At 39.3% G+C, this 144,179-nt stretch overlaps 1 long non-coding RNA gene across 2 annotated transcripts; it reads left to right on the forward strand.

Annotated features, from left to right (window-relative positions):
• The first annotated feature begins 43,065 nt into the window (after positions 1-43,065).
• LOC146433952 (uncharacterized) lies at positions 43,066-115,826 on the forward strand. 2 transcript variants are annotated; one of them, XR_014853765.1, is made up of 5 exons: positions 43,066-43,175; positions 107,856-107,934; positions 112,412-112,475; positions 114,816-114,964; positions 115,722-115,826. It is a non-coding gene; the product is annotated as an uncharacterized LOC146433952 (long non-coding RNA). The 2 variants fall into 2 exon arrangements; XR_014853764.1 differs by lacking the exon at positions 112,412-112,475.
• The last annotated feature ends 28,353 nt before the right edge of the window (positions 115,827-144,179 follow it).

Below are 144,179 nucleotides of genomic sequence, written 5' to 3' on the forward strand. Positions count from 1 at the left end.
AGGTTTACGGTGTGGATGTTCTCCCCCCACTCTCACAAAACTTTGCCTTCTTGCTGAGCCTGCTGTGTCCCTGGTTTAAAGCAGAATAAGCTGCATTTTGCTAAGTTCACTAAACCATTCAGATGCTGTCTTAGATCTGGCAGCCTGCAGAGCATCAGAGTATTTTGATAAGCATCATGTCTCCTTGGAAACTACTACTTAGCAGTAACTTGATGCTACATTTGGAGTGTTATGATTAATTTAAGCCTTGCTTCTGCAAAGACACATGGTATGGGCCTCCTCCTACAGAAGTGCAGAGTTGTGTTGAGCTTATCAGAACAGCTCATGTGTTCCAAAGTGTCCCTGTGGGGCTTAGGAGTTCTCTGAATCTCTTCAGGCTCTGGTTTAAGCTTGTTGGTTATAAATCTCACTTGTTATTCTTAGGTATATATTTTGGAGTCTGTTGTCTAATTTGATATTTTAAAAACATTTCTAAAAAGTCTATATCCACAGTTATGAATAAATATAAAGCTCCTTCTGAGGCCATGAAATAGTATTTTAATTAGGCTGGCAAAATTGCTTTTGGCTTGTCTTTAAAGTCTTTAGTACCTTATTTCTATTAACAAAATGGTAATCAAGATTAAATTCTAAAATGTAACCAAAGTAGGTCATATTTTTATTAACTGGAGATAGATAATGAATGTGCCCTATATAAAGATTTGGATTAAATCTTTTGAGATGCTGAGGATAGTGTTTTAATTAAGGTAATCCTTATTGCATCTAGCCAACACTATTGCTGCTTAGGAATTTAAGATCTCAGTCATGCATATTAGTGCATTAGCTCAACGAATCTAATAGAGATTTAATACTTGTATTTGAAGTAGCAATCTGTTATAAATTAAAAGCATTTGAATAATAAATTTAAATCACATTATTCTTTGCAGAGTTTTATATAATTAAGGGACACATTCAACATTAATGTTTTGTAATTTCTATAGTGCTAAGAAGGTGTACTTTGTTGTTGCTCTTAAACCAGTTGTTGTTTTCACCTGCTTGTAATATAGAGAAGTCCAGCTATTGCAGCAGGGTTATATATGTGTGCTAAATTTCTCCCTAATCCTCTAGGTATTTGGGACACTTGGCATAACGATTGGGACTATGTTTACCATCCCACTGAATGCTAGACTGGGCTTTGCAAAATAATGCTTTAAAAATAAAATAAGAATATAAATAAAATATTAATATGGAATTAAAATAAAATAATGCATTAAAATGCTTTAAAAGTTTGACAGAGGGGTTACTGATTTGCATTGTAAGATGTTTATGAGTGCAGTGTTTGGAGATTTGCCCTGTGGTACTGGCAAAAGAGCTGTACTTGATGCACGATATTGGAGTCTCCCAATATAGATGTGTATGCAAAGGCAGTACTCAGACTCTGATTTCAGTGAGAATTAGCTTAAAAGTTTAGGCAATTTTTATGTATTAAATAACATAACTGGAGACTTTTACACTGAATACATTCTGAGCATCTTTTTTCCATGAAGACATTACTGCTCCTGTGATTTCTAGGTTGCATTTCTGAACTGTGCTGCTGCATTAATCTGTAGGAGTCACAGCTCAAAGTGAAGCAGGCAGACACTTTCTCACACAGCACTTTGCTCTCGGTGTGTGCTGTGATGCCAGGGTTAGCTGGAGTTTGAGTAAGAGCTCTTATAATACCCTGCTCTGAGTTACGAGAAATGTTAATTTTTGAACTCAGCTTAGCCTGAGAAACACCATTTGGAGTGTGCTTGGAGTGTACTGAGGTGCTGCTTGTTTCAGCACTTGTTCCCTGTAAGCAGTTGATGGGATGCTTATGGAACTTATAGATGCTTATAAGCAATGGCAACATCTGCAGAAAGGCTCTTCCCTGGTCCATGTTGTTTTGGTTTTTACTTGCACTGGCTTCTCCTGAGGAGACCATCTATCACTTAAAATAGGTGATGTACAGGGACTTTCTGGCCATGTTACCCACACAGCCCCACTCCCTACAGGGAGGGCAGAATGTGGCAGCAAATCTGCCATCTTCTTCCATTGGAAACTCTCACTGTGCTGATCTTGCTATCATTGTGGCAGATCTTTCCATTTCACATGGTGGGATGCACAGAAGAGTCAAAGCAGTTTTGGATGTCCTTTGTCGAGTTCCTGTGTGGGTAGGGATTTCCTTACCTCTTTTAATTCTGCTCTTCCTCATGGGGGAAAACCATGCTGATATTCAAACTTTAATTTTTGTTTGCATCAATGTAACCCTGCTGCATCTTTGGGAAGCATGCTGCACAGTTCTCATCTCTTGGATGTCAGAAACAGTATCTTTATTGCTCACAATATCAATGGGAAGATCATATAGATTATATTTATTAGCTTCCTCCCTGCATAACTCCACAACCATAAAACAATGTCCTATACATTAACATTGTTTTATAAATTAATGTAAAAGAATGTTCCTGTTAGGAGTTTCATGTTATACACAGTCAAGCAATATCAAATATTTATTTGCGTCAAAGTCACTGACTACAACATATTCTTGCTCTCTGTAGATGGCAACTGCTAGAGTAGTCACAGATGAATCTCCCTTTTGGGATGAACAATTTTGCTACCCTAGCTTAGTCTGGTTTTCTGTTTTGTGGTTTAGCGAAGAATATAAAGAGAAACCAGGACTATACAGCACAACAGGACAATCCTATTCAGCCTCTTCACTAGCTGTTAGTGTTCACTATTTGTTATATATGTTGTCCTTTAAATTGGTAATTGACATATAAACTTTACACTAATTTACACTGTTTGGTTTTGGCATCATTAGCTGGAAAATTACCACCTTTCCTATATTTGTTATACTTTGTATTCTGGTTGCAGTGATTCTGCCTCTCTCTCCTCTATTTTAGCATTCCCTAGATTGATGCTGAAAATTACATGTTATTTTTTCTTCCTTCATAAACCAGTGTCACAGAAGTAGAAAGACCTCAGCTATTGAGATCAAAGGTTGCTCAACTTTGCTGGATAGCATGGCATAAAGTTCGGCTGTGATGAATGGTGCCAGGACTTGAAATAAGAGTAGCAAGTCTAAGAGCATGAGTCACTGTACTAGGTCTTCATGTCTGCAGAAAATTTGTGTGAACTGCTGCCTGAAAGCATTGACAATTTTCCATTAGTAATGAATTACAGTAGTAATTTCATTAATTTCTTCACCTCAGTCAGGATATGTTAGTGTAAGTTGCTTAACCAAGCATCAGAGGAGCCATTGCCGTTAACCTTTAGTCCTTTGCTGTGTAACCAGGACCAGTTAAGAAGTAAATTAGTGTAGCATCCCTTTTAAAAAAAATTACTTTAGATAAGCAGTGGACATAATTTTTGCCTGTTTTTAATTTAATAGCAGGTTTATGGTTTTATGCAAAACCATTCACATTACAGCTGACCCTCTGGGAACTGGGTTTTTTCGTCTGTGTAATTTGGTGTCTTTAATAATCTGCTGTCTGTTAAATCCAGCACAGGCTTGATTAATGAATTGTGATGAACCAATGCATTAATTTGCAGGTTTGGTCTAATACCCTAAAAGGCTACATCAGTGCTTCCAGTTATTAATGTTAATAAACTTGAGAGAAAAAGCAGTGTGAGGAGGGGTAAGGGAAGGTAGTATGTGGCTGGTGTTGTCTTTATTTTGAGCATTTATGTCTGCAGCTACTTTTCTTACAAGAGAACTGCAAAAGCCCTTGACAACAGACAACATCAAATGTAGAACAGCTTAGTAGTGTTTGAAAAGACTGTAGAATTTCTGAAGCTGTCTGTGTTCCATAGTAAAATCTTTTTTTTTCTGTGCTGAAAGTTCATATTCAACATAGGTTTTCATGCTGTATTTCTAAACTATTTCATGCTGTATTTCTAAACTATGTAATACCTTTGAAACCCTTTGCTGTTAAATCTGTGGCTGAAATACAATCTTGAATATGAATTTCTCTGAAAAGTCACTCCAGAACCCTGGCAGGTGATAGGTAGATGTGCATATAAGGAGGCATATGCATGAGAATGGTGGGTATTTGACATTGACAAAATTGGCTATGATGAGCAACTCATTTCTAAGATGATATTGAAGCTTTTAAGATTATCCTTTTGAAGACTTTAAATAAATCTACAAGCTAAATTGCAAAATTTTATTCTATTTCATTTTTTTAAACCCTTCATGTGTCTATTGCATGTAATGATTCCAAAGAGTAGAGTGTATTCTGTTCAGTCTCAAAAGAGCTGGTACATTGAGGAAAGGGAATAGTAATTGATTTATTTATTTTTTATTGAGAAAGTATGGTTTGGGAATGGGATAGTAATACGGTGTGAAGATTTTAGGGTGGTGTAAAAAAAGTATGAAATTTTGTCTTTGATGCTGAGCCTTTAGATCTTGAAAACATCTTAAAACAGAATAGAAGTTCAAAGAAGGGGCTGTGTGTCCTCTTTCCTTGGATATTAGCTCACAGTACTGGAGCTCAGACTTCTTCAAATTGCAATTCCAGCCTTGCCTTGTTCTGATAAATATAATCTAAGAATTATTATTTTAGACATTGATGTATCCATCTTTCTGTCTATTAAAATATAGCATGACGTTTAAAGCCCATTTTAGCAATCATGCCTCAGGCATTGTCTTTCTAGTGGGGCACAGGAATTTTCACTTGTCCTTGAGATAAATGACACTGGTATAGAATTGGCATCTCTTAAGTCTTGCTTCAGCATCCATGGCACCAAAGTATTGCTGGAAACATTGGAATGAGACAGAGAAATAACACTGTCTAGGTTAAGCAAAATAAATTCCCCCTGTTTCTGTTGCTTCTTTCACTTCCTTATTGGTAGGGAGAGAATAATTTGTGCTACATCTTGGCTATTTTAATAGGATTCAGAATGCATGATCACATTAGATACTGTACCTGAGGCAATCTGTGTTTAGACTGGTGATAATTACATGCAAAAGTCATTCAACAATGAGGCAATTAATGCTGATGAACTTTAATAAAGTCAGCTGTCAGCAATAGATATTGCTGGCAAGTTTCCTAATCCTATATTTATAATACTTTGAAATTCCCTTCTGTTCTATTCTATAATGCATTTCTGTTTAATGTATTAAAAAAAACCCACCAGAAAATATTGCCAGCAACATATTTATATATGGCACAAATATGAACAAAGAGGTCAGAAGTCAGCCTGCTTGCCAGATTTACTGCAGTGATTGGTATTTACCAAAGAAGATGATAGACAGAACAAGGCAAATCCTCTAACTCTCTCAGCAGAGGAAAGGGAAAGCATTAGATAAGGAACACAGGGCTTACATTTCCCCTCATTGTTGATTAACAAGCATTAAATTATGCTTAATGTCAGATTTAAGCAGGTCATTGTAATGTGGTGTCAGTGTAAATTAGAAGATCAAGCCAGTTAGTGTCTGGAATTTGCAAAATTCTGGAATCTTTGTCTTTTGCTGCAGACACATACTTTTGTGAATTTCTTAGTTATTCTAATTATGATCAGATGAATTTTGTCATTGGAAAATCCATTATAAAGCCATTATTCTTTGGAACAGAAATCAGAAAGTTACTCCCAAGTTTTTTTGCCTTTCCAGCACAGGCATGGATGAAGTTGCAAGGAGTGGCTGATGGAGGAATGAAGTGTCCTCCTCATTCAACTTTATAGATCATTACAAAGGCAATGCAGACCTGTGTGGCTTTTCCTGTGGATCAATTGCTTTGGTGGGCTACAGTTCAGGAGCCACTGCTCTTACGTGAGGAAAGTGGAAAATACGGAAAAACCTGCTACAGGGTAAGATGAGATAGCAAACACAAGAGTGTGGAGCCTTCTGTGAAACAATATAAAAAGTCTAAATATAGGAGTTTTAAAATGGCTGAAATAGAATTTGTCTCTTTCCTAATCCAGTAGAATTCATATAAATCATGTGCCATTATAGAGCTGTTATGCATTAGGTTTAGGGCATGAGCTTGCTCTGGATCTCCTGGAAAAACTGTTCTAACAGGAAAACTGCAGACTGTCATTTTGGGGATGGACTGTTTTTGTCAGAAGCTTTCTCCCCCTTTTTTTAGGAACACAGTGGGAAACAGCAGTGAGGTGTTTCACTTCCTTGTATGTTTTCTGATTAATATAAAGGCATTATCTTGAAGGCCAGAGATGGCAAGAAGGAATATCCTTGTAGGTGTTCTCCTCCTTTTCCCTGTTGGCTGTGGTGAGAGCCCTTGCCTGGATGCATTGGTGGTCTAAACCAAAGTGACTCTTCTCACACTCTTCCTTTATCTGCCTGGAGCAAAAGCAGTGTTGGCAGTCCCACAGGGCAGTGAGCAGCTGTTAAATACAGGTTCAGTAGCTGAAACTACACAGTATTTTCTATTTTAGATGTTGTACTATATTAATCAGTAAAAACCATACACAGCTGAGGAAAATCTGTTTTTGGTAGCTGGAAGTGTGTTGTGGTGAGCGTTGAGTTAAATGATGGTTCATATGTATTTGGTTTCAGTTGGAAAAACTCTGGTATTTGGGATGAGGTTAAGTTTCTAGGGTGAGGTTGGAGATGAATCACAGCTGGATTTTGGCTTTTGGCTTTAACATCTACAATCTTTTTTCAGCAGCTGACAGAAAGATCATATTGTACTAGATAAGCTGTACAAAATTCCTGCTGTTTTAACCTGAAATCATATGATAGAAAGGTTGAGAGCTGGAAATGGAAAATGTAATGGAAAATGTTTGTCATGAAATGTTGGAGGCAACATGCAGCAAAGCCCCAGCAGGAGACAGGCAAGAGTCAGGGGAGGCTCACCTGCGTCTCTCTGACCATGGAAAAAGTCTCTTTTGGCTTGTCTGGCTTTGGCTGCTTTTGTCCTTCAGGAGTGCAAGGAGAGGGGAGAGAGGAAATTGGATAGGGACTCTAGAGACAGTGGGGAGATGGGGGCTTTGGCACAGGGAGACAGAAAGGTGAAGGCAGTGGGGACTCAGAGGAGACACAGTGGTGAAGAAAGAAGTTAATGATGTGAAAAAAAAAAAGGGGGTCAGGGGTTCACATCTTTTCCTGCTTGCACTGAAGCAGGTGACAGCAGCACGGTGTGGTTTTTACTTGCTAGTTAGATCTGTAAAGTATTGAAACATCTGTTACACTATGTAATGACTCCTTAATTTGCTCAGGCACTTATGGCATAAGGCAATGCAGCATAAACAAGCTTGTCTCTAAAGTCAAGTGTAGGACATTCCTATGGTTTTCTTACTTCTCCACTCTTGTTGGGGGTAATCCCAGTGATTGGGTTGCTTATTCTGCCTGTGGAGGAGGTTTGTACAGCTACATTTCTTTTTATGTTACATCAGTACAAGAGAAAACACTTTTAAATAGGAAGAGGCTGGCAAGCATCCAGATTAGATTGTTAAGACCCGGATGGGTGGACAATTATGAGGATATAAATCCAAGGTGAGTCTCAGAGGGTTGTGCGTGATGGGTCTTGCTCTGCATCTCCCAAGTGTGGTACCTGGGGTCTATCCTCGGATCTGTCCTGTTTAACATCTCTGTCAGTGACCTGGGGAGGTGGTGGAGTGCACTCTGTCAAGTGAGCAGGTGTCACCATCTGCAGCACTCAACAGACTCAAGGCCTGGGCTGCTCTTTATGGAGAATTAGCCAGGCTGGAGAAGGGAGCTGCCAGGGACCTCATAAAATTCCATAGCAACAAATGCAAAGATTTGCCCTGGGGAAGGAGAAACCCCTGGGGTTCCCCTGGGATGGGCTGTCTGAGGACAGCTCTGTGGAAAAGTGCAGTAGAAATGAAGGTCAATATCATCCTGAGCTCTCTTAGCAGGAACAAAGCCAGGAAGTTGAGGAAAGTGCTGATCTCCTTCTCAGGACTTCCTTGATCTTGTGTAGATAGCCATCAAGTTGGTACCTCCTATACAGTAAAGACATCCTATAACTGGATTTCAGTGAAGGGCCAGCAGGTTGGTGTGTGGCTGGAGCCCTATGAGGAGACACTGAGGGAAGGGGGGAGTTGCTCAGCCAGGGGATGGATGGATGGATGGATGGGTGGATGGATGGATTCAGTCACCTACCAGCAGCTTGCCAAAGGCATTGTCCCATTGGAGGGGACTTTCCCATTGTGGCTGGGAGGTTCAGCAGTGCAGCAAGGGCCCAGGGAGGCTGTGCAGCTTCCACCCTTGGAGGTTTTCAAAAACCTAACAAAGCCCAGAGTCACCTGGTCTGGTCTCATGGCTGACCCTGTCCTGAGCACAGGCTGGACAGGATGGACATGGACTCCCACGCTCCCTTCCAGTCTGAATTGTCTGACACTTTGAACAATTGAATGTGAAAAAGGGGGACGAAGTGGGAAGAAAGAAGAGTTGATTAAAATATATTGCTCAAAAATTCAGTGGTAGACACCCTTATGTTGTGGCTCTTAAACATTTAGGTTTCTGTGGTCTCCTTAGTCTGGAATCTGTTTGCTCAGTACAGTCTGTTTAGATTAAATTTAGCCATTTGCATTTGTTCTGGTTCAATAATTACTTGAAAATAACACTGTGAGCTAATTTACCTGCTTTTATTCAGGTCAGCCTGGTCCCGCTTACTTGTCCTAGTGCTTGAATGACCCTGGATGTATTTGTAAGTTCAGATGGGCCTCTTGAAGGTAGGTCTTTTTTTTTCTTTCCTTTTTTCTTTTCCTTTTTGGAATTTTTAATTCAGAGATTGATTTTGTCCACTTATTTTTGAAAAACTGGTACTCTAGGATGGGGGTGTATTTTAAGTCCTATGCAGGCACAGTGAAATAGGCAACTTTCAAGAATAATCTGAAAAATGCAGGGCCCCACTTTTTTATATGGGAGGAAGCAAACAAAGCTAGAAAACGGGTTGTAAAATTCAGCTGCTGGTGCCACCGGAGCAAAAGCAATTCCTTTTCTAGGCGCAAGAATGAGTCATGCATTGTGCTAGAATTTGTGATTCAGGCAGATGTGCTTCATCTCACACTTCCAGCCGGTACGGCTGTTCCCACAGCTCAGTGGCAGCACAGGAGCTGCTCGTGCTGTCCTAACCCATGGATGGGTTTGTGCTTGCAAACAGCATCTAGCTCTGCATTGAAGAAAGAGGCAGGATTAGGAGAAGAAATGGCATGTAATGGTTTGGTTTGTCCTCACGAAGAGGTCATTTTGAGATATGTTGGTCCAAAATTTCACGGTGAAATGGCCTTTGCTCCTGAGGAGGCACCCAGTACTGAGCAGTGGCTCCTGTCCTTCATGCTCAGTGTGCCAGACCTCTGTGTTTAGTGGATTACAAGGATGTAGAAGAGATTATGTAGAGACCCCACGTACAGGAGCCTGATGCCCCCATCCTTGGGGTTTAACACGAACCCCTCGAGCCACTGCACAGCAGCCCTCTCAGTGCCTGCAGAGCTCTGTCCCCAGGGCTCTCGAGGAGCCTTCGGATGTCAGGTAAGTAGCAATTATTAATCATTAGGGCTGAGATAATTCACACTGTTTGCTTTCCTCACATTCATTCCTCTTTCTTGTTCAAATAAAGTGACATTTAGTAGAAACTTACAGTGGAGCTTTTTATCCCCCTTTCAGTGGTTTATTTGATTTCATTGATCTTTTTAACTCATAATCAAACTGATTTTTGTAACCAGAAACTCTGATCTTATCCCTTTCATTTTCCTGTGTACTGAAGGAACAGTTCAGTCTTGCAGAGCTCACCAGTCTTTGTTAGAACCAAGTTTGGGCCGTGGCTGTGGAGCAGTCTGGGCTTTCTGCATGTCCTGGTGCGGGACAGGAGTGGGCAGCCGGGTGGCCTGGCAGCTACACCTCCCTGGCTGCCGGGGGGAGATGGTCACTGGCGGGGTGACCCTTGGCACGCCGGGGCTCCTCCCGCAGTGCTCGTTAAACGAGGGTTCGTGCCTGAAATTGGGGTCCATATGCGATGCCAAATACCATAGATGCCCTTTTAAACTCAGCAAGGGCCGCGATCGGAGGAAGTTTTTGATAGGAAATTTTTATAGAATTGCCAGCTTTTCTGGTAAATCACCTGTCTGAAGGTAACGGCATTTTAACGAGACGAATCGACACTATTGAATATTCCCCACTGGTTTTTCCCTCTCCGAGCGGCAGAAGGAGGCGGGCGGTGTGGAAGCACCCGGCGAAGGGAGCGGTACGTGTCTCGGGGGCAGAACCCGGCGGGCCGGAGCGGGCGGTGTCGCGGCCGGGGCTGCCCTTCGCCGGGCCGAGCGGCAGCGCCTCGCCGGCTCCGCCAGGGGCTGCTCGAGCACCGCGGCGGCAAACGGGCCGAGCCGAGCCGAGCCGAGCCCCGCTCCGTCCCGCTCCCAGCGCCCCGCTCCGCTCCGCTCCGTGCCTCTCCGAGAGCTCCGCTCCGTCCCGCTGCCAGCGGCGGGCGGGCCGCTTCCCCTGCACCCCCTCCAGCCTCTCCATGCGGGCTGTAATTAATTCCTCCAGCCGCACGGGATCCTTCCCCGCACATCCTTTTTTTTCTTTTTTTTTCTTTTTTGCCCCAAGGCACGAGTGCGGTGATTTAAGCTCTGGCCCCTGCCCACCGGAGCGCTGTGAAGGGCCGACTGCCGCTCGGCCCCAGCGATAGCCAGAGAGCAGCGTGCTCGCAGGGGAAACACGCGTCTCCCTTCCACCAGGCGGTACCAGCGCGGTTTTTATCCTGGCTATATGCCAAACACAGTGTCACGGTGCTTGCTTAATCCCCTTCCCATGCTCTGGAGTTATTGGCGTCTTTCTGCTCAGTTTCTGTAAGATAATGATTTGAAGATGTGTTGTTTTAACAATGGAATTCATCTAAAATACCCCAAAAATGTCTTTAACAATGCTACCGTTCAAAAGGTTGATCTGTGATAGAGACCAACATCACAGTAGGCTTTCCTTCAACACAGAAATGTGTAAGGTAATATATGGCATTGAGTAATGCCATTTTTGTTTTCCCAAGGCTAATATCTCACTTGTAATAGTTAATGAGTTAGCTCCAGAGATGCAATAGATTGAAATAAGCGAAGGCAAGGCTTTACAGATTTCAGTGGAATTTCTGGCGAAAATCTGGTGTCAAGCAAAAACCCCATTTTGTGTTTTCTGAAATGAAGTCATGGTAATTACAATGCTTTGATAAAATGTTGCACCTACATAATTAGTGTCTTTGGTCTGTTGCTCCTCAAGACTTTTTGTTTGTTTGTTTAATTTTGGTTGGGTTTTTTTTTAATTTAGTTATTTTTTACATTATCCAAACTTACAACAGCTGCAGTGGAAAGACCACAACCACAGAGTTTTTGGGGAAAAGGAGTTTGTTTGTCTTGGTTTTTTTTTTTTTTTACTTTTGAGTAGGCTTCAGGAGGTTTGTCAATAACCATGCTGAAATCATATTTGTAACTGTAAGAGTTGTGTGCTCTGTTGTCAAAAACCTTAACAAACCTCTGAGTCTAATTAAAGCAGCCTTTGATAATGGCAATAATAAAGGATTGCTTTAATTTACACTGTAATGAAAGCACTGTTAAACGTTACAGGAAACAGTGGAACTGCTTTTCCAGACTAAGTAGAAATTACATGCTGTGCTTTTATGATCTCAGTGAAGTCCAAGTGATTGTCTTTCCGGCTATCAGCCAGAACTTCAGAAATGAGGTAGTTCCTCCCTTTTCTGAGAGAGACATGTGTGTAGTCCTGTTTGGTGTTTCCAGTGTGTATTTCTTCTCTAAACCTTGCATATCTGCCTCCAAAGCCTGTCATTTTAATGGAGATCAAGCCTGACAGGTTTTGTGGTGTCTGAACACCAAGCTTTGGGCTGGAAACATAAGGTGTTTTGGTTGATTTTTTTCCTCCTTGAAGTTTCTTTTGCAGTACGTTGTTTCTTGGTATCTTGTCCTTTAATCCAGAATAGTTCCAGAGACATGAAATGACAACTTCTTTTTTGGACCATGGTTCTAGATACCAATTGGATTGCCCTTCTCAAGTAAACAGGTTGCCAGCCTGTGAAGAATGGTGTGTCAGCAGGACATATGGCTTTACACTGTAGGTTAATCACCAGAGAGCCTTGTGTCACTTCTCCACTTTTCTGCTGCAGGTTCTGGTTTCATTTTTATTGTGTACTGAATTTTGTGTTTATTATCATGGGACCATGGATGAAGCCTGAACTTTATGTTTTTGAGAGGAGAATCAAAAAAAGAAAAGTAAGCAATTTACCACAGGTTATTTCCTAAGGTAAATTAGAACATTGAAATTAAGTTATACTTCTTTTCTGAAATCTCAGTGTTGCAGTGAACGAGCAAATGAAGTTGCCGAAATATGACTAATTCCCACATGGTAATATTCCTCACATGATAAGCTGTTGGAAGGAATAAAACCATATACCTTTAAATACTGAGAAACAGGAATGAGATGAGACTCAGGAACCTTAGAGCAGAATATTAAATGATGCTGCTGCAGCTGGAGCTCATGCTGATTCTATGTATTGTAAAGAAAACACCATCATAACAATAACAAAAAGAAGATAAGCAGCTGAACTGTGAATTCCAGGTTCATTTTTCAGTTCTACCTAACTCTTCGTAACTTTACAATGTAAGATTCAGAAATTGGAGCCAATTACCATAATATGTGGTGGTTTGGTGGGAGCATGTTCTACATCAGACAGTTAAAAGGTTTTATTGCTATTAGGAGCTTGTTAATGCCCTTGATAATGTCTCTAGTTGCTTTGTAATGTCTCTTGTTGAAGTATAGAATTCTTTTATCTTCTTATTACATTATGCAGAAACTTGAATTGAAACGATATTTGCAGGAACATTTAAAGTAGTGCATCAATCAGTTTCAAAGAAGAGAAAATGTTCTCAGAGTATGTTATAAAAGGATAACTGTCAGTTTTATTTTGGATGAACAAAGAAACCAACGTAAAAAGCACTTTATTGTAAAAGCACACTGTGCAATTCAATAAATATTCCATATAAATATAAAGGAAAAGAAAGTTCATAATTATCTGATGATTTGAATATAATTTAAGTAATACTTCCAGAATACAGCAAGCAGTGAAGCACCTTCTTTCTTGTGCATTCTTACCCCCAGATCAAGTCCTCGGTAGGAGATAGTTTAAATTGACTTGTTAGTGATTTGAATGGATAACATATGGTTATAATTTAACATTACCTTCCAGGGATGTAAAGCTCCTCACAAACCACCTCACTGCATGAGAAAAACAGCAGTAGCACCTTACTTCACTCTCCTTGTTTTTTGTTTGTTTGGTTGGTTTTCTTCCTCAAACATGATTTCTTGTTATTTGTTTTCCCTCTGGCAGTTTTTACCTGCTTTAACACAAGGTTATTTGAGTATTTATACATTTGGATTACAAACCTTCTATATGATTCGGTTATAAAACACTTGCACATGATGTTATTATCCAGGAAAACAGTTGCAAATACTATGCTCCCTGAACCAGTAGTAGCTTGCTAGACCACACAAAATATGGCATGTTGCAAATCTCATCTTGTAGCCTGTAAACCAGAAGCAGCTCTCTCCCCTTCCCCCCTTCTTTATCTTCTAAAAAAAGGAGAAAAAAAAAAAAGAAAATACCAAGGACTGCACATAGAGAGTTGTAAATGCTCTGCTCACACAGCAAATGTTTCCCGAAGAAATTTGAGTTTCTTGCCCTTTGAAACTGTTGTGTTTTCAGAATCCAGTGTTCACCCCTTGACTTCAACAGAATAGAGTATTTCTAGTTTAAGAATTGTATGTTTATTTCTGAAGAGTTTATTAAGGCAGAGAAGTAAATGACTGTGAATGCACTGAGTTTGGTTTATCCTTTTATTTATTTTAGTCTGTTTTGGTAACAATTCTATGCGTAAGGGATTTCTAACCCTTTTTCTTGGTTTTTCTGAAAGGGTATACAGCATGCACCTGCATTATTAAACTGTTTATTTTTCACTTCTAAAAGTTAGAAAAGGTAATTTATTTTTATTTCATAATCATACCACAATAAACTCACCTTGTTCATGCTCTGTTCTTGATTCTAAGCTTCAACCTAAGTATTTTTTTTAAACTCGCAGGTGGTTTTTAAAATCATAGGCTATTAAAAATACTCCTGTGGGTTTTAGGGACTTAAAATGGTGATTTCATCAAAGTCTGCTGTAACTGATCAATCAGTTCACAATACTCACAATGTATTTAAGACGAAATTTTATTTCCATGATGCATTTTTCTACATAGGACGTTCCTCCTTTAACTGCTTCCCTGTGTTTCCACGGCTGTGCAGCTCTGACTAGGGGTGCCAGGTGGCTTTTTCTCCCCCAGCACCCCCATCCCCCTGCCTTTCCCTCTCTGGCCAAGACCTGCCTTTTGTGGCACAGGTGTCATTACAGTGCCTCCAAAATTACTTTATTTAATAACACTTCAAGCAACTTCTGAAGAAGCGCCTCCATAAGTTACTGAACCCTTGAGAAAACAGTAATCTACAGTGAGCCAGCTGGTGGGTTGCATGCATCTTTGTGCTCTGCCTGGGGAAATAAGGTGGTTCCCATGGCAATTCCCCATGCTATGGATGTGACATCCTGTAGGACTGGGGCTTGGAGCAAGGTGAGCTCTCCTTGGCCCTGCACCATAGGGATTTGTCCTGCCTGCTGCTGCTGCTGCATGGGCAGCCTGGTGTGCAGCTCCATCCCTGCCTGCCTCTGACACTGCTCTTCCCAGTGGGCATGCTCCTTCCCTTAAAACATGGGAAGATCAGCCCTGGGTTAGAAACCCCAAACACCCAAGGTAAACAAACATCATGCTTTAAAAAAATCCTGCACAGAAATTACAACCGAGCCCATGATAACCTTGGGATCTTGCCAGAAGGCACTGTTCTTCCAGATAATCAGCTCTTTTCTCATTTGGGATGGAATTTTTACTTGCCTTAAATTTGTCTTTGAAATTCAGTTATTAATAAAACAGCCTTTGCTGACTTGAGGTGACAGCAAAGGAGCAGCAGTGCTTGTTCCAGGAGCACACATCAGAAACCTGACTTGAGTAAGGCATTGAAACTAGGCAGTAAAACCAGTTTGCACTTTATCTAGCATCTGTTCCAAAATATAGGTTACTGTGCCAAGTGTGATGACGATGATTCTCATTTTGCAGGAGTACCTAGTAACTAGACCTGATGCCATTTCAGAGCAATACTTTGGTCCAGGGGTGGCCAAGCTCTAAAGGTGCGAAAGAGGTAAAACACAGGGCATCCTTGGGGAGATGGAGGTTAAAGCTTTCTAATCCACTATGGGTTAAACATAAGAGACCTGTGGCATATAAGGAATTACACAAACATAAGTAAAATTGTTGCTAGTTGAGCTGGAAAGCCTCTTGTAACATGTAAGACTTTAAATAACCCTGAAAAAAAAGATAGAAGGCATCTGGCTTTCCTAGATAGAAGCATTTTCAGAGGAGGAGTAGAAGATGTTATGAATAGATGTGACAAAGGCAACAACAACATAGGCTTCTGCATGAAGCACAGAAAACTGATCTATAGGAGGAAATGTAGTGCCTTGGGTGACAATAGTGTGAACCATAACGAACCTTAAAACTGATGGGTGTTTCTTGTTTTACTATGACATGACAAAAAAACAAAAAAAAGAAACACTAGCAGTGGCACCCACAACACCCAGCTGAGAACAAGAGACATGGGACTCTTCATTTGTTTACCAGTTTCTAAATCAAAATGGAGGGGAGACTTTAGAAGGGAAAAAACCGCAGGCTGAGTAGCCTTGTGCGATGTTTTTTCTGGCTGCTAATAATGCTCCTAAAGGTGTGACCCGACTTATAGAACGAAACCTCTGGCCCGGGTAGTGAGCATCACATCACTGTGACAGAACAGGGCTCAGTTCAGATTGCAGCAGAGGAGAAGTGATGTCTTGGCAGAAGAATTGAGTGGGAAGTGACAGCTCTTGCTGTAAAAAAAGCAGAGAGTGTCTAAGAGTTAAAATAGATTCTTCTCTGAAATGCCCATGTAGCTTCAATAGCTCCACAGGAGTTTTAGGATTACAAATGACAGCAAAATTTGTGCCATTCTGCATAATTGTATTCTCTACAAAGAAAGTTTCCTACATCTCCTAGCAAAGACGGTACTTTCATTAGAAGGAAAATAATTTCAAAATGACATCTCTTTGTGCCAAGGATTAAAAAGATCTAACAAGGAGTTCTAAAAAAATAATGAAGCATTTACGTTGAATCTTTTGGTTTTACAGGTAGAATAATGACATGAAAATAAAAAAAAATTTTAATTGGTGAAGGGAAGGGGAAACATCTTAGTTCCTGACTCGTCACTATGTTCATCCTCTCTTGTAGCTCCCACCATTTTCACTGACAATATACAGAACTATATTTGTCTTTACTGAGGTTCAGCTCTATTAAAAACAATCCAGTTCTATCTCTCTGCTAATGTAAGATTCCAGTCTTTCTTAACATGAGTCTCTGACAGACAAGGAAGAACCCAGAATGTCTTGGTTTGGCAATGGTTCAATCCCCCGTAATTTTGTTAATTTAAATTTAGTCACAGGCTGCACACTCAGGAAATGCCATCTCTTTTTGCCCCACCGCAGCCTAGAAACTCTCCGTGATGGCTCTGTTGTCATAGCTGGAGAGCACGAACCCTCTGTGCTCAGCTTGCAGTTCCGACTGCCATGTATGGACATTTCTAATTACTTTGGAGGCGCTCCATTTTGTACTGCATGCATAATTAGTTAGTTATTTACATTTTATTTCAGCGTTTTTTCTAGCTGGTACACTAATGAAATCCCGGCGTGACATCAGAACCTTCCTGTTGAAGTGGGTCTTCCCTTCAGGGATCAGCCACCCTTTTAAATTAATGAGCCGCTTACAGAGACGGCTGCATGATTTTATGTGCAGTGTTTGCAAGGAAATTTATAAACGGTCTGACTCCTTTCAGATCCAAAATCTGTTGAAATTAAAAGAAAATCTCCCACTAGTATTGCGTGCTTTGGGTCATCTCTTATGTGGATTTTTTATTTCATATATTTACCACAACTCAGTTAGGGAAAAGAGTCCTCCATCTTTCACACAGCGGAGCAGATGTACAGGTGAGAAGGAAAGAATGGATGTAAGGAAGCTGATTAGCACTGGATCCCCCAAAAGTATAAAATGGGCTGTAGGTAAGAATTAGTAACATCATATTATTAACAAACTTGTTTTTTATTTGAAGACTTAATTTGAAGAATATATGAAATACAATTAGTCTCCACAAAAGTGAGCTTCTTTTTGAGGCACTGTTTTCATTTAAAAAAAAAGATTTTTAATCTTATGTTGTTCCTCTTGTAAGTTCAATTGAACAAAAAAACCAAACCAAAACAAAAAAGCCTCCCAACCAAACCAAACAACAACAAAAAAAGCAAAAAACAAAACAAAAACCCAAAACCAAACCAAAAGAAAAAGGAAAAAGGTGTTGCTTAGCAACAGCTTCATACAAATAATCAGAAATTGGTGGATTTGCTGAATTTGGGAGATATCTCAGGGAGCTTGCCAGGTGCATGGGATAAGGAAAGAAAAGGAGTCTTAAATGGAGAAGGGAACCACTACTGCCATCAAATTAAGCATGTGCACCTGGTTCAATGTGGTTTGAAACATTTCTGGCTGCCTGGGTTGAGCACATTTGGACTTCCTCATCTGCCCTTGATGTTTCAGTGGTGCAGGACTGTTCCTGTGGCAGGTAGACCTGGACATCTTTGTGATGTTTGTTAAGTGTGTTTGTTTTCCTTCCTCTTTAGGCATGCTCATCTTCTCTCTCCTCAGCCTGATTTACTCAATAAGCAAGCTTGTCTTGAAGGCACCACTTTCCCCTGGGTAGGGTGGGAGGACACACCAGCTGATGTGTTTGCAGCATCCACCTCTGCCTTACATTTTCTTGCCTGAATTCCTGTTTGAGTCCAAATCAGCATGGAAAAAGAGCAAAACTGCCCAACAAGCACCCTCTCTGTCTGGGTGGAGAGGAGTGTCTGGAGAGGAGTGGGGGGAAGGAGGGCTTAAGAGTGTTTATTCCTATGTGAAATCCTGCACATGCCATTTTCTCTTTCTCCTAGGAGAGGCAACCCTTATGCTGGAGGCCTGGGAAAGAAGCATCATTGCTGGGTAGGAAGTCTACAAGGCATAGTGGAAGGTTGTATTGTGGTGTTCTGGTTGTGAGCTACAGCCTGAAGTGTTTTTTTGTCTCCACATAATGCTGTCTCTGCTTGGTGCACTGGTAGGTGACCACATTGCTTTTGGGCTGCCATGTGATCATTGTTTTGTGACTTGGATTTTTTTTTTTTTAACCTTTTGAGTTCCCTCCCTTTCTTTCTATGGTGCATGAGGAAGGAGAGAGAAGTGACTCAGTAATTCTATGTACTCTTGATTTGCCATTCATCAGCCTGGAGAGGGATCTCCAGCCTCCATATATCCTTAGGCAGTATGAAGAGAATGTGGCACAGGTACTCTGGGTACCTGGACTTCAGGAAAACACTTTTGAGGGTGTGCATTATTCTGCATCCCTATTGAGAGCTAATTAGCCTTTTAGCTTTCTCCAGTATTGCTAAGGATTTCTTTATTATCACTGTAAAAAGTATTTGTAACTCTGGTTGTACTCTTTAGAGCCTGTAGCTGGAGCATGTTGGCTCTGTGGCAGCCAAGTATTTACAGTCTCTAGTAGAATAGAGGGAAGGAACTGCAGGAAGGTGACTGAATCATCGGCTCTGTTTTGAAATGGACCATTGCTTTATTTCAGCCATTTCTGTTGCTTTTAGGGAATGGCTGCTTTTCCCACACAACTCCAAGTAAGAAGATGTGCAAAAGAAGAGTTAGTAACTTTTCCCTTGCACATGATGAGGAAAGAGCTTTGAGAGGGAGAAAGTGACCAGACCTCAGAGGCAGTAAGAAGGAAACTAGTTGAAATTCTGTGGCTCATCCCCTTTGTAGGGGAAGAATCTCATCCTTATGTGGATTGACTTACCAACTCATTTGCAGAAAGAATTATAAAATGTAAATATTTATGAATCACTGTATATGTTGTAATCTTATTTCTAAAACAAACATTGCTTTGTACTGTGGCTCCTGTGTGCTGTGAGTTGAACGATGTTCCAGCATTTATCCCATTTTGAGCAATAAACTGCAGGGAATAAATGCTGCTAGTCAGATTGGGACGCAGTGTCTACTGGAGCATTTGTGCTCCTGGCAAGTTGTCATCTCCCTTCAACAAGTGTTTGAAAATATATTCAAATTAGTGTTAAAACTGGAGTAATTTTTGATATTTAATTTTTATTTAGGCAGATATCATAGCCAAACAGGTGGGGGCATTCTTGTTAAATGTGGCTTGTAAGGTCTGGCTGGGGTTTCTGTTTCGTAGCTCGGAGCTTCCCTCTGTGTAGCTGCTGTGTGGCTTCTCTCCTGGGGCTGGGTGTGGAGGGCAGGCTGTGCGAGACACAAGCATGTCTGCTGTGTGCTGAGATGGCCTGAGGTAGAAATAGCTGAGAGGGAAAGGGAGAATGGGCAAAAGACCAGGGGGACTATGGAGGTTTAGGATTTTGGTTCCTGTGCAGTGAGCCTCCAGGACAGGGAAAGGAGTGCTTTGTGTTTTTAGGAAGTCATGGTCTTGCAGTCAGCATGCACTGGATCCCTGCCAGACAGGTGTTTGTGCCTGGGTGAGGTGGTACCTGGCTGGGTGGTGACAGTGGCAGGGCAAGCCCCTGTGCCTTCACTGCTGCCCCTTGCAGCCCTCCTTGGCAAACCATCCTGCTATGCAGCACTGGGCAGGCTACTCTCCTCTTCTTGGGTGTATTGGAAAACCTTCTGAGACAAAAATCAGTTGTACTGATTTTGAGAGAAAGCAACTAGTGATCCAATATATTGGCAGTTGGTAGGAAATAAGGCTGCTGCCATAAAATTATGGAGTGAGTATCGCTTTGCAGGATGAATTCTGGTGCCTTGTCTTGATTATGTTTCTCCTTATAAGAGAAAATAGTGAGGCTATATAAAAGGGTAGCCTGGCTGCAAGGAGCTGCTTTGTGTCTGCAGCAATTGGTAATATGGTTGTATAAAAGTACTAATGGTTTGCATAAGCCCGAGGACTTCAGGAACTGAGTTAGTTATGAAGATTAAGACCAGACCTGATGGATGGGTACAATGTCTTTTATCAAAACACAACACAAAAATAAGAGAGAGTAAATCAGAAGGTATGGAGGAAGCAGATTCTTTCATTGTGGAAAATATCTTGGGCCTTAATCACTTCCGTTTGCTGGATAGATGCAAACATGAGAAAGGAGATTATTTCCTCCCAAATTACAGTGCACAGTGGTTTTAAAATCAGATATTCATCCCTGTGCAAAACAGGAGGTGCTGGCCTCTGAGCTGAAAATTATTATGCACTTTTAAATTTGTCTTTATTTCTGATTAAGCTTATATGAATTAGGGTATAACTGCATCATTAGAATGAAATTATATAATATGCATGTGTCTCTAATACTAATATGTTACATATGTCTGCTACATACAGCTGCATGACACAGTGTGTTTATTAAAAATCTAGCAATTGTACATTCCTGTAATTGCAGATTTTTACTCAACTGCTTGTGAGCCTGGGGGTATGCAACAGCTGTTTATCATTGTACTCTGATGAAACCCTGATAAAAATGAAACTGCTGCAATGAAATGTGGACTTAGGGTGGTATGGGAAACGAAGATTTCAGGTGCTAATACACTTCTGCATCTCAGAAATTAACTTATGCCTTTGCTTATTTTCAAAGAGCTCCTCTGTAAAATAGCAAAGAATATGTAGTCTCTGCTCAGCAAGGCAGAGATAATAGCAACATTAAATTTTTTAAAAAGGCAAATTGTATATAATGCTATGTATATAAGATGCTTCTCAGCCTGGTTTTGATTGCTCTCATGTGTTTCCACAAAAAGTCAGACTGCTTAAAGAATAAATCGAAGTTTAGATGACAGGATCCAGCCATGGTCAGAGATGATGATTAGGAGCAATAAATTGGTGAAAGTCAGAGCTTTTCAACTGTTTCTTTCAATTTTCTGTGACAGGTGATAAATACTTTTTGTTTTTGGAAAAAAAAAGGTATAAGTCTACTAAAAATTAAAAGCTTTGCTGAAAGATTATGAAATGGACTACAAAGACATTTTATTTGATTACATTTCTAACCATTTAGCTTTTGGGGAAAAGACTAAACACAATAAAATTGTCACTGTTTTGAGCAGTCTTACAGGTAATAAGTAAACAGAAGAAGGCAACTGTCCTACCATATTACAATCATCAGGGTTTTTCTTGGAATACAGATGATGCAACAAGAAGGAGTTTGGTTGTGAGTTGTTGGAAGGAATAATCCACAGGCAAAACAACATACATGTGCTTTCTGAAACAGGATGGCTGTTACTGCTTGCTGAGAGTGTGGTTTATTGTTAAATACTGTAGTATCCCTTCACTTTTATCGGGTCTGACAACTTCACAGGTGTGGGTACGAAGAAGGACCTAAAACTGGTTAGTTATGGAATACAGAAAATGGAGCAATTTTTGTGGCATAATCCAAAATCTTGTTCTTCAGCTATCATGTGGTGCCTCTTTTTTTTCCTTAAGCCAGACAGCTGAAGGATGGGAGCTGGGCTTGTGCTTCATTATCTTCTCTCACAGGAACAGGGAAGCACAATGTGTTTTATTTCATGTTATTAGCTGGGCTATCACTGGGTTGCTTCATCATTGCAGGACTCTTCCTCTTGCCTCATTGTTTTCCGTCATAGTAGTAAAAAGCATGGTGGTGATGAAGGAAGCAACCAGCCATCAGAAGGGATGTAAAGGCTGTAAATTACAGTAGGGCAGAAGGATCTGTAAACATCTCTTGCTCCCCTTTGCTGATATCTCTATAATTCTACTGGCCCTTGGAGCTGATATGAGAAGGCAGTAAAATTTTAAATAGAAAGGACCATTGGCAATTGCAGAATATTACTGCACATGCATGCATGAGTGAGAATGCTCCTCTCTCCTCAGCAGTACTCAATGCCATGCATCATCCTGCCATGTAAGCTCTTGTGTACCTGTGTAGGAGTGCTGGAGTAGACTGAACCTTCTGCAAGGAATGAAGGTTTCCAAGAACTGCTGTAGTGATTCATATGCTGCCAAAGGGACAGCTTGGAATGAGCTTTGTTTGAAAATGCATATTCCCAGCAAAATATATAGAAAGAATTAAAATCAGGATTGTAGCAATGAATGAAATGGGAGTCACCTCCTTTGCATGTTTGAGATGTGAGAACATTGCACAGCTGGAAACTAGAAGTAGGTAAAGTCCATCTGTCAGCATTTGCCCTCATCACTCCACAGTTGCAATGTTTTGTAAGGGCTGCTGAGCTTGTATTCTGCATTTGAAAACCAAAAGGCAAAAGTACAGATTATCCAAGCCTTTATATGGCTGTTGATTTCTAAAAATGGCCCCAAATATTGGCTATGTTCAGGATAGCATCTCAGTAAGTGCCTGTTTGACTGCTTTCCTGAACAGAGATGCTTCCACTGCCAAGGCAGTGCAGAACTGTCACAAATACAGCTATCCAGTGGTTTGTTCTTTGTACTTTTTTTTTCAATTTAAAATACTTTATGCAGCTTTTATGAATTTCCTGACTAAAACACCCAATGTGTATATTTTCAGGACTTTGCTTGTGTATATCACTGTTTTAAAATCTGATTTCTTTGCAGAATGGGAATAATTGACTCAAAATTATTGTGCTGTGTGACTGAAATTAAATCACAGTTCCTGGCCTGTGCTGTTGTCTGTCCAGAGATGGGCATAGTGGTGGTCATGGGGTAGGGGAAGTCCTAACCAATAGTAGAGAAATAGGAATGTTCTGGTCCAGAGGAACACATCCATAAACAAGTATTTCCTAATGGGGTTCATGAAACAATTGGTTCTGAACTGGTGAAGGGTAAAATTGAGCCTTCATGCTTAGTTTTCCTGGGAGTAACTTGTCACAGCAGTTAAGAATTGAAAACTGCACTGTTTGTAAAGCCCTTCACTGGGATAAATCACCTGTTGTTTTGCACTGCAGTGTAATTGTACTGTATGTACCTGGCCATGTTGGCCTGTAGCACCACCAGTGAAAAGGGATGCTCTCTTGACTTCTGGGAAGTTACCAACCTTCGGGCACAAAACTCAGGGACGGAACAGTATTTCAAGAGAAGCAGCTCAGCCTAGTCTTTGATGACTACATGTTGACTCAAAGCAAGGGAGTGGGTCAATCCCTCTGGCAGGGCTTCAGAAATAATACTTAAGGACAATACCAAAAGGTAGCACTGCTTTATTGTGTTTAATGTGACTATTAAAAGATAAGTTGCTTAAAGACTGAAGGTCCAAGAAACATCAAATCAAAAAGGAAAGAACTGGTCCAGAACAGCAACACATGATGAGCCATGGTACAAAAGGGAACACGAACCAGTTTTAAATGAGCACCAAAAGCAAAAACTGCCATTCCAAAAGCATATTACTGAAGCTGTTTGCTGGCAGCACACCATACAGTTTGCAGCATTGTGTAAGCCTTTAAAGAACAACGCTGTACCTTGGATCATTGACTAAACTATTTTTTATTGTATCCTCTGGTGCTAACCTCTTTTGCACTTGAATGTTTAAACTCCTTGCAAGTGGCTTCTCAGATTAATCTTTTGTCCTCTGAATTGCTTAAATGGACATCCTAGACAACCAAAATATTATTTAATTATTCCCTAGGTTTTCCATTAGTTCCCTAAAGAACACAAGAAGAAACTTTCATATAATTTTTGTATTTCTCTGTACTCAGTAGGCTTTAGTAAATAACTGGCTGTTGCAACCAACCCCTGCTCTGTGGGTGGATGGGCAGCATTTAGCTAGTTTTTTAATTTTTGGATATCTTTCCTGCACTGGCTAGAGCATCTTCTGGGAGAGGTTATGGATTTTCTCCTCATTAAACCAGTCCATAGCCTGCATATCTCTCTGTATCCTAATCATCATTAATATCTAAGCAGTGCCCCTGTTCTAGAATGACATATTGTGTTTAATTTTCCTGCCTTCTTTCAAATAGCAATGAGTATATTTGCACATAATGGGGAAACTAGGACTCAGTTATTTAAGAGGTTGGGATTGGGCTGAAGAAGGAAGTAGGACATTGATGTTTTAGGAGTGTTGAAAAACCAAATAATGATTTGGACCTTATAGTAAAAGTGTCTTCTTATCTGTAAGTAGACCATGACTCCAACAGAGGATGGAGTGGTATCCATCAGATTTGCAACAGATTTATGCTTAGACTGTCAGAAGGGAAAAGAAATATGTCTGAAAAAATTGTGACTGAGCATGCCAAAAAAAAAAAAAAGAATCGCTTATGTGCAAGAGCTAAAAAGTCCCATTTAAGTATGGTTCTCTTCTGAAAAGCAGATGTCATCTTCTAACAGCTTTCTAACAGTTGACCAGGACATTATAACCATTCAATGTTAATATATACTATGTTCAGCTACTCAAAATTGATTTTTTTTTTTTCTGAATGATGCAAGATCTACCAGTCATCCTTCAGTGGGCTGTTTGGTCAGAGGCTTGGAGGAGACTTATTCCCCATGCTAGTGCACCACTAACACAATTTTCTTGCAAGAAAATGCTTTTAGGAAGTGCCAAAGATTTGAGACTTATTTTTGTAAATGCCATTTCAGTCACATTTGTACTTTTCCTACTGTCATTCAGGAGCTCTTTCGTGCTAGTTGTTAAGCATTCCATACATTTGATTAGAGATTGAAGGATTTTAATGTTTGAGCTCTCTACATTTTCTTCTTTTTTTATGGTCAAAGGCAAATGTATTCCTAGATTCAAAAAAATTGAGAAAGAAAGGAGAGAGGCTAGGCCAGTGAGCAGCTGGGAAAACAGGAGATAGAAGGATATAACACTACATATTTTTTAGCTTCAAAATGGAAGTGCAATTCCTAATGCAACAGGCATGGTGGTTTCCTGGTTTGGGTGGGCAACCACCTTGCTGTGGACCAGGGTCACATCCCAGGACAGGGTATGGTGGCCAGTGGGTGGCAGGGGTGGCTCTGCCACATCAGCCTTGGCCAGGAGCTGAGGGCAGCCCCACTCTCCTTCTCACCCAGGCTTTCACCTCAGCACCTGTGTTTTTCCCTGGTGTTTCTGCTTAAAAGTGCTCAGCCAGGCAATAAAACTGGGGTAGTGAGTGAAGCATTTGTGATGTATACTGAATGCATGAAGTGTTTCCTTGTGGGATGGGAGCCTGTGTGTCTGCAAGGACAGCACTGTGAAGAAGCAAAGTAAACTCATACTGATATATTCCTTTACATGTTGAAGTCATGTCATAAGTACAACTCAAAAGAAGCTTTTGATGGCCTTAGAAAAGGCAGACTAAGAAAGAAGACTAACAGTTATAAACTACCCACAGTTGTAAATCTTGGTTTTAGTTTTGTTTCTTTTTTCTGATCAGCACTACCCTCGTGCTGTAATGTCTGGCAGACCTAATCTTTTCATTTAGCTGACCAATAGAAATATGTGTCAGTATAAGCCATTTAGATTGAAAGGAGAAAAAAAATCCCTTTTGTGTTAAAGTCATTCTTCAAAGTACAATCTCAAGAATTATGTATAGCCTCAAGCAAGTCTCATTGCTTGATCAGACTCAGCAAAGAGTGGCTGGGGCAGTTTTCCTGGCCCAGAAATGGAAAAATGATGCTGTGAGTGTTCAGGGTGTCTGTCTCCAGCAAAAAGAGGACATAATTCTGAAGGCATGGTGTTTTCCTACCTCCATAAATACTTGTACTTATTCTGAGGGTGTGAATTCAGAAAGTAGATGTTATCCCTTTCTTCCCCCTAAAGGATGAGGAGGATGTTTGAAGAAGCAGAGACTTTAAGTGTGACAGTACAGTCAGTTATACTAGGAATACTGAGGATTGATTTTATGAAAGTTAATTCTTCTTCCTTTCAAGGACTGAAGGTTGTATACAAGGGCATGAGAATATATTGACTGGCTGGGAATGAATGTAGGGCTTAAGGAGTCTGAGCTGCTTTGTGACACATGTCATTTCTGGAAAAATGAGCCATCCAGAGAAACAGTTTGTCTGCCCTGATGTGCCAAGGAACTTTATGTATTGGCAACAGTGATGGAGTGAGAGTGCAGCAAAAGCTAAGCATTGTGAAAGACTTGAATTTTCATGAGGTACATAAGCAAAAGACAGTCAGAGCTGTCTGAAACACAGACCATAGAGACTGTGCTAATTTGGTGAGTCTAAGCAGCATGCCTGAGTAGGTACTGTACTGCAGGTGTACCAGTAACCCAATCAAGAGCAGTTAATGCCCACTCAGTTACATAAATGACCAAAAAGGAAGCTTAGGTGGCTTAGGAAGATACAGAGGGTTTTTTGTTGTTGTGTTGTTGTTGTTGTTTGGGTTTTTTGTTTTGTTTTTAATTTCTATTACTTTCATTTGTTTGCAGGTTTTTTTTTGTAACTACCAATTTCCTACCAAAAGATGTTTTCTGATAGAAAAAAATAGAATTTTAGCTGCCTGAGATCCTATTTCTTAGGAAGGGTCTATTGAAAGTAATCTTTTTAGTTCTGTTATCCACAAATTTGAGAACTATTTCCACCTGATGGTGGCTTGGGCTGCCTCCTTCTTAAGGTTGCAAATCTTGCCTGTATTCCCAGACTTTTAACATGTAAGGAGAAAGTGACTTGCACTGGTCTCTACTTCCTCTGCTACCAGTTATCTTTGATCTGCTTTAGACTGTATTTGATCTCATGTATCAGAATGGGTCTTTCTTTCCTGTTCAGGACTCAAACACCATATACTTACACTGAGTTTCAGATTGGAAGATGGCCAATGGTTTTATCTGTTTGAACAGCTTTAAAAATACCTGCTTGCAAAGGAAGTTCTGCTGAGATTTCTTCTTCTGACCTACAGACATAAGTCTGCTATTCTTGCCATCCTTCTGGCAGCTTGGAGGGATGGAGGTGGGTGTAGCAGCAATGGAAAGGTATGTATTCACTGGGGCAAAGAGTAGAGCACAGAGAACACTGCAGAGCTTAGTGTAAAGCTCAGGAAAAACTTAAATAGCAAAAAAAAATACGAAATGCAGCAGTTATCATGGTCAGGGTTTTTCAGGGTATTGGTTGGACTCCTGTTCTTTGTGCCTGCTACTGCAGTTTTTTGCACGTGACTTAAACAATAGGGAATCTAATATCTGGGGTTTTTTTCTTCCCCGTTGAGCAAAGGCTTCTGCTTTTGAATCAAATGAAAAATGATTGGTGCACATCCCCTCTGTACTGGTACTGTAGGACTACTGAGATGTGGGAAATTTGGGAGCCACAACAGATGAAAGCCTGATATTAGAAGTTTAATCCCTAAATGCTTCTCCTTAATTTTATCCTACACTCTAAAACCTCCACCTCTACTCAGGAAACAAAACATGCATGCAAACTTGGAATCGCAAAGTTAATGTTTTTGGCTTTATTTTCCTAATACAGGAGCCAATAATCCTTTTATTAAAAATGCACAGTGGCTATGCTTCTTTATTTTTTGAAGAACATCACATTACTTGACTGAATACAGAGGTAATCAAAATTCAGTCAAGTGGGATGACTCTGTGAGTTCTGACATCAAAGGGCAATGTGTTTGATTGATATCAGTCAGATGGCAATATTGTTTGAAGAAATGTAGTCAGAAGACTGGCAATTTAAAGGCTGTAAAAAGTTAGGGGAGATGTGAGTGCAGTGTTCCATACTGATTTCCAGTGTACAAGACTGTGTATTAGAATATTGGAAGTAACATGGCAATCTTGTCTCTCAGACACAGGCATCGTTTGAAAGGACAGAGAGGAAGAAAATCAAGCTCCTACTTTTCAGGCAAGACAGTCAGTGAGGCATTAAAGATACAGTAGTAAATAATTGTTTTGTTGTTGTGTTCCTTGCTACATGAGACCAGGGTTTGCATTTTGCTTGAAATATATACAGCATGTAATATAACTGGGCGTTAATAAGAAACGAGAAATTTTTTTTCTTTGTCATATATTTATTTGTGGAATAGTATTGACTCCACTGTCTGCATACAGAGAACAACAACTCTGTTATGTCCTTCTGACAAATATCAAACATTAGCTGTACAGATACAGTTGTTTTTACTGTATTTCCCTGTCTTGTTCTTTGTCTTTTTTCTTAATGTAAGTAATGGAACAATGTCCTTTTAGAGTAAATGGTTCCTTTGCTGAATATGTCACACAGTCATTACTCCCTGCAGGGTTAAAAACAATGCAGAAAGCTACATACAGGATTAGAACATTGCCAGTAAAGCAAAGTGAAAAGGAATTATTACAATTACTAGAAAACATTTTCCACTGCTGGCAAAAGTACCAAAATTGCATCAAAATGATTATGAAAAATAAATTAGTTGTACAATAAAGCATCATGATGAAGAGTTGTAAAATAGACACAGAATACCAGAAGAACTCAATGTTGAGATAAAAGGGCTAAAGGCCATCAAATAAAAGCTTGATACCATTTGATGTAAAAATGCCAAACTAGACATAAACAGTAACTTGAATTACATTGGGAGGAAGCAAAGATATTGCTGAAGAAATTAATGTATCAAGGTTGTTCTTAGAATAAAGTAATTCTGACTGCTAATAGAGATATGCCTAGAAATCCTGGCTTTAAACATGGGTCTCACTATGCCAGGTATTGCTCAAATATGAGGTAAAGCAGTGACCTAATTCCAAAACAAAATTTAGAATACAGGAGATAGATGTAATTGAGCCAGCTTCAATTCAGCATGGTCTCAGCATGGGTGGTTTCTTTCTTTTTTCTCTTTGAAGGAAGTAAATCAAAGCAGTTTTAAGGAAACTAGAGATATTTAGAACTGCTACCACTGGAGCACGAGGAAGGAAGCAGCATATCTTTGGAAATGTAAGAAGCGGAAGACAGATTAAAAATACCTCCATTCTGTACTTTTACTTATCAGCTTTCTCTATAATATATATATATATTTTAAATTTGGATCATGAAAGGTGAGATTTGGCTCAGTGTTAAAGTGATGCTAATTTACAGAATCACAAAATCATAGAGCTGAGACAGGATGTCTGGAGACCATCCTGTCCAGCCTCCTGCTCAGGACAGGGATAGCCACAGCAGGTTGCTCCAGACTGTAGCCAGCTGGGTTTTAAAGATCTCCAGGAATGGAGACTCCACAACTTCTCTGGGCAACCTCTCCCAATGTTTAATCACTCCCACTGTAAATAAAACCAAACTAATCAACCAACCCACCAACCAACCAATTTGTTTATGATTAAGTGAAATTCCTTGTATTTCAGCTTGTGTCTGTTGCTGCTCATCCTTCCACTGAGCGCTACTAAGACTTTGGCTTGGTGGTTTTTGTTCCTTCCCATCAGGTATTTATGGGCACTGTTTTTGGGTCTAATTGTGTAAAAACTATAGAGTTTTGAAGGGCCAGTCATCTTTATTTTCAGCGAATTTAGTTAATGTTGAAAACCGAAAAACTCAGGAGTTTTGTTCCTGTTGCTGTCTTCCTTGATGTGGAAAGCTGCAAACCTAGGAGTGGTTTCTGTTTCTCTTCCTACATCACTTTAATCCCTTTCCTCACCTGAGGTCTCTAGAGAGGGGGCTGTTGTGAATATCAGCATTTGCCACTGAGGACAGTGGCACTTTGAGAGCTCAGGCCTGACAGGGTTTGAGCGTGGACAGGAGAGGAGGGTCTGGATGCAGCCTGGTTGCTGCAGTGTTTTTGAAGACGGCTAGAAGGGGTTTGGCAAGTGACTGGTGCTGGATTTCCTATGGATGGTGCTGCCACTTGGGCTGAGATTTGGCAGCAGGGAGGGAGCAGGGTCCTTGACAGAGCAGAAGCCAGGCAGGCTCGTGTTCTTGGGCTGGGAGGCCAGCATGGATGTTTGCAGCACCCCACAGCTGCTGGCTCACTCCAAGCACAAAATGGATGGGAAAAACTCTCAGCAGCTCCTTGCTGCCCAGGCTGGGCGTTAATCTGCTCCCACTGAGCAATTCATGTCCTTAGGCTCTGAGTACACGTCACTTTGGATAAAAGGCTCATTGCACCAAAGCTGTCAGCAGAACAAAACCATCATACACAATGTGTAACTTCTGAGGCAGCTTAGGGGTCACACAGTATTTTGTTGCTGTTCAAGAAAACAGAATCCTTCTTGGAGTTAATATTACCATTTCTAGCTCTTGCATTGTAAACTATGCAGTCTTGCCACTTGTGTAGTTTAGGGATATTTCTTCATAAGTGAATGGAAATATTAGCTTGGATTTTCAGCAAGGCAAAGGGACTGGTATTGCTGTGAAGAGATTTGTTAGCATGTAAAAACTGTACACCTGATTAGTGTTCCATCTTTCAATTCCAATTAAGTGCTAGTATACCTGTTAACCTAAAGTTTTTGTTGTCTCTGTTTTTGTTTGTTTGTTTGTTTGTTTGTTTTTTAATCAGAAAAGAAAAAAAAGAAAAGAAAAAAGAGAAATAGGCAAAAGAAAAAGGAGTTTGGAAACTCCTTTGGATCTCTAAGCATAGTTTTGTTGCCAACAAGCTGGGGGATGTAGGCTGACATGCATCCTGTTTCTAATAGCACACACACTGTTTCTTTATTTAGAGCCTCTTTACCAGTATCAATTAAACCCCAGTTAAATTTGACACATCTTAACCTTGTGTTGGATCCAATTCATTGCTACAGCAGAACCCATATGGCACTGAGACAGTTGCAGGCATCAATTCATTGCTTATGTAGAGTTACTGGCTAAATGCCAAGCAGTAATCACTGCTTTTTGTTAATAGACATGTTTGCTTTTGCAGTCATTTCTATACACAGTGCTCTAGATTAATTAGAACAAAATCTGTCATCCATCTAAGAAACAACCAGAACTCTTGGGATTTTTTTGCCTCAGATTTAAAGAGAAATGAGTACTGGCTACCAAAGGTGGTGGTGGAGGACAGTTACTTTGTTTATTCTAGAAAAACCTGTTTTGTCTATTTAACACACAGGTATCTGCTATTTCCTTGCATTACTGGCATTGCATTTTAGATAAAATTTAATTTCTGATTATACAGTTTCGACCTCCTGCCCTCAGCTTGATGCCTGAATAATTAACATAGGTGAACTACTGGATATTGAAGTCTTCTGGTTAAACTATTAGCAATTTAATATCAAATTACATTATATCCAGATCTGTTGTTGTGGTGAATACCTATACGGTGCCCTCGGCAAAGCCTGAAATGCACTTGAGAGTATTTTACTGTGGTGAAATAGGGCAACACTTTTAAGCTGCTGCATTACACAATAGAAATAACACAAATTCTTTCACTAGAAATTCTTATATTGGTGTCTATCATTATCAAAGTAGTTTATGAAACCATTTTGGGTCTTGTTTAATCACTTGTGTAGTTTTTTTATCTTCATAAAGCTATTTTTGCGGTGTTTTCTTCAGATCAACTATTTTTGTTTGCATGCGTTCACAGTAATTAGTTTTGGTTACTCTGATTTGAAAGTAAAGCTTTCTAATGTCCAGTTTTTCCATTTGTAGATGTGTCACATGGGACCAGATTAAAAATCTACTGGGACTTTCCATTGGATCTATTAGGGAATGGGTGGTGTCCACTGCCCTGATTAAAGACCTCAGACTACTGATTACTGAACTAGTGCTTGCTTGGCTGTTATTTGCTAAGCGTTTGAAATGCCCCCATGTTGAAAGGAAGAGACCTAATTGTGTCCAGGGAGTAATGGCAATTCCATTTAAAGTAGCAATGTTGTTTATAAAATCTGAGGTATTTCTGTTTACTTAAGTGATTTAATGTGTTTTATACCTTAGCAGAGGATCCCATTAACTGACTCCCTTACCTCTTCCTCAGTATTGCTGATTTATGCCCCATATAGATTACATAAGAAAATGTGTGTATGTACAGATTGATCTATCTATCTGTCTATCTATGTATGGTCTATCTATCTATCTATAACAAATAATTTCTCTTTACATGAAGGGACAGTAAAAATACCTCTATTTTATGGAAGTTATAATTTCTTTCCAAACTTTTTCCTAATGTTCAGTGAATGTTTTAGTATTCCAGTGCTGTTGGTCCATTGTTCGGAAGTACAGCTTTATCAGCAGAATGTGTGGCAGATGGTTTACATTTGCATTAGCCTTCTGGAAAAGGAATCAGCTCCCACCAACATAAGCTTCATCTTTTCTTTTCAAAATTTACAACAAATTCGTCAGAATGGCATTTTTAGAGGAAAAAAACCCAATCCGACTGTCTTTGAGTTTCCTTTTTTGAAGAGAAAAAATGAATCCTGTTCTAATGCCCTCATCTGCATATATGTCTTCCATCCCCTCCCCCAGTGTTTGTTAAAATGATTTAAGTATTTCATTATGCAAAATGACTTTTATAAAAAGACCTTCCTTTTTGCCCCACAGTCATTCTTAATTTCGTTTGTCACTTGTTATAGAGTGGAGTTATGTGAAGCTAGGATATATTATTTGTTCTAGTCTGTATTGGATAATTTATTACATTAAGAAACCAATAATTTTCAAATATAATCAGATTTAAGTTTTTAATAAGATTCATCCTCCCATTCACACTTGCTTAATTTAAGAATATTAAATCTGCTCAGGAACGAGCTGCCTCTCAAAGCCTCATGTGCCTATTAAAGGATTTTATTCCTGATGTGTTAATAGGATTTAATTACATTAGCCCTATAGTCCAGAGACACACCACAATTGTTAAACTTGATAAAACAGACAAATACATGCTAAAACAATGATGGCCAGCTCCTCAAAAAGAAAAAAAAATTACAAGGTGTTAATATTTTAATATCTCTGCTATGTAACTACAGGTTTGTATAATGCTGAAATTTTAAATATTGAATATTTAACACACTGTAAATACTTTTTTCTCAAAAAAAATGAAAATCAAGGCTAAAGCAGAAATTATAAGGCTTTCTATTGAGTGTTTATATTTGAGTCTTTTTTGTGATTCCAAGAGATTAATTTTGATAAACTTTCAGTTTTTGTCTTCTTATGATATCCTCTTGTGTACAGACAAAAGCTGCAGCAAATCATTCTGGAAGTTCAGCATACTAAACACTGTCTTGATTTCTTGTCTCCTATTGCTAATTAGGTTAATGGCACAGTAATGGAAACAAACAACAGTGGCTTGGGCCATTTTGCAGAGATGTGGTTGAGGAGAGGGAGAGAAAAGAAAGCACAAAGTCCTGTAGTATGTAAATCTCATCAAGCCCTCCTTCAGCAGCACTGGCATTGATCAGGAGGGTTGGCTGCTGTCAGAGTGCCTGAATGCTCAGTGCTTCTGATGGCTGCGGAGATGGAGAGATGGAGGGAGTGATGGGGTCTGCAGGGAATCACAGGGAAGGAGGGAAAATTAGCAATATGCCATCCAGTTGGACATTCTGGTTCCAAAATTAGATTGATGCGTGCTATGGCACATTTCCATTGGTAATCACAGACACTCAACGTGTATTTCGAGAAGATCTAGGCCCTGAGTTTTTCTCTCACTTGCACAGAGCTAGACTTTGGGCCTCTCAAAACATGGGGAAGGCTGCATTTATTTAGAGGAGCTACACATGGAAAGTAGGCTTTCATGTCAAATAAAGGAACTTTCTGGCACTTTTCCTTGCCATGATAGCCTTGGAAATGTAAACTGATATAAACTGTTTTTGGGGTTAGAAAGGAAGTAGAAGCAGGGCTCTGCCTTGCCCAGCAAGCAGTTGGTGTGAAGCCATAAGGCTTTATGCTGGCTTTCTACCCCTGCCTGCCTGAGCCTCTCAGCCCGAGCTGTGGGCTGGAGAGCTGATTGTCTGCCCTGGGAGTGGGAAGGAGAGGAGCAGGCTGGCTCTGGGGTAGACTGGCAGGAAGAGGCATAAGAGAGTGAGCACAGAGTCTTCACATAAGAGAGCTCCATTCTCACCAGTCTTGTGGCTCTAAATAAATGGTGCTTTTGAAAATCCTATTACTCTGGGGACTCCAGTTCATGATTGAAAATACCCAGACCAATACCAAGGTGGGAGAGGGATGAGCTGAGCCACAGCTGAGGTCAGCTCTTGTTAAGGCTTAGGCTAGGCTGCCTTTGGACCACCTACCTCAGACTTTGGGGCTGTTTGATGTAGGAACTGACTGTGGGGTCTGCACCCAAACCTGCAGTGAGGAACTGAGACCAGCTGTGAGCCCTAGTTGCCAGACCTTGGTTTCCTGCAGAGAGTGCAGACAAATAAGCATCTACAAAAGAAAGTCTGAATAACAGGTAAATAATTATGGTAGTCTTTTAATACTTAAGGTGGGTTCTGCTTTTTTGTAGGCTTATAATGCTTTGTGCCTTGGCTAGCTTTGTCATTCCTAATTTTTTAATAGCTTTTTAAGACAGCATTATGGCTTTCCAATTTATAGTTTGATAAACTCCTGAAAAAAATGTTGAGACTTGGTATCTACTGTTTGAGCAGGATTATTGATTGCTTTGTTTGTCTGCATTGGCATATATAAAAAACCGCGTATGTTTATTAAAGACAAAAGGTATCTTGCTTAAAGACGAGTGCCTGTAAACATGCAGCTTGTCACCATTTATACATATTTTCACTTTTTTTTTTTGCCCGCAATACTGTGCTAGGTCTTTCCTAATTTAACTTGGAATTTATGGCTCTGTAGTGTTTTTTTTCCAGTTAGGTGCCCATATTTCTTTTCACATGAATCTCCCAGGCATTTAAAGGGATATTAGCTGCCTTGTGTTGCCACTAGACGCAGAAGCTGAAATGGTAGCTGCCAGCAGGGATTAGCTGAGTGTGCCTTTGTTGTATCAGATACCAAGAGCATGAACGCAGCCGTCTGCCAGGTCTGGCAAGGTAGTCGCCCCTCTCTGCCTCCCCAGTGTTCCTGAGTTTTGTTGCTAAATTCATAAATTATAAAAATTGAAATGACACAGGAATTGCATTCCTGTAAAAAATACTGAGATTTTGAAATTCACCTTTGTTCATCTTCCAGAGTTTCAGGACTGTCCATGGAAGCAGGAAGGGTGGTCACCCTGCGAGATTACTGCTCCCAGGGGTTTTGGGGCTTGTCTGGGACATTTGGGCCGTGCCTTGTCAAATACCAGAGGAATGCTCACATAGAAGGAGGGTCTGAAATCATGTCTTAGGCTGTAAGCAATGCAAAGGAACCGACACATAAAAGTTTAATTGCAAAGGAAAAACAGGAGACCTGAGACTAGGAGGATGCATTTCACAGGGTCTCCCAAAGGAGAACTGATACACAATTTGAAAAATAATAGCAGGGCTGAAAAAATCAATGTTCTCAAGCAGATACAATGATAAAAATTAGGAGGCACTCTCAACAGAGACAAAGATTAGACTATTACATGAGCAGAAATAAGTCACTGCACACACTGAAGTATAGAAGTGGGATGAGTTTCATAGCATGAAGTGCAAGGTCCTCTGGTGCACACTTGATAGGGAGAAGAGAGAAATCTTTGTGGGGACATTTTTGATGAGACATTTTAGCCCAAAAGGAAAGATTCCTGTAGGCTGATGCAGATGGAAAAGATGCAACCCCCCATGCTCCCTCCAGACATACATCCCATCCTTGCAAAATGTAGTATGGCTTGGGAAAAAACCCTGACATGCCCTGCTGGTAGAGTACATTGGTGAACACTGCAGTCTTTAACACAGTTTTAAATTGACTCTGCTTATCCCTTTTATGGCCACTGATGCTTCTCTACAATGCCTCATGTGTTGGTGGGGAGGAGTATCTATTTGCACTTGAGATGCTATTGTTATTCTCATGGTTTGTATCACTCACACTTTACCTCTCACATTATGCTGACAAGATCATTTTACCTGTCTCTCATCCTTTCAGTGCTTCTTTCAATTTGCTTGCCAGGCTTTTGCCTGCATGTCTTGGGCTCTTTCTATGTCTCTTTGTTCAGACTTGTAGTAAGACCTTACTGGAGTACAGTAGGAAATTCACATTTCAGTTGCTTTTCTCTACATCTCTCCTGGCCATTCCCTGCACCTGGCCATTCCCTGCACCTATCCAGCCTGCCTGGCATGTTTTTGAGCTGGTGTCCTCCTTCCTGATGCATTCATTTGTTTGTTTTTTTCCTTGAACAACTCCAGCTGCTGTTTGGAATCCTTTCCACTTTTTTCTTCAAAGAGGGAACCATCTGGTGCTCTGTTTGGCATGTCTCCCACAGGATATGGGCAGGAGCAGCCACAAGAGCAGCTCTCTGCATCCTGCCCCATTGAATGCCAGGTCAGGGCCAAGCAGCAGTTGCTGTTTCTGCCTCTTCCTCATGCCATGTTTGTCACTGGCAAGTCTTGGCTTCTCTTGCAGTTGCTTCTGAATTCTCATCCTTCTCCTTTTCTTGCAGACTTAAATTGGGACTGAGGAAAAGGTCACATTAATAACAAAACTATTAATTTCTAGACATACAGAAAAGTTCACTTCAGTGCTACCAGGCATTGTGTTGTCTTGCTTGTGTGGTTCATGAACTACATGCTAATTTTCTTTATATTTAATTACTGTCAAATGTCTCCTGTGCTTCAGGGTACAAGCCATCTTCTGACTAATTAGGGCTTCTTCTCTGAACAAGCTATTCCCTATAAGTCTACAAAGAGTTTCTTGTGCTTTCCTTTGAAGCATGTGGTAACCGGCCTCTGCCAGCACTAAATGGATTGCTGGACACTCTGCTCCCGAAGTTCATCTGTTATTAAATCCACAAATTTACACAAAGCAAACTTAATAAGTGTAGCTGATTGAGCGGGCTTGGATCAAATCTTTGGCACACAGATGTAATGGAGTGCATATTGGGCAAGCTACTGTGCTTACAAGAAAATAAATATAGTTTATCTTAAGACAATTACACATTCTTTCATGATAAGTGTGCACTCTGTTAACTCCTTCTAGCCCAGGCTTTATCAGACAAGTGTTCCTTTTCATTATGTAAAAGCTGTGCAGACATCAGAATTTCATCCTCAGTACTGCTTGGTCAGTGATTAAGTCAGTGCATGCTGCATGCGAAAAGTGCTACAGCAATGTTAAATATTATTATTGATTATGCATATAGCAGTCAATACCAACATATTGTGTTTCGACTGCAAAAATGATTGTCTTAATTAGCTAATGATTTTTAGTCTGATTTCTCAACAAAATGAGACATTATGCGGTTACTCTTTCTATCTGACTGTTGTCCCTCTCCCCTGTCCCTGTCACTTCTGAACCTGTTGGGTTCAGGCAATGTCAATCTGGTTTGACTGAGGGTGGAGATTTTAAAGGCACCAAGTCCTTACGTGTTTAATTAGGGCATCTGGAAACCTTCCTGATCCACCAGTGAGAGCAGTGCTGTGTTAAACCAGATCAAACAGCAGAGCTGCCTGCAGACACTCACCTTGGGAAGAGATGTGTGCAGGAGTGAGGCTTCACTGATGCTGTTACTCACTCAGCAATTTACAGGATTTCATCAAAACTTCAGCTTTTGATTTAAAAAGAGATGATGTGTCCTCTGCTCTCTGTTAAGTAACTGGAAAGCTGAGATCATGTGAAGAGCCAAGTCATGGTTACCATTTGCTCAAAAGTGAAACTTCATATTATTTTTCCTTTGTAAATCAGGTTATCCATTTCAATAAATGAACCAAGCATGCTAGGCTGCTGTAGTCACTCTTTCAGAAAGAATAAGAGCCATTTAATGTGCCAAACACTTTGTGACATAAATGACAGAAAGCTGCCTCCATGTGCAGGACTCCCCTTCGGGATGGGCTATGCCAGGCTTCCTCACACAGCAGCCACTTTCTACTAGGAAAAACATCTCCAAAGCCTTTGTACAGACATAAAACCACCTCATTTTCTCAAGTTGGGTCATGTCCAAGCATATGAGCTTCTTCAAGCATGAAATTCCACTTGACCCCATTAAGGTTTCCTTGGCATCAGATATGTACCCCACAGAGTGGATAATGTTCATAACTCATTTCACATTACCCCTGGGTAGTGCCAGTGGAGAAATCCTGTCTAATCTAATGCAATCAAAGCTGTGAATATGAGGAAATTGAAACATCTGGCTAGGTGCCTCTCTTGTGCCCCAGGAGGTGTGACATGAGAGATTCAGGTCTTAAAGTGGGGGGACAAAGGCATCTCTCTAGGGATGCATGTGCTGCAGAGGACAGATGTCCCAGCAGTGTCACCAGCAGCACCAAGGGGTGCCTTGCCTGTGCATGTCACCTCAGCTAATTTCTTATACCTGCACTGGAGTTCAAAGGTACAATCACAGTTCACGTAAATTTGTCTGAGCTAACCCGAGAGTAGGGATCTGCACACAAACAGGGAGTTGCTGTGGGCAGGCAGAGCTTTTCTGGACCAGCTGCATGGATATTTGGGTCCACGCAAACACTGGAGTGCTGTGGAGGGGTGTAGCTAACAGGATGGAATGGGCACCGCATGCTGAGGTAGCCCAAGGGTAGGGGCTCATGCCACGAAGGCATGATTAAATCCTTCCAGAAACTATTTTCATTACACTTCAAAATTTGCTATGTTTTTATTTAGTGCCCAAACTCTAAGCTTGATCTTGGCCCCTCAGCTTTGCAATGCTGGGTAAGAGGTTCTCCAGGCTGGTTTCTTACTAAAGGGAACAGATATTTTGCTGGAAGTCTGCAGGATATTCTGCTCATGCCTGTCAGGGATATTTTTGCCTTGGTGTTTTTGCCTCTGCTGAGAAATTCTCCTAATGCTCTTGTGGATTTACGTTAATAAATATTTTTACATTCTGTAATTGGAATTTCCCTATACAATATGTAGAATATTACTCTTCCATTGATTATTTTTAAAGTACAAGGCATTGTTCTCTGCCTGCAAGCACTGAAACCTAGAGCACTGCCATTTCCTTCTCCATAATTAGGTACCCTTGCCAGAGTTTCAACTATTGTGATAGAAGCAGTTCCTTCTGAAACTGCTGAAACTTACTGTATGCCTTGAAAAGGAGAGGAGGGAGGGGGGAGAACGGTGATATCAGACTACAGCTTTTAAAACCAGGAAATCTTTTACTGGATATCTCCTGAAGTGATGCTTTAACAGGAATTGATGGGTGGCTATTTCTCGTCTTTACATTTTCTAGCTCAGTGGGTTTCAGTACTGAAAGAAGAGACCACAGACTTGTTCCTGCACAAGAGTGATGATGGACAGACTAGAAAATAAATAGTTTGTAAAATTCTCCCCCATCCAAGTTTCAGGGAATAATACTTTTACCATTATTGTTCAGCAGAAGTCACATTAGCTTAGCTGGATGTGATGGCTTAGCTGTATTGCCTTAATTAAAGCAGTTAAACTGTTTATTCACAAAGTGCCAGTGTGTCTGGGATATGTGTTTGGAAAGAATGAAAATCAGCTTTCCACAGAGGATGCTTTCCTTTTGAAGGATGTTTATAGCCCAGTCCCCAGGTATTCTTCCTTTCTGAACACATCCAATTTTTTCAGTTATCACTGGCCGTTCACCATGATGATTGATAACAGCACAAAAACAAATAGTTATTTAACCATTATAAAAAAAAGACTTTCAAAACAAGCCTTGAAGAATGGCTCACTTTGTACAAGTAGGATTTTGCTGGGCTGTCTGAATCAAAATTAACCTGCTTCCTTCTGTGTCAGGGAGGATGTAATGAATGGCTCTCAGGGCTGGCAGGTTACTCCTGCCTGTCTGCCTGAAGTTACTCCTTCGAATGTGGGCCAAGTTGACACAACTTGAAATTTACCCTCAGGCAACATTCAGGACCATATTTGATGATTTTTGGGCTCAGTCCTACTCTCTCTGGGCATATGTTCTCACAATAAAAATATGCTCCCCTTCCCTGACTTGACACTAATTGCTTAGCCAAGAAGTGAAGGATTCTGACACTGATTTAAGCACGTACTCGAAGCCATCATTCTTCAGCACAAAAATCAGAGGCAGGTAACATATTCTTAGCTACAGTTCAAGTGCAGCAGAATACTTTAAACACATACTGAGGTGCTGTCCTGAGGAAAGATACTTTCTGGGTCCGCTCTGTGACCTGTCATTCCTTACCTAGAGTCACTTGTCAAAAATGAGACAACGTGTGGGAACACCCACAGCATCTACGACTCTTCCACAGCATCAGGAACAATGAGAAGCCTAGGGTCATCAGTGGGGCATTTTCTGGAACAAGTAACATTTCTTTTTATCCTCTCTGCATCTCCTGGGGGATTTCTCTTGTTTCTCCTCCCATTATGTTGGCTAGCTGGAGCCTTGGGACTGCCATATAATGTCTGGAGCCTTTTCTTTGGTGTTTTTATTTAAAGCCTCCAAAATTTATAAACAGAAAACTAACTCTGCATATACAACTAGCCAGCTCCATGCTGCATGATTACTAGCTGCACCACAAGGAGGAGTGAGCATGGGAGCCAATGCCTGGAGAAATGTTTTTAAAATATATTTTCTTTTGTTTTGTTTTTTTTTTTTTTTTACTTTGACTCTTTGTTTTTAGACTGTCTGTGGTTTTTGATATGTACATATGGCTGTTCTGAAATGTGTGTGACTCCTTGAACACTCTCGAGCAAAGATGGGTTTTTGTTTCTGACCACCTCTCTAATCTTCAGCTCTAAAGCCTTTCTCAGTGGGGAGGCTCCATTTTCTCTTGTGTCCCGAGAAGTGTCAGCAGCATATGTCCAAGAGGCAAATCCTTGGGGTCCTCCCTATAAGTACCTACTTTGTGATGACTTCTCAACTAGAACTAGATATTTCAAATTACTAAGCTGAAACCTGACTGCCTGTTTTTAGCACATTAAGTGCTGTGTTGACCCCATATTATTTGATCTCCTCTATCAGGACTAGCAAGTCAAATACCCTACAGAAGGCTAAGTATACTGCCCTTCTCACCGAAACTTTTATTCTTCTTAAGAAAGGTAACAACTGCTTGAAAAGTTCTATTTTTCTCCATAAACCCACATTGTTGGACATCATGCCACCTTTCACCACTTGTTTTAGCTGCAACCTGTATCAACTACTTCATAGTTTTCCTCTGGTTTTAAGTAGGGCTGAGAAGTCTACAATTATCGCGATAATCTCATTTACCCCAGTCAAATATTGACACTAAATATTTAATCTTAAATATTGATAGCAATGGGTGAAATGTAGGATTGATGACTGTGCCAGATTCTTGGCCCTAATGCAGGCAAAGCAGGCTCTCAGCCCTCACTGTGGGGTCCTGGCAAAGAGCTGAGGGCCTGAGCACCTGAAGAATTCACAGCTTGAAAGACCTGCCTCCAGTGTGTAACCTGCTCTGTCATTGTTAGCCATTCCAAGCACATGCTCATGTTTTGTTTTGACAGAGTGTGAAAATTATTTAGGAATCATAACAACGGCATCATCCCTCCCAGGTGAGCCCTTGGTTGTCTGTGGCGTTTCATGGTTTTAGGCATTTTTACTGAAATCTGGAGAACAAGGCAGATTCCCTTCTGATCAACATCCCTGGGAGATAAATGTAGGGCTATTCATCAACACTGTTAGGAGACACCCCACAAGTGAAACAGCTGTAGTTACATCTGTTTGGAAAGTGAAATCAGATCCCATAGGTACTGTGTGTGGATGAAAAATAGACAAGAGTTTTGTTCTAAGGTTTTCTCCTTTTGTATTTCTCTGGATGTGTGTGTGAAGCATCCAGCATCACCAAACAGGTGCACTTTGCATCCTTGCTGTGTTTCTATTCATACATTTTCACTGTGATTGCTCTTTCAGGGGCTATCCTACCTGATAGCTGAACAAATTAAGGCAGTTCTGAACTGGAAGGTCTGCAATCACCAGGTTGACCTATATCAGCCAGTTGTATTACTTTAATTTCTTCGCATGACCTCTGCCTCTTGCATGACAGCTTTCTAGTATATGGATGTTTTGTAGTGGAAAGTTGCTGAACGAGGAAGAAAAAACTGGCCACTCACCTAGAATATGAATCATGAAGAGCTTTCTCAGAGCTGTCTTTTCTTAATTTCCTGTGGTCAGTCTGTTAGCAACATTGCTGGTGGAAAGCCAATATGATCTGTGTTGCTATTTCAAAACAAATGCCCCTTTATCTGGTAAGATTATGTGTTCTTTCAGCTTTCCAAGCAATTCTAACAGGAAATAAAAGAAAATAAAATGGAATTCTTCACTTATTTTTTTTTTCTTTTGTATTATTTTCCCCAATGTTGGAAGAAGAAATGCTTAAAAAAAAACCTTAACACATACAAAATAATAGTAGTAATAATATTATATAGAGATATCTTCTCTGTGAATCAGTGGTGACAGTCAACCTGCAGTCCAAGCAAAAAGATGTTCAAATGGTTTTATTGAAAATCAATGTGCATTTGTAAGTGAGGATTGTTTTTAAATCTTTTGTGTTCATTGCTGGCTTTGTAGTGATGACACTTGCAGGGAGTGCTACAGCTTTGTTTCCAAGAGTTAGTCTTAAATTGCTGGAGCAGGTAACTGAATTTCTTCCCTGTTTTCTTTTTCCACCTGTCCAAACTGCCATCATTCTTGAGTAAAAGGAAGCTGGGTGGCAAAGGCTTGTGTAGTTTACAACATTGCCTATGGCACAGGCAAGTTAGCAAATGCAAGCAGGACATAATTCCCTGTGAATGGCTGGCAGTGACTTCCCCATCCACAGAGAAGGACACAGCATGAAACAGGAGGGTGAGAAGGACCCTGGTGTTTGGTTGTGCTCCTCAGATGCTGCTCCATTGCCATGGATGTAACACTTCTGGTGTTTTGGTGGTGGCAAATTTTTCAGCAACAGTGTAAGAAATTTGTCACTGGCGTTTTTCTCTCTGCACAAAAGAAAAAAAACACCACTTGCACCCCAGCCAGTCCAGGGAGTGTAGCTTAAACTGATGTCAAACGCAGATTTCTATTCCAACATTGAGTTAGTAGCAGGACAGCTGAGGTGCTGGGGTATGAACTCTCTCTCCTCTGCCCTCCTGCAGAGGGTGGAGCTGCTGTGAGCTCTGGCAGCTGATCTGGGGCTCCAATCACTGAAGGTCCAACTGGCTCCGGGTGTAGGAAGAGCAATTTAGGGGTCTCAGCTGCGTGCCTCTGTAAAGGTAGTGGGGTGGCCTTAGGGCTGCAGCTCTTCAAGCTGAATTGTCTAAGAAGAAGTAGGTTGCTTATTTTTTTTATTTCAGTTTTATATTTGTGTATGTCAGCTGTTTGTTGGAGAACTGTTTTTCAGCAATTTCTACTTCTGTCTGTGTTGGCTTCTGGCAACATTTTTAGTTTGTGCAATCTGGTCGGTTTTCAAGGTTGTTTTTCCTCCACAGAGATCTCTCCTGTATTGTTATTCTATCCATGTGTACACTATAAACTTGGGTGACCTTTTCTATGCACAGCAATCAGGTACATGTGGATCTCTGGAAATGCTAAGTCACAGAATTGCTGTGATAAGGTCTGTGTGCTCTGTGTGGTCTCCAGGGACTGGGCCAAGCTAAGGTGCATTTTTAGATACTGAGTTATAGGAATTGAGTAAAAAGTGTTTCGTCTAGGGAGCATGGTAATTTTCAAGAAAAAAGACTATTCTAACCTTTCTAAAAAATGCAAGAAGACTGTCCCTATCATGTCTGAAGATTAAAACAGGGAACGCTGCTTTCATTTGACTTTTGCCTGATCATCCAAACAGTTTCACAAGTATGCCATATGCTTGCATTATTTATACTTTCACATTTTGTTATGTATATATTACTCCATCTGTGATTTTTTCCTTTTAGTTTTTACCATTCTACATTAGGATTATATTTGAATAGAAATGTATAAAATAAGTTAAAACACCTGTTCAGTACTAAAAGTGCAGCATGAGGTATTTTTCAGACAAGAGTCCTAAGTAATGTTTTTTCTGGTTTTCTTAAAAGGTGCAAGATTATGCATTGGGCATAGAAGTGCGATCTTATGTTATGGCTTACTGACTTGTTAAAACAAGACTGAATTAAAAACAAAAGCAAAGTTTCCTATAATAAAATCAACTTGTGTTATCCTTGGTTGCTTCATTTGAATAATTTTGCATATAAAGTGATAGCATTCTGGGCACAGTGAAGGCTTTCTGTAGAGTTTCTAAGAATGGTAAAAACCACTACTTTTCACCTAGCATGTGACCCAAATACCTTCTCAAAGCAGACTGTTGGTAATTATGTTCTCTGTGCAGTGCGTTGACTGAACGTCCCTATCACCTGTGCTGCTGTGTAAAGAAAGGATTCTGTAAGATGCATCCTTTAGCTTCAGAAACCATTTTATTAGCAAAGGCAGTCTCTTTGAAAAGAGAAGGGAATGAGAAAGAGAAAAAACTAGGTACTACTTGATATGTGTGAATCCTATTCTAGCTGCTTACAAATATCAGTTTTCCAAAAGGAAAAAAAGTTAGAAAAAGCTTTCATGCTCTGCTGTTAGAGATACCACAGCTCATTAGCACCTCTTCTCAAAGAGGAATGAGTTAAGGACGGCTGACTGGGATACCACAAGGATGAATGTGGCACAGAAAACCAGGAAAGAAGAAACCTAAAATATGGTGAATTTGATCTAAAAGGTTTTCCAGGGAATATATAAAATGGGATTAAAATCACATAATATGTTTTTTTTCAGTGCAGAGGGAAGAATAAAGTGTTGTTTCTTGATCAATTTATGTACTAGCATGAAGCAGTGCTAAGGGTTCAACTGAAAGTTCCACAGCTACTGCTTCACTAAACTATGAACCTTCTGAAAGTTCCTTTGTGGCTAAAATATTGAGTCCCATCTGATAAATCACCAGGATTTTACGTATATCTGTTCTACATGATGCAATTACTTGAGCTAGCTGTAAATGGGGTTGATAAAATACCAGAAATAGTTGAAGTGCTAGAATGTGGCATATGTGGAGGGCTGCTTAATCCCACTGGGCAAACAATATAATGCTGCTGTCTAGACATACCTGTAGCCTCCTAAATCTCTTAGTACTTTCTAAAGTTTTACCACTGCACTCATCAGTCATTTTATATGCTTTAGAAAGCTATGAAATGGCTGTTTAATTATGCAAAGTGAAGGTATAATTAAATTTCACTAGAACTGTGGGGATTTGAATATGATGAAATAAAATGGGTTTAGTTTTACGGGCTCAGTGTGCCACAGAGTAATCACAAAGCCTTTTGATTTTCTTTTTTTTTTTTTCCCCATATCCATAAATATCTCTGGGGGAATGGAGAGTTTGGGCCCAAGGTGGCTCTCTGCCTTTATGCCAGGCAATATGGATGTACACTTATAAAAGTTAGATGTTGCCAAGCACGACTTGAAGATGATATTTGTTTTGCTCTAGAAGGGCTGTCAGTGCTGTTAATATGTACATCTGGAACTTCTTGAAACCAGTATAAGTGGGTTTATGCTTTTTTGCCTGCATGCCTTCCCAGTTGGCCCAGAGGGTCTGTTTTCCTGGTGGCTTTTTCTCAGGGTCTCTCTGCTTCACAGATATTTGTCAACCCAAACTTGTGTGTAAAAGTTGACTGCAATTTGCAGCAATGTCATAATGTGTCCATGCAGGAGATTAAAACAAGGTGGCATTTCCTTATGGCTGTGGTTTACCTATAGAGTATAAATAATGTACTTGTAGCATGGGATTTTTGAATTATCTTAATTATATGATGTATATAATTATGTAATGTTCTGTGACTTATGAATTGTTCAGAAGTTGATGTAAATGCACTAACTTGCACAGATTCTGATGACTGGTAGATGTGTAAAATGACTACAAAATGAACATTTAAAGTGGAGGAAGAAAGTGCTCTAACTTGCTTAACAAAGAACAATATAGCAGAAAAATCAATTCTGCTTTCTGTATTGAAACTTCTAGCAAGAAGTTGTGGTTACTACTCTGGTCTATGTGCTACCAGGGATGAAGATCTGTCCCTGGTTAATTACTGTGTTCATTTGCAGTGTTTTGAGCTGCTTTTCTGGTCTTCTACTGAATAGTCCCGGAGGTTAACCATGGTCCTATACCAGGTCAGAATCTGATCTGCAGGTTTTCCAGATGGCAGTGGCTGTGCAGTATAATTGTTTTTCTCCTTAAGTCTCTAAATAATATGTCAAGAATTCAGTTTTATTTGGATGAAGTCACACAGCCCCCATAATTGTTTAAGCAAATATTTCAGAGATCCTGCACTACAAATAACTGGTGGGTGGGGAGTAAGTGCACATGTCGGGAAAGCTCTGCTAGCCTTAGCACCTTCTGTGCCACTGTAGTGGCATGCAGCAAAAAGTTTCCCTTTGGATTATCTGTCAGCTGAGGAGGAAAATGACATTCAGCAGTGATACCCTGTCTTTATTTCTTCTGTACTGCTTTCTGACCTCATCTGTGGGCTTTTTGGGAAATGTGCGTATTTTCCTTTATTTCATAAAGCTACCTGAGCATTACTGTGTGGTGTTGGACCATCCGCTGAGACAGCTGGCTCCTGAAGTCTGAGGAAGTTTTGACCAACTTGTTAGGTAATAGCTATGGTGTATAAACCATTTACTAACTTGCCTAGATTAAGCTGTTTTCCTTTAAAAAAAGGAACAAGGCTCCCCAAGGATAGGTGAAATTGAAATATAATTGCAGAGGAAAAAGATGCTGTTTGAGACAAATCTACTGTTTCCCTACATTCTGAAGCTTTTGAGGTAGCTGACTGTGCCTCTTTAGGTTTCTCATAATCTTTCTAGACAACAGAGTGAGACAGAGGAAATGCTGAAACAGAAGTGGGATGAAGTTACAAGCAAATCAAGTACTTTAAAAGGTGTGCTAAATATACTTGCCACACTCCTACTTAGATCTGAAATTATAATGTTGAGAGGGAGGGACAGTAACCATCGATGTCAAAAAATGAAACACAAGGCCTCCCCCCCGCCCCCCCAGTCCCAAGAAAATTAAATGGTTCCTTTCAGAAAACACAGGTACTTATTTATTCTAGATCATTTGGTCAATATTCTTGCAATGGGGGAAGGAGGAAATACTAATGGTTCATTTGAATGTAGTATTTATTAGTTCTACTCCTCTCTTTAATCTTAAACTGCTGCACACTTGCACACCTTCTTCATAACTGCCTTTGGTTTTTTTTCCCCCTCTCTTTGTGGCACTATCCTGAATGACTGCTGAATTGAACGTTTTGAATGATTTCTGTCACTTTGCCAGTGCTCTGTGTTTCCTTCACCTTTTCAAAAATGTGATGTTAGAACTTGAAGTAGCATATACAGTGGATGGATGATATTTTTCTGCCATATGATTAAACTTTGAACAAAACTCTTTGGGGCTTGTATATGCATGAGCTATAATTCCTGCAGGGAGCTTATGGCCAAGCTTGCAGATGACTAAATTGATTTGTTTGCAGAAGTGCTGAATGGGTAGATAGCAAGACTTCCCACTTGGCTCGTGCTTGTCTGATGTTTTTTTTCCCCTTCCTTTCAGATATTATTTTTCTCTAGAATACAGAGCAGGCTCTTGTTAATGTTTTCATCTCTATTTCGGTAAGCTCTCCAAGGGTGACCTTATAAAAGAATCATCTTTCATTTCTATGAAAAGAGCTTGTCTACTAAGGAAATCACTTGGCTGGAAGACTTGTGATTCTATGTAACTGAGATTCTATAGGAGCATGAAGAAAATTAAAAAAAACACAAGCTATTTGAACCTAAAACTGTAATAAAATTAGTTTTTCAGCAACTGGTGTTCTTTTCATGCTGCCAAGTTTCTGTTTATTACACTGTTGTCCATCTGTATAGGTCTGTTGCTCCTGGAGTTTCCTAGTCAAATGAACAGGATATTTTTCCCTCTGAAATCAGAATTCTGATGAAATCTGCAGACCAGCATAGATGAGGGAGTTGATCTTACCTTGTCCCTTTTCCCACAGGCATTGTTCCAGAGCCTGTGTTTTGCTTGCAGTGCATGAGGGCTGTGTTACAACATGAGAAAGGGGAAAGAGGGGTTGAGGTAGCATTGGCTGTGGGGAGAGATGAGAGGACCTCTTTAGTACTGGGAGAGTGGGCCAGAGGGGAAGAGCACCCGAACATGTCATGTTTTTGTTAGAAATGTCTCCCAGGGAGGAAGCCAAAATAAGCAGTGAATGAAGTGCCTTTCTTTTCTGAGTTCTGAAGAAGGAGGAAAAATCAGAGATAAGCTCTGGTACATGACCTTTATAATCTATGGGCTAAGATGTTTAGTCACAGGCAAGCACCCCTTTCTAAAGTCAGAGCACATTTCTGGTTTGGTCTGTGGTTACCTCTAAAGGCTTTATACTAATGCTGTTACTGGGGGCAGCTGCATTACAGCACTGCTTACTTATTTATTCACTGTAGTGACAGTTCATTTCATGTAGCAGCTGCTGAAGCCAAGACTACTCAGCAAGGACAAAATGTGATAAAACTTAAGAGGTTTTCTTCTGCAGCATTAAGTTTTAATTCTTTATATAAGAACAAACAGTTTTCTACTACTGTTTTCAACTTTTTAGTATTATCAAAGAAATTCATTAGCTACTAGTTTGGAATGTCAAGCTCATTTTATAGCATTTGACTTTCTTATATGTGTATCTGTTTTCGATTTGTAAAACCTAAATGCATGAAAGGAATTACTATGACAGAAACAGCCCACCTCATGTTGTGAACACTTTCACATTTCCTTAATTCCTCTTAGTGTAATGAGGACTTAGCCTCTGGGCACAGGGAGGAGAAAATCCTAGTGTAGTATACAAATGGTTTAGGAAACTCTTGACACATGCAGAAAATGGTATCTGTTTTGGAAAGGTTATTGATTTCTTCTACTTTTTAGCTAAGCTTTTGATAGGAAGAGGGCAAACTCCACCTTGGAGAATACCAATGAGATTCTTAGGTTAGTGAGCAAATATGGCTACTTGGCCATATTTGAGCAAATAGAGTCTGTTGTCATTTTTCAGTGTAGTCATTTCTGTTTTGCTGGAAACTAGTCAGACATATCTGTGGGTTGTGTGGATTTTTTTGGGGTGGATGTATTTTATTGGACGGTTTTTGTTGTTGCTTGTGGGTTTCTGCTTTGAGGCTGGAGGTAGTAACTTGTATGGCTGTAACTGAATGTCCTGGGCTTGGTTCTGGCTGGCAGCCATGCTCTGATGAGTGGATCCAATACATTTGGTCACCAGTTTTAAAAAAAAAAAATATGTCTTTTACTTGGCTGCATTCAGCCTGGCTTGGGAGTTTGGAATGAGGTAGCCAGGTATGTGCTTTCAGGGTCTTGTGGTGGCTGACTCCAGACAGACCTGCTCCCTGCCTGTCTCAAAGCTAGTGATGCAGTGGGCCAGGCTGCTTTTGGGAGCTGACTCTAGAGCAGAGCATAGACAATTTGTCATGTCTTCTCCATCTGTCTAAGGAGCCTGGCTACTGCCCAGCAAAGAAGGACACTTTGAGGAAAAGGTTGCTTGGCCCATTTTTATAAATTATATGTTACATCCTTCACTTTAAAACTGACACTAACCACTTTATTATGTACCTATAATAACCACTTTATTATATACTTATTTTCCTCTCTTAACTTTGAAGGAAAGAGTCTATAACTTCTGGTGAAGTTCCAGTACTAGACTTTGTAGACAGTAAATACCCCTTCCAAAGTAATAGATGCTGTATGTGTAGATGAATCCTGCCATGCGATGCTACCAAAGACTTTTCAGGCTTCCTTACAGTTGAGTCATGGCAGCTCTGAGAAAATACCTTTGATTTGGGATTTGCTGGCCATGATAAAGAAGGCAGAATTGATACTTGCATTTTACATGCTGAAGGTCCATGAAAAGCAGTAAAGTTTTGTCTTCAGGACATATACTTAGGACACCAATAAAGTGACCAAAATGAACACTAATGTTCTGTCTCGAGATGTTGCCCTCACCTCTCATTTTTCACGAGCCATTACATAGCTATAGTGATGGAAAACAAGCGGCTATATTTTAGTATATTTTTAATATACATCAGTAGCTGACATATGTTTCATATGTTTAGCTCTAATTAACAGGCTTCCAAATTTATATTATCTAGCTTTCTGTAAGTGTTTATTTTTGTGCAGCACATGCAATGTTATATTCACAGAAGTGGTCAGAAATATTTCAACAAAAGAAATGTCAGAAAGTGGCAATTTGTTGAAACTTTCTTAGGGAAAGAAAATGGAATTTTTCATGAAAAGCTTTTTGCCTTCAGTATGGATTCTGATATGAGAAAGAAAGACACTGTTACCCTGGGATGTAGGAAACTGAAGGAGCTGATATGGGATGTGCTTCATTTGGCAGAGCAGGGAGTTGATCCTGGTGAATCTTTTCTCTTTGGCTCATTTACATGCCAAGAGAGAAGGCAGAAATATTAAGTCCCAAACAGATCCCATGTGGATCTAATCACAGCAAAAATTTATTAAGCTTCTGCAAGTGATAAACAGCCCCTGTTTGACCTGTCGGTGGCTTTGTAGGACAGCTGGCCCTGAGCTCTGCACACAGAGCTGATGGGCAGCACTGGACACTTTTAACCTGCCTCTGACTTCATATGGCAGTCCTGGCTCCTCCTGCAGCTCAGACACACTTTGGAAACCAGACCCAGCCTCCATACAGACCTGCTCCCTACCAGGATAGTACAGTGGTAATTCTGTATGAGAGGGCTGCCTGTGGGCCAGGAGTCAGGGGTGGAATAAACAATGCAGTCTTTTACCAGTGTCTTTGAAGGTAGCCCGGGGAAAAGCTATGCCCCAACTCCTCCCTTCCCTCCCCTGCCTGCTCCCCCCACCCCCTCCCAACCTCATGCTCATTTAATTCCTTTTGAACTTTGGATATCACACAGGAAATGCTGGACCTGGTTGTTCTCATTCACACTAGTCTCAAAGAACATAAATACACAGGAGCTAGTGAGAAGTGTGCCAAGCCCATTTGTCTAGCTAAAGGTTTAAAGGATAAAGGGGCACAAACCCATCTTTGCTTTTCAGGTCATGATTTGTAAAAGACAGCTGCCTCTGCTGTTTGCTGGCAGGTCCCAAGGAAGAGCTGCATTCAGGGAAGGGTGGGACAAACAAGGGTGTTTGTGAGCCAAAATGCAAGTCTCCATCAAGTAAAGGAATCTCATTCTTGCATGGAATTTGTGATAGCAATGGTGTAATTTGCCTTGAGTACATATTTTTGCCCTCTTTATTTCCTGTCAGAAATAGCTGACAAATTATTTCCCTATAGAGAAGTTTCTTAGAAATAAGTTTGCTGTGTCTCCTCTAACACCAAGTGGTTTTGCACTGGGGTCCAGTGGAGCTAGAGCTTGATATGGCTGTGCTGTCTGAGGTGTTCAGAAAGGTATTTGTTGCCTTCACTAGATTATGGTTGTGGCATTGCTGCTTGTCATGCTTACTGAGCTTTCCTTTAGCCTGAAGCTGGTAGTTCTACTTTCCTGATAACCAAGGCACATAAAATAACTTAGTTGTTTGGAGCCCCATGTCTTAGCTGTGCTCTGTGCAGCTGCTCTCTCCTACATGATAAAGGAAAAGAAAGCATCAGCATCTCACTTCTGGCTCCCCTACTTGTTGCAGGCATTTCAGTAAATCATTGGCATATTCTCTGCCTGTGTAGCATTTGGCTTTTTTTTTTTTTTTTAAACTGAGCTCAGTGTCTTTGAAATGTGATGCCACGGTTTCCATCATTACCTTCCCTACATAGGGTCTGATTTTGAAACACACATTTTCACTACGGTGAAACCATCTGCTACGTGTGGGGAATTAGCAGTACCAGGCATAACGTTCCTTTATGCTATCCAGAAATGTGCCCAAATAATGCAATATGATCGGGTATAATAAGATTTAAATGCCTCTTCAGCACACAGATCTGCAGGAAGGCCGTTCTCACATCATCTTGCATTGGCTTACTCTACGTTGTATTGAATTTAATTTTAAGTTTTGTTTGCTGGTGTCATACAGAACCTGTTGTTATTACCTCAGATACATGTGTTTTTAATAATAGTGTTCTGAGATTCAGCTATAGTTGAATTTACATGAACTGAACCATGAATGTGTTATAAACTGCCTTGTATTTACTGGACAGTAAAAGCATACATGTGGGTAGTTACTGCAGAGTAGTAAATGTGCTGCAAATTCACACTTAACCTCCCAGGTGGAACCAGTTTGTGTAGCCATATCTAAGGGTGGTCAGGAGTGTAGAATAATATTATTGTTGTTCTTTTCATAAATCCATAGCATTTACAGGGCTCTGAGCAACCTGTATACTTCTTTTCACAACTGCTATTATCTTTAAAGGTTTCCGTTTTCTTCTCTCCTGTTTTTTTCAGCAGGTCTCATACAGAAACCTGGGTACATTCTTTTCATGCAGTATTGAATTACACATTCATTACACATTCATACAAAATATTCCCCCCCCAATAGCTGGTGGCAGTTCTGTGTCTTTTCAAGCCTTAGGTCCCTTTAAAATATTAACTAATCCCTAGCCCGTAATTTGTAGGTAACAATATAATCTATAATTTGCAGAAGTTAAAACTGAGGCAGAGAGGTTAACTTGCTGCAGATGTAATGATAGAGCACTAAAGCATGAATTAATCATTGCAAGCATCCTTGTAGAACCACAAGTGCAGAATCTCGTCAGGCATCTAAAGTGTGTGTGTGGCTTCCAAGCTCCCAATCCCTAAATTGCACCCTAATCTTCATAGCATCCCCTCTGTGCTTTTCTGGTGTCCCTGATGATGACTGTTCATAAAGAATGGTGTATGCTATGCCATTAGTTATGTTTCCATACTGTCAGACTGGAAAAACTACTGATGTTGGAAGATGTGGGGACACCTCTTGCTCCCTCCCTCATTCCTGTTTTTGCTCTCCTTTTGCGCATTATCAGTGTTGAAAGAAGTCATGAGGAAAGGAAGATGAACGCATGACTGAAGAAAGCTTGAGATGCTAGAAACCTGATAAGCTTCTGATGTCTTTTAGCTTGCTGGCAGGCTATAAGGGACCAGAAATCTGTTTTTACTATTTCTAATTTTATGAAATGCTGTTGGCTGAAAAAAAAAAAGTTGAGGCCAAAATATTGGTTATAAAACAGACTTTACCTCTCCTTTTGTTCAGGCTGATAGTGTCCAGAAAAAGCAAATGTTTCACATGGATCTTTGGTGTTTTATGCAGACTTATAGAGCAATGTGACTCTGTTCTCAGCACACCAGAGCAGGAGTTCTCTCACATATCTGCTATCATAGATCAGGCTCTCTCTGTACCAGAAGATTGATGTGCTCTCTAATAATTTAATAGTAATAATTATCTAACAATATAAATTTTATTGTTTTATATTTTATTATATTTAAAATATTATCTAACAAGGTAAAATAATAATAATTATCTAATAATCTAAAAACCTCCTTTAATTCTCACCCAATTTTCTTCAGTGAAATTAAGCTCACAAGAAAAATCAAATCAGGTTTTACTTCCCTTTATAGTACCTTCCTGCCTCTGCTGCAAAACACCCCAACTTCTGTCAGGAATGGGATTTAGGCTGTGGTGTATTACAATTGTTGCAAATATTCACCTTGGCATTGTGCCAAGTGGTTACAGACTGTTTCATCTCTACAAAGAGATTAAGAAAGTCCAAAAATCTAGTTGGAGCTGGTGGTGTTGTGAGGAGTGGGAGGATTTAAGGCTAATATCTAATAACTACAAACTATGTTCATCTGCTGTTTGTGTAAGTGAAGTATTTGGAAAGAGAAAGATGGCTTCTGAAAGAGTCTTCACAATAATGTATAAAATACATGTTGAAAATATTTTTATGCCCAGAAGAAGGGCTTGAATCTGCTTTGTGCTTTCTTTTATTTGGAATCAATATAAAAAAACTGGGTTTGCTTGGTAGATTTCCCCAAAAGAGGAGTACTGCCAGCTCTCGAAATGATAGATAATTTTTTCTCATCTCTCTTTCTCCAGACTCTTTAAATACATTTGTGTCTGTGTTGGACGTAAGCAGTGTGAAGCACAAACATTTCCAAGGGGCTTATGACTTAGGGGCAATGTCAGCTGGGCCACAGCATCATTCAGTCCTGCTTCTCTTGTGTCTCTTGTCTGTGAGCTGCTGTTACAGCTGGTGAGGGTACCCCAAATGCAGTACTCTTTGGGCTCCACAGGTATAGCTTTTTGGGAAGGCAGTGCTGTGAACCAGATCATGGTTTTGTGCAAGCTGCTGAAGGTGCACCAAGATGCTCAGATGTTATTCTCCAGTGATGGATTTGCATAAGTACTCTAGAGCCAGGAGGCTTTTATGCTGTTCCACCCCTCCCACCATATTTCCCTGCCCTGTAAAGATCTCCCTCTTTTGCATCCCTCCACTACTTTTGCAGAGCTGTGCCCTGGTGCCATGGTGAGAGTAGTACACAGCTTCTGGCAATGCAGCACTTCCAAAACTAAGTGCCAGACTGTCTGGGAAGTGCTGAATTGTGTGCACACAACAATTCTGGGCACTTTGCTTTAATGTTTTATGACAAAGGATATTATTGAGTTACCTAAAGTTTTGTGGCTCTCATTTTTGGTTTGGTTTTTTTTTTTTTTTTGGTATTCCTAATCAGTTGCTCAGTCTAGTAAGGTGGTTGGCCACATGCAGACCAATATAAATGGTAAAGGTAGCCTGACTGATTGGGGTGTAACCATGTAGATTAAAAAAAGTTGCTGCTAGACACATGGCTTTCACACTATGTGCCAAGAACTCTTTTATTCCTGTGGCATCCTGCAGCTAGAGGTAGGATGGACAAGATGTGAGTGAAAGAAGAAAGGCAACATAACATTATCCTTGTCGAACAAGATGGAACACTTCTGTTTATTCCTAGATACACTGGATTACATTTAGGACTCTTAAGAGAAGCAACTGCTAAAGTCAATCCCACTTTCTCGTAGAAAATGGACAGACTGTCTCTTGGTGACAAAGACCCTCTGACAAGCATCAGAGCAAGTGAAGCTTGCTGTGTCACACTTTGTGGAAAATAAGATTGATAGAATGAGTCCAATCTCCTTCTCTAAACCTCTTCCATTTTTTTGTTCTGCTGCACACTCCAGAGGACATGATGGTTATTGGATATATTTGTTTGCTGTGGCAGATGAGTGAAGAGTTCTACTCTGATGCTGTGGCTTGTTCTGAGCCCCTGGTAGTGTCATGTTCAGCTGAGGCTCCCATCTGAGCCTGAGGGTGTGTGTGTGAGAGTGTGTGCAGAAACTGCCCATGCCTGCCAGGCACTGTGGGAGCTTGCTGTTATTGCTGTCTCATCTCCATGACAGATTTATTTTCCTCTGCATGGTTACAGTGACTCTTGCTCATGTTCTGTCCTTATTGGTGTCACTAGTCTCTCCCTTTGAGTCTGATCTAATGTGGGCAGGAAAATCTTTGCTGCTGCTGCTGCTGCTGTTGGACTCCTTGGCTTTGTTCCCCTTCTGAATAGCAACTTGAATTTCTTGGCCTCTTGTCCAAGGTCTCACTTTGCTGCTCCACACAATGCCAGCCTGTCTGGATTTGCAGTATTTCCTGCAGCCATCTGTGCCAAGTGCATAGGTGCCTTGCACTATGCTCTGCTGCTCCTCCACTTCCTGCAGCTCCCTGGGAGCTTGCAATGCCTCTAGGAGACTTACAAATTCAAGTTTCTATGAACTAAGTATTTAGGAGACAGTAAATAAAGTTGCCATGAAACGCTGCTGGGTTCACAAGCATCCTCAGTGCCTTGTCTGATGTTTTCCTTCCTCCCTGCCATTCTGTCCAGAAACATTCTGTCTAGGTTTCCAGTCTCTTTCCAGAGGGTGTCCTTGGGGCTGGCAGGATGTGAACAGGTGAAACACACCTATTGTATTGGTGAGATTTTCTGTCTGTGTGTCTTGCTAGGGGAATTTTCCCAAGGTTATTCCAGGGTGAGGGAGGGAGCTCCGTCACTTGCTGGAAAAAATAAAAGTGAGGCAGTAATGGTGGCTGGTTGATTGGAGTGTTTAGAGCTAAAGCCTTGGGGTTTTTTTCCCCAGTGAACCAGAAGATAAGCATTCAAAAACAGACCTTGTCCTGAGCCTATGCACAAGATCTTAAAATAGAGCCAAAATCCCTTCTAAATAGGGCTCCCTGACTTTCGGTTTCAAGAACATCTGAGCTCTGGGAGTCTGTCACAACCCACACCCAGGCTGGTTTCTGCAGTCTGGTATCAAAACTCACTGAAGCTTTTCTTTCTTAAAAACCAGCCTTTGGGATCCATCACAGCCACTTTTGGCCTGACTGAAGGTAACCTGTTAGTCTGCTAGCAGCATAGTCAGTCACAGAACGGGCTATGAAGTGACCTGATACCCAGTTTAAAGCACTAGATAAAAATGAAACTGCCCAAGTAATATAGAAGGAAAAGAGATTTGACTCCTCAATTTCACTGACTCTTTGCAATAAACCCAACTCAAACCAGTTTTGCAGTTTGAAGACACTCATTTAGCTGTCTACCTAGTTATTTAGTGCTTGCTAGTGCATTAAGTGAAGAAGGTGTTACAAATTATTCTACCCAGTTAGTAAGTATACACAAACTGTCCCAGGAAAGCCCTTCTCAAAAAAATTTTACCTTTATTTTGCTGTTCCCAGATCCTAGAATTTCCAATAAAATCCAGATAGTGCTTTAGGTTGTATTTAAATTGAACTGCTTGGTATTTGTCTGCCACGTAACACAAGTTCTTCCCAAAAAGTGCTGTCTGCTCATCCTGAAATATCTAGGATAGTGCCTGGTGCTGCTGACAGTAAATAACAGCCCAGGTAATGGAATTCATTCCTGCTCAATGAAGAGATGTGAAGGAGTTAAAATTTCTCAAAAATGGACTGTAGATGGAACTGAACTGTGCTGGTGCTGAGCCTCTGAGATCTATTAGTTTTGACAACCTCAGTAATTCTGGTGCTTCTCATCATCTGTAAAGTTAACAAGGGCTGATAAGAGATGATGAGGCACCACACAGGTTTGTATTTCAGAACCCATAAATATCTCACAATACCATTTTTCTTACAATCAGATAGATTAATTTGTCGACTGTAGATGTTGCTGAATATTCACTTGGTGCAGAGGTTTAACAAAGGCACTGCAAGGATAAACATTTTTAAATCAGCAGATAGAAGCCATGGGTTGTGCTGTGTGCTCAGCTGTTACATGTTTTCAAATGCATGTTCTAATTTTACTGAAATTGTTGATTTTTTGACCTGCTTTCTTCCTGGAAAATATGATTCATATGCAACCTTCTCCTCCAGCTGTATTTCCATCCCTTTTTGGTGTGACTTGGTAATTTCATACTAGCGAGTCAGATACCTGAGGGTGAATTTAATATGAAATAAACCTTACTCTTGGAAGAACAATTTTTACGAGGGGATCAAACAATGTAACATACAATTTTCTCAGGCTGCATGTCACCTGGAGTTGCCTGCAACTCAAATTAAGTAAAGATGCTCTTTCAAGCAAAAAAATTCTATGAAATATAGTGTGGACAAACTCTCCAAAGTAGTAGTTATTCTTGCTCCTGCTATAATAAGATGGAGCACACAAATATCACTTGATTAACAGCTGCAGTATTAATTTCCCTTTTTGGTTGCTTGACTCACAGCAAGAATCATGTCAATGCAGCAGAGAAGCAATTAAATTGATTTTAATCTTTGTCAGAGAAGATAACATGCCTTTTTCTTTTCTCATTTAAATAATTAAAGTTTCAGCAGGTATTATTTCTGGCTTTAAAGAAATTGGTATCTTAATGTAATAGAATCCTTGTAATTATACACTTAATGGATCTTAATAAGTTAATCATGGTTTTTCATTTAAAATGTTTTTTTTTACTTATTAAACTTTTATTTGCTTTGATGGTTATGCTTTTAAGAGGGTAGAAAATATTAAAAAAATAAAGTTCTAAAAAAAGCCTTACATATTTTTTTCCCTATATTCCTACATGGCCTTTCAAATTCATTTTCAGTAGTTGGATTTCAACACATGCTTTAAAAATTCTTATCCAGTGAAGCTTTCTGTTATGCTACAGTTAATTATTTTGTTGAAAAAGCTTCATGTAATGAGGACAAACAAATACTCTTTTATCTTTGTTGTAGTGCAAACTCCAATTCAGCAGGAGTATAGCAAATATTTCTTTGTCCTCTTTGATCCAAGCTGTTAGGCAGTATTTGGGGTCCTCCAGGTTATTCCCATTAGGCAGGAAAATGGCTGGTGGAGTCAGGTGTGCCTTTGATGTGATGCTCTGTGTACCTGGAGCGTGTGTGCAGCCTTTCCCTGCACCCAGTAAGGAGATGCTCTCTTGCCTTGCAGTCCCAAGCTTGCATGTTCAGGCAGCACTTTAACCCACAATCTTTCTCTTGGTAATGACTTGACATTGCAAACTGTATTTATTTATTTTGTTTTGAATTCACGCCCCCCACCCCCTTGATGCAGGATTGCAACCAGTCTTATGTTACTTGTTCAGATTTTCTGGATGACAGAGCCTTAACCTTTCTGGCTGAGAAAAAAACTGATCCAACAGCAAACCACGTTTTTCTGGAGCATCCATGAAGGCTTCCTGCTCCGTAATGACCCACTTCATGGAGGAAAGGCTGTAGTAAAGTTTGCTTGCCTTTGCAAGGGGACAGATGCCCCAGTCTATCTAGGGAGGACTGTCCCTGGGAAGGCTTAATTCTTGGGCTGGGAATCCTCTGGCCCTTCCAGGGTCTGTAGTGAGCCCTTGGAGCCACGAGTGGACTCACTGATGTGGAGCTGACTTTTGATTTGGAGTTGCAAACTGTATCTCTTGTGGTTCCTTTTATAGTGGCAAGGGAGGGGAAAGGAAAAAAGTATTGAAGGTCAGCTACTTTGCAAGGTTTGGTACAAAGGGCTCCAGAAATATTTGGCCAGTGAAGATGTTTCTGTCTGGAAATCTTTACATTTTGGGGATAAAAATAATACAAAAGACATAGTGACAGGTCATGTGAAGTTTCATTGAAAAAAATCATGAATGTACAACTAATATACTTTGTATTCTAGAAACAAAAATGGAAAAGTCCTGATCCTACTATATAAATTACTAGAAGTTAACAAATACTGAAATGGATGTTTTCCCATATAGTGGATTTGGTCATGCTCTTTGAAAATGCCCATTTGCTCGGTGACCTCCATGGAAAATACTTTGTGATTATCATCATTCACATTTCTGAATTTGCACTGAAATCAGTTACACCCTAATTTTTTTAATAAGAACTACTTCTTCCATGTGTAAATTATGGTAGTGATGAGCAGCACCACACATAAACAGCAGGGAGCATACCAGCATCTGATTTATGTCTATGCTCAACAGCAGCACAGTATTTCTCTTATTTTTTTTTACTGCATATTGAGGTTCTTATGATGTTTTTTCTCTGTGTCTAGAAAAATGCTTTGTATTTGCACTTTTCTTTGAATAGATATAAAATCTTCTCTTCTGAAATGCCTTCTTACATGTGATTTGGAAGCTGTATTAAAGTGACAGATTTCCTTTTCCTCAGATTTCATCACAGGTGATGCAAAAAAATTTTGGCAGGGGGATAGATAGAGAGTAAAACTACATGAGAGATCCTTGTGGGGCTTGTGTGTATTCCTACATCCCAGGATGTAGTAATTCAAAAAATCAGCAGGAAAAGCAGAGAAAAGCACTTGTTCACAGAATCTCTCTGCACCTGATTCTAATTTCTCTGCATGTAAAGCTGCTGCAATGTGATTGCTGAACTCTTAGGATTTTTTTTGCTTTACTTGGGGAAGGTCTTTGCATATCTTTTGAGCTCTGGATAAGGCTGTGTCAGTTCTGAGGTATGTACACTTCAGGGAGACAAATATATTTTCATAAAGCAAATATGCATAGAAAGGCTGCTGTTCTCTTTCATCTCCAGTTTATGAAAGGATGAATTCCTCTTTTCTGTGCACAAATAACTTGTCTGTGCAAGATCCTGTTGCTCTATGAGCTCGGGTGACACCTCTGTGTTCTTCATAGGTGAAAAAATGCACATCATTGAACTTAAAATCTGTTTCATGGGGTCTAATACAATCAATTAACTTGGTCTCCTCTCATTTATATCATTGTGCCATATGGTGTGCATGCAGGCAAAGATTTAGTCCAGGCAGAAATTTTATGGAAGGGAATTGCAAATGGGGAAGCAAGAGAGAAACAGGGTGGTTAATCAACAGAGATGGGTTCTTATTAAATACATACTGTTTACCCTAAATAGGGAAAAGATATGTAACAGATGCTGAATTCTTTAGCACACTTGGCAGCGTAACACACTTGATAGCAATGAAAGTATGTACAATATAAGTGATCCAGCATATATGAAGGGATATCTTTAACTAAGAACCAAGTTGGAAAAGATACTGCTTGTTGCCTTGCCTACCAAGTCATTACTGAGAGTGTTACAGGCAGTCTGCAGATAAAAGATAATACTGTCTGAATGGACCAACATTAGCAATTACTGCCTATATTGCTTTTTGTTTTTCCTCTTTCAAAATCTCTGCTCAAAATGACTTCAAGTTCCAAGTATAAGTTTTTTGTGGGGCGAATCTACTCTGCCATGTATTCCCAGCTGCATCCTAAGTTTTTGATCAGAAATATAGAAATATAAACCTATATATAAGTGATTTTTGAGACCTTATTTTAAAAATAATTACTCTTGGCCATCCATGTCTCTTAAATGTCAGCCAGTGAATATTTACCACTAGTAATACAGTGCACAAATTGTTTAACCTGTTCAGGTGAAGACTTTGAACTCTGTTCCTTTTTTTGCAACAAATGCAACTGAGAAGAATTTTGACATTACTGATGTACATGTTCCAGGCTAATTTCCTTATTTGTATAGTTTTTGCAGTGCTGCCTTACTTTTAAGATAAATCCAGAAGCCTCAAACTAGGATATGAATTCTTTCTTTCAGTCAAAATTTCCAGAAGTCTGATCTTAAAATGGTTTGTATAATAAAAATCACAGTAGTGGATGCCATTGTCCTGATAGATAGTGTTGTGGTATTTGATTAGGTACAATTAGGAACTAATTTGGCAAAACCCCTCTGTATTAGTAATATAAAATGTTATCATCAGAAAAAATCCATAGAAAATGCCTTTAATGACTCCATTATGAAAAAATTTACTAACTCATATCATACATAGAAAGCCTTCAAATCATCATCCTGGGGTGTATATGTGTGTGTGTTAATAATGCCCTCAGTAACCATGCTGTTATCAGATGGCAAAAGACTCTCAATCTTCTCTGTCACTTCATTTGTTTGAATATTTTATCTAGGAGTCAGTGATTGAAATCACCTGGTGTTTCTGTGTTTGGAGTGAAGCTTTACTACACCTTACTGCTTATCTGTCGCTGAGCTGAACAGCTTCTCAAAGAAGTTTCTAATTTTTTTTTCCAAAAGCAAATTCAGTTGTCTTGTTGGTAGCACAGATTAAAAGCATTTCTCAATTTAGATGCAATAATAGTCTAATAGCAGTATCTTGTCTTGCCTTCATCTACCTACTCAAGTAGTTTTAAGATGTTGTTTAATAGGAAAAGGTATATATAGTATGGCTGCTTGATGATGGGAGAGTAGACCTGACAATCCAGGCAGTCCTTACCCATCCTGCCTCTCCAGTACCCTGAGGTTTGGGGTAAATTGTGTCTGGCCAAGCAACACAGCTCACAGCAAGGTGGTTTTGCTGAAAGGGTGCCTGAGTTAGGTAGCAGCCTCACAGATCTCCATGCTTGTGCAACCTGGGGCCTGTGCTGCTTTCCATGTCAAACACTGAAACATATCGTGTGGGTGCCTAATGATCTATGCCAACCCGCTGAGACAGAGCAATCAAGAGCTAAACCCAGAAAATTAATGAGTTGACATTTCAGGTGTATTTACCTTTTGTGACCTGCAGGACACTGACAGCTTGCACAGGAGGAAAAGGAAACTGAAATCTCATGTCTCAATCAGGCTTGGTTTCCAGCCTCTCAGGCTGCTGGCAGTGCCAAACACTGCTAAGTACCAACAGTATGAACACAGTTTACAGTCAGTAAATTTGTGTGCTCCAGACTAAGCATGGCTGCTTTATTTTGCCCTCCTTGTGAAATGGCCCATTATCAATACTGTGAATAGGAGGTGTTTAGGGTAGCAGTGGGAGGATGTAATATGGTAATAGGCGTGATGAAGGGCAGGAAGCTGTTAAAAAAGCCAGAACTGTAGTTGCAGCACAAAGGCCTTTAGGGCACAGTAGTTATAGCAGTGGTAAGATGTGAGCCTCTGGGGAAGAAGTAGAGAATATGTACTGACAGTTAGACTTTCTTTCACTACTTTTCCACAAATAAAATGAAATTCTGGATTTTCTGAATATACCTCAAATACCAACTCAGTTACTTCTGCAGGCTCATTCTCTATGTCACTTTGTCCACTTTAAAATATGTAGCCTTCTTGTATCATTGAGAGCACTGTGTGATATGACATCTTTGAAAACATTGAAGAGTTGTACAGGTGCCCATGGCTGACCTCTCTCGTTCCATTCATTATATTTTATGTCATATTGTATCATCTTTTATTCATCTCTTCGCTAGTTAACTTTGCCTTCTATTTAATTGCTCATTATAAAGACTTTTTCCTGAACTTGTAGTACTTTTCATTTTACCTCTGTGAACCTATTTTGGTTTTGATTAGTGTTTTTTTCTTTTAATAACTGACCATGAAAGAATAGGGTATTATGCTGGTTTTGGCTGGGGTAGAGTTAATTTTCTTCACAGTAGCTGCTCTGGGGCTGTGTTTTGGATTTGTGCTGCAAACAGTGTTGATAACACAGGGATGTTTTAGCTGTTGCTGAGCAGCACTTGCACAGCATCAAGGCCCTTTCTGTTCCTCACCTACCCCACCAGTGAGGAGGCTGAAGATGCACAAGGAGCTGGAAGGGGACACAGCCAGGACAGCTGACCCCAGGGATGTCCCAGACCGTATGGAGTCATGCTCACCACGTAAAGCTGGGGGAAGAAGGAGGAGGGATATTTGGAGTGATTACACTCTGCAAATTGTTTCATGGGAATGGTGGTATTTGGTCAAAGGTTGTACTTCATCATCTTGCAGGTCTTCTTCAACCTCAGTGGTTCTATGATGGTGTTTGTTTTCCCAAGTCACCATTATGTGCAGTGGAGCTCAGCTTTCCCAGAAATGGCTGGGCACCTCCCTGCCCATGGAAAGTGCTGAATGAATTCCTTGCCTTGCTTTGCCCGTGTGTATGGCTCTTACTTTCCCTATTAAACTGTTTTTATCTCTACCCACAAGTTTTCTCACTTTTACTTCTCTGATTCTCTCTGCCATCCAGCCTGGGGGAGTGAGCAAGTGAGTGGCTGTGTGGTACTTAGTTGCCAGCAGGCATTAAACCATAACTGTCATAAAGATGAAGAATAATGGTATAATAGCTCCAGTTGTCTTCTCTCCTATACAACCTAATGGTTATCACTAGTGTTGGGAAATGAATTTTCAGAATCTAGGATTCTCCAGGAAAAGAGGTAAGAGGGAAACAGGAGTTGGGGCATGCAGGTAGTAACAGAGGTATAACTTCAACAGAGATATTCTTTCTCACCTTGCATCTTCTTACCTAATTATGCCATGATTGTCTGCTATTCTTGGTGATATTTTACTCTGTGGCTAATAAAAGTTCAAGTGAGCCCATTTCTGAGATTTAACAGATCACAGATGAGAAAACATAGATTAGCCTGAGGTTTCTTCTCAGTCTTGCTGTCTCCTGTGTTGCCTGCATCTGATGCTCCCTTTATCACCAAACTATTGCTGCTGGGTGTTTGTTGAGGGGTGCTCACAGGCAGGGGTCTCAGGAGGCAGGGGTCTCAGCTCTCACTGACTTCTGCTTGACAGATTCTTGAACAGCAAACTGAATGATTATTGAGAAACAAAGGTGACGTGCTAGCAAAGTGCCCAGAAAAAGATCATTTTATCTTCCTGTAAGTATGACTTCAACGTTTCTAGTTTTGGAAGTCTAATTTAAAAATAATTCAGTGCTTTGCTGTTTAATTCTCTTGTGCTGTTGATGTGGGAGACTTCAGAGCGACAACAAAAATAAGGTAATAAAAGCAGACAATGACTTTGGTTATGTATTGTGTATCATAAATATTTGTGCCTCTGACTGGTTTCATTTTAGCTGGCTGAGGAAATATAACTTGCTGAAGGCGGTTACCTTTGTTCAAAGCCAACTGAGACAGCACCAGCACTCAGTAATTACAGCCATACAGTTTCCAGGAGACTCCTTCTTCACCAGACCTGTCGTCTCATGTCCCCATTTGTAACACTGTTCATTATATTCAACCTGCTGCCGTCACTCCAGAGCTTTCAAAAGGTATTCTGTGGGCTATCGTGCTGCAGGACGTGGATAATGAAATAGTTAGACGTGACTTGTATTATAATCGGCTACCCTAACTTTCATTTGGCTTGAAAAGTAGACTTAATAAAAGCAAGAGTGAAAGGCATTTTATGTTTTTAATAAGGAGTCTCATGTGCTATAACCTGCTGTTTTTCATTGTATGTCTCTTCTCATGGTTTCTTTTTGAGGCACCTGACAGAAGAAGAGCAGTGAATGTCTCTTAATCTTAAAGCTTTTTGAAAAACTGCAGTGGCAATCAACAGTACTCATCAGTAATTTCCAACTGCAGTAAGTGACTCAAAGTTGTTCCATCTACATCTTATATTTTAAATGGATAATAATTTGTTTGCTGGTGAAGATAGTCCTCTTCATCAAGAACAAAACCAAAATATCTTCACACTAGCACAGCACATCTGTTTAATCGCTTATTATCAAATTTGTTTCCAATATCTAATAATAAGCTTGTAAAAATCCCCCTACCCTTGCAGTATTTCCAGTTGGACTGTAAAGGGGAGTAAAGGATCTGAAGGAGTTTGTGCTGCTCTGCTCTGTGGCAAGACAGAGCCATGCTTCACATCAATCTTTAGAAATTCCTAGAAGAGCAACGAATAGAGAAAAGTTTAAACACTGAAACCTGGGTGTGATGCCCATTGGAAAATAGCTTCCCAATGTCAACCAGAACTCTTTGTTGTAATGCTGTTACCTTTTTTTGACTAGACAGACATTGCTACTGGTGATGCACGGTGTAGCTCTCCAGGGAAGCCCCATCCTTGCTGCTGCAGACCTGGATAATCACATGCACCACAGCACAGATGAGAGGCAAGATGCAGGTCTGTGGGCAGGATAAATTGAAGGTGAGGTGGAAAGCAACTGTAGGAACTTGTAAATAGATATCTGATTTCTGAGGTCATATGCATAATGGTAATAGCAGTAATACAGCTAGGGGGAGGAAAAGCCCTGTCTCCCAAAACAGGCAGCTGTGTTTTGGGTGGAATAGGTTCAATAAATGCAGGCATGACTGATGGGATTGCATGAAAGGAGAACTTGCTAAAAAACACCCATCTTGCTCTGTAAAAACCAGAGGTACTGTTGCTCAGTGGTGGAAAGCCCTTTGCGGGGGGCAGCTGGTTGCCTTCCCCTTTGATTTGACATGTGGGCTTCAGTGCTCACAGTCTTCACCTCCCAGTTCTCTTTCCACTTGCTCTGGGTTCAGACCCAGAGCTGTACCACCAAAAATACTGCTTTTCAGCTCTGACTGTTAAGTGATGGTATTCAATTTTTCTCCTTGTCACAGCTACTAATAAATAGTCACATTTCCTGTAAACTTCAGACATCTGCTTTGCACCTTCTTCTACTTATTTTTGCCCTTAACTCCAGTTCAAATTGATGGAACACTCTGCTCCTCATAGCATTAGTTGTGTAAAGTATACAGCAGCTTTAGTAACCCCTGCCTTCTTTTGACAATTTTTGATGGATTGGGTCAAGGACTTTTGTCAATACCTTGTTACGTCTTTTTAGCTCTGCAAGAAGCACATAGCCAATGGCTGGATTTCTAGGCAGTTTACATTTGGGAAAGGTATGTGTGTGGAAGACAAATAGCTGTGATCACACAACAAGATCTTGCCTTCATAGATTTGTAAATGCCCAGAGAAGGAATTGGAGACATCTTGTGAGAGCTTTAGACAGGGCTAGCAAAAAATTTTAATAACAATAAATTTAAGAAATCTTTTAATTAAATTTATTGCTGAAGAGAAGACCTGGAACAAGAGCCTTGGTCATGGTCTTTAGAACCACACTGGCCTCTTTAATGTCTCATCCACCCCCTCCCCCTGAAAACCTATTATTTGTCATGCCTTCCCCACTAATGGTTTCCAAGATTTCCTAAACTCCTTTCAGCTGCACTTACACATGACTACTCACTGACCCTTGTAATCTATCCTGTCACTCACAACCTATTCTGCAGCCCCAGCAAAACCAGGTTTTCCATTCCCTGCTGAAATGCCTTGAGCTGGCTCAGAGTTAGTCCTTAGGAATTTGGTGGAGCCCAACCATGCCTCAGTGGCCCTTTAACCACTTCCCCTTGCTCTGATCTCTCATTCTCAGCTTTGCAATTGTTTTGGTTGGCACAGGTATGGTCTGTTTTCAGTTCCTTTGTCCAGGCAGTGCTTGTGCACTGTGAAAGGGAATTCTGCCTTGCTGCATTAAATGATCCAGCTGTTGAAAGAAGTATTTTTCTTTTTAATTATAGGCTATTGAATAAAGTATGATTTGTCATGTTATGTGCTGAGTAGTGGATGTATTAATGCATATTTTCTGCAGTTTAGTAACATTTCTATGGACTACAGTTTCACAAAAGGACCTTTCCACCGATGGTGGCTAATACCTCTGTGGTAGTGTGCACCCCTGTTTGAAAAATAACAGAATCATATTGGACTAAATCCAGTAGTGGTGGATGTGGAAATGATTTGTTGCTCATACCCTGTGTAGGAGGACTGCTGGACACTGAAGTGGACATGATTCACTCTATTTAGGGGTTGGTCTGAGTTACTTATGGAAGAACTAATGTTCCTTGGAAATGTCAATCAGAAGTTTTCATTTTAATAACATGTCTGGTTGAATTCAAAACTGGAATTTAATATTGACACTGCACACGAACTGACATGTCATTAGACACGTGCTACCCTAGATTTATAAAATAATAAAAATATTGTGGCTTAAATTCCCACAAAATATTGATGGGAAAAGTGTCATACACTTATGGGAGTAGCTTACTTGCTAATGTGTTTGCCATTTTTTACTGACCTTATTGTGAATGCAACCTTGCTGCAGGCTCCTGCAAATTGGAGCTCTGCTACAGTATTTCTGTTCAGTTAATACCTGCAGAGCCACATATTTACTGGAAGAGTACTCTATTCTTCCTCCCTTCCTTCTGGAATACATTACCCTAATAACCAAAATGACAGTCTAGAATAATACATCTTTATTTATTGATGTATTTCTTGGTTCTGCTCTGTGATAAGAGGCATAGTGATTTCATTCAAGCAGTGTATGACATTGACAATTTCTTTCTACTTCAGTGTTCATCTACCTCTAGGAAAACCAGCCTGAATCAAGAAGAAAGAGTTTCCCTTTATTTGCTGTGTTAAAATAAAGCTGTGCTAAGGGAACATGAAGGCTGCAAAGGCACGCTTTCAGTAGGGGGAGGAGATTCCAGGATTAACACGGTCAGTGTCGTGTTTTAGGACTTTCATACTCGTGCATTATGATAGTGCCTTTTGTTAGAATTTGCATACTATTTCAGTTGTACAGTAATGCTAATAATGCCATTTCAGTTTAAAATGGTTTTCAATTATGAGAAAGGTAGGTCTTTTGGGGAATACTAAAGACAGAAGTTGGATTTTTGTAATTTCTAAGACAGAAATGGTGGAAAGATTGAAGGAAGACAGAGTGGTATTCATTTGGAAAAAGTCATAGGGTTTTTTTTGTAGGGAGATGTTACATATCTCCTAGAAGTAAAAACTTAAAACTGGGAATGGGGTTAATTCATGGCAAATCCTCCACAGTAATTAAATTAAAAATTGAAAAAAAACCCCAAAAAATCCCAGCTGCATGGTATTATTGTCCAGCTTGGAAAAAAACCAAATGTTTGACCTTTGACTTGAATTTTTTAGCTGCAGTTATTTCTGTCTTTATCTGACTTTCTTCTTTGGTAATTTTAGGGGTGTCTCTGAATTTTATAACGTTGAATTACAGTTTTATTCTTGTGGCAACCATGCTTTTTTATTAACTCACTGCAGTAATTATATTATACCTATGTATATTATTGAATGTCAAAATCTTGATTACACACTTAAATAGAAGGCCATGGTTTTAGAAGAGGCTGCATGCTCACAGATTTCCCCAGCTACTGACTTTGTGTTGGTTTCCCTTCCTTGGTTACCTGAACTGTGGTTTGGCTTCCTCCTGGAGGGAGTTTCCTTTGTGGTGGGTGCTGATAGCATGATGCTGGTGAGTTGTGTGTCTTTACAAAAACAAAAATATGAAGAGAGAGAAATTCTATGTCTGGAAAAAATTATTTGCAATTTTGCCCTGAATTTTCAAACTTTATATAAATTCTTCACAGGGAATTTCTACTTTTTTTTTCAATATACCTAAGTGGGATGACAGCTAGAGAAACAATTGAAGACATTTTTGTAAAATTACTTCAGGCATTTACATGGAAAAAAAGAGCAAATATTTAATAGAAATACGCCTCTGAGCAGGTAAAGTCATGTTGCCCTGAAAGAATACTGTCAGATCAAGGCTGTGAAGAAACACAGATGAGTTATTCAGAGTTGTTTTGGACTGTGTGTATCAGGGTGATTAAAGCCAACCTTCAGATACAATGAAAAATTAATTTTCCAACATAGCAGAAAGTGAGAAAGGAACTGAAATTATGACATCTGTGTTAGAATATAAAAAGGACATGGAAATTGGAGGAGAACAGACCTGAAATGGTAAGGGAGGCACAGGGGCTGATAATGACCTTGCCACTTGTATCCTCAGTAATGTGCAGTTCTTCCCTTCCTGCAGAGATTTCTATTGAAATTACTCATATCTATACTGTTCTAATAAACCTGCTTGTAATTAGTTGGACCTGAGTTGGTTTCTGAGATTCACTTTGGAAAGAAAAATAGAACTAACTCTCATCAAGTAAAATAAACTTGGTATTTGATCACAGAATGGGCTCAGTTAGAATAAAAAGTTCAATGATTTGATGTTTGGGGAAAAAAAATAGAAAATCTTAGAATTGCCTCTGAAGAAAGAGGAGCAAATTAATTTGTTGTTTCTTTGGTAAATAGAAGTATTGCAGTTTGTACAAAAGAGAACGTTTTACGTTTCTGTTGGAAAGAACAGAAAAGTATAATGTTGGGTGAGCAATGCAGAGGGAGCTCACAAGCATTGGAATGTATGCTAAGAGTTGAAAGTAAGAGGCATTTCGGTTCAATAAGTCATTTATAAATAGCATTGAAATAAAATAATGATCTTTTAAGAACAAACATGTTATGCATTTTGAAGAGGTAACTTTTAAAATAGTTCAATAGTTTTCACATGATTAATTGCTTTGGGCTTGAAACCTAATAGATATTTTTGCCTTCCTTTTTAGCAGTGTCAAAGGGAGATATATAATGAACAGTAAAGGAAACAGCAAGACAGAGTGTGTTTCTCTAATTCTTTCCAGAATTATGTATAATTTTACTAATGTTATTGTTCTCTGCCCTCCCACCCCCTCTTTTTATAGATGTACATGGATTAATATGTTAAAATGGAAATTTAATTTAGGGCTAAGCAAGCTATTTCCATGGAAATAATAACATTGTTGATGTCCTTTGGTTTGGGAAACTTTCCAGAAAATGCAATTTATCAGTTTTTCTTCAGTGTAGACACAGGCCAGAAATAATGATCACTTTTGCAAATGAGTGCAATATTAATAGGAGCCTTTGTATTTGGATTTTCATGCTTTTGAACAGCTGCAGTTTATGGGGTGTCTGTACATGTATCTATGTATGCACAGACACAGATAGAAAATTTCTGTGTGTTCAGTTTTTTTTAACCTTTTCAGTTTTCTTAAAAGACAGTAGATGTTTGTGAAGTCTGATATTTTCTTTGAACATCTTTTAGTCTGCACACTGTTCAGCATCATTTGTATTCTTGGCCATTTATCTAGTTCTGCTCAAGTAAGAACTAAGAAGCACTATCTACATGTATATGACCTTGTAGGGAACTAATGACTTTCTTGAGATTGTTCGCAAGCAAAAATCTAAGTAAACTTAACCCGTTTGAAGAGTTAAGGATAACATAGTACCACACTGAAAAGTTAAAATTTTTGTTCTAGTTCCATAGCATTGTGTGCTAGGTTTCACTGATGGACACATACTGATGGTCCTGGAAGAGCCACAAAATTAAAGTTGGTTTTGGCTAGAAGCATGGCAGTGTTCAGTGTGCTTCTGTCTGATTCTCTTGGGTACTTCCAAATGGCAAAACCAACATGAGAAATGTAAACACTGCTTAATCTGGTGTAATTATTTGTACTTACTTATTAAGAAAAATGTTCAAAATACTGTTTTGCTGTAACTATTGGCATTATTTGATATTGTTTGCACTAATATGTCTGAAAATCCTGGACCAAAGGCCATTGTTAAGCCTTTTTTTTTTTTTTTTTTTAATTTTAATCATAAAAGACATCACAGCGTTTCCTTAAATGTCAGTATATATAAAACAGTATTTATAAAGCCTTTATAAATTACAGTCTTTACTGATGAGGTATATTCACATTGATGTTCCATTTATTTACCCTGGAGACCAATTTATTTCACTACTTCTCTGCTAACTGTTTCCATTGACACCCAGGTCTGCTCTGACCAAGCAACTGTGACAAGTGGTTTATTGAACTGTAAATGGGCACTGTCTGACTCTAAACAATGGCTTTATCTAATTATGAAACCCCATGCACCATTTCAGTCCAGTGTTGTTCATTATACAAACAAGATTTTAATGTTACTGAAAAATTAATTTAAGTCTGGGTACGCCATGCTACAGTGAAAGATACTCTGCATTGTGACTTTATAAGCTGGTAGCTCACATCTGAAGTGAACTGACTGAGATGTGCTGACTGCAGTTTGGGCACTATGAATACCTAGGAGGACAAAAGTGAACTTTCTTAGAAGAACTTATAAAGAAAATAGAATAACTGAACAAAATCTATTGCTTATGCTTTGAATTAATCTGATGTTATCAGGATGATTTCTTAAGAATAATGTTGATAGAAGAAATACAGGGGTATTTGTGGAAAGGAAAATTTGAGTCCTCAAGAAGTTAACTGTGAGGCTTGGTACCACTAGCAAAAATTGAATAGACCCCCTTGAAAAAAACCTCCACTGTTCTCCCCATTGCTTTGTCAGAAGATAATTGATTGCAATCAAAACTTTTGTTTTCACCTACCAGCAGTAAGTCAGCTTCCCCAAGAACTTTTGCCAATAGCCATAGAAAGAATTCAGGGAGTTTAGTCTCTTTTGTTGCTTCATTTAAAAGAAAAAAAAGATGGGACCATATGCATATATTGCAGAACTGAAGAAGAACAATGTTCTAGTAACATACATGAAACATATGTGAGTGAGAACAAATCTCCTTTCCAGTGAGAATTAGCGCAAACAGCACTGTTTGTAAACAGAATTCACTTAATTCCTCTTTACTAATGAGAACTGTTTGGATTGCTTTTTGAGGCATTGCTTAATGGTCTTGTATAACTGGTTTTACAAGTAAAGTTCCTATTGGTAGTTTCACTGTGATTTTCTTATGAAATATGAAACGCTTAAAAATTTAATGGTGAATTAATATTAATTTAATCAAATATTTCAATATCAAATCTATTAATATTTCATCTTCTATATGGCTATGCAGATTTTTGAAAGCCACTCCAGTGTTGTCTGACAAACTACTTGGTTATACAAAGACTATTTATAATTTTTTTGGCTCATGTGGTTTCTGCACAGTAGTCAGGCTGCCTGGGTCGTTGGTTATTTTTATTCACCCTCTAGAGTGAATGTAAATGAGGTGTAGGAAATGGAGAAGCTAAAGGAAGTTTACCAAGTCTGATGGAGTCAGTAGTTTCGCTGTGCCTGGCTAGAATACACTTAAGAAGAGCCCTGCATGATTTTGCAGGTTAATCTCTGTTCGCAGCAGGGTCTGACTCGTATCAAGCCTGCCATGCTTAGGCACCTGAGGGCTGTCATTGACAAGGGGCTGCCAGAGATGGACTGCCACCGATCAGGTCTAAATGAGTCAGTTGCACAGAGCTGATAAAGCCAGAGATTTACTGAAGTAGACAGGCCTGTGCTAAAACAAGCTCCTCTCTCGATTGAAACCCTGTCTGTCACTTTAATCAGTCATCTCCCCTGTCAGGCCCAGCCAGTGGAGGGGCTGGAGCTGTGCAGGAGGTGCTGCTGAGAGATGGCACTGGGTAGTGCCTGGGCCAGTGCAGGGTGGCCTCCCTGCTGCCCCCAGGACTCTGCTGGGCAAAGGCAATGTCATGGAAGGTGCTGGGGGTGCTTTGCAGCCCACATGCAGTAGTCCGTGAGGTTAGAGGTAGTGCTAAAGGAAGACTATTTTTTTCCAGGTGATCTGTGCCTTCTCCTGTGTTTTTAATACAACTTGCTTGTGTCCCAGCAGTGCTTTTCAGAATCTGAAGTAGTCTCCTGGACAATAAGTCAGCTCTTCCATCTCTATTTTCTCTCTTCCCATACAGCACTGTTGTTGTAAACAGATATCCGAGTTCTATAAAACAACATTTTGAAACAACAATCAAGCAGTGACTATTGATATACTAAGGAATATTCAGAGTACTTTCTTTTGGTCCAGGAAATGTCAGTTTCCTAGTCTGTACTTTGCCTATGGATTTTGATTTCTATATGTAAACAGGATATAATGGCAAATTGTGAAAATGCATGAAAAAGAGCTTTGACTTTAGAAGCTCCCAAACTGCAACAGACAGATATACTTGCCAAAGCCAGAAGTAGTCTATTGAATCATGTGAGCACATAAAGTTAGCTGAAGTGCTAATTAAGTATGGTCATCTTAAAAGAATTCATGCTTCATCCTGGCAAGATGCCCATAAGGAAAAGATAGATCTGTCACATTCTTGCAGACTCTAGTAATTAAGGTTTAAAATACTTCCCAGTCTAAAACAAGAATAGTTCAGACAGAGCTAACTGTTTAAACAGCATCCAGCATCCCCTATGAACTGACATTGCTTTTCTATTTCAGACTGGCACATTTTAATTTTTTTTTTTTTTTTGTTATTGGCATGTGTGCAAAATGTACAGAAAACCAGAAAATAGGATTTCCAAATCTTGCGTTTCATCTCGCATCCCAACCTGCCCATTCTGGAGGAGGAGAGACCTCCATCAATGCTTTAGTCATATTGCTTTAAGATTTGAGTAGTGTCTAAATACAAAATGAAAGGTCAGTTGACTGGAAATGCCCCTGACTTAAATAGGATAAATACATTGTATGTGAATATGAACTCCCAGTTTAATTTTGAATAACATGTTATCTTGTTAGATCTCTCAACTCTCACAATCTCTTTTCTATTCAAAAAGGTCACTCTAGTTTTACGGGTGCAAGGTATTCAGAGACCCAAGATCATGAACTTTTTTGTAGTGCCCTATTATTCTGTGTTACATTTCTGGTGTAATCCGATACTTGTCTCAGGAAAGTCTGCCCTCTGGCATAGTCATTCTGCTGTCATAAGAGTTTAGTTTTCTGTGATCTTGGTGGTATTTAACAATAAGGTCTGAACTGCATGTTTAGCAGAAGCTGTGGGAACATGGATGTCAAGTCCATTAATCACACATAAAAAAAAAAAAAATCTCCTGGCTGGCCTGTCAGCCAAGGATTAGCTGCATCCCCACTGCAAAACCTATTCAAACAACCCACCGATTAGGTCAGCTTGTCCTTATGCCCTGGGATTTTTAAGGAGAAACTGGCAGTTACAGCTTACAGTTCTCGAGTCTATGTATAGCTATATGGCTGGAAGACCATAGGCTACTCCTGTGTAGTGTTTGTTTCACTGATGTCAGGCTTACACAGTTGCATAAAATCAATGCCAAACAGCATGTTCCAAGAAGCAGATGAATGCATGAGATGGAAAGGTATCAGCAGCACTCTGATTGCCATATGCTTATGAGCATGTTTTTGTTACTCAGCAATTCATTTCTGGTCTGACTTTATTTGGAAGGTAAATATTCGGTGTATATGTTTATTAAAAGGTAAATAAGAACAATTTATTAGCATGATTTATAAATATTTTCTCATATACTGAAACAATTAATTTTTTGCAGTGATGATATGACTTCGATGTAAGCATGTCTGAGGGACACAAGGAAATATAGCACATACTACAGAAATTTTGTCTGGCTTTGCTGCTTTGGTTTGGCTAATGAAAACAGGCAGTGTCTCTTCTGGTGGGGTCTGGTGACCTATCTCTGTCTTTCAAGTGATGTCATGCTGGTGATTTGAGGTGGGTGAATTGGGATGACTTTTGTTTTTTATCTGGTTAAAAAGGTTGCAGAAATGTCTTGCAATCCTCTGTTGTGGAAAAAACTTTTATTTTTCTCTACTGCAGCTCTCAATCAATGTGTCTGTTCTGCATGGTTAACAACATGTCTCCAGAATCCTATTACTATGCAAAGTAATTTCAAATTATTTTGCAAATAAATTGCTCAGACTCTGTTGGATTTCCTGACTTTCTGGAGTTATCTTAAATTCTCAGAACCATTTGGCCCCATTCATTTTCATTTGCAGAATTATCAGTAATATGGAAATCAGTGTTAATTATTTCTCTAGCCACTATTGTCAGCACTAGCCAAAAGAGACATTTTAAATCTTTGTCTTATTAGCAATTCTGATATAGAGGCACTCATTCAGCACAGTGATCTATGTCTTTGGCACCCTCACTGACCACTTAACTCCAGGCTGCCCAGGAGGTCACTGGGAAGCAGAGCTGGGTGGGATATTCTGCCTCCAGTATTAAATACAGCATCATCTTCTCACTGTCTGGCATTTGCCTGGAGCTTCTCAAGGTGCTTGCCTCAAACCATATGGTGTTAGTTACTTTGCTTCCAGGCCTGGCAAATTCTGTCCCCTTCACTAGCTGCATGGGTAGTTGGAACCAGCTCCAGCAAGCTCTGTGGGTATTCAGTCTGCCTGGCTCAGGAGCTGGCTTTGGACTGGGATGTTAGGTAAAGGAGGTGAGAGACATGCCCAAGTAGTAGCTCACTGCACCAGCTTTTGGATGTCTGCTGAGAAGGGCTTTCATTCACATTTGTCCTCTTGGTATAAAGAATTTCTAAGGTGTGCCCTTAACTTTATAGTTTGACACATTAAGATTTATATGTAAAATTCAATTATGCATTTATTAAAAGGTTGAGGCAGAGTATGAATATGTAAAATGAGAATTGAAATTAAATGTCAAATAAGGGTTTGCTTTAGGGTCTGCAAAATTTGGTGTACCTATAATATGGCTTTAAAATCTATAGCAGCCTTAATGAGTTCTCAATATACCTATAATTCTGAATCTTTTGAGAAAGGTAATTATTTTTCATTTTGTTAGATAATGAATGACAGGCCAAGCAGAACAAACTCTGAAATTTGATATTTTTGCAAAGAACCATATATATATGTAGTAAAATGATGACAATGGAACTTGTTTATTAAACTAATGTAGTGATTTTATCACTTCATTCTTGGTATCTTAGTACCTGATATTAGCCTGGTATGGTTGCCATGGTAACAGAACACACTGTTCCTTTAATTTGACCTGAAGTTCAAGCCTTGCTGTTGTGGCAGAAATGCCAAGAACACCTCCGCTTTTATTAAAAAAAAAAAAAAATCCTATCAAATACATGCAAACCTAAAAACAATTGAAAAGGAAGGACAATCTGACATGACATTGTGAGGCCAAAAAAGAGCCTGATTTTAGCTAGGGTACCAAGAAATGAACAACTGTTAGGATGCATATGTTCTCAGTGTGTTCTCTGCTTAGGCTGACTTGCTCCACTGCCATTTTATTCATTAATCCCAGCAGGAGTGGCTTCCCTTTAAAATTGTGCTTTTATTTGTCTGCTTTGAGGACCTGTTTGGTTTCTTCTCAGAAGAGCAGCATTGACCAAAGTGGCCAACTGCCAAGGCAAAAAGTGATTGGAGAAGTTAGAGGAGGTTCAAATTAGGGTCTGGCCAGAGCAGAGCTCCTGTGGTCTGGTGTTTAGGGATTTCTTTACTGTTTCTTTCTAACCTGGTCACTCCACATGATTTTGTGGTTGGTGACCTTTTTGAGGCTCTGATCCATAATCCAATGCAATCTGTTTGGTCTTGGATGAAGCCCTGGAAGTAGAGATATTCTCAGATTTTGTTGGAGGAGATGCCCTTTCCTGAAACCAGCTATTGAGATGAGAATGCAGGAAAGGTGATCTCATAGAATACTCTGGAAGTCAGAGTGTGCTCAGATCAGTGGAGTTTGAAAACATATATTGTGCTGAAGGAGTAGCAGTAATGCTTTTGAAATCTTTGGAGAGATTATGGGCACAGCATAATTCTATGCTGCAGTAGAAAGGGGAAAACCTGTCTTGCTGCCTTTGTGTCCGTGTGCTGTGCTGCTCTCGCTTTGTCACTTTGGCAGCTTCGAGGAAGATGTCTGCCTTCATAGGTGATCTAAACTGGTCTAGGTTTTCAAGAAATGATTGAGGTAACAGTTTATAATCCCCAATTTTCAATTAGAGAATCATGGAAATGACTTTAAAAAAAGTCCTCACAACGTAATGAGATCTTGGTGCTGTTGGCTGCATGGGAGCTTATGCTCTGCACCTGTCCAGAGACTGTGCTTTGCCAGGTCACGCAGCAGCTGCTCTATTTTTGCTGTTTATTGAACTTTAGCAGGGAGCATTTTCAGAATGATGCGTGTCATCCATGCTGCAGCACATCTGCACGTTGCCCATGTCAGCAACTGTTGGGCCAAATCAAGGTGTGTTGGATGGCTGGTTGTGTCTTTAGAGCTGAGGGACAGAACTGTGGGACCTCCGTTCATCCATGTAATACTGTGCTGGCCCAGGATGTTGGCTGTTGACGGAGGACTGTCTGAAGATTAAAAGAAGTAGGGGTGATTCAGCAGTCTGTATGCAGTGGTCTTTTAGGATTGGTGCAAAACTCTACTAATATCCAAAAGATCGTATCAGGACTGGGCACTGACAGCAAGCATGAATTGAACGCTAAATTTTTGATCCATGAGACTCTAATGCATGGTTGTGCTAGAAGCCAAAAAGCTGGGACAGGCATGCTGTGGGCAACATGGGCTTGGCTGATCTGCAAGGGTTGGCAAACTGGGGCTCAAGAACAAGTACACCAGAGGACCTTGGAATGATGCCCATCCTCCTGTGCCCTCCCACAGTGACTGGGGCTGGCCCAGACAGTGCTTGGGGTCAGACACACAGCAATAATTGCCAGGCAAGTGCATGGTGATTAAACAGGTCTGATGTCCAGAGCAGATAAATCCTATGGTAATGAAGAAATGTAATCTGGGTGAGTTTTCAAGGTCATTTACTGCCCTAAAGATTTAGTGGCTCAATTTTCACACTGCTGTAGACTAGAAGCATGGATCCTATGTTGGGTGTGTGGTAAGTTCCTCTGGCCTCTTCTTGAGGCTTACAGCTGTTTTGGAGTGTAATAAAAGCTCAGAGTTACTAGTCTGTTGTTGCATTTACTCAGAACAAAACAAGAATTATCATTGCCTCCAAAGTGTAAAATATGAATACAAATTTGTTTGCAAATATAATTTTAACATCAGTAATTTTCAGTTGAAGGAAACACGAACAAAGTATAAATAACCTAGTTGTTAGTGCTCTTCCTAACACAAATGATGCCTTGGGTATTCGGATCTTATGGGGAATGGATTTGGAAAAGAACACAACACAAGAAGGAGAAGCATGTGAGAGTTATTCTACGCTGGTCTATTAGTAGATCAGCTTAGGTTTATTTGCCGTGCAGTATTCCATTTGATAGAACCAAAATATTCCAACTTAGTCCTCTTTTCTGTCATTATTGTGGCTGTGATACAAATTTGTTTTATTTTACAGTAGCAAAAAAGAGACTGTGATCTGAAGAGCAGTGTCAAACAAAAAGACATTGCCCAGTGTTGGTTGTTTCTTCTGAAGATGCTCAATTCTTCTCTTTGTCTCTGAAAGTGAGTCGCAGATGTCACTGAATGAGGTTTTTCTTGTTTAACCCTCCCACAAGGGATGAGCACCTGCTATGCTATCAAGAATGCAGCTTTTGGTCCATGGTGTGTAGCTCTGGGGTTGTGGAATCCCAGGGCTGTGGGATTTGAGGGTTGAAGCACTTTGACGGCCCATGCTACACAGTGTGCAGACAAATACAGGTACTTTCTTTTGTTCTTTTTCCCCTAAAGTAATGTAAAAAACCCCAGCCAGACCAGCCCTTCCCCTTGTCTTCCAAGCCCTTCAGGTTTGTTTTACAGCTCAGGAATGGGCACAAAGCCTGCTGCTCATTGAGAAGTGCCTAAAGAGTTATTTGTAACCTTTGCTTGGGTATAGTATAGGCATGACCATGCAGGTTTCCAAACTGCAAAAATCAGAAGTTTCAGCATTTTGGTCTGCCCATTACTGTCTGAATATAATGCAGAAAGATCTGCTCTTGAAATGCTTGACCAAAAATTGTTTTTAGGATAGTCTAACAAAAGTTTTAAGTGTTCCATTTTTCACTTTCCAAAGTTTAAGTAAATAATGTTTTGTAAAAGGCGTATAATGGTCTTAAATCTTCCTTAGAAGAAACATTTCTGTTGGGAACTCAATGTAGTGTTCTTGGTGTGGTTTTTTTTTTTTGTTTGGGTTTTTTTTTTTTGCTTTGTTGTGTTTTGTTTTGTTTTTTGGGGTTTTTTGGTGGTTTTTGGGTTTTTTTTTAGGTCTTGGGCTATAGTCTTGTGATTGTTGGTTGAGGAAAAACATAACTTTGAAAGAGATAATGAAGAGATAGTTGACTTTGAATAAAAAGTTAAGTTGTATAATAATACTGTTTGTATTGTTAGATCAGCTTTAAATTTTGCTAAAAGTGAATAAATTAGTATGCATATTTCTTCCTCTTAGTGTTTCTCTATCTGTTGGAAGGTGGCTTTTGCCTTCATTTTTTCTTAATGCTGAATGTCTACTGTAATTAATGATCTTGATTCTGAATCAGTCTTGACCAAAAGTGTCTTAAGGGTTAGAACAAATCTATTTAGATGATTTAAATTGAAGCAAGAATTTAAAAGGGAGGTGTGGCTAGCACAGGTCTTTCCCATGAGAATTTTCTCCGGTTTTTATAAACAAAGATAAAGTTTGGATGTTATTAAAAACAGTGTCTCAAGATTTGGACAGTCCAGGCCTGGCCAATCAGGCCTAGGGGGAGGTTTCTGACTGACTAATCTGGGTGACCTCTGAAAAGTCTATATAAGTTGGAATCAAAATAATAAAGCTTCTCTTTTCTTGCCACACTGAGAATCTGGGTCTTTTTCTCTGCTAGCGGCTCAACAGCGACAGGGAGGAAAAAATAATTAAAATTATTATCTAAATGACCATTTCCTGAGGGGAAAAAAAAAAATCACATGAAAATTCCTTATTAGCAAAAAAGCAACTTTGATTTTGATTCTTATTTTGCTTGTTGTTTGCATGGTCTTTCAGTTAGAAACTTTCACTAGCAATAGTCTTTGCTACCATTTTCCTTGCACTCAAATGCCTAAGAAATATTATACTTTATATTTCTTTTGCAGATTTTTTTTGGTAGTTTTTATTTAACGTAACAATATCATATAGACCATAGACTCTCCTGGTGTAAACTGACCAGGAGACAGTTTGATCTAGAAGGTACCATTGTCTTTAGAAATAGCATACTATATGGCTGTTTGGATTAATACATCATTAAAAAGCATCTGAAGAATGCAGTATGAATCAAGAAATATTATTTCAAAATTCTTCCAAAACAGTATGTTCAGTGTGGTTTCTGTAGCTGTGTTTGCAGGAAAATACCCTGCTTTAGATTTTTAATTTTTTGTTTGTATGTTTTGCAGTATCAGTATTCTGGGCAGAAAGAATCTGAAGTGTGTCAAGTTTAGGATAGCTCAGGTTAAGGATTCTAATGCCCTTGGTCATTCCACTGTGTGATATGTGCAAAGGTGTCAAGTAGCCTGTGACATCTGTTAATAGCACTCCCTTCTAAACAGCCAGTGCAAGGAAATCAGAATATTCCCAAATTCCATAAGCACAGAAAGAGCATATTTTGTCTTATCCATTTATTCTTTTAAAGGTAATCCACATAATAGCATGTAATGTGTAGGTACATCTTTAAGTAATCTACATTGAAGATACAGTTCAATCAGAGTGACTAATGTGTGTTCTTCCAGCTGCAACTAGTAGAAGAGTTATAAAAGAATTACATGAACTTTTTAAGCATAACTTGCTTTGTTAAACAAGGACTGGAAATTCAGATTTGTTCATTTTCAATTTGAATCTTACGAGGTGTAGGAAGGGTATATGAAATGCAGTTTTTTGTGGCTTTGCTTGATGTCAGGAAAACTTCAACTCAGCTATTCCTTTAGCTCCTTTGCTAGCCCAAGAGAAAAGTAAATGAATGTTGGTGTTGAGGTACTTGTACAAATAAATTCTGGAGGTGATCAGAGCTCTAATAATTATGGTAGAAGTCAATTATTCATTAAAATGACCATTTATATATCTTAATTATTTTTCATTTGTGTGATGTGGACTAGTGGTAGAGCCCAGTCTCTCCAACGTAGCACGGATTGGCCACTGATAATCAGCTGCTCTGTTAGCTCCTCGGGGCAGTGTCAGTGTTGCAGAAAGGTGTGAGGTGTGATTGCTAGAACCATCTTGGTTTTCCATTTCATTCTCATCTAGTTATCTGATCACTCAGTGGCCTGACAGCATATCAGGTGATGGACTGGAATCAATGATCCCTCACCAGGGGGATGCCAGGTTTTACACCTCAGATTTAAAAAGGAAAAGCATTTCAAGTCTGGCATTAGGATTGGTTGGGTCTCTGGTGTTAGGAGGCTGACTAGTGCAGAGTTCTGGGGTTCAGATGAGCTCTGCTCAAATGGTGGCTTTTTCACAGATATATATATATATTTTTGTTGCTATGGGTGTAACTGCTGACGTGACTGTTACAAGGACAACTATGCATATAGTTGAGTCAGGAATATTTCTTTGGTCCAAAAGAAAGATGTACTGTTACATCCTGGTGTTTTGGGGACAAATTATAGTTTTCCTGCTTAACTAGCTGGGGTATAAATTACTCTTCTACTTTTCATCTGTTTATCCTTCCAGACCAGCCAGTGTGAGAGGTAGAGTATCTCTGTATGTGATGCCTCATTCCTGCTGAAATCCTTAATGTTTTTAGGCTTTTTTTTTTTTTTTTTCTTTCCCTGGAAGACCTTAGCTGTGTGTAGTGGGTCATATCCAAAGGTGTGCTGATGTTGGTAAAGGCTCAAGTTGAGGCGGAATAGTGCCCCTGCCCACACCCATGCCCCATCTGCTGCCTTCAAACTCCTCTCCAGGCTCCATCATGGTCCATGCTTCCCCTAGCTTTAGGCTGCATCTGCCAGACCTCACTGGGTTGGATCAGTCTAGGGATGTAAGGTACTCCTTGCACTGCCGCTGCAGTTCAGCAAGAAAGGGAGACCCTGCAGCCTCTGACCATCCCAGACATGGGTAGGATACCTGTCCAGCTCCACGTGGGAAGCAGTGCACCCATGGGAACCTTTTGAAAGGAGCAAAGGGAGGGATTTAACTGTGGAGGGTGATCCCTGCTACAGGTCTTGATTATCTATGGCATTTGTTACTGTCCTAAAAATAACATTAAAGTGTTGTAGGAATGTCACCACAGCTGGTAGTGAGCACTGGACAGGAATTTCTCTCTGAGCTCCCTTTTTTGTCTTTTCATTGGAATAAGTTTTATTAAGAAATACACTGTGGTTTTCTTTGAGCATCGAAGCTACTCTTAATATTTAGAGAAGCCACTGTAAGTTGTGCCAGAAACTTTAGTGTAGCTGTTAAGTTGGTGGCAGCTGTCAGCCTTGCAGTTTGGGAACTTTTTTGATGGAGTACAAACCTTGAAAGCATTCTGCATGCACAGCTCAAAATATTAGCTCTGCTCTTAGCAAAGTGTAGACAAGGATGGTGAAGTTGCCAGCTGTCATTTCATTTTGGTATTTATTTATTTATAAAGTTACCCTATTGTCATCATGTAAGTGTAGTGGTGGGTGGAATGGTGGCTCATTTTTAGCTGCTGCTTGGTGTCAGGGCTTCATCTGGAATTTTAAAATAGTATGCCCAGTACCAGAAGGATTTTTACCAATCTCAACAACCTGACACACTTTTAAACATGGCTTGTGTTTTCTGTCATTCACATGTGGGACAACAGATCCTAGGTTATTGTACTACAATTAGGCAAGTGTATTGTGGTCATTAGTTTGCCTTTTCAAGATCTACCATGAGGATATTGTGGAATTTTGCTCTGAAGAATAATAACAATAAATGTGTCCATTATTACCAACACCATTTGCATTTCCTGTGTCCCAAGATGAGAATTCTGTAACAAAAATTAGAGGTTTGGGAAAATGAAGGAAATGCTAAAATAACAAGAATATAATGGCAGAGGAATATAAAAGCCTGCTTTCTAAGGGAAAAGAGGCTTAGATGGCTGCACTGTTAATGTGTCTTAATAACTTCTGAGGTTGCTGGCCAACTAAGAAAAATTGAACAGATGCAGAGGAATCTCAAAGATGTTGAGTTTCTAGAAGTTTTATGAGAATAAGAGTCTGGAGAGGAGAGAAAGAGAGAGAGAGAAACTTACATTTTTACCCCTGCCATGGGAAGTGCTGCAGGGTGAGCTCAGTTATATGGTCAGAGCTGAGATTTAGAAGAAAGGAGCTCTGCTAAGGCTACAGCTGGACAGGTTTGCTCCAAACTTGTTTTCTCATTCTGTGTCTCCAGGAAATACCCCAACTCAAGGCAAGGAGCAGCAGGGAAGCAGGCTGTGTGGGGCAAATATGTCCAGTAAGGAGAGAGGGTGCTATGAACCAATCCCAAATGCAGAACATGATGTTGAACTTCTCAGCATCACTTTTGACTGATGTCTTGCCTATTGCATCAGTTTTGGTACAATTTTGAGCTTGTATTATTCTCCTGGCTCATTCCTAATGGGTTGGATTGCACCATTCCAGGAATATACCTCTGTAATCGAAAGTTTATTTTTATGGGAGTAATTGCACTATAGTCTGCAGTGCTTTCTGCCATGCTGCTGAAGTTGTTGCTGTGTGGGGTGGTCCTGCTCTCCCCCTCACCATCTTCTACTTCTCTGTACTTGAGGGGCTTACCTGCAGGTGCTGGATTCAGCTGCAGGGGCTGGCTGGGAAAGTTCAGCTTTCCACTTCTATATGAAAACCTGTGGGGTAGTTATTACCCTTAGTTTTCATCTCTTGCTTGGTTTTATTAAAATAGGAATCATGAAATAACTGCCACAGTATATTTCGTAAGTCTTGAGTCCTTAATAGATCCCTGTGTAATTTTGGTACACATCCTCTTGGGTCTGGCAACTATAAACCAACTGCTATAGCTTTCACTATGGCAGCTTTTCTGCAGAATCTGCTTCATAAAATGGCCTGTTAAAGGTCTTCAATATTTCCTTATTGTTGCAGGCTTCCAAAGTACCACCCTGAATGGCTTATTATATTTCTACTCTTTCTTACACTCCTTAAGGAGCATATTTTTTTTTATTAGGTCTTGTTTCTCAAGGACAGACTCACTGTACTAGGCTTGTTACAATTTTAATAGACTTTCCTGTCACTTAGTCTTGTACATGGGCCATGAAACTTCAGGAATCTCTGAGACGTAATGTTATTTAAAAAGTGCCTCCTGCTTCTTCTCTAATTAATTGCAATCAGAAAGGCTAGTTGGTGGACACATGGTGTCGCAGCTTCTGTGAAATACTGCCTGATGGCTATAAACACTGCCATATGTTCTCTGTGAAATATTGCCATAATCATTGGCAACAGGAACAGCTGATGGGAGATGAAGGATTGGTTTACTTCTGTGTTTTTGACTTTATTTTCAAAACCTGTGAAACACTTCTTGATCACCTTAGTGTTTTATTTAGTTGCCGCTACCTATAGTGGGCTTGTTTTCTTCTGAAATGTTATTGAGATAACCTTTATCTTTCATGTTACAGCTGCTAACAGCTTCTTTGCATAACATGTCCATTTGCTAAAACCACTGCTTAATCAAAGTCAACAGTTAAAGGGAATTTTTTCCCCAAATGAAACAGATAATCTTGCTATAAAGCTAAATAGTTAAAAAATTAATTGGAACTCTCAAAAGCTTGATGGGCACTGAACTGCAAGTTTTCATCTAATGAGAAAGTTCCTGTTCTTCACTTTAACACTGGTAAAAGGACAGTTTTGAGGCTGAGCTGTTTACTGACTCTTGATTGTGAGAAAGCGAAGTCTTCAAAGGTGTGATCTTAATTAATGTTAGATTTCTTTTCAGCCTTTCATCATAAAAGGGGTGGCTGTTACAATTTGTGGCAACATCCAACAGTGTTAGTACAAACATTATTTCCTCTGCTAATACAGCTTCATTACACTACAGCAGTACCTAGTAAGAAAGATCATCTTTTAGTATGAAGAACGTATTTCAAGATTGTTCATTGGCATTTCCAAAAAGCTTTCCTTTGTGTGCTTTGCCTCTGACAGTGTTTTGAACACTTTGGCCTCCATTATGAGGAGACCATTCATTAGAAGCAGCAATTCCCCAATTACCTCAAAACAGCTAGAAGCCTCAAAAGACTGTTTCCACAATAAGTGTGATTCAATAAGAGAAAGGCAGTGCATTTAACATGTAAAATGTTTTTGTGTCCCTGGTTAGAAGCATAGGGCTTTCATGGAAGTAAGTGAACAGGATTGATTCTTCTCCTTTTATTAGAATTGTTTTCTTTTAAACACTGTTTTTCTGTCTTAGATTGCTAATTTTAATAGGGTGCTTGCTAGCTCTGAGAAATATTTTGCTTTATTAAAGCAGCAACAAATGGTTTTACGTGTCGCTCTATACTTCGGGAGTCGTGGGCTATTGGAGCAAGCTCTGTCTTACATGCACAACTCAGGCTATTAAACTGTACACAGGTGATTGATCTCTTTAATAAAACCCTGTTATTTCGTAAGGAAAGAGTGATAAACAAATGCACTTGTTTGTCCAGTGCTTTGGAGACTATGGTAACATGAGGACATCAAGAATGCCATTTTAATGAATAAGTTAGATGAAACACATCAATACGGTCTTTGTTTTAAGCATGTCTGAAAACCAATATGCTTTAAGTTAATTTGATTCATACTTTTCATTCATTTGTAACACCATGTACATTACAACAGAAAATGTTTTGTACTTAAGCAAAGATCTGGCAGATAAAAGATTCTGGCACTTTCTGTTATGAGAATTTAGCAAGTGAGGAGCAGCAACTTTGCAAATCCACTCTCCTGTGGCTTGTTGTGGCTCTGGCCCCTGCAGTGTTTTGAAGGACATGTCACAAGCATGCCTGAGGGGGCTGGCTGTGGAGCCATGTGGTGTGAGGGATTGCTAGAGAGCTGCTCTGAAAATACAGGGCTATACCCATCACTACAGCCCTGATGCCAGAAATTGTCTGCTGTGTACGTAGCGGGTCTGCTCGTTCATGCTGATGTTTTTCAGGAATAATTCTGCTGATGTCAATAGCTACACTGATTTATATATTTTTTTTTTTATTTTTAAGACAAGTAAGAAAGATGGAATCAAATCCCCATTTCTTTTGCCATCTACTAAAAAGCACTCTTTCCATGGCAACCCCTGTTTCCATGGTACATGCTGTATTGCCCTTCAGAGAAGCTTTATTAAGAGACACATATACACGCACACACTGTCATGTGAATGTGGTTGCATTTTATAGCACTCTAAAGGAAAGCTAGAGTGAATTGTAATTTTTTTTCTGAAGTTGTAGTGCTTTTTTCATTATACAGTGTGGTGAAGGATTATTGCTGCCACTGCTTGGCGGTGTCATGGGAGTACAATAAAATGTGGTTCTTTTCACTGTTGTTAGAAGGATATTCTTCAAACTCTGTATTTACTAGTACATTAAGATCATTGTTTTCTAAACTCTCTTTAGGTGTAAGTTGGCACACAAAGTAGTCAAACTCCTTTTGCAACATTAAAAATAAATATGCAATAAAGGTTTTCTACTCCTAGCTTCAGTGTGGGAAATTATAATAAAGATGTTGGCAAATTCCACAGATTATCTAAAAAGGGTTATTCTAATAAGAAAATGTGAACCCACAGAAATTTGTGGCTTCTTTTCCATAATGACACCTATTAGAAGTTACCTTGGATGTTTAAAATTAGCTAAATTTACAAAAGTCAGACATTGTACCTTTCTTTTTTTGATTATAAAGGTGCAACTCTGAAACTATCAAAAGTTATATCATTACTTTTACCTTGAGAAGGTTCCTTTATAATCACCCTTTTAGACTTTACAGCTCATAATGACAGTAGGTAGAAAAGGTTTCTGATACTAAGTGTAATATCAGTCTTTCTCAAGGTAAGATAATGCATCCTGTAAGTACATGTTAAGGTGACACAGACAGAAATGTATCAAAATCTCCCTGAATTTTGGAGAGCTGCTTCATGTGCTATAATTGTCTGGGTCTGAAGTCTGACAAGGCTCTGCAGCTACATTTTTGAGACTGTTTAGTGTCAAGTGTTCTGTTCAAGCCTTGATCGGATCTTCTGCATAAAGTGGAGTAAACCTGAAAGTGTATCTGTTTCCAAATAAGTTTATTGTCTCTCATCAGTTGCTAATTTCAAAGGTAACCCTGATTAAGACCTTGTAAAGAAGTCAGAGTGGATCCTCTATGCAAAAGAAACTTTGTCTTTGGCCTGAGGCTGCAAAGGTAGGATAGTGCTTTTCAGACATCTGGTCTAGTGCTTGTTTCCCTCACTTGGTCACTGAAGTTACAAGTTGGAAAGTAATATTTGAGTTGATATGCAAAAAACCCCCAACATCAAAAGGCTTGGAGAGAGAGTCTTAAGGATCTGCCACAAGAGCAACAGAATGCAGCTAACAGTACTTCTGATAGTGATGTTGGGGAAGTTAAAGTGGTAAGAAATATCAGGAGCTTATTTTGGGGAATTACATGCAACCTTTAAAGTTTAGTCTATTAGTCAGTAGATTGAGACCATACATACAAATTAGAGGTTTTTATTCTGCTTTCAGATGTGGTGCCTGTCTTTTCATCAGGAACGGTCCCTTCGCAGAGATTTCATTAACATCACTCTATGACAGTTGTGTTTTAGTTACATTTTAAAAAATACTAATATAAAAGGAAAAGTGCTATTTTAATGAACAGTTTTACCCTTTCAGAGTATGTCCATAAAACTCTGGTTTGGTGTGTGTGAAAATGCTGGAGGAAACAAAGGATTAAGATAAGATTATTTATTTATTTATTTAAATATCTGAATGCATCTGTAGTTGTACTTTTTGCAGTATTACTCAGCAGCAGTGCAAATGAGCCAGGGAAGTCTGTGATAAAGCCTTTCGCCATAAAGCTGAGTTAAATTTAATTTTTGGTTTTGCTGAATCTGGGCTGACTGTGCTGACTGATCAAAGGAGAGAGATAATACTAATAGCCCTCACTACTGGTAATGCTGAAGTCAAATGCATAACAAGCAATGTTAGTAAGGAGAAAACATGCTTTGCTTTACTCTTTAATTTCCTCGGTACTGTACAGCCCTTTCTTGTGAATGGAGCATTTGCCTGCTCTGTGCCATGCTGGGATGAACCACCTGGCACCAAAGCAAGGTGTTAATGTTGATAACCACAGGAACAGTGGCTCGGGGCAGGGCACAGGGAAGAGCTGTTGATCAGCAGCCAGGCTGGGAGGCTGCCATCCCCTGTGCTCCTCGGGATCTTGCTGTAACAGTGCAGGATGATTTGGACAGCTCTGCAGAGTTGCAGAGCAGTGCTGTGGCTGCTCTTCAGAGGCTGTGCAGGTCAGTGGCCCAGCCCTTGCACCTGAGGCATGCAGAACAGCTCTCTGCCCCAGGCTGGCTGCCCTCCTGGCCACTAAATGCTTCACTGCCCCTGTGAACCATTGCTTGCTTGCTGCTCCCAGGAGACTCCTCTGTGCCTGCAGCAGGATGCAGGGCGTGACAAGGTCCAAGGTCTGAGTGCCTGGGTTGGAGAGCCAGGTGTGCTTGCCAGTGTTAGAACACATCACACAGAGTGTGATGTTCCCTCTGGGTTATCTGTGGCATAGCTCAGGATTTCTGGGGAGAATTTGTGGAGAAAGATCTCCCCTCGTCTTTCCTCTTCCATAAGGAGAGAATTTATGGTGGGAGGGCTGTGCCCCAGGGCTCCTGTTGTGGCTTGTGGTGTACCCAGCCCCAGGCTGGGCACCCAGGACAGACCCTGTGGAGGCTGCCCTGCATACAATATGGGACCACCTGCACTCCCTTGTTCCCTCTTCATTCACAGCAATTTTAAAAAATCATAGAGTTTGGAAGTTAAGAAGCAGAGGACTGCATCATACTGGTGCTGCAGACAACCAAGGAGCAAAAAGTTACACATATGCATTTCACATTAAGGTAACTTTTCACCAAGCAGAATTCCTTGGCGCTGTAAGTCAATCCTCATGCAGCGAAATGAACATGATCTAATGTGCTGTTGGAACAGTGTGCCAGTGCAGCACCTGTGTGCAGGCAGGCTCTCATGCAGCTAAGCAGGGAGCTCTGCCCTGCTGGCAGCACTCCTGCCCTGCTCAGTGCCCTCCCTGGCCCTGGGGACTGGCTGTGGGGAAGCAGCTGCCCTCCCTGCACCAGCAGCGTGGGCTGAAGCAGCAGTGCAGTCAATTCCTCATAGTAATAGTGCCCTAATAACAACTGAAAATATGTTTTATGGTGGATGTTGATAACTAAATGCTTATCTCGTATACAAATTTTCAAATAATTGGAAATTCTTATAGCCTGGATCCAGTTGAGACTGCTGAAGAATACCTTGATATTGAAGGTTAAAATCAAGAGAGTGTGTTTTGATTATTTTTCAGGTGTCTGTTCTATGCCTAATATAGTATATTTGTATTGTGGGCTCTCATTTCTGTAAATCTGAGGTCTCCCTTTCTTGAATGAATGAGGAGATAAGCAATTGAATTTGAAAGATACTTTATGCAACAGAAAAGCAATTTGGTTTCTGGTTATCAAAGGCCAAGAAGCAAACTAGCAATTGAATCCTCAGTATATATAATCCTTATGTTGCCAGTGTGCTGTGCACCTCTGAGGAGCTCTGGTTTTGACTGTGCTTCCAGTGCCTTGTGCTCAGCAGGGCAGCTATTCCCTGGCTTAGCAAGCTGCTCTGACATCAGGGTGGCTCTTGGCATCTTTGGATATTTTACAGGATGTCTTCCTGACTGTTAGTGTTTCCCACTTGATTTTTGCTGTAAAATGTCATTATGGGGAACAGAGGGGACCCATCTAGGGCCTGCTGTGCCTCTTGAGGCAGAGCAACAAGGTGCAAGCTAGTGCCAGGCAGTCAGCACTGATGTCCCTGTTTTGAGGCCTCTTGAGCTTCAGTGTGGTGGATTTCCTCTGGCTGCCTGGTGCTGGGACAGGAGCAGAGGAGTCATCAGCTATTGCTGTTATTTCATAAACGCATTATGAAGTCATGTGGAAAGTCACTGGTAGCTGGCAAAAATGAATGTATCTGGATTTGGCAGAGATGCTGTATTTGTGCCTGTAGCATTTTAAAGCTGTTGACTTCACAGTTTTGGGAGATGTGGAAAAAAAAAAAAATGGCTAAAAGGTTATGTGGGAACCAGTGGTTGAGAGTCAATTTGTCTGCCTGGCTGTGTGTCTGCATTTGCAGTGATGTAACTCAGCTGTGGTCTTCAGTAGCATTTTCCTTCTGAGAAGGCTGTGATTAACCATCACAATTAATTGACTATACATAAAATGTAATTATAGGTGCTCCATAACTTAAGTCTGGCTTTTTATTAAAAAAAAAAAGGAAAAAGAAAAACATGTTAAGGATTCTGGAATTGAGACAATAATAAAAGTAGCAGCTGGATATGCAGATGTTCATAGTGAGTAAAACGGGATGTAATAACAGGAAAGTCTTTTTAAGAGGAGCTGGTCTGAGGAAAAAAAAAAAATACCATAATTGTCAGCAGTATAGCTTCACCTCAGTGGTGGCTGGGAGCAAAGGAAAGAATGTCTTGCTCAGGAGCCTGAGAATTTTATCTGTCTTTTCCATGTGGACTGCAGCTGTGGGTGTTTTGAAGGCACAATCCAATGAGGGTGGCAGAAGCCTGACAGCTGGCAAGACCCAAAGCTGTGCCCTGGTTGTGTCCATTGTGACAGTGAAGGGATGCTTCTGGCTCTGAGTTTTAAACCTTTTTTTTTTTTTTTTTTTTTAAGCAAAACCCTAAATTGGAGAAAACACATTTTCTTTGGGAAAAGCTGTTGCAGAATCAAAAGAAAGTGACAAAGCCTATATATTATTCTTATCGGTAGTTATTTCTTGACTGCAAAATCACAGAAATACTAGATCTGTGGACTTTTTTTAACTGTATTGAAAAAAAATTAATTAACTTGGTGTTCTTAATAAAAGGTAGTGTTGCACATCAGATTTGCTTTTAATTAGAGGATAGCTTTTGAAATGGTAGCCACAAGTACCAATCATTGCTTTTTTATCCAGTGTTACTAAGAATGATGTGTAAATGTAACATTTTTAACACAGGTCAAAACTTCCTGGCCACACTTGTCACGCTTCAGATTTCTGTTTGAACAAGGTAAATATATTGTTCTCTAGGTACTTCTTAAAATTCTCCTTCACAAAATACAGAGACAAAGATAAAAATTAAACTTCTAGAAATATATCATAGTGCATAAGTGTAGATTTGAAATTGAGAGCTGCAGAGTCAAGGGAAGCTGTGCACATTGCATGTCATGGAAATTGCACAGAAGAGATTTCTGTGACAGGTCCTGTTCTGTTCTGAGGGTTCTGTGGATTTTGTTATGTTATTACTGTTTCTTTCTGATGATCTTACTTCTAAGGGATACTAGAAAAATACAAGTACAATAATAAATGTCAAATGTAGTGGCTATTATAAAAATAGCCAGTTTCTAGATCTAGTTATGAATATTATCTTTACAGGTGCTGTTAATATGTGAAGGTACAGGAACTGAACTTGTGTCAGAGAACTTGTAGTATGCATCTGCAGGGAACTATAGAGCTGTAAGGCATGAAGGGCAGTGCTGCAGCAGTTCTTACAGAGATGCAGGTTCCTTATTGCTAAACAGTATTTACTAGCATTGCCTCAGCTTACAGCCCTGAACTAGTTAACGTGGCACATTCCCTCAGTGCTCTGCGGCAAAGGTTTTGGGTATTTTTCAAAGAAAATTAATGCACTTTGCTTATCCTTTGTCAATGGTAGTTACAAATAGAACTACAATTTCAAGCAATAGTTATAAGCCATTACTTTAATGGTTTGACAAATACCTGTGAGGACAGACTGCAATATTTCATCTGAGAAAGGACTGAATATTAAATGAATGTAACCTCCCATTGGGTCCTGCTTTAACCTCCTACTGGCTTTGGAAGGTGAATTTAAGAGCTGAAAGCATTTTAGATGAAATGTTAGGGGAGAGGTTCAGTAAGACTTAAAGAGCAGATTAGCGCTTTGTGTTCATAACAACCCTTTCCCTCTTGGAATTATGACTTCAAACACATCATTTTAAAATGCAGAATTTTAGTAAGGTATATAGCTGGCTTGTACTGATCTTCTAATAGTTATGGGTAATGGATTGGTATATTGGTTATTAATAATATTTTTTTTCTCTTATTTAATGTTTTTCCATACTTCTGATATGTTGGACTGAAAATTGGGATTTCCCTATTAACTCAGTAGGCTGAACTTCTAAATGTAATCCTTGAGTCTGGTACCCCAGAGAGAAAAATCTCAAGTCATGACGTATTTGGCTTTAGAAGTGAGCAATAGTGAAGTTGTTGAAAATGTTTAATTCAAGACTTAATGCAATACTTAAATGCAAGCAGAGCAGGAGACTAATTCTCAAACCAGAGCAAATGCTTCCTATAAATTCTTCTTTTTATGGAAAAATACTTTTGGCATTAATTTATCTCAGTTGGGGGTAATGAGATATTGCCAGTGTGAAATATTTTTGTCCATTGTGAGAAGTAAAAATGAATTGCTGATTGTAGGAACTATTTTTTATTGATGGTAGTGTTATATCATGGAAACACTTGTCTACATATGGAGAGAGACTTTAGAATATTTTCAAACCATTTTAGTACAAGCAACAGCAAAACAGCTATTGGAATATCAAGCCCTTTAATTAAAGTGGGAAAAGAGGAAAAACATATGAAGTTGCATGTAATGTCTGTTTTCATTCTTTTTTTTTCTTTGACAAGAGAAAGCTGTTTTGAAAGGATTTGATTATTCAGCTTGTAACTATTACAGTAGACAGCCAATCAAAAGGCAGTTTGTCTTTCTAGAAAAATTGTGGTTATCAATTATGTCATACAGACCAATTAAAAAAATATATTAAAGTTATTCAGGTGCCTTTATTGCAACCAGAATTCAATAAGTAGTGCAAAAAACTGATAAACCAAGTCAATGAGCAAATGTCTCCCACTGAAACTAAATTGATGCTGTCAAAGTACTTGTTAATTTGCTAAAACCTGTGTTTCTAGTTCATCTTCTGATACACTGCAACACCTGGCCTGCATCTGTGGCATCTCTTACAGATTAGTTGATTTCCAAAAGGCTTTTATAGAAACAAAGGCATTTAGTGAGCAACTAACAAACAAATTATCCCTTGTCTCTGTGTGAGGGATGCATAGCTATAGAGAAGCATGAAGAGTTGTTGAACTCTTCTGGATCAAGCAGGTAGCCAGCTTGTTTTGCAGATGGATCAGTAGTCACAACAGTATGGTTCTGGTGTCCAGGTGTTTCACTGGGTTTTTGTTTTGGAGTTGAGCCAGAAGCCAATCTTTTGTAAGAAAAGAAAGCGATAATGAGTCATTCACAGATGTCTCAAACACACTTAGAAGCTAAATGTCTTCCTACTGTAGCAATAATAACATAACATTAAGAGGTGAAGGCTATCAACTCAGTCAAATGGAATTAAAAAAAGTCTCATACTTTCTTTTTCCTTTCCCTTAAGTATTATTTATTACTTTGCAGTAGCAACCATGATGGGCTAAATGTGTTCTTGCAGCCATAATATTCTGGTCTCAGCAAGGAATGCGTAATTTGACAGATGGATGTTGCTGAGGGAAGAGTGCAGAATGCAGGCAGGGTTGTGCTGATGAGGTGATGAATATTAAATTTGAAATAGTGTGATCAGGACTGATTCCATATAGCCTGACCTTGCCCATTTGGTGTTTTTTCTTCTTTGTTCTTCTTGCCTCCTTTGTTTCTGTGACTTGTTTTCAATGCTAAGTGACACAGCCTCATAGAGCTGCTCTGTGTGTGTGCCCTCCAAGTAGCTGTGAGCAAGGCAGTGGGACTCCAGCAAGGCTGCAGGTGAAGCCTTCACCATGGCAGCAGCCCCCACGACTGCTGTGGAGGATGCAAGTTTTGGATAGGGAAGCAGCTGTTAGAAAAGAGTGAAGTGATGGCTCAGATGCAGCTGCTGCCAGCTGCTGCTGTAGTCTTCTTGCAATGAGGTGCTCCTGGAGCAGGGGCATGTTCAGCAGTAGGAATGTCAGAGCTTGCCATGGGAGCATGGCTGATTTTCAGAGGTACTAAACAAGCCTGTACCAAAGAAGAGCACAGTGTAAGAAAGGGAGTTCTCTCAAAGCATCTGCAATGCCAGTTAACAAGCAGTAAGAAGAGATGGAGAAAAGGAAAACTTGAGTGGTGTCCCACTGTTTTTAAGACTTATAATGTAAGATGAGGGAATTTGAATGTCGTGAAATGATAACTTTGGAAAAACAGACCTGGTGGAAGGAGGGTAATCAAGGCTGCCAGGCTATATCAGCTTTATAGAAAAGATGAGAGAGACATACAGTCACAAGGAAGTGGTGCTGTACAGGAAGCATTTTATAAAGTGCTACAGCATCAAAAATATTATGGGAGAAGATCAGGCCCATGGAACCACTCTGGGCAGAAATTTTGTGCTCTAATGAAAATGCAGTGGTAAGACTGTGTTAGCAGCCCCCTGCTCAGACCTGTGATAGTGCTCAGGAAATGTGAAATGAGAGTAGAGAAGCTGCAAATTCAGTACAGGCAGCAACAGTGAGACAATTCAACAGGTGCCCTGTAGAGACTGGATTGGTGCCTTATCATGATGGGAAAAACAGAGGATGCATCCAGATGTGCAAAGTGGCTGCTTCCCAGAACACCTGGTGCATCCAGAAGGATGTTACTCTGGATGTGCTCCCGAATGTTGCACTGGAGCTGCTTGGTAGTTAGTGACCACAGTAAGATTACATTGATCTCTATAGCTGAAGAAAGGAGAATAAACGCATGTAGCATATGGTCATTTGATTTTAAGTATGGGATCTGCAGAAAAATGAGATGACTGGACAACAAACCCTTTAAAAACTAATCTAAAAGACCTATAAGCACCTTAAGGGCTATTTACAATGCACTTATTCTAATAAAGTTACCAGAAGCCCCCACATGTCTCACAATAAAAATCATCCCCAGGAGCTTAACTCACTAGATAGAAACATCAGTGCAGGGTACTGTAACAAAATGGCCAGCTGCTGGGAACAGGAAAGCCTGCTCAAATGAGCAGTAGAGGAAAGTTCTTAAAACATGGCAGGTCAAACACAAACAGGAAATTAAAAATCTCATAGAGAATTAGAAAAGTGCCTTACAAAGGGTGCTCAAGCTGTTGTTGACAAAAATTTCCTTCGTATATCAAACCCAGGAAATCAGTGGGACTACTTGACTACAGCAATCTAACTGAGGGCACCCAGTGAAAAGCTTGGGGCAGAGATGGACAATGAAATCTTTGTGTTGGTCTTTGTTGCTGAAGATGCTGAGAATATCTTTCACAACTTCATTGTCATGTGTGTGGTGGTGTGGTTGGTGTTTTTTGTTTTTTTTTTTAAATTGTGTTTTGTACTGGGGTTGTTTGTGTTTTGCAGCAGGTGGGTCAGAGAAAATAAATCAGCCTGGAGTGACTATTGAGAAGCTGTGCTGCTGCTGCATCCCATCCTTGCAGGAAACTGGTGGGTAGTACAGTTTAGTGGTTAGTGATAGTGCTGGATTGATGGTCGGATTGGATGATCTTAAAATCATAGTCATCAGGGTTGGAAGAGACCTTTAAGGTAGCACGGGGTGAGTGGATAGTAGAAAAACTGAATGTAGAACTGTTTACACCAAGTCCTACAGCCCTTAAACAACTGGTGAAATGGTTGGTGAAATTAATGCCATTATTGCCATGTCTTTTTGAGACTTTTGAAGTTTGGGAAGGGAAGAGAGCGTTAAGTAGGAATGGGTTTATCAAGGTAGATCTTTAGTTTGTCTTTTCGTCCTCTATGCATATGTTAATTAACTCACAAATGGAGAAACAAAATACAAATTTGTGCTATTGGACTTGCAAACTTGAGAAAAGTATACTTCCTACTAGTTTCTTCCTTAAATGACTTAAAAAAAAATCCCAAACACCAGCCAAATTTATGGTAGCCAATTTTATTTTCTTTTCAGAAATCAAACTGTTGCAAATGAAAGAGCTATTTGTGTTGATTCATTGGGACTATGGTGCACAGTGTGCATAAACTTAATTGTAGACATATTGCTACACAAATACTGTTAAATATTGACCACAAATATATGAGTTTATAGCTAGAAAGTGTGTTTTTCATTCACTTTTGCTGAAGTAATTTTCTGCCCTTTTCTCCCTTAGGCAGTGATGTGATCTGTTTATAACATTATGTGTGGGTCCCAAAACCACATGATTGAGCAAACAGTTAAAGCAAAATTGACGTTTACTAGTTATAAGTTCGATACAGAGGATGCTGTTTCTTTTATTAATGTGACCATCTATAAAACTCCTAGGCAAATCACCAACCCTAAGTCTATAATCTTCTCTGGCTATTAGAATATGGCTTTTCTCTGGAAAAATAAATATAAATAGATTATTTTTTTTTCAGACCCTGGGTCTGGCTGATTTGCCCGATTTTGAAATATAAGTACACCCATGGACATGGTTTCTTAATAACTGCGGCTGTATAATTTTTTTTGTCTTGCAGAGTCTTTCTGCCATGACGTAGAAGTCAAAATCTTGGCTCTTCTAAAGTGAAATCAAAGTTTTAATTTTAAATACCAGACCAAACACAACATCCTCTGGAATGTTTCAAACAAAGTTAACTTTCATTAAAACTGTTAATTCTCTCAAAAGCTTGTGCAAAGAGATATATTATATGGAAAATTGGTCCAGATAGATTCTGAATGCTTATAGGACCTTTATATTATCTCTGATGTTCCAGGTAACTTAGGTGAAGCCTCTAAAGTTGCACTTTGATCGTGATCAGTAGGAGGCCAAAACCATTTGTTAGCCAGGCTAGGCAGTGCTGGCTGCCTGTGTGATTTGTGTGATGGCTGCATTGCTTTTAGATCTGTCTGGTACCTTTGAGGCTCTTTGTATGATTCTTTGTAAAGCAGAGAGTAAATAGAAAGTATTGAGCATTAGTTGGCCATTTTCCTGGGTGCCCAATAGCCTTAAAGTCATAAAAATGAGTAATAGGTTTTGAAAGAAAATAATTAATATCTACAGGTTCAGAAATTACTCTGTTAATGGATGTTCTCATCAATTAAACTTAATGGTCTGAAAAGTGTTATTGATTGCTTTGATGTTTTATCTAAACACACAAAAAAAAGGGAAAAAAGTATTTTGTCTCATTTTTTTTGGTGACCATTTTCATGCCTATCTGTAGTGTGAAGTATGTTAAGGGAAAGTTGTGTCAGTCTTTTTTTCCCATGAATCTGTTTGCTCATGTAGTATGGCAGGAGTGGGCCTGGCTCCTCTGTGCAGGAGAGAGTTATGAGATCATTTTAGGGAAATTTAATTAGCCCTTGAGCTAGAAACTTTCTTCTGCTGCATGGCTGAGGGAAGCTTGCACACATCTTATGTACCATTACAACTAGTTTATTAAATTAGAGATCTATGTGACTTGAAGATCAAGTACCATATTATATGTACTTAGTACCCATATTAGTTTGACTTCATTATTTACTTGCTAGGCTTGATCCTTTTTTTAGAGATATTGGGTAATTCCTATTCTTTTTCCTTAGTTCTCTTTCTCATTCTTTTTTTTCTGATTTTGTTAGCTGATCCAATCACAAAGTGGATTTGGGTAGCACTAGGTAAGGGGGTGATGTGGTGTTGCTGCCTCCTGTGTTTGGTTCGCTGTGTCACTGAGTTTGGAGGGAGGCAAAAGCCCCAGCCTCGGTGACTAAAGTTTATTCAGTTCATAGCTTCTGGTCCACAGACCATGCCAAAGTTGTTTGTCATCTTGTGCACAGGATTGTAAAGTTACTTGTAAGATAATTGTGATTAAAGCTACAGAAGGTATTTGTAAGCCACACTTAAATGTCAAGATATTTGTGTGGAGATGTGTTTGGTAAACAGTGGATCTATTACTTCATCTGTGGTAGCTTAGTGACTCACCATGTACCTTTTTCTCACCTTTTACTTTATGCCATGTCACTATCTGAAGCTGTTGGTTCTTTCACGTGCAGGAGGAGGAGGCTGGAGGTTGCATTCTGATGTTAAATATAACATTTTAATGAACACTGTTATAATCTTTCATCAATTTTAGTTACCTTCAAATCTTCAATTTCACATTTTTTTCCTGGTTCCTACTGTTACTGCCATTTACTTGACAGAGACAGGAAGAAGGTGACCATTTAATCTAATTCATAACTTAGAAACTCATTCTGAGAAATAAAAAACATATGCAGTTTATTTCCTGGATTAACTGTATGGCCTTCACAACTATCTGTCTCTTTCAGGAAATGATTAATAGGCTTAAAATCATGTGGTTAAGAATTCCAGGATTTTTGTTTTTTAAATTTTATCTGTCTTTGCGAATATAGAAGAGAAAGTTAGGAATAAAGATTAATTTGGATGCTTCTTTATTAGTGCATTTGAGAAGTACTTGACAAAGCTATCTCCTGTATCTGTTTAGAGATTGTGTTATTTGGGGTAGAGGCTCTGCCTAATGATGACTTGCATTGGCTATGTGCACCTCTTACATCATCACTGTTAGAACCAGATTTGCGGATATTTCCCATCCATTTCCCTGTACTTGTGCATCTGGTATAGAAATCTCTTCCATCCCCTATCAAGAGACTAAAACAGAACAATTGAAACCCCAGCTCAGCTCTGCTGTGACCACAGGGAAGCAGCTGCTGAACTAAGTCAGGGGGGTGCTCAAGTTCCCCTACCAGGAGGCACAAGAGCTCTCAGGAAACAGAGTGACATCCACTCAGTAGTTTCTGCCATTTCTCCTTCCTAAATGCAAGGCTGCCTGCCACTGTCACTTCCTTTTGAACTATGTGCCGTTGTGGCTGTGAATAGTGCCTAACCCCTGCTCATTCTTTGTAATGAGCTCCTTTAAAAACAATACCTTGTTTGTTGCATTCATCTTTGACTACGGTGGGGACCTTGCTTATACCTCCATCTTCTAACAGTTTATTTTCACAAATCTTTGATCATGTTTGGTACATCTGTTGGAGGAATGCTACTCTGCAGACTCATGTGTAAGATGTATCAATTGAAAGATGAAGATATGGAGCAAGACTATAGTGGCTTGTTCTTCTAATTCACAGTTAATTGATTATCCTGAAGATTTTACAGCCTGGAAAGGCTTAACTGAGTGGCAGTAACCATAGCCAATGTTTGTCCTTATGCCTTTTGCCCCTGCTTCCTAACCCCAATTATGCTTGAGATTGACTTCTCTTTTCTAGTCTGCTGGTGTGGAGGCAGGCTTGGTTGGATTTGTTCTTGTGTGATGAGATTAAAAATAATACCAACTTTTTCTGACTTTAGAGGGGAGGTGGCAGAGCTGGGGGAATGGACTGTGCCTCTCTATCTCTTCATATAACCCAGAAGGGGGTTTACTCTTTTCATAGACATTGGCAAACAGTCCAAACTTTAAACATTGGAAGCAACATTCCGATTAATTGTTGTCTACATGCAGGCCATTGGGAGGAGAAATAGAAAGGGAGAAAGATTCTGTGTAATCATCTGTGTATGTCTTTTGCTCAGTCCTAATTTGGCAAAGAGGTGAGCAGATACGAGTTCATTTTGCTGTAGCTGGCAAAGTTGGTGTATCATATATACAGTGTATACACAGAAAATGAAATGATGTCATGCTTCTCTTTTAAGGAGTATCATTTTGTGGTATGAGAAACTGTGTCTGTATACATTTTATGCTAATGAGATGATTAAAATCTGTGTTAAAGTTGTATACTGAAGTTCGCTTCAAAAATACTTCCAATTAGCATAGGAAGAAGTAAAACTCACTTCTGGAAAGATAATGAGATACTTTTTGCATTAAAATATGCATTGATCGTGGTTAACTTCCCGTGCCTTAAGAAGTTAAGAAACTAGAATGCTAAGATTTGCACAAACTTGATCTTGTTGTACAGGATTAAATCTTATTAAGGAGTGGAAGGGTTTGTACTGCTTTGGTTATTATTGTAGTTTTTTCCTAAGCATTTTCAGTACACATCACGTGCTAGTTGTGGATCTGTGAGCCCAGACTGGAAGGCAGAACATGATCGCCTCTGTTGTGGATGGTAAGTGTAAATGGCTTACAGCCACTTCCCATGCTCAGTAAGAACCAAATGCAAAGTATTTAAATATTCCTAACCAGTTTTTTTAATAGTCATCCAAGTTTAATGAGAAGGTACAGAACTCTATTGTCTCTACCAAATAATAATTGTCTGGCCTTGGGTGGAATGAAATGGATATTAAGAAGTCATAATAAAGATGAAATAACAGGAAGAATCTTGCTAATTAGAATTGGTTGAAGTTTATTGATATCCATTTATTTAGTGGAATTAAGTAGTCTTTTCTCTTTAGGTTAGTTAATAGTCCCATGTGTATGAGACTTCAAACCTTTTTCATTGTGGTTTATTTAATTTCTTCTGTTAACCTTGTGAACTTTGCTGTACAGATGAAGAGTATGGAGCTGTAATGTCTACTGTTTTTGCTATATGTTAAGCAGTGACCCTGAATTTAGGTGATACACTCTTTTTTCATCTCAGTGCTATGGGGAAAGACTTTGACTTTCCAGGAACTGTTGTCTGTCAGTAGTTAAGTGTCTTTTGTGTCTGGATATTCACTTTTATTTGGGTACATTCAGTCAGAAATAAACCATGAACAAATTACTGAAATTTAATCTTTGCAGATGTGGTTTCCTTTTCAGTCCTTTGAATATTGTTCTAAAGCCATCTGGTACACTTAAATTCACATTTATGTGGTTGCTTTAGAATGAGTATTTTCTATTACGGCTATCTCTGAAGCAGACAGTAGTCTTCTTGAAGATGATCTTGTTCAAACTCTTCACATTTCACCATTGACTATTTGGAGTGTAGGCCCTAAGGCTCACACTGATGATTTTAACTCCTATTACACTATTGATTCCAGAAATCCAATGAAACTGCATAACACAGTTTTTTCCTAACTGTTTCCATCTATTATAATATCCATATTTGTAAACAAACCTTCATGATGGAACAGATATTTTTTCATAAGAGTCTCTCCCTATTCATAAGTCTGAACCAAAACCAGCTTGTCATATTGACTAAGAGATAAATTTGATGTTGCCTGGTCCATCTCCCTACACAGACACATTTTGACACAGTGTATTTGAGTGCTAATAATGACATTAGAAGATGTTGGAAAGAGATCTAATTTGGCATGCAGAAGTGACTTTGCTGTCATCTCTTATTTTCTGCACAATTGACAGCAGATACTTGGGGCTGAATTTCTCTTTCAGGTCAGATTTCCAAGGCATGAGGCTGTCTGTTAGAAACAGATAAGACCAAAACCAATACGGAAGAACTTGTTGGAAGTGTCAGCAGTGCTGAGGATTTAAAAAGGGTGCTTCAGTGTTCTGTTTATGACATGGCACAACAATATATATATCACTAGCAATAAAATCCAAACAAAAATCCCATGTCAGTTTTTAAAACTTCTCACTGGGAAAATTTTGTAAGAGTAGTCTTCTCTGGGAAGAATAAAATTTTTTTTCAACTAATATATCTATTTTGTCACGCTCTCTAGCTAGTATTGTTTAATTTTTTAAAAAGAAATTAAAGTAGGTATAAATGCCCTCATGATCCAAAATGGGAAGTTACCTTTCAAGATTTCACTGTCAGACAAATAAAATTTATATCTGTACCTCTTTTTTAGTGTGCAAGACACTCAAAAAGAGTATGAAAACATTATCTGAGGTAGAACCAAAGTAATATACTCTCAAATATTTCTGTAGATATTTCATACACTGTTGGTTCTCAAACAGCCCATTTCATATCCCACCTCTTCCTTTCAGCAAAAACAGCTGGGCTACTTACACATTTTTGTCAGTGAATGTTGTCATCTAAGTTAACCTGGCAAAACTTCACTCAAAGAGCACCTGGAAAGAGCAACTCCTACCAAAACTCCTACCCAGCCAGGCCAAGAGCTGAAGTGCAGCACTGTGCTGTGACCATCTGAGGCCTCCTTGTCTGAGTCTTGTGGGTGGTGAGGATACCAGGACTCTATTAGTCTATCATCTCTATTCCTGATTAGCAGTCTTTTCTTGCTGATGTCCTCTGCCTTCCCTTTCCAAAGTCGGTTGAACTTAGCAAAGTCATCGCATCAGCCTGACAGCAGTGGGCTTTATAATGAAGTGTTTTATTTTTTCTTGTATGCAGAGGAAGGATGAGTTAGAGTGAACATTTTTGAAATTAGTTTTTCTATTTACATAGAAGTGTCTTATAAAAAACCGCAAATGCTGTTGTAACCAAAAAACCGGTATGTCTGGCCTTGTCTATTTCTCTGTCTGGGAATAGATGATACCTAAGAAATAGCAAGGAATGTTTGAGGAGTGTAGGATTACTTCCCTGGTACATTTTACAAGATCCCCCTGGAAAGGCTGTGGGAGGGTCTTGTAACTTGCTTAGGACTTTCTCAGCCAGAAACACATCTTTACACGTAACAGCTTTTGATAAATTTTCTCCAGACACTTCCCCAAATTAGATAAATCTTTATCACCTAAGTCCCCTAGCAAAGAGTTCCCTCAGTTTAGTTATTCAGTGAATGAAGTGACATCTCTTGGTATTACCAGTTTCTCTTTATGACCCTTGTTCTTGTGCTTGAAGAGATGGTGAGCAGTGATTTCCCACTCACTGTCTCTGTCACCTACCATTGAATCCATGTCTATCATAACCTCTGTTGTATTTGCCCAGGCTGAGGCATTCTGATCTATCTCATCATCTTGCAGACAGCATTTGTTTCCTGCCTTTTACCTTTCCTCTTATACCTTCTAGCTGAAGTACTTGCCAAAGGGGAAGTACACAAAAGAATTCAAGCAGCAAGTATTGCATTTTTATGCAGATATGCTAAGATATTACATTTTCTGTTCTCCTTTCCTAATAATTTCTAATATGGCTTTTTGACTGCTACAGAAATTCTGGAATAGTCTTGAAATTTTGACAGAAATTCAGTATAACCCCAAAGCGTCTATTCTGATTGGTGACAATCAGCCCAGACCATACCAATATATACATGGAAAAACCTTTCTTCTTCCTACATCTACTGCTCCATGTATTTCTCATAATTTTTTAAAAATTTTAATTTGGTTTTGTATCTAGCACTCAGTTACTGAGTTTTGTAAATTTCTGTTGCAGTGTTTCATTGTTTCTAAGTTTTTTGAGGTAGTAAGGAAAGGAATATTTCCACTAAGCACATTCACATCCCCATTCATTCTATTTCTAGACTGTTTAAGAAATTTTTGTTTTGCAAGCTTGAGCACACATCCCTGAAAAAGCCCATCTGAAAGCAGTCTGTAAATTGTGCTTCATCCTTGAAACCAAAGCAGCAGCACCAGTTTGTTCACCTCTGTCACATGCCTTCTAAAAAGATGGCTTGCAAATCAGATTTGCAACATTAGCAGAATTTGGAGGAGTATGTGTTTAAATTGCCCTGGGGTGCCAGGTATAAACTATGCCCTGAAGTGTGAGGACAGGGCCCTGCAGGAAGACACTTGGAAGGTGAGTTTCCACACTGAAAGACGCTGTAGGCAAAGGATTTATGCCCTGGCAACATAGCAAGAATCTCTCAGCTGAAGGACAAGGTTTAGTTTCATGTAAGAGATTTATTTCACAACCTGGTCTCATGACTACAGTCTGAAGAGTGACCATTTGTGCAGTGGACCAGATGCTGTTGATGTCAGTTCAGCCTTTTACTTGGGGAATTCATTGTGTGAAAATAGATCTTTGTTCTCTGGAAAAATATGCTTCTTTGAATTTCCCTATCCTTACTAATTGCTCTAATTAATTTTAATAGTTTGTTATCAATCTCAGTTCTTCCTTAAAATCTGTAATGAAAATATTCAAAAGGAATTCTGAAAGATTTGGAGTGGAACAGTGTTTTCACCACATGTTTGCAAGTGTGTTCCCAAAAATAAAAGAATATATATATTTATTTTTAATCGGAGTGAGAATGTATGAGAACTATAGTTTATTCTAGTAAACAGTTTTGCTTCTCAGTTCTTTCCCTGTCAGATCAGGCTTTGAAAAATAGTGAAACTATTTTGAGATTTTAATAAACAATCCAGGAAATTGGAAGTTTTCATTTTGACAGTTTCAAGATGAAGTGTTTTAACTTTAATATCAAAAATAATTTTTCATCTTTAAGCATCTTTTTAAAAGAGGCAGAAAGCAATTTCTTGTGGAGATGACTGATCTTGATCATGGATGATGTCATGTCCTGGTGGATTAACAGTGCAGGGAAAGTGGCTTGGTTACTGCTGAGGATACATTCACTCTGTAAGAAAATAGAAATTTTATGGTTTGGGGTTGTAATTGAACATGTTTCATAATTACCTAAGAGTAGTAAGGAAATAAAAGGAAAAATTTTATATGGAGTTTAACAGTATCTGTTATTGTGCATAATATGCATATTGATTTTTATCCATCTCTAGGTAGCAGTGTTTTGAGTTTTGTTTCCAAAAAATGCATTTTTGTAATGAATTGTGAACAAGTGACACCATGGGTAGTGGTGGATGTAGAACCAGCTACAAGAGCAATTCACTCTTTGAATATCTAGTGAAACAGAAAATAGACAGGAAATAAACATTTACCGTTTAGTGGTAAAGTGTATTAGAGGAGCACTGAAGAATGTTTTTTACTAGGCCAGTATTTTGAGCTGGTAAACAATTATCATCTACTAAAATGGCACTGATAGATAACAGATCAAAAACCTAATGCCATGCTGGAATATCATTTCATTGCCTTATAAATTTCAGATGTATTATTAGGGCAGAAAGCATAAGCAAGTTGAATATTTTTTCATTTGATGGTAAGGAATAAAAGTAGTTTACAAATAATTTTCTCATAAACATGGAGTATGTGATCAGGCTACTTTCTGAATAGTTAAAATCATGTGCACAGGTTAGGGAGAAGATGACATAATAAATTGTGTGAATTATTTTAGTTTATTTTTGTTTGTAATAAAACTTAATTTCTTTTGCAAGCATATATTTACAGGCTTTTTTTGCTACTGTTGCCTTGTTTGTAGTAAATTTTGCACCATGCTGTGTAAGGCAAGTAGCATGATAGCCAAAGATCAGGCTAGATACTGCTTTTGTGGAGATGTGTTGGTAAATTGTGACAAAGCTGTGTTGCTTGGATATTCCTGTGTAACCTTTGAAAGTTTCAATGGGAATTTACTGCTGGCGTTTGTATTTTGATGCCTAGATGCTTATTATGTGGATACCCTAAACTTTCTGTCTATAATACGACAATTAATTATTTTGATACTTTGTTTCTTACAAGACTATTATGACTTGAACTGCTTTTCTCATGACTCATGAGAATGGCAATTGGTAACCCACTAATATTTCTGCCCACAAGGGTTTGTAATTTTAGAAGTAATCACTTCGTGGCTGATGTAAATTTTGTAATGAGAAATACTAGATTTATGACTGCAGGATTTCTCACAGACTGTTTTATTGCTTAGAGGAATTGCTTTCTCTGTTGGGAAAATCCATCATTAGATGTCTGCCTCAAATGTTTTGTGGGCGTTTTATGCTTTGAGAATGCTAATGCAATCATTGAAACAATAACGATGATTTGAGATAGTATAATTGTTCCCCTTTCCTTCACTCCAGACACAGAATGAGCTGCAAGTGAAGCTAGATGAGGGTTTGTAAGGGGACTTTATGGCCAGAATGTGAGTAATTGTAATGTCTGGTCATTCGGCTCTTGCCCCACCTTTTAGGTTTATTCCACTTTCCAGGAATAGGTAACTGATTTCTGTACCTTCTAGCTGAGCTGGCTTGTTTGGAAGAGTGCAGCCTTTGTCACAGTGATGATAATTGTTTTTGAGGAAAGTCTTTACTGATGCATTTTGCATGGAACCTGTCTAGGTAAAATGACTTGCCTGCCTGTGGTACTGGAGTATTTGGGCAAGATGTTAGGGGGAGTTACTCTTGCAGTTCCTAGTGAAGCTCAGGCCTCAGTGATGTGAATTTCTCAGACCTCCTGGAATTGAGATGTTTCTGGGCATCTGCTACATGTGGAAACTTTGGGACCTACTTAGCTTTTGTGATGAAAACCTTAGCATTCCCAGGGTTAGCTGATGTAGGTTTTGGGGATTAAAGTTCTGTTTTGAAAAACAAAATACGAATGCCTAAGGCTGAAATTTGTCACAGACCTGTGGCCAAGGTTTGCTGCAGGCATGGGCTCTCCAGGCACATGTTGAAGCTGCTCTGGACAGCACAGCTCTGCTGTGCAGTGCTGAGCAGGGGGCTCTGCCTGGGGGCTCTGCAGCTTCTCAGGCTGTTTTGAGCACTGCTGGGTGAGCCTGGCAGAAGGGTACTTGGCTTATCAGCTCTTTGTGTTCCTCCTGTGCAATGATGAACTAGTCTGGTGTGGGAGCACTAGGCAATAACTGCATAAACATGGCTCTTATTGCAGTTAAGGAAGAAGTTGCTGTTATGTACAGTTTATTTCCTGTTTATTTGCTATTTCACTGTGAGTGGAGTGTGTGTATGCTTTTGTATTTAAAGTAACTTCTAAGCTTTCTGTTCTAGTTTGGTATCATTTTGCCAACCCTATGCCAATAGCATATCTCAGCAGAGAAACTGCTTCTATCAGCAAGGTCTTTCCTTCATGGCTCTGTGTCTACTGAAAAAGATAGAAAAGAGAATGAGAGAATGATCTTAGAAACAGCATGCTTTGAAGCATCACCATGTAACCTCTAGTGCCTTAATTTCTCAAATATATTTTCATACATGCACTCCAGCAATGCTAAAGGCACCTGTTTCCTGGAGCATGGACAGCAGGGTAAAGAAGAAGGTGAGAACCTATTCTTGAGTCACTCACCTCTTCCTTTTGCATCCTGCTATATCTCATTTTGCCCCAATGCCTGCTTTTAAGGACCCTACTGAAGCCCTTGAGTCCCTTCACTGCTTCTGTGAAGCTGCATTGTTGCGTAGATTAGCATTTCTTTTCATTTTCTACTTTCTGTGTGCAATAGGTGTATTCTGGGTGGAAACATGCTACTGGAGAATCACCTGTGATGTATTGGAGTTTCAAATCTTTGTTTGATTTAGCATATTTTTGCTTTTTAATCTTATTCATTTCTGCACTGCTGATCTTATTCTGTAATGAAATAGCACATTTGTGCATGATTCAGGTTCCTTTCTGGAAACCAGTTTCAATAACTTTCATTTATTTAAACTATTAAAATAGTTTAAAATACAGAGAGCAGTACCACTCTCGCTTTCTATTTAAATTGCTGCTCTAACTATTGAAATAGGCTTGAAATAAAGTATCTTGGGTTCTGCTTGACCTCATTCAATGTAACACTTAAAAAGTAGAATTACTGAAAAGATAGTCAGATGCATTCCCTATTTGGCTCAAGCTATTGAAATGGGAAGGGTATGAGTTTGCCACAGCTATTAATATGATATTAATCCAGGGTATATTTTATATTGCTTTAAAGTCTTATCGGTCGGACTGGATATCCTTTTGTAATATGTTCTTTTGCTTTTTCTATACACTGATATTTTGTAGATGAGCCATTGCTCAGTATGTAAAGTCTAAATGGCTCTTCTTATTCAATCAAGTATGATGTTATTGAATGCCTTACAAAGAAGCTGTATCCTCTGCACATTAAGATTGAGTCTGGTGCTTATTGCAAAATCCAGACTTTTCAGATGCTAAATATGTGCTCTATTTTACAAGCTAAAAATGGTAGACTCCTGACAGTTTTGGGCTGTTGAGGCTAAATGACTCTCTTATGTCCATCTTTCTCCTTTTTGTCCTTATGGTTTCTGTGTTAGGCCCTAGTTCTTAGCAGGATTAAATTTCTCTGTGGATCCAGATGGCCAGAAAGTAGTAATTCCTTTACAGTCTCTTTTTTCTGAGTCAGGACTTTGCCTATAGAATATCATCATAAAAATATTAGATCTTAACATGGTGATAGCTTATTTTGTGTTTTCAATTTGCTGTAGAAGCTTTCAGTGATTGTTTTTAGGTTGTTGTGTTATGTACTATAACTTTGTGCTGCTTAAGTTTGCTTCTGCCTTTTTTTTTCCTGTAGATGGATTTTCAGATGCACAAAGGAAATGTTCAAGTCATCTGTATGTGCAATCGTTTCCGTGATATCTCCTAACTTCCATGTAAGTAGTTCAAGAATTTCTTGGTTAATTTCTCCTCTTCTGATGGGAATCTTGTAAGAAAATTGCATGAAAACCAAAGAATTAAACTCTCGTCTGCTTTTATGAATAGTCTGTCTCTTTCTGTTCTCTAACTTTTTATTAATTTATTTTTAAAAGAGGTTATTCTGTTCCTGGTTTATCAATTTTTTGGTAGTATGTTGATAAGAACTTTATTTCCATGGCCTAGTCACTCAGAGATAATTAAAAAGTTTCACTCCTGTTTTCCTGCACTCAGTTCATTCAGTTCAGCACATTGATGGCAGAGGCACAGTCTAGTCCTTCACCCTGTCCAGTGTTCAGCTTCCCATTCACCAAGATGAATAATAATTGGAGAGCTCACACATAGAGGGAGGCAGGTATTGACTGTCATTAAAATGTTGGATTATGTCTTAAGGAGTCTAGTTTTGCTCCTTACTGTCACAGCACCTAATTGAATTTGGATGGATAAAACTATTTCTAGGCTACATCTGATGCATGATGGTGTACCAGAGCCCTTACTTGTTTAAACATATAAGCCCTTTGAAATAGGGAACATTGAAAAAAAACTTAGTGGGGTTACAAGAAAAATGATCTTATTTTGGAAGGAATGCAGATACACTTTAAAAAAAGAAAGTAAGAAAGAGAAGGAAAAAGCTAATTAACATAGATAGTGGAACTATTCATAAAAGAGGCCATGAAAAGCAAAACCCCTAATATGATTTAAAAAAAAAATGTTTAAAGTATGGAAAGTGAGATGTATGCAGATCAGATTGTTCTCAAAACAGGTTTTTAAATACAAGTGTCACATACCTTTATTTGGTTAGGTTGTTCATAAAATTGACTGCATAGCTATCTATGTGAACTTGCTGAAAAAGCATGAGAACTCCTTAAAACCTTTCCCTAGACTTCTCCTTTTCCGTAAATTTCTTAGCTTCTGCATATGTGGAACATGAATTCACAAGTTTGGCCTGAAGCAGATATGTTTCTTGATACACAGATGCCAATGTTCCTTGTCCCTTTACCAGTTTGCACATCTTTGTCTCCTTTGCCACACTCTCCACAGTCTTAAGAAGGAGGTTGGACAGCAGGGATCTTTAACATCACAGGCATATTTCTCAAAGGAAGCAGTTGAAATGGTCTGACACTGAATATGTTTAAGGCTAAATTGTGCATATTTATCCTTAGTTGAAAAGGATCATTAGATTATGCCTATGCTCATATGAAATTGATAGTAACATGTGCAATGATCCTGTCCTCTCTTTTATGGCATTACAGACTCAAGTATTTCACACATAAATAGGGCAAGATACGAAACAGAGTGTGTACTACTTTGAGCTGGGAGACATGGACCATAAATCAGGATGTGTGTGCATAATTACAAGGTATCAGAACAAGTCCCAAGGGTATTTTTAGCCCTGTAAAATGTTGGAGAGACCTGCTTTCCCACAGAACATTATCCTTCTCATTTCTTCGCTCCTAGGCATCAGACAGTTTTGTTGGCTGGATTACTTGATATGGTAGCAGTGTGATAAATGGCAACTGCAAGACTGTGTTGTGTTTAATTGCACAATCAGAGTTTAAAACTTCTTCTGATTAAATTGTGCAAAGGCTCTGAACTGGTTTTCTGGAAGTGTCTCCAGGGTTAAACACTTTCTTAGCTAACATTTGGATGTGAAAATCAGAGGCTTGTTTTTTCTACTGATGTGCAGTATTTTGGGAAGATAGAGTCACAGAGTCATTAGGCTGGAGAAGTCCTCTGCCATTAACCCAACACTGCCAAGGCCACCACTAAACCTTGTCCCTAAGTTCTATAATCTACACAACTTTTAAATCCCTCCAGGGCTGGTGACACAACCACTTCCTTGGGCAGCCCGTTTCAGTGATTGACAACTCTTTCAGTGAAGAAATTTTTCCTAATATCTTATTTAAACCTCACCTGGTGCAACTTGAGGCCATTTCCTCTCATGCTATTGCTTGTTACCCAGGACTGGCTCCCACCTTGCTGCAGCCTCTTTTCAGGTAGTTTTAGAGTGATAAGGTCTCCCTCAGTCTCCCCTACTCCAAACAGTCTCAGCTCCCTCAGCTGTAAATTCTTGGCTGCCACTTCAAGATCTACTTGAAAGCCATCAGTGAATACCTGGTGCTCAGAATCTCTGAGTGACACGGGCTGTTTCACACAGGCAGTGTCTTGGGCAAATTTCTCATTTTGATGCATGTAAAACTACAGCAACAAAAACAAAAAATGGGGCAGGAGTGAGATGAATAGAAATGTCCCATCTGTTTTTATTGTTCACTTGAGCTGCTGTTGTATGAGGTGACAGATAGGAGGAGGGTGGAAAACAAACCCACTAAAATGAAAAAGCATGACAAGTATCTCTCTCAAAAGTAAGAAAAGGTGCACTTTTTTCTTTTTCACGTAATGGAGGTTTCTGTGCAGCCTGAGAGTGTGTGTTCCCCACTGCAGCAGAGTTGAGGCTTACAAGTTTAGTTAAAGATTTTACGTGGATCTGGTTCCTAAGAGCAGATTTTAACCCCGCAGTTTAGTCACCATTGATGCTTACATGCAAACAGGTTGTTTTGGGTTTTTTTTCTGCATTTTCTGGCACGAAATTTCTAACTCAGCTGCCAAAGTAATGAATCCAGATTCAGTTCTCCCTGGCTTGTTCAACTGCGTAAAGTTCTGTGCCATCCCCTGTGCTATCCTACATTTGCACAAGGCTAAAGCAGGATTCTTTTAAGACCTTAAAAATAGTTATCCCATGTGATTTCATAAGAGACTAACAAGGTTCCTTGAGCTTTCCTGTGTGTCATTCCTGTCTCAGTATAAAAAGAAGCACCTTGGATGGCAGGATCCTTTCAAATGGTTGCAGCAGGTGCAGTGGTAAGAGGGGATGGAAGAACAGAGCTACCAAGCTGTCTTCTTTTGCCTTGAGAAAGGTAGGAGAGGGACATGTGAGATAATAGGTATGACAGATCTTATTTCGTCCATTTCATGGAAGAGGGTCTAGATGAAAAAATTCTGTCATACTTCTGCAATGAAACTCTCTACTGCTACTGTAACACCTGTAATCTTTTGAATGAGTTTCTGAATATGAATTACTTGTCATCCTTCTTTTAAATGCTTTTTTTTTTTTTGGAAGTGGAGATAGAAATGTCTTTTAATGTGTTTCTGAGGTTTAAAAGGAAAGACCTCTGCACTGATCTAATTTGCTGAAAGCCCCGTATTCTGATATACTTCCACCTTTTGTGAAGCAACTAGCTGTCATTTAGCTTGATTTAGCTAATTTACTCATATCAAGTAATTGGATAGTGAGCCACAGGCAGGCTTTTGGTATCTGAAAACTATTACCTTAATTTTGCCATTTACTGCAGGAGAAAATAGAATAGAAAATTTCTGCAAATATTTTAAACATATGTTTATTTTAATAAAATTTAAATGCCACAATGTTATTTGTCTTTGCTGTTCTGTATTATCTTCAAATTAATTTTTAGTTTGTTCTTCATTTATTTGTACTGTTACTGAATGTAAGCACATTCTCATGTCTTAAAATGGTGAGATCCCTCACGATGCTTGAAAGTTTGCCCCTGTTGCTTAAATTGTGTAGCTTGCACTAATAGTTCTGTGGGTGGTATTTGGTAGATAATTTCAAGCTAGATTGATAAGCATAAAGCTAGTTTCCCGTCATTTCATTCCTCGATCTAATAGATAAAAGAAGTCCAACTCAAAGATACTCTGTTTACTGCTAGGGATGGCTGGGTGATTTCTTTTTTTTGTGGCTTGATAAAGTATTTGTAACATGGCCTGAAATATTTTGAGATTAAAGGTGCTACACCAACTAAAGGGTACATTATGCAATATGTGTTTTAAACACAAACCTTATCCAGCACTTAAAAATAAATGCAAAGAAAATTCTTTGCAAAGGTATTAAACATTTAACAGCCTTAAAAATATATTTTTAATAACCTTACAAAATAGGTTTTTGGCTTAACTTTTATGCAGTGGTAATGTTCTTCTAGAGATTTTCACATATACTGATAATAGCATCAAAACACCTTTAAAATTCACCTTATGAAACATTTGGGGAACTTTTTTATTAAGTCTGGTACTTGTAGTTTTATTACTGGTTAGAATTATTTCTATTTGACTTGTGCCTGCCTTTTCTTTATGCTTCCACCTAGGTGTATCAGTCAGTTTAGTCATACTAAACTCTACTGCTTTTGACAAGATAGAGCTTTCAGCAGCAGTCCAGGATCTCTGGATTTTTCACACTGTGGATGGACTTCCAGGGTGACTGGAGTTCAAGTCCTTTGCCTCTTAGAGATATCTCTTGTGTGAGCAGATGATGCCAAAATTCACGTGTCACTTCATATACTGTGGTTAATTTCTATGAGTCTGAAATATCACACTTCCTATGCAGACGTGCTAGCTCTGTAACTTTTGTGTTTGTCCTCATGACAGATCTGTTTTTAAAGTACAGTTCAAATGTTTGCCTAGAGCAAATAAACACATGTGTATAAAGAATGTGAGGGTTTTTTCCACATTTGTATTATTCTTATTTATTTCTAACCTTGTAAATCATACATGTTTTTATGGGGAAAAACATAAAAGTGAGAAATTTTAAACTAGCCCTAAGCTAGACCTTGAATATTAAGGGTGAATCTTTTAATGTTTTAATATGCATTAATATGCATTTCCCAACGATTAGCTGAAACTCTAAAGGTGCATTTTGTGATGGCCTGCAGCATGTTCCTGAGGGCTAATTATCTTCTCAAAGCTTGTAAGATACAGACCCTGCAGGAGTGATATTACTACTCAGTGACTTAATGGAGAGTTAGATTTTTTTTTTTTGGTGCTAGGAAAGAAAGGGTACAGTAGATAGAGATGAAAATGCAAGACCCTGGTTCTAAATTTATTTTGGACAAATTGGATTTGTTGCTCTTCAGCTTTCCTTCTGAAAACTCTCTTGTGACTTTATTGTCAGCTGAAGTGTTTATTGACTGAGAAGTGCTTGCATTTTAGTGATGGATATAGTGATCCTGGTAAACACTTTGGGGCTTTTGTGATGCAATATGCTGTGTAAGTGTTTGTCGTTTTATGATGGAGTGGGCAGAAGCTTATTTAAATAAAAAGTAGAATAAAACCCACACAGTTTCAGCAGCCATTAGTTTCATTAAAGCTAGTACAAAGATAAGAGTTAAATGATTTGTGGATATATACAAATGTCTTAAAGTAGAAAAGCAACATAGAATCCAATGCCATTATTGCTGGGAGAAGTGCCAGCATTCTCATTATTTTTAATGACTTCCAAACTGGGCCCTTAGTGACTGATGAGGTAAGCAATTTCAGATGGGAAATGTGATATACTCAGTCCTGGAACGTGCTGAATGCCCTCAGTTGTGAGGGGCCTTGGCTGTGCTCAGGATACTGTGAGAGGCGGCAGACAAATCGTAGGTTGAAGGTTAGTTCTTTAGAAAGAGAAAAAGGAATTTTTTTCTAGGTTGCTGAAAAAAACCAGAACAATCTAGATGATAAAAAGTGTATGTAATGACACTGCTCATGGAAAAAACATTCATCACTGAAGAAAGGTAGATACTAAAGAATACAACCATAACTCCTTGGATTTATCCCAATATTAAAAAAAAAAAAAAAAGCACCAACAAACCATCCGGTAACTCTTTCTGTTTATTAAAAAAGATAAGCATCTTATGAAGATATGGAGGTCGTTAATAATGAAGTGACTGCTGTGAGAGGCACTTACCTCAGGAGCAGGTGGCCTGCAGTTCCCACATACCTGATGTCTTCCTTGTGCACTGCTGCATGCGCTGGAGAGCTGTGTCACTCAGAAATCCCACCAGCACTCGTCTCCTGGTGGGGAGGCAGTGCTTTGGTGTCTCCTCCTGTGTAGGAGGGAGTTTGCAGAAGTAGCTGCTCCAAGAGGGAAGGATCCCAGTTGGAAACACCCCTGACTGCCCATGGGGCTGCCTGGCTTCCTGGGCATTGAGCAAGACATGTGAGTCAGGAGTACTAAACAGTAAATCAGGGAGACTGCAAATGCTGGAAGTGTTTCAGTGGTAGAAAAAGGACTTCTTCAGAACCTGGGCTCCTTTTATTTTCACTCTGGCACATTTTTTGTATGCAGAACGGGAGGCTGAGCCCCATCTGCCCCAGGCAGAGAGCCCTACTCCCCTGCTGGCTAGCCTGGGGACAAGGCATCCCTTAGCAGCCCTTCTGGCTCGTTGTACCTGCATAGACATGGTTCCTGTTGTGCCAAATATGTTAAAAATTAAAATATTCTAATTTTTTTAAAGTTTCCCATTGGGACTCCAGACAATGAAAAATAATGCTTGGTGCAGAGCAGGGAAGTTGCATAGTGCCCCTCGTGATGATGAAATGTCTGCTTTGGAAGTTAAATTTACTGGAAAGATGACCCAGCGATAGCACACAGCCCACAAATTTGGTAAATTTAAAGCAAACACAAGGCAGTGGTTTTTTATTTTCTTTCTTATTTTTTAAATGATGAAGCTTGCTGCTATGTGATATTTTGAAAGCTAAAAATATAGCTAGTTTGCAAAGATACTACATAATTTCATAGAATATTGGTCAACTAATGGCTATTAAAAAAAACTGATAGGCAGCTCCTATCTTAGGAAGCTCATAAATCACTGGTTGCTCAAATTTCAAGAAATAAATCAGAGGAAGGCTGATGCTTCTCTTCTGGTCACTCCATCACTGATCACCACAGAAATGGGGCACAGTGGTGACCTCAGCCTGCAGCCAGTGCTGTGTGCTTGCTCCTGTGTCCTAAGGTTATTTGGGTCAAATGTAGATGTGAGAAGTTATTATTTTCTCATTTATATTTCAGCTGGGAGTCTTGCAGTCATAATCCAAGCCTTTTGTGCACTGGAAGTCCTGCCTGTTTCCAGGCATCCCAGATGTGGTCCTAGGCCAGAGAAGGTGAAGAGCATCTCTCTGCAGCCGAGCCACGTGGAGTTGTGGCCAGTGGAAGATCAGGTGAGCACTCTACTGTATAAATTTTCAGTGCCCTTGAGTATAAGTTGCTCTACACACATAGTAATATCTATAATTATAATGCTCCCTTGAAGTAAATAATTAAATGAGGATTACAGTTATGAGCCACAAAGTGACACAGGTGACAGGCTTACCTTAAGTAGGACAATTAAATTGTAAATTAAAATTAAATTTCTCCATGTAAGTAGAATATGGTGTAAGGTAATTATCTAAGAGTAATAGGTTGGGTCTGTATACTGTATCAATACGTCCTAGAGATCTTTAGAAAACAGATTTTCTACCCTGTTTTTTGTGTCTGTATTTTTACAAAAAATATTCCCTAATTTAAATTAGAAAAAAAACCCCAAAGTGCATTTTCAGCGTTTTTTTGCAAAATTGATGTTTTACTGGAATAGTTTGGTTTATATAATATTTTTCCTTAGCAAATGTTAGGGTTTTTTTTCTAATGTAGTGCAGATATTGAGTCCTGTGGGAGTGTTTGCTGGAGAGGTGTTTCTATGTCTGAGCAAAGCTTGGTTAGAAAGAGAATGTACCATCAATGTTAGAGAAAGTTACAGCTTCTCACTTACAGGATGGGCAATAATTAGTTCTTGTAATTAGTACCTTTTTGCAAGTTCAAAGATTATTTAGTACCAAATTACTGAATTCACTATATTTTACATTAAAAACATAGTTCCTGTGTGAGTTAAAAGACAAGTTTTATTTTATACTGTTTGAAAATAATTAATTTATTCTCCAGGTACAAAGTGATCCTAGATCTTGGCAGTCCCTAAATCAAGGAGTTATGAGCTGCACAAAATGTTCTCTAGATAGTACAAACCTGGTTTTGCTCTTTATTTATTTTAAGCAGATCAATGTTGTAGAAAATACTAGTACTAAGCAAAATTTTGGAAAAAAAAACCCTGGTGTCCTAGTCCAAATTCAAAAAACCTTTTGTGAAGAAAAGGTCCTGATTTTTGGGAAAACAAAAAGATTTATTTTCCAACAAAATGGCATTTGAAAAACACTTTAAATTTAATACTTCATCTAGAAGTAAAAAAATAGATTTTTTAAATAAAAATAGTAAATAGAATTAAGTATAAATTAGCTTTAGTAAAAATAGATTTTAAAAAATAAATTTCAGGCATTCTGGAGGCAATCTTAGCAGCTTTGAGCCCATTTAATACTAACTTCAGTGCCCCTTTTGGAGGTACAGGTATTTTTGCCTTGTCCAAAGGAGCAAGGCAGCAACCATTGCAGGGTGCAGTTAGGGCTGCTCTCTGTGTTAACAGCAGGATTTACCAAATCCCTACCGGTTCTGATTGTCACTCCTTAGAGAGTTAGTCTGACTCAGTTCATGGAGCTCCTTGTGTGAGTCAGAATGTTCTGAGCATGTGGAGGATCTGGGCAGGTTGCTGGCAGGTTCCTGGCAGGTCACCTCAGTCCTGGGCATGGCACAGCCTGGTCACTCTGCGCTCTGGCTGCTGGGGAAGGAAACAGTGCCAGGGTTTGCTGCTATCTCCACTGCTTTGCTGGTGTGACTTAGCACAAATCTAGGATAATTATGTTATCTAATGCTTGGATAATTTGTTACGATATGCTACACTTGCACAGTGGGGGATTTTTATTAAAAGTTTTATTAAAGTTAATAATCAGAAATTCTGAAGTTATTAAAAAAACCAAATTAGACTGAATAGAGTATTTCTGTATCCTTTGTTACTCTGACACTTTAAACCATGCCAGCCTGCTAAATCAGAGCATCAAAATGCCTCAAAATATTTTAATACTTTTAATCTTTTACTAAGTAATTTTATGCTGTAATTTTTAATCTCTGCTTCTAATGTTGTGTTTTAACCATTTTATTAGAGAAACAAGAAACTAATGTTGGAATCTTTGTTATCTCAATTCAGAGAGAAAGGAACAGTTCTTTCTTTGATGCATGGTCTTAAAGCTGGAACAATTTAAATCACTTTTTAGATATTGTACTGTGTTTAGTAAAATATTTAGTGCTATTATGATAGTGTAAACCATTAGACTGCAATTACACTAGCACAGCACAGAGCCTAATAGTTCTGTTGGAACACAACAGTGATGCATGATTGCTCCATTAGGATCGGAAGACTTGAAGCACTAAGGTTATTAAAAAAAATGAATCACAGTTACAGTCTTGATTTTGTTAGATTGTAATAAAAATATCTTATTTATAGATATAACTACTACTGTGTCAACCTCTTAATGAAGTATTAAAAAAACCCGCAAGAGCTAGTAAGGATTCTATGGATTATGATTATGAAGTTTTTTGCCTTACTGCAGCTGGAAATCCAGAACCTCATCTGTATTTTCCCAGAAGTGTTTTACAGGCAGGTTGTACTGTGGCAAGTTTTCAGGACTTAAATGAGACTGTTTTTATGGCTATTTATGAGACCAGGGTTTTAAAGACTGTGAAAAATTTTAAGTCGTGTTATTGTCTAAATCTTCTCTTTCAAAAATACCCAAATGTACAGCCAATATGTTAACATAATTTCAAAAGACATGTATAGATGAAAGGTAGGAGGAAGCATTTATTTTTGCTACCTTGCTTAGCTTTGAAAGCATTTAATAAGAGAGTGTATATGTATACAGCCAGGTTTTCACAGCAACAGGGGAATAAGAAGCATTTTGAAAACAAAAAGGAGATAGTAAGATTTCTAAAAATGAGATCAGGCACTGAAGAGGTGCATTAACACTGGTAATAACATCTGATGAATATATGAGATTTCATTTGAAATTTCTGACATTCCTTTACATTTGGGCATGTGGATGTCAGTAGTATATTTGCCTGTGCTTAATATATTCAGAGACTGCAAAAAGGCTGAGCTAATCACCACCGAGATAACTGTTGGGGACTAACATCTTTAGGTATTTGAAGATAATTCTTTATCCAACAATTGATATGATGAAAAATAAGGAAAAAAAACGATCAGCTGACAAATTCATTTGATAAATTAATTTAGAAATTGAGCAAGAATTTCTGGGGGTTGGGGAAAAAAACTCTGAATTTTGGGCTGAAAATCATTTGTGTGCTTCCAAAGTAGAACGAGAATGAGGTTTGCCTATGACAAGATGAGTGATTCTGGACTTATCCTGTTGCAGGAGTGAACATGCAGTAGCTGGGTGAGCAGCTGGTGCAGTGGCTGAGCTGTCCTCATTGCATTCTTGCTGCAGGAATGCACCCTAGAGAGAGGAGAAGCAGAGATCAGAGGGAATATGAAGAGGGACAAAGATGGTTAGACTGCAAAAGTAAAGACAAAGAAAGGAGAGTGTATGCAACAGACAGAAACAGTGATGTCCCTTAATGCAAGGGATTCCTTGTTGTGAGTGGTGGATGAAGAAAATTTGTAGACTTTTAACAGCTTTGAGATATAGTTAGAAAGTGTTGTCCATGGTAGCTCATTTCTTGGAGTCAATCTGTACATTGGCAAGTGACTTTAGCTGTCTGTGCCTTGGCTTTGACCACATCCTCTGGCTGTTGTTCACAGTGGCTGCTTCTTGTTTTCAAAGCTCTTCGCGCGTTTTTTTGTTTAAAATGAGCTCTGGCTTTGAATACTGTTGCTTGATTTTGTTATAGTTGTTTTATTTTGTGGCACCCTTGCAAAGTTTTTTTTCCCTTATTTTTTAGAGGAATGAGGTGAATATGGCCATGCTGGTGTCTCCAGGGCACTCACTAACTGTTGCATGCTGTTGCTGAATTTCAGCCACATTGGATGGCATGAGACCTATGCTGTCCTTCCCAGGCTGTGCACCATATATTCACCTGTGTCCCTGGGGTACCACCATGTGCTTTGCTGATGTCTTGTACTAACAGAGCTAATCTTAGCACTTTCTTTCATGATTACAATTTAATGTAGTTAGTTAGGATTTTGAAGTTCTTAGGCTTGTTTTTTCTCGAATATCAGCTGTCAAGCTCACATAGGTCTCATGAAACAGGTGCAGTTTTTGAACTGATTTAAATTAAGAAGGGAGAGACATTTGGTAAATATTAATTGGGAGGCACTCTGAGTCAGGAGAGCAGACAGAATAGAAAAAACTATGAATTTGACAGTGCTCCAGAAATGGGATTTTTTATTTGTTTGTTTGACAATGTAGATGTCATTTGATTCTGTGGAGCCCTTTATAAGGCTGAGCCCTCTGACTAAAGCTGTGCCCTCTGAAATAGATGGGAGCATTTCTTAACTGATTTTGTGGCACCTTGCAGTCATTATCTTTTTCATCAGCATTCTAGTTTTTGATTACTTCTATATCTTCTAATATTTCAAAGAAGTAGAAATGATAACATGGGAAATAAAGATGGAGATTTTTTTCTTGTCCAAGTAACATAAGTTGCTCAAAGCTTCCCTTAAAGAATTGAAGATGAAGCGAGTACAGGAATCCCAGCCCATTTTAAATGTTTTTTTTTGGTTTTATGAAAAATATATTACAGTTTCCTAATCTGTGGACCTACCTACAGGAAATACTTGTAGATAAAACTTCATGGATGGTGATAAAGTAAGGAAAATGTTCCTTTATTCTCTGATAATGCTGAAATCTAAAAAAAAAACCAAATTATTGCATACATAAAAACCAGAAAAAAGATGTTATTTATACTAGCTGGTACATTTCTACACATTTTTCAGTGGGATTTTTGTTTATTACTAACTGCAAGGGGAACTTTGACATTGGAAAGAAGAATTCATTGTGCTCAGACAGCAAGAAGGCTATGGATTGCATCAGCCTCTTTCCCCCTTGTGACTTTGCTTAGTTTGTGGGCTAAATCCTCTGGTATTTGTGTGCTCAGTTTTACATGGAGCACTTCAACACAATGTGCCTGCTTGGGGGAGTGGGAGGAATGGCACACTTTTAACAAGTGTCCTTGAAGCAGAGAACAACAGGAAGGCACATTGCCATGCATCATCCTTTATTTATGCATATGGAGTGCAAGGTAACCCACACTGGGCTCTGCTGTGGGAGAAGGCACAGAGGTGTCACAGAGCTCTGAAAGTTCAATAAAAGCAATGAAGGACGTGCAGCTTCTCTGTATCTGCTCTGCATAATGGCAACTCTGGTTTTTACAGTGCTTGGACGCTTGGCTGTCCTGGGATTTAGTGAAGGACATGCAAAACCACTGCATTTGCTGTGCATACTTCATGCTGATAGTCTGGAAATGGAGCAAGTCAGAGAGAAATGTTGCTTTTGGGATCATTAAAAATCCATTTTCATTAAAAGCCACATATTGCAATGACATACTTATTTATACATTCATCCGCTGTCTGCCTATGTCTTACAGATAGAGTGGAAAAAGAGGCTTTTCATAACAATTTTAAAGCCTAAATGGAAGAAAAGCATTCTATTTACCTTGAATTACTTACATGCCATACTTGTTTGGTATTTTTTTCATGCTGTGTTGAATGGCAACTACTCTGCATTCTTTCTTTACCTCCAATTCCTTTTTTCCTATATATCTATCATTTGTTTTTATCTATATCTTCCGCCTATCTATTTCCTCTTTGTGCTTAGGGTTGGTTGCAAATTATATTTGTGATGCAGGGTGCTTACAATCTGACTGTCTTGATATTATTTTATGCAACCATGACTACTGTAAAAATTGGCTTTACCGCCTGTTTTGTGTTATTGATTCAAGCCCATTTCAGAATTAACTTGTTTGGAATGATCTGGCAATGTTGTGTGCACTAGGTTCTCTCAGGAAAAATTCATCTCTCATAACTAAATGCAATAAAATGTTCAAATATATCTAAACACAGTTATATTTTGAATTTAGATGAAAACCTTATGGAGTCAATCAAATATACAAGGCATGTGCAAGTTTTTGTTCTGGACTTACAAGTACTGTATTGCAGAAAAAAAGTATTCAGAGACCAGCTTTTTCCTAGAGATCTGTCCCTTATGTAGGCTTTATGAAATGCCTAATCATATCATTCATGTTTCTACTCTGAATTGGTTGGACATAATTTTGACATTTTGACTGTAGGACTGTATCTGTAATTTGAGATTATTGCTTAAATTAATTTAGGGATTTGATGTTTCACATCTTGGTTTTACATTTGTCCTCATGGTTAGGTAGAAATATTTGTGTGCTGATAGTCAATAGAAAGTGATCTACAAAAATAAATCTTCCCTCATTTATGGCTTGACTGGTCAAATTTGAACTTTTTCTTCAAAATGGAGGAAATTAGATGCTAATATAAACAAGAAAATTTAGAACATGAATTCATTGCAATGTTAAAATGTCCAGGTGTTAGAAATTGTTCCCTGATGTCAGATCCTAGTACTGAGTATCTTTAACTGACTCATAAAATGAGTTAAAAAATAAAAAGTTCATCTCCAATCAGAATTTTTTTTCAGGTACACAAAAATGGGAAGTAAACTTGTAATGGGCTAATAATTTTAGCCTTTCTATTTCATTGCCATCAAGACTGCCTGGGTGAGAACTGTACCCCCTGAGTTGCAGATTCCAGGTTGGCTGGTGACAGAAGCCAGGGAGCTATTGGCACCTGAGCAGCCACAACCAGCCTCCCTGCCCAAGGTGTCCCAGGATACACTGTGCTCTGGGAGCAGAGTGGCTTTTTTTGGCTGGTGAAATAAAGCTGGCTGCCAGCTACCCTTCGAAGTGTTTTGGTAGTCCTGGAACTGGAATACTAATCCTTGGTGTATCTTAGTACTTTACTTATCTTCTTATTGTCTTTCAGAGTACAGTCTTTCTTGAGTGTGTGTTTTAAATGTGTGGAGAGGGAAGAGCTACCCAAGTGAGTACACAGCAGATGCAAGTATATCCCGAGAGGAGTGCAGTATGGATAAAGAGCTATTCTAATCCCTCCCACATCCACATTTCCATCTACTTATGAGATATATACGTTTGCCTTGTTAGCAATGATGTTATAATGCAAAAGCTAAAGTTTTCATATCAGAGGAAACATATATTGTTAAATGAGCTGAGAACATTCTCCCAAGGGTTAGCATTTCTCTTGTATGTGTGAAATCCTACTGAAACAAATGGCTCTATTATTTTAATTGGATCTTTTGGTATTAGAACATTTTTCTTTGTAGTGTAGTAAAGAACCTTCTTTTTCTTTCTTTCCTGAAAATGGGAAATGAACAAACACAGTCTATGCATTAAAACATTTATGACTTCAGCAGTAGACTACACCAATATAAATAAATGCACACGCACATATATGAATTGAATTCATATTTTATGATGCATTCCTCCATTCTCGCTGAAAATCTGGAAATAGGGTTTGTACTTTACAAATAAGTATGATTAAAATTTTGCCTTGTCCTTTTGACTGATACCTTGTTTGCAATGCTAATAATGACAGAGGCACTTAAAAAAATCCAAACCAAAACTACAAGAAAAAGTTATCAATTTTAAGCAGAACATAGTACAATTTTTTGATAAAGGATTGCATCTGTTAAATAAGTGAATTACTTCTTGGGATCTGACACTTCTAACAATTGTGAATAGATTTCAGTTCTTGAGATACTATTTGTGCTTAATTTGCTTCTATGAGTGAGGGATTATGCAATATAATAGATTAAACTTCTATGGACCATTCTATTCTGTTTTGTAAAAGACCAGAGAAGGAAGGGAGGAACTCTGTTTGTTATGTTGTGATCAAAAGCACAATAGAATAGAAATTTTCTGTGAACATAAGCCTGAAAACTAATTTGTTGTATGTTTGTTTCCTCTCTTTTCTGCAGCTGTTCAATTACAAACTGTTACTGCTGGTCAGAAAACCAAATATCTATTCTCTAGGGTAGCTACATTTTACTCCAGTGTTTGAAGATTTGGTTTCTTTTATAATTGGAATGAAATATTGATTTTTTTAAAAAGGCATTCTCCCATGCCTCATGTATGTATGCACTGTGTGTTTAATATATAGATACAATAATAATATAACCTTGAAAACAAAATTAATTGCACTTATGGAAGCAAAACGGTTTTTAGTCAAACAGAAAAGATCAAGGAATGATTTGTTATGGGAGAAATGAAAAAGTTATAGGGTTAGTGCATTGGATTTTCTTTGCTTTTTATCGAGTCTCTCTAAGTTTTATAAGGCAATAAGCTTTGAGGGGAAAACCACTTGTAGACTGACTAGAAAGCAAAACCTGACTAAACTTCCCTTTTAGAAGTTGCCAAATATTGCTGTAGAGCCTCCACTGAGGGACAATCCTGTGGGGCCATGTGTGGGACGAGGACTGCTCAGCTCAGCTTTGGCAGCTCTTACATGGGATGCCTTGGGAGGGAGCAGCCTCTCCCATGTGCAGCTTGCAGAGGGTTGATGGCTTCAGTCGTCTCATACACCTGTAACCAAAGATCTACTGGTCATCTGTTTATTACCTCAGAGAAGAAACTACAGCTGCAGTGACAAGCACAGAGTTGTCTCATTTTTGTGGTTTTCCCTGTAGTGGAAATGATGGATTTTGTTTTTCATCTCTTCACACAGAATGATCTGCTGTTTTGATCAAATTAATGAGATAACTTGCTACTTACAAAGTAGGTCAGAGCTGCTCGAGCGTAAATTGCAGTTGCTGTCTGGGAATTAGAGCTGCTTTCCCCGTTCTCCTCCCTGGCAGGCTGTGGCAGCGTGTGCCAGCCTCCTGTTGGGTGCTGCTGTCGCTGGGTGCTGCAGGGCTGTGTGCAGGGCACCTGAGCCTTGGCAGCCCTCGGAGCAAACGGCGTCTTGCAGCTGTTTCCATGACAACGTGTGTGTTAGAAAATAAATATTTGCTTCGCTTTCACAATTGCCGTTACACTAAGAATTGATTGACTGTAATGTTTTTTCTCCTCGTTGTGCTTGGAGTTATTTTAGAAATAACCCCGAAGTGTTTATGGGACAATGCAGCATCTGAGACTATTGCAGCTGGCTGTGCCCTGCCATGGATTTAGGCTGGAGAGGAGTGGGAGCTGATAAAAGCTCTCTGGTTTTGGTTAAGAGGTGGGTCAGATCTTGTTCTGCTCTGCGGAGCAGTCTGGAGAGGAGCTATGTTGGTGGGTCTGGGACAGTGAGAGGTATGGCTGCTGGGAGGGCAGGGCAGGAAGGGGCTGTGGGATGGGCACAGCTATAGCTGGCCCTTTGCTGACATCCTCTGCCTGGCATACCTGTCTCACAGGTGTCCTCCAAACTCTTACTGCCACCCCAAATAGCACAGTGACCCCTGTCGGTCCTTAGAAGGTAAATCCAAAGAGTGGGAAATATACTGTGGTAGTCCTGTAAATGTGAATGTACTTTTGGCTATGCATATGCCATTATAGACTATTTTGAAATAGATAATAATGGATAATTGTGTAAAATATGTTTTTTTTTTCTTAATCGTACCTGCTCATTTCAGTATTTTAAGGCTATAAATTCTGATTTTTAAAAAATCAGTTACTTCAAAAATTCTTGGAATTCAACCAGTATTACAAACATTAAGATTTATAAATCTTTTTGGAATGTATTATTTAGTTTTTTTTTAATAGAGGAAGGTCTTCTTGTAGGAGGAGACTTTTGGCTGCTTCCTATGGTTTTCTTTCTGAGGTGTAAGCTGGTGTGAATAAAGACTTGTAGAAAGCAGGCCAGAAGTTCTGCCATGGCAGCACTAGCAACTGCGGGAACTACTGTCATGCAGCATATTATTAGCTCAGCTGTATTTTCTTTTCCTGATCTACTCTGTTAGCAGAACACACTGATTTTGCCCAAAGCCAAAATGTGGGGTTTTTCATGCTCTGTTTGGATTGTGTTATACTGTGCCTACCAGTATGGCATCAGTGTGCCATAAACACCATGACTAGCATCTGTCATTTCTCATGATGAGTGAAACCGATGGTTGTCACCAATGTAAATCAGGCACCAAACACAATTACCAGCACAGGACCTTTTGACAGAGCAGTTGTTATTGCATCCTATTCAAAGTAGGGATTATTGAAGTGTTTGAGTCCTTGTTTAATCGTGGTTCATCTTTCAGCACTGTGAAAAGTCTCTTATCTGTTAATTCAGAATGACACAGTACAAGAGCAGCTTTAGAACAAAACTTGAGCTCCAGGGGACTAGCAAACTGACTCTTGCTGCTGAGTGGGCAGCAGTATTTTGCCACTAGTTCAAGGGAAGAAAAACTTGTAAACTGGGGAAAGAATTAGTGACAGTAGAAAATTAGGCCCATTTTAAATAACTGGGGCTTTACGCTCCATGTGTGTTTACATTAAATAGGTGATTTATGTAAAGATCAAAGCAAAAGGTTGCTTTCTCCCTTCCTTCTTTTTTTTTGTTTTGTTTTGTTTTGTTTTAAATCCTCAAAGCATGTTTAGTGCTGAGGAGTACCTGAGGCATTCTTACTGCGGGACTTTTCATAGAAACACTATAGATCTTTTAAAAGGCAGAGGAATTTGGGGGGAGAATAGCTTTCTGTTTTTGGTAGTCCCACTGTTCATGCTGTACTAACACTTTCTGGTGATGGTCTGAAGCATTTTTGTAATTTGATGTACACAGTGAGCTGGATAAATACCTACCAGCTGAAGAAGTTGAATGAAAAGGGTAAAGATCTGTTTGATAATTATTAATTTGCTTAAGGTCACTGTGGTGCCTTTAAATTTGTTCATGGAGAAATTTTCATTTACATTGGTATTGCTGCAAGGAGTAGGTTTAGACAAGTGTTTGAATTGATGAACTGCCTAACATGTACGGGGAGCCCATCTTTTGCTCTTGTTTTACATGTCATATGTTTTATATAGGCTGAGCTGTAACCAACTTAACAGCTGTGCTTGATCTGGGAGGCCTTTTTGTATAAGGTTAGAACAAGCCTGAAGAATGCTATACAATTAGACTGGTAGATCAATATGTTGATATAATACAGTGAGATGACACAATCTTAATTTTGCTACAACCCAAATATGGCTTTTTTAGCACCTAGTGGCTCTATCAACTGAACAAAGGCATTTTTTATTTAATAATTAGCCTGCTATTTGTGTTGTTAGTCTAGAGAAAAACCACTAGAGAAAAACAATGCCACATACCTAAGCTCGTAGTCATTGTTGAGTATTGACTTCAATATTGATGTAGTTGTAGGTTGGAGGGTTTGTGACCTTTTTATATTTGTGTTTAAATATGACAAATTGTGAAGAAAGGAATGGTTGTATATTTTCAAGGCTTGTGAATGTGAAGCATGGATTAAAACGTGACTATCAATAAAGAGTGATGACTGCCAGATTGGCAACAGAACAGTGATAGGAGCTGAAGGGCTGTACAATTTACTTTGCAAAATGAAGTGGACATAAGGGGAGTAATGAATTCTTGTGATAAAATGTTTGAGTTTTGAGACCCCATTTGAAATCTGTCCTGTAAATAAATATGCTCATTCCAAAAAGTTTTTAAAAAATTACTAATGTTATATTCCAAAACCATTCACAGAAATGACACTCTTCATTCTTTACATGCATCCATGCTGGATTTGTCCTTGAGCAGAATCTGTGTCTATCTGCCTTTTGACAGAGAATGTTGAAAGTTCACCTTATGAATAATATAGGGGCCAGATAAGGTCAAAACAGGAGGAGAGAGGTATTACAGTAGGTTGCATGTTGAATCAAGCCACAACAGGGCAAACAGAAAGAAAAAAAGCCCTAACATGGAAAAGTGTAGTCTTGAGGAAGGGCCCCTTTGAGTTATCACATCCAAGTGTCCCCAGATCACACAGCATCTCTGGTGGGAGTGCTTGGAAGACCTCCAGCTTGCTCTCACATGAGCCCCAAAACGTGCACTCACAGTGCACCTGGGGCCTGCCACATCTACTGCTGGTAATGCAAAGGTGCCTTAAAATCCTCACAAACAAATCTGAAGAACTTCAGCTGTTTAAAGGCTACCTGGTTGCAGGAGTTCTGGAACACTGAGGAACCACTGGAGCCACAGGTGTTGTAAATACTGTGAATCCAAAGGGGAGCCAGGCATTGAGCTGCACTGGGATCTTCCAAGGCCAAATAGCTGTTTTTAACTTGTGGGAGCACAGGAACTCACTGTGTTTGTGCTGGTTTAGCCAGGTGTACCTTGCAGGATGTGGGCACACCCTGTGGGATGCTCCCAGACCATTCCTACAGCAGCTGCTCCTGGGAGGAGAGGTGGCAGGAGATGTCCATGCTGGGTGTCACCTGCTACCTGGACTCCTCTGGCTCTGACCAGGCACAAATTCATTGTTTTCTGACCGTTTAGGGCCAAGCAGCTCAGAGGATGGAGAGAGGCACATGATGGTTAGATATCCACTCTGGCAGCAGGACATTTGAGACCCACATTACCAAAAACTGAAATGCAGGGAGGGAGCCCTGCAGGTTAATAGTCTTCATCTCAATCAATGACTGTGAGACTCATAAACCAAGTCCTGCTTTTGTCAAAGGGGCTTAAATATCGGACCAGATGAATTGATGAACTTTCAGTAAATATTTTAAAGAGAACTTGTTGAACCTTTTGCATAAAATTCATGAGACTCACTTGCTTTTTCTCTTTAACAGTGCTGGATAGCTGAATTGTCTTGTTAGGCAAGATCTTGTCTATATATTTTCCTTTCATAGGCTCTTTTGGCTTCTGATTTTTAGTTCTTTCAACTTGTTTATTGAATTTTTTTACTCTTTTCATCTAGTATTTGGATTGGTGACTTTGTCAGGGAAAAGCAATGAAGACAGAAAATGAGGTTGCTTAGGTATTTATGAGGTGACCTAGAGAGGCAAGTTTGGGAGACTTATGGGAGCTTTGCTCTTGGCTTAAAAGAGAGCAGGATGGATTTCTAAGCACAGCATTTCAACTAAGCTCAGCTGCTTGTGGTTCTCAATGAACTGCTGGGGAAAACTGGGACCTCTGCTCTTCCAGGCTTTCTCTGTACCCAGAGCTGACCCAGCAGCAACTTTCTATATTCACCAGTGCAAAACATTCTGCACATGATACGCATGCAGCTGAGAGGGCTGTGAAGAACTTTGAGGGAGGCAATTCTGTATCAGAGCACTGCTTTTTCAGGACTCCTGTCTCTGCTCCACCTGGGATATCATGGTCTGTCAAAGCATAACAGCAGAGTAGGGGAAGTGGATACACTTTTCTGTGGAGATAGGTAGATGGTGCACTTATTTGCTTATTTTTCTTAGCAAGGCTATGTGTTTAAGCTATATAGCCCATTTGTTTTCCCTTACTGTAAGTATGCACTGGAAAATTAATAAAGAGTAAAGCAGCAGCTCCCAGAAAAAGATTAGAAGAAACAAAGGTCATCCTTAAAAGCAAACCATTATTGATAATAATATTTGAAATACACATTACATTTGCTTATTTATGTAGTGTGTAAAACAAACATGAGCTTTGTGACTTCTTTTGGATCTATACTTTCTTTTAATTTATTTTCCCTTTAACTTCCAAAATAATAGGTACCTACTTTCAAATTGGAGCCTCTAAACAGTGGTAGATTTAGAGGTGCCCAAGTTTACTTCAGGAAATGGAATTTCTGTTCACTTTTGCTGATGAAAATTTCTGAATGCAGGATTCTCAGTCTTCTACTTTAAATTTCCATTTAAAATCAAGCCCTCTGTGAAATAATCTTTTTATGCCCAGCATTTGTGCTTAGAAGCATATCCTATCACAGATGTAGTTAACACAATAATTCAGTTTAATGAGCCAGACATTCCCCCCCAAAGCAAAAGGATACTATCATCAGGTTTACATTTTATGATATGCACATGACTTGTTTTTAACTTGAAAGTGCCTACTTACAAAAATCCTGTATCTTATTCAGCAGTGATTTTGTTCCATTGTGCAGTGTCATTTTCCTCTTTCTTCCTTTTTTTGAACCCTTTTCCCCTCTTCCTCTTCTTTCTGTTCTTTGTTCTACACCCTTTTTGTATTTTGTACAGATTTCCCTCCCCTCTGACATTTTTATCATTTTGAGGCATAAAATAGGGCCTCTCTTCTCTGGCAGCTGCGACCCCATCCCCTGCTGTACCAAATTGACACTTCTGCAAGCAGCAGCTCTACTCACTCACTCGAAGGCTGCTGCTTTCACAAGTGTTGATTTAGTGCAGCAGGGGATGATGTGCCAGCTGTAAAACTCAGACAATAATAATAATAATAACGCTTGTGAAAAGTCCTATAATAAGAGGGAAAAATAAAAGGGTGTGGGGAGAAAAGGTAGGAAGGGGCCAGGCGGAGAGAGGAAGGGGAGCAGTGGTCCCTGTGGGGTGGTGGGACACTCGGCTGCCCAAGGAGCAGTGGGATGGGTAGGAGAGGGAACCATGAGCTAATAATTGTCCTCCTCACACTCTGTCCTTTCAAGAAACTCCTGTGACTGACAGTGCAGATGTTTCGTGTTTCTATCAAACTGGGGAGTTATTTTGAGATAAAATCCTGGTGGAAGTGGATGAAGGACTTAAAATATGACTAAGAGAGTGAGGGGCACCTGTGCTGTAGAGTCAATATTTTCAAATGCAGATTTTGGATGACAAGATATTTGATATTTTTATTCTTAAGTTATGTATTGCATGTCCATGGATATAGAGTGATTTTTTTTTTTTTTTTTGAATTATAGAAATAGTGTGTTGTTATTTAAAGGATGTAAGTGGAGAGTTCCTTCTAAATCAGCCCTGATATACCCTCAGTAATGTTCCTAGAGGAAATAGTTTACAACTACTTTGTATCTGAGTGTTTAATAAGTTGTTGGCAAGAAAAATTGAAAGAATTATTATAGGTTGTATTTACTGACCACTTTTTTATTTTCATTCTCAGCTGTTAACTCTGTTTAACTATTCATCAGTGATCTTGGAGCAGTGAATAAAAGACAGCATGTGCTAAATATTGATATCAGTAATTACATACATGTATGATAAGGCAGAACAATTTCAAGATGGACATGCAGAACACATCAGTGGAGACTTGAAAGGTGTTAACATACATGTGTACTGAATATTACTGTTTGTTTAAATATGGTTATACATAGAATTTTGCAGGTCTGTGTAGAGAGTATGAATTTTTTCAAAGACTATTGAGAAGCCTGTTGCCTGTTGTCATTTTGGACATCGGTTTGGCTTTCTTTAAATTAATGGGAAATAAGGACATAAAACTAAGCATGTATTTGAAAGCTGCTGGATTGAGCTTATGTTAGTCAGGTCTTGGGTAAAACTTCCATTGTCTGAAAAGCACCTCCTTTTTTGTATTTAGAGAGATGCTTTGTAATAAGCTTTCACAGTGATCACCTTTGTAATTTGTTGTTCATCATATTAATTGAAGAAGCTCCTTTCTGATAACCTTTGGCTGTTCAAGATATGTTCCTAAATCATCAAAGACTGAAGAAACCTAGAAAAGATACAGTAGATCATCCTGCCTGCTTTTTTTGCCAGTGTAGAATTATTTCATTGAGAACATTTTTTAGTGTTATGTCAACTTTAGTTTTTAAAATCCCAAGTGAAAGCTTCCATGTCTCTCTTTGGGAGACTATTTCACAGGCTAATACATCTCTTTGTCAGGAAGACTTTCCCAATACTCTATAGAGCTTATGCTTTTTCTTTCCATTATTTCTAGTTATATCCCTTTTCCTTGATAGCTTTTGCACATGTTAAATATTTATAGATTATTTTTTTCCCTTGAGAAAGTTACTTCAGTTTATCAGTATCTTTTTGGTTTTGAAAAACCTACCTAAGACCTTCTAGGCTGAGAAGTACATTTACCTTCAAACCATACAACAGTCAGATGTTAGCCACAACTTTTTCTTCAGGTTCTTTCTCAGGGTCCAAGAACCAGGGGAGAGTCTAGCGATGAGAAATCTGATAAGTAGCCTATTTTCATCAGTGATTTGAGAAAGGTCCCTCTGCTTTCTTTCTAATTCTCAATGCACAGCTCTTCTGGCCATTGTGAGTGAGGATTCCCAACTGCTGCTTGGTTCTTAATCTCTCACCTCTTGGTGCTATGTGTCACAGAAAGCCTACCTTCTGCTTAGTCTTCATATTTCTGCAGCTTGCACAAAATTCCCTTCATTCTTGTTAGGTGCAACTGTTGAGGTCAGAACTCAGAATATTCCTCAGGAAACAGAAGGCAAGAGAAAGGAGGGTGATGCTCTGCTGAAGTCCGAGGTCTGATTTGCAAGTCCTGGGGTTGAATTTTAACTCCCAATTCAGGAGGAATTGAAATATGTCCATGCAGGTAAATGCAGAGAGCTGTACCAAGTTTTCAGGGGGACTTTCTTCTGTGGGCTGGTGCTGTGTTTGCACAGTTCAGGGTAGCAGGAAGGGGTCCAGCCTGTGCCAGCTCAGAGCACAGGCAAGCCAATGCATTCATGGCAGTGAGAGACAGGCTCTGTTTCTCTGCACATCCTACCCCTGCCACAAGGAAGCAGCTGCAGTCTCCCGCTGTGTGCTGGTGGATACTGGTGCTATATACACCAAGAACTGTAGGCAGCAAGGAAAATTTGCTTTCTTTTTAATGCACCTTATTTTGTTTTAATTAGTGATGAGTGTTCTGGCTTGCAGGAAAGGGGAGGAAACTGAAATGGCTTGCACAGCAGTTGACTGTCATTTCTGGCTTAGTTTTCTAAGGAAATGCTGTTTGTCTGTCAGTCTTCTCTAATTACTATTGAACGCAAGGAATGTTTTCACAGCTCAGTTTAGTGGTGGTAGAGATCCCATCCCACAGTGGCCTTTTGAGGTGGCTTTGGAATCGAGAGCACTTCTGGGTGTCCTGGCTGACAAGCTTGCACCCGAGGGCTTCATGACTGGGAGCACTGGAGCAGCCCAGGCAGGTTTTGAGGAGACAGTGTGGGGAAGGAGGGCATGGGTAAGGAGTTTGGTCACTAATGACTGAGTCACAAGGCAGAAAGTATTGGTTTTCTGCTGAAAGTACTTGAGCCTTTCCTGAGGAGTTTTCAGACTGTTAGAGACCCAGTGCTTGTCTAATTGTTCTCCCAGAATCAATAGTTAAACTTGCATTGATTTCTGCTGACTTTACATGCTTAGGATTCCAGCTGTACTGCAGAAGTTGGGATCTGGCTGTTTCACAGAGGCTTACCTGCCACAGCTGCCTGACACTTCTTGAAATATTGAGGACAGCTTCCCTGAAAAGTGTGCAGGGTGGAAACTACTTCAGGCCCTTGTAACCTTCGTAGGTCCTACTACCTGCCAGGCTGCTGTTTCTCCATCTGTTTCACAGAGAAAGCTTGTGCCTGGTGTGCTCATTCCCGCTTATGCCCAGGTCTGCATCTCAGAATGACTGCTTGCTGCTATTCTCCTAATTTTGACTACCCAAGGCATTTTTCCCAGATGTTTTAGCTGAGTTTTGCCTATGATTATTTGCCAAAGAAATTTTTTTTTATATATGTGTGATTTCTAGGTGCTCCAGTGCTTTTTTTTCCTTATACTTGTAATGCTTTCAAAATTCACATCTTCCACACCTCTTGACAATGAGACCTACTGCCTAACACAGACATGTTACAACCTTTATTTCTGTATTGAATTGCAAAGAGATTACTTTCAAATGTATTTCTGAAACAGGTATAAAGAACAATACTTACTAGCAAGTTTCCCTTAACTTCTTTTCATTGAGAAAAGGAATAAAAAGGGTAATGATACTGCAGTTCTGCTGACTACTATGCTTGACTGATTCACAGGGTATTTGCTCTTAACATGTTGTAGGAGTTAAAAAAAAAGTGTCAAACTTTTTTTGGCACCCAGCTACAGTAGATCCTGTTAGAGGAAACATATGGCCTCACACTAACAGTGTTAAAGCACTGCTGAAGTATTGCATGCACGACATTGACAAATTTCCTCTAGGCTTTTTGTTTTCTGTACTATTAAGCATTCAAAGTCCACTATTTCATTACCACTGATGATACAGAGAGCCTTATTGACATTCTATCCATCTGTTCATAACATGCATTATTAAATGTGAAGCAACTAGTAGGTAGGAGTGCACTTGCCAGCTGTACAATGAATTCTCAGCAGTTTGGTGCCCTCTATAAATTTTCTAGTGTTCTGCCAGTTTCTCAACATAATTTGCAATGGGGATATATTTTTTTTAATGTTTCACATTGTACAGAGAAAAGTTGCTTCAAAAGAATTCTTTATTTTGTTATCCTTAATGTGAAATCTTTAGATACAATTTCAAAAAGCCCCAGAGTCTTTAAACATACAAAGACTGTTGCTAATATCAGATCTCACTAACCACAGTTTCTGGGGTGTTTTTATTTTTTTTCCCTAGGAGAAAATCTGCTGCATTACCTATGAACAGGACAATGGGGCCCGATGAGTCACCCTATTCATATATTTTTGGAACCCAGAGGACTTGGTTTGACTATTTACAGATTATAACAGTTGGTAGTTGAATGTTTTATTTTCATTCCCAGTTGGTACAATATGTTCACAGCTGATGCTAATGGCTTGCCCATTTGATATCACATATGGTCCACTATTTGGGTCTCCTAAAGCTTTCTTTTGTGGTCAAGCTGCTTTAAAACTTCCAGATATTTAGGTTTGTTCTGTCTGCTGGAAAGGCAAATGTGAAACTCGTAAACTTGGCAGCTTTAGAGTAAATCAGCAGTTCTGTTGTTAAAGAGTCAAAGAATTTGGATTGAAATGTCCCATAAAGAATATTTTTAAATAAAATTGAATGCAAACAAATGTCTTAGAACATAATATGAAATTCTAAAAGAAATGTCCTTTCCTCTTTCCTTGTATTTGAAGCTGTGATTGAGTCACCCTCCAGTGTATTGGTAGCACAGTGCATCATCAGGACTATTTTTGCTGGGTGCTCAGTTGCATTGGAAACCAATCTATATGTAATTTGTACTGCTCAAATCATCATTTGTATTTTTTTGAATATTTCTGTTCTGATAATGTGTTATGAAAAGATCTGAAGAAGCAAAATAATTTTCCTTTGGTTTCTAGAATAAGAGCATAGGAAAAGTGAACTAAAAACATGAGAACAGAAATTAAAATTGCAACCCTGTCTGAAGTTGTTCTCCTATGATACAGAAGTGTTTATACTGATTCTGAAACATAACTGATAAAGCCACAATCTCATAAAAAGATTATTTCCAAAACGATTGCATTACCCTCTGAGAGCTAAAATTCTCATTTATTTGTAGGAGTAGATCATAATAGCTCTAATTCCCTGAGAAGTGGGCATTGTATAATAATTAAGCAGGGTAGTACATTAATTGTCCTCTACTTCACCTCTAGATGTTTAACTCCTTATCTAGTCAACCAGCAAACAATAATGCTCACTTATTTGTGCTGTACAGTTCAAATAATTTTTTTAACTGGGTAATTTATTTGAAATAAATCAGAATAAGCACATTCATGTGAAAGGAGCACTGCAATTGTGTAAGATTACCATTATTTAGTACCATTAAGTGGTAGGATGTAGTTTTTATGCCTCTATTTTTCAGCCACGCAACTTTAGCTGAGTAACGTCAATGTGATTTTGCATGCAGGAATATTTCTCCACCTAATGGGACAGATTTAGCAGTTTTTGCCACATGGCTACTGCTTTCTTGTGGCATCTCTCTCATCAATGCCTGTTAGGAGAGCAGGTATGAGAGAGCAGGAGTGCTGGAAGTGGTGCCTGAGACATCTGGCTCCTGGTGCTGGATTGAATGAGACAGCTGGTGGTGGGACAGAGGCTCTGGCTTGTTTAGTTTAAGGGGAAATAGTGCCTGTGGCTGGTTTAGAGTCAGCCCCAGGAAGGAGATTGAAATGGAACTGAAGTAGGAGGCTTTTTCAAGTCAATAAAGTCAATATTCAATCTGGACTACTAGGGAAAGAAGAAACCCAACTAAACCCAATGTTTTGCAAATGAAATTAATAGATGAGTGTCGCTGTTGAGCCGCTAGCAGAGAAGGAAAACCCGGATTCTCAGCGTAGCATAGAAAAAGGCTCTTTATTATTTGAATCCAACATATATATGAACTTTTCAGAGGTCACCCAGATTGGTCAGTCAGAAACCTCCCCCTAGGCCTGATTGGCCAGGCCTGAACTGTCCAAATCTCGAGACACTGTAACAACAACATCCAAACTTTATCTTTGTTTATAAAACATGCAAGAATGTTCTCATGGGAAAGACCTGTGCTAGCCACAGATGAGAAGTAAAATTCTGACCTCTACTAGAAGGAGTTTTGGGGACTTAGAAAATGACAGTAAAACTTTAGTATGCAAAGATGTTTGCTAGAAATGTCTTAAAAAAATTAGGAGATCAAATTATTAATTAATGATCTCAGGAAAGGTGATGCTGTATAAACTATTTGTGAGACTGGACTTGCTCAAAATTTGATGAAATTTTGGGTATTTGGCAGTACCCAAGAGAGTTAAAGAAGTTAGTGACTACTTCTCCCAACTTATTAGAAATGGAAGATTATGTAAGAAGATTTTGAATTTATTGGACACAAATTTAATTATATTCAGGAAGGGATGTATTTCTTATAAATAGCAGAACTAAATGTTAAGAACTAGAAAAAATACTGTTGAAAAATTATTTTTGGGGTCTTACATAAGTAAATCACAAGCCTGCAAGACACCAGGAGCAGTAACTTGTGCTTTGATTGTGGCTATCTATGAAAACAAGAGTGTAACAAGGGAAAAGTGGTCATAACTTGGGTATCCTATGACATAGGATACCATATAGCATTTTCCCAGGAGTCCATACACATCAGATTTGGGTTGGCTAAGCCTGGTCTGAGCGCACTGTTGTAGTCTGGGTGTGGTGCTGCAGCTGTGTGAGCAACACTGGTACACAGCTGCCTATGGAAGAGCAGCAGGCTACTGCAGTGGCAGACCTGCTGCTCATCGTGGAGGTGGTGTCTCTTGTGCCCTCTCTAACCACATGCCACCACCTCCAGAGGCAATCACAGCATGTCCCCTGTGTGCTGGACAGCACGTCTTTCCCTCTGCTGTGTTGACTCTGGCCTCACTGTGGCCTCGGGATTGCAATTTGCTGCAGGGTTGCAGGTTGCTTGTGCAAAGATGGGTTTTGCACTCTATTGTCCATGCCAAGGGGATCCTGTTGGAAAGAAATGTTTCACTGATTCTAATCTCTGACTAACAAGATAGTTTCTGATTGGTGCTTGGAGAATTATGTGTTTCCTGGGGGATTTTCCCCTCATTAGTTAATAATTTATTATTTTTATAATAATCGTTGTTATTATATCACGTGAGTGCTCCAGCAGAAGCATCTTGCTGTTTCCCTTCTCTCTGGGTCCGTGCAGCTGGGTGAGTGGCACTGTTGGGAACTGCCCTGCCCTCAGGAGCTCCTGCAGTGCACACACAGGCAGCATGTGCTCTTGTGCCTCCTCAGCTAGATGCTGTCACCCACCCCGGGCCAATGATGAAGCTGTAGGTCAGACCCTTCAAAGAGCCACCAAAATACTGACCTCACTCTCTTCCCAACAAATTTTTTTCTTCCCAAAGCAATAAGATCTTTATGGCTCTCCATTAGATATACTTCCTTCTTGTTTTGACAGAAGAGCCTGAGGCTGAGTCTTGTTGAGAACACCATGTGGAAATGGTTTGCTCAGCTGCCATTGCTCAGCAGGGAAGGTGAGGGGTGGGATGGACTTGATGAAAAGAACTTCATCTTGAAAAACCGTTGATTAGAAAAACAACATCAAATTGTAACTTTTCAGCTCGGTATATTTTCGGGAGTCCTCTCTCTGAATGGGATTAAATTACATATAGTGTTAACCCAGAGTCTTCTGCAACAATGTAAATGAGTTGTTAACATGGCACTTCATTGCAATAATAATTCAAAGCTACTAGCAGGCTTGATGGGTCTGCAATAAATGTTTTATTATTTAGGAAAAATATACTCTACAAGTTGCAATGTGCCATGCTCATTCATGCTGTAAATCAACAAAGATCAGCAGACTGAATAGGGAAAATGAAAAGCTTATTTAGGAACTGACACAAGCTTTCAGATGAGCAGGGATGGCTGAAGTTAACTGCATTCATTTTTCTTTACTTGTCACAGTTGCCACTTGAATTTCACTGCTAAAGATTGTGGGTAGTTTTGCTTTATGAAATTATATCTACGAAAACAGTATTTGCATTTATATAGGCTTAGTTATAATAAAGTTAAACCTAGCACACCCCCTTGCCTCTGCAAACAAACAAATCAACCAACCAACCAGAAACCTCTATGTTAAAATAATATTTATCTGTCGGTTTTTCTAGATCTGAATAGGATTCAGCTAAATGGTTCCCACTGAGTGCTTTAAAGGCCCAAATCCTGTGACCATGTGAAATGCAGGCATGCAGAGCTTTGACCATCCCTTCAACTTCAGCTGTCCTGTAAGGCTGTCTCTTTCCTTACAAGGGTAAACCCAGAGTTTTCTTTAAAAATGATCTCGATGTGTGGTGAGTTAAGGCACAGATTGGGTGACGGGGTGAGAGACTAGGAGTTCATGTGGGCCTCATGGTGTGGTTATAAAGTGCCTGAAATTGGCTCCAAGACCATCCTTTCATGTTCCCTAACACCTGAAGACCCTTTCTTGAAGTTTGCAGAATGCAAAATGCAGATCCTGAATGCTGAACATTGTCTTCTCCTGAAAACTGTACATGTTTAAACATGGAGTAAAACACTTTGCAAACTCTGTGTTGATGTCCTTAGAGAGATGTGACTTCTTTGACTGATCAGGGAAAGGAGAAACCAGGACAAAAAGGCAAGTGAGTTAAGATAACTCACCCCGTGCCTCTATGCAGGCTTGAAAAGGACAAGGTTTTCTAAGCCAGCCTTGGAAATGATTCCCCTGCCCTAACTTATGCCCCAGAAAGAATGAAGAGGACATGAGAATACTTTTTAAAACATTTGCCTGATGATGCCACACCCTGGTCATAGGTCTCCAAAGAGAAGAGATGCTTTTTGCAGGAAAATTAAGCTGGACCTACCTAATGAGGATGGCAGCAGGGACTGAGCAGATGAGAATGCTTCAGGACCAGACTGGTATGATTTTGCATGAGCCTCTGACTACAACACTAACCCGTGAATGCAGCTTATGGATGAAGGAAAAAGCAGGAAAAAACCCAGCCAGCAGGTTTCTGTTCAGGTTTGTGCCTGCTGGTGTGTGTGTACTGGAATGTGCATTTGTATGAACGTGAACATTTATCTGTGTTCATATATACACAAATGAAGCAATTTTTGTTTCTGTGTAGTCATCTGTATGTTTATTTAAGTTTGTCAGGTGTTTGTATCTCTCCAGTGAATGGATGTTTTCCTTGGTTGTGGAGTTACTTATCCAACTACAAAATCTACTGGCTATCTCAAATATCCATTCTCAGTAGGTCAGTTTGCATTACTTAAACCTACCATAATTTTGTTGCAGTGCCCAACGTGCCTGCAGGAGAGGAGCCTAATTTTGTAGCAAAATTGGCTCTGTGCTGAGAAGGCTGCTGAGACTAGAGCTCGGAAATGGTGGAAATACAATAGTTTTGCTGCAGGGGTTGTTCAACTGACTTGGTCTTGAACCTGTTGGGTTGATGTGATGGCATCTCTGGTATCAGCATCCCATGGCTGGAAGCAGCCTCCTTGAGGCAGATGCTCTGCACTCCAGTGAGGGATGGTGAGTTGGGTGTGTTCTTGCAGCCCCTGGGCTGCTGGCCCTGCTGCTGGTGGCTGCTGATGGTGCACCATTGGCTCCTGTGGCTGGGAAAAGCTGAGGCCTGACCTTCACATCTTGCTGAAGATTCTTCAGGACTCTTACTCTAAATTTCTCATGTTCTTGAGTTTTAAGGATATACATGATGTGCAAGAAACCCTTGGAAGTGATGTGTTACCCTCCCCTATTTATTTTGTCAACCACAAAATTGAAATTTCTTTGCCCCTTTGGAAATAATGATTGCTTTGTTTATGAGAATTGTATATGCAAAACCAATTAATTTGGAGAGCTTAGACTTATTTCAAATAGAGTTACGTGAAGCTTTTGTCATCCTAATCACTTATAAAAAGGCAAACATAAGCCAAAGACTCTAAAAAAGTCACAGAGATAATGCATAGTGAAAGGTTTTGAGTTTGCTTCACTGAAAAAAAGTTTTGCATCTTGAGCCAGCCATTTATATGCTTAGGAAAAGTCCAATTAAGATGACTGAATTGTAAGTGTCATAAAATAGAGAAGGCAGAGGACATTTAATTATAGCTGTGCTGCCAGGCACCAATAGAACAAAAGAAAAAATGTTCACCTAAAGCACAAAGTACTGCCTAATTCATTTTCTGTAATAAAGAGACAATATATGGTCTAAACACACTCTTCTAAATAGTTCAAAAAGCTGTACCTTCTGATTTCCATGAAGCTGTTTTTCCAATTATCAACATAGTTTAAGAAAAAGTAATATCTTTTTAATATTGAGACCTTCAACTTTGGTCACAGGTTGAAGAAGAAGCGTCATGCATTAAGACAAAAACGTTGCCTGAGAAAATGGATTTGTGACCCAGAAGAATGTATAATTGATGTGTGTGGTTGTCTGAATGGTAGAATAACAATGGTAACCATTAGAGATGAGAGCTGGAACTAGTCAGGCAGTGAGGCAGGATGTATTTTATAGGTCATCTGGGCTCCATTCAGATCTACAGGTTGCTATTCCTTCTCCATACTTGAAAGCATTTAATAGATTATTACAAAAGGAAAAGGATGGTATGCAATAATGGTTTAAATTGAAGCTCTCTATATATATGTCACCACTGTGTGACTTCTAAATGAATGCCTCATTTTTAAAATTCTCCCATGACATGCTTGAAAGTTTGCCAGAGCATCAACGAATTAAAACAATGAATTGACCAGCAGCAAGAGTAAAAGACACTGAATAGTACAGTAGGAACAGTTCTCTTCTGTGGCATAGACAATAACAAATAAGAAAAAGTCCCCAAGAAAATATGTTCCAAAGTTGTTGTCTATCCTTTTCAAGGCAAATGAACTGGTTTTGTTCTCTCTTGTTTCATAATCTTAAAATAAAATAGAAAAAAAAAAAAGAGAGAATTTTAGAAAGAGGTTTAACTGTCAAACAATCAAAGCCAAAAGAACATAATAGTGAAGTCAAATTCAGATTCACTTCTTGCCTGGAAAAATGCTTCTTTCATATCAAAATTGATACAAGTTAAAGGGTGGAGAATTTTTTGTGCTTTGTTTCACATGAACATAAAAGTTTTATTCCTGCTTTTAATGGGTAGTATTTTACAAATGTAATGGAACATAATTTTACCAGGTTTCCCTAAGGGAAAGTCACGGCATGATTACATAGGCAGTCCCATCTCATTTAGTATAATGCTTACAATATACATGCAAATATACTTACGTAACTCAAATTAGAGGTAGATTGAATAGCATTCAGATAATCATAGAGCAGTGCAGATGCTGAAGGAAGTTTTGCAGGAGAAATATGCATTGAATGACTGGTCCCTTGCAGCCACACATGGCCCCGAGTAATGTTTTTCTGTGCTGCAGAGGATTCAAGCTGTGCCAGACAGGAGGACCTGGCACGTGTACAGCCTGTCCCTTCAGGATGAACACCTTAGCTTGTCCCTGTTGATAGCATATCCCAGCGAGCAGTGAGAGTGGTAGATCAAGGGGATTGGGACCCTTGTGGCTCACAGTGTTCCCAGCAGCAGGGACAGCCTGGAAAGGGAGCCATCCTCTTATGGGCAGAGCTCTTGCACTGTCCCTCAGGGTGACTGGCTGCAGGCTGGTGGGATGCAGAGGGGCTCCATGGGCATGGAAGGAGGTTTAGCCCACAGAGGTGGCAGTGTGCTCTCCAAACTCTGTACAGGGGATTTTTCAGCTAGAGATTAAACAAATCTTTGAATTGTAAATAGTAATGATTTAATACAATGTAGTGCAAGCTGTAATTCTAGCACTTTTGGTATAAAAAGAAGTAAAAATCTGTGTTACAAGCTAGTATGAAGGGTCTTATCTTTATGGGAGTTGTAGGTGTGCTCTTTTTGGGGTGTCTTGTGCATTGATGAAACAGAGATCTCTAAGAAAAGTGATCTCTTTCTTCTTGAAGAGAATGATTGAACAATTTTAAAGCATTTTACTAGCACATGTGAGATTGACATATTCTCTATTTCATGAACAACAGGGTAGTCTTTTGCTTCCTGTTTAATTTTTTTTTTACTGAATTCCTGCCAGATTCTCTTCACAGATCTGACTCTTATTTAATCTTATGTAGATCACCCCAGAGAAACTATCCCAAGTCTTCATCTAAGTGGTGTAACGGCTTAGTGTACCTAAACCTAACCCTGATTATTTGGAGATGCACAGAGGAGACAATTGCGATCTGCTTGGAGCAAAGCAAGAGCAATTTCTAGAGCTCTCCTGCGAGACCCCTGGCAGCAGAGCTGCACTGTGGGTGCATAGGTGTTGCTGTGGCTGCCATGTGGATTGCAGGTATGAGACTAGCAGTGCCTCTGGCAGCTACTACCTCTTTGGGTAGGCAGATTCCTTGTACTTTTTGGGGAAGATCAAGAATTAACAAAGAAATAATGGAAAATGAACTACAACATCTCTATATGTTAGATTTCTTTTAAACTTTTCCACTGTCAATGTCAGTATCTCAGATCCCTAGGGAATAGCAATAGATAGGTTAGCACAAATCTCTGTTGCTTATATATGACTGTATGTGCTGTGGAGAAAACTGGATAAAGACAGTATTTTAAGAGTGAGGTGTGTGGGGTTTTTTTTTTTTGTTTGTTTGTTTCTTTTTGGTTTTTTTTTTTTTTTCTATTATAGTTAGTGCTCCCTGTTCACCGACACCTTTGAAGCCAAACTAGTTTTTAGAAATCAAGAGAAATTTTTGTTTAATACATTTTTGCTTTATTTCCTTTGTATTTTTATTCATATCTCAATTACCTGCCAATACTCAGAAATGCAAATTTTATCAATTTCACTTTAGTGAAGTGTAAAATTTATCATTCAGATAAAACAACATCAGAATCAGTATCAGACTGAGCAAGTGTTTGCTCTTCCTTGCTCATTAGTTAGCATTTAATCTGTGAGCGTGGGATGGATAGATTTCAGAGTGCATCTGATTTAACCTCTAAAAATGTATCTTCATGATTTAACTGCAGATATCAGGTAAGTACCACTTAGCATCTAGTGGGATGGGGAGGAGAATCAGGAAAAAGGTAAACCTCATGGGATAAGAAGAGCTTAATAATTGAAATAAAGTAAACAAAAAGTAATAGTAGGAAAAAGAGAGCAGTCTAAACCCTAAGAAATGCTAGTGATGCACAACAGAGCTGTTCACCACTGTCTGACAGATGCCCAGTCCATTCCCAAGCAGCAACCAGCAGCTCTTGGCCAACTCCCCCCAGTTTATTTACTGAGCAAGGCATTCTGTGGTGTGGAAAATCCCTCTGGCCAGCCTGGGTCAGCTGTACCAGCTGTGCTCCCTCCCAGCTTCTTGTGCACCTGTTTGCTGGCAGAGCATGGCAAACTGAAAAAGCCTTCATTTAGAGTAAGAACTTCTTAGCAACATCTAAACTATCAGCCTGTTACCAGCAGTATTCTCATATGAAATCAAAAACACAACACTGTACATGCTTGGAAGAAAATTAACTCTCTCCCAGGTGACCATGGGTCAGTGACGTGGGTACTCCAGTGCTGTGCCAGCCCAGCTCAGGCAGGAGGACAAAGATGCCTTCCATCCCAACTTTGTCCCACGAGAATGCCTTGTTTGTCTGTCTTTTCATACCTAAGGAGACATTTCCAGATGGAATGTAATACTGAACTCAAGTTTCGCTTCTTTGTTTGCTTTTCCAGATTAGAAACAGCTTAGTATGAGCACTGCAGTCAATGATCCTGTCAGATGTCCCAGATTCCACACCTGCTGCTGGCATTTTCTTCCCCAGTATAAAAGGGTGCCTCTGGTTTTGCTGTTTGTAAAACAACTTTAGCTGTTTTATAGCTAAAGGACATTGGCAAACTAAATAAACTGGTGATGTAGTTTAATGTCAGCAGAAATTCAGTAAAGGAGACTTTTGGTTAACCAAGGCTTGTTCCATTTATAGGAAAATTCAAATAAATTAAGGATATGCGTGAAGTAAGTGCACCAAGCCTACAGTGCTTTAAGCTCCTCTGTGGATGATCTAATTCAAAAGGAAAATGGCTGTAGTTCATGCTAGCTTAATCCTCTTTACAGTAAAGTCAGACTACTTTACCTCGCAGTGAGAATATCCACAGAGGGATTTAATGCATTTTGACTTACATGCATTATCATTGTGGGTTTAGTTGGTTTATCTTAACTTCCCTGGATGATCTTTTGTAGAAAAACCACAGACATAGATATCTAGTACTGTTTTATTTTTAAAGCATAGCCATGTCCTTAATCTGATATGGGTTTTAGTGTAACCATGTTAAGTGATAAGTGAGAGCGGCTTTGTTAAGGGGTTTATATACATTCTGATCCCAAAGGATAAAAAAGGTAGTTCATTATTTGTGACTGCACTTCCCAGAAATAATTGAAAAGCCTCAGTATAAGTCCTTGGCATCTGCTTGCATGCTGGGCACTGCAATGCCAGTGATTCCTCAGACACAATTCCAAATTCTGGAATTTTGGTGCTGAGACTCAACAAAATCAGGTGATTACTCTTATCTCAATCTGTCCTCTGTACTGTTTTGCAGGCCAAAGATAAAAGGTCACTATACTTTGGAGGAACTTTGCCTCACATGGTTGGAAAATCAGCAGAGTGCTGGAAACACCTCTCATCTTGTATGGAGAGCTTCAATCCTATACCTGATGGGAAAGAATGAAAGAGAAAATACTGACTAGACCTTTTTCTAGTCATTGAAACAGTTGTTTTTTTTTGAGAGAATGACATTTTTCATGCCAGACCGTTGGCAAGGGTCAGCTGGACAGGATAGAGTTGGAGGCATGCAATGCTGTACATGTCATCAGAACTAAAGATTATGAAAGTCGTCTTCTGAACAGATTTCACCCCAAAAGTGAACAGAACGTGCCAGGGATATCCCATGGCAATGAGAGTCCTTGTTCCAGCTCAACTGATTGAACTGGCCACCAAGTTAAATGGAATAGCATTTGCCATCGGCATGACCGTAAGTCATATGAGGAGTGGCTGAGGGACCTGGGGGTGTGTAGCCGGCAGAGAAGGAAGTTGAGGGAGACCTTAGGGATCTCTACAGCTACCTGACAGGAGGGTGCAGCCAGGTGGGGTTGGTCTCTTCTCCCAGACAACCAGTGATAGGATAAGAAAATACAGCCTCA

Source organism: Lichenostomus cassidix, chromosome 8 (assembly GCF_008360975.1).
Source record: "Lichenostomus cassidix isolate B80296 chromosome 8, HeHo_3.0, whole genome shotgun sequence".
Lineage (NCBI taxonomy): Eukaryota > Metazoa > Chordata > Aves > Passeriformes > Meliphagidae > Lichenostomus > Lichenostomus cassidix.